This window comes from Triturus cristatus, chromosome 6 (assembly GCF_964204655.1).
Source record: "Triturus cristatus chromosome 6, aTriCri1.1, whole genome shotgun sequence".
Taxonomy (NCBI): Eukaryota; Metazoa; Chordata; class Amphibia; order Caudata; family Salamandridae; genus Triturus; species Triturus cristatus.
Window position 1 is genome coordinate 1,821,349,215 of NC_140589.1, and position 144,179 is coordinate 1,821,493,393.

The following is a 144,179-nucleotide window of genomic DNA, read 5'->3' on the forward strand; positions in this document are numbered from 1 at the left end:
GCTGGGAGTGATAGGCACCCACCCCTCCTGTCTCAGGGCACTGCTGGGAGGACTCCACACCCACCCCTCCTGTCTCAGGGCACTGCTGGGAGGACTCCACACCCACCCCTCCTGTCTCAGGGCACTGCTGGGAGGACTCTGCACCCACCCCTCCTGTCTCTGGGCACTGCTGGGAGTGATAGGCACACACCCCTCCTGTCTCAGGGCACCGCTGGAAGTGATAGGCACCCACCCCTCCTGTCTCAGGGCACTGCTGGGAGGACTCCACACCCACCCCTCCTGTCTCAGGGCACTGCTGGGAGGACTCTGCACCCACCCCTCCTGTCTCTGGGCACTGCTGGGAGTGATAGGCACCCACCCCTCCTGTCTCTGGGCACTGCTGGGAGTGATAGGCACCCACCCCTCCTGTCTCTGGGCACTGCTGGGAGTGATAGGCACACACCCCTCCTGTCTCAGGGCACTGCTGGGAGTGATAGGCACCCACCCCTCCTGTCTCAGGGCACTGCTGGGAGGACTCTGCACCCACCCCTCCTGTCTCAGGGCACTGCTGGGAGTGATAGGCACACACCCCTCCTGTCTCAGGGCACTGCTGGGAGTGATAGGCACCCACCCCTCCTGTCTCAGGGCACTGCTGGGAGTGATAGGCACCCACCCCTCCTGTCTCAGGGCACTGCTGGGAGGACTCCACACCCACCCCTCCTGTCTCAGGGCACTGCTGGGAGGACTCCACACCCACCCCTCCTGTCTCAGGGCACTGCTGGGAGGACTCTGCACCCACCCCTCCTGTCTCTGGGCACTGCTGGGAGTGATAGGCACACACCCCTCCTGTCTCAGGGCACCGCTGGGAGTGATAGGCACCCACCCCTCCTGTCTCAGGGCACTGCTGGGAGGACTCCACACCCACCCCTCCTGTCTCAGGGCACTGCTGGGAGGACTCTGCACCCACCCCTCCTGTCTCTGGGCACTGCTGGGAGTGATAGGCATCCACCCCTCCTGTCTCTGGGCACTGCTGGGAGTGATAGGCACACACCCCTCCTGTCTCAGGGCACTGCTGGGAGTGATAGGCACCCACCCTCCTGTCTCAGGGCACTGCTGGGAGGACTCTGCACCCACCCCTCCTGTCTCAGGGCACTGCTGGGAGTGATAGGCACACACCCCTCCTGTCTCAGGGCACTGCTGGGAGTGATAGGCACCCACCCCTCCTGTCTCAGGGCACTGCTGGAGTGATAGGCACCCACCCCTCCTGTCTCAGGGCACTGCTGGGAGGACTCCACACCCACCCCTCCTGTCTCAGGGCACTGCTGGGAGGACTCCACACCCACCCCTCCTGTCTCAGGGCACTGCTGGGAGGACTCTGCACCCACCCCTCCTGTCTCTGGGCACTGCTGGGAGTGATAGGCACACACCCCTCCTGTCTCAGGGCACCGCTGGGAGTGATAGGCACCCACCCCTCCTGTCTCAGGGCACTGCTGGGAGGACTCCACACCCACCCCTCCTGTCTCAGGGCACTGCTGGGAGGACTCTGCACCCACCCCTCCTGTCTCTGGGCACTTCTGGGAGTGTTAGGCACCCACCCCTCCTGCGTCTGGGCACTGCTGGGAGGACTCTGCACCCACCCCTCCTGTCTCTGGGCACTGCTGGGAGTGATAGGCACCCACCCCTCCTGTCTCTGGGCACTGCTGGGAGTGATAGGCACACACCCCTCCTGTCTCAGGGCACTGCTGGGAGTGATAGGCACCCACCCCTCCTGTCTCAGGGCACTGCTGGGAGGACTCTGCACCCATCCCTCCTGTCTCAGGGCACTGCTGGGAGTGATAGGCACACACCCCTCCTGTCTCAGGGCACTGCTGGGAGTGATAGGCACCCACCCCTCCTGTCTCAGGGCACTGCTGGGAGGACTCCACACCCACCCCTCCTGTCTCAGGGCACTGCTGGGAGGACTCCACACCCACCCCTCCTGTCTCAGGGCACTGCTGGGAGGACTCTGCACCCACCCCTCCTGTCTCAGGGCACTGCTGGGAGGACTCCACACCCACCCCTCCTGTCTCAGGGCACTGCTGGGAGGACTCCACACCCACCCCTCCTGTCTCAGGGCACTGCTGGGAGGACTCTGCACCCACCCCTCCTGTCTCTGGGCACTGCTGGGAGTGTTAGGCACCCACCCCTCCTGCGTCTGGGCACTGCTGGGAGGACTCTGCACCCACCCCTCCTGTCTCAGGGCACTGCTGGGAGGACTCCACACCCACCCCTCCTGTCTCTGGGCACTGCTGGGAGGACTCCACACCCACCCCTCCTGTCTCAGGGCACTGCTGGGAGGACTCTGCACACACACCTCCTATTTCTGGATGTGTACGCTTGGAACATACACGGTGGGGGTAGGCTCCATGCATTCGAGGTGAGGGTACGAGTCGTACTTACACTGTTGGGGTGGGGGTACGCTCCATGCATACGCGGGTGAGGGTACGAGTCGTACTTACACTGGTGGGGTGGGGGTACGCTCCATGCATACGCGGGTGAGGGTACGAGTCGTACTTACACTGGTGGGGTGGGGGTACGCTCCATGCATACGCGGGTGAGGGTACGAGTCGTACTTACACTGGTGGGGTGGGGGTACGCTCCATGCATACGCGGGCGAGGGTACGAGTCGTACTTACACTGGTGGGGTGGGGGTACGCTCCATGCATACGCGGGCGAGGGTACGAGTCATACTTACACTGGTGGGGGTGGGGGTACGGTCCGTACGTCCGCGGCTGTGGGTACGAGTCGTACTTACACTGTTGGGGGTGGGGGTACGGTCCGTACGTCCGCGGGTGAGGGTACGAGTCGTACTTACACTGTTGGGGTGGGGGTACGCTCCATGCATACGCGGGTGAGGGTACGAGTCGTACTTACACTGGTGGGGTGGGGGTACGCTCCATGCATACGCGGGTGAGGGTACGAGTCGTACTTACACTGGTGGGGTGGGGGTACGCTCCATGCATTCGAGGTGGGGGTATGAGTCGTACTTACACTGTTGGGGTGGGGGTACGCTCCATGCATACGCGGGTGTGGGTACGAGTCGTACTTACACTGTTGGGGTGTGGGTACGCTCCATGCATTCGAGGTGAGGGTACGAGTCGTACTTACACTGTTGGGGTGTGGGTACGCTCCATGCATTCGAGGTGAGGGTACGAGTCGTACTTACACTGTTGGGGTGGGGTACGGTCCGTACGTCCGCGGGTGAGGGTACGAGTCGTACTTACACTGTTGGGGTGGGGGTACGCTCCATTCGTACGCGGGTGGGGGTAGGGTCCGTACATATCCGTCCCCACGCTATATGATGCTTGTGCGGGCCGTACCCAGGCCTTTGCCACGTGGGTACGATCCGTCCCGCCATTGTTGGGGTGACGTGGGTGTGGGCGTGGTACGTCTCGTACCCACGCTCTTCAGGCATGGGTACGGGACGTACCTGTCTGGTTGTGTTGCCGGTTCGCGTGGTGACGGACTTCCGTTGTGGCGGTCGCTGGCTTGGCTGGACACGGCCCCACCCCCTCGTAGTGACCAGGGCATGGGAGTCAGGTATGTCCTGGGCATGTGTGCTGTGTGACTTTGGTGTGGGTTTTGTGGCCTGCCCTGGTCCTGCCACCCCCACCCCACCCCACTTTCCCCCCTCCCTTAGTTATTCTGACCTTCTGCGGCGTCTGCGTCGGAACCTGTAGAGGAGGTGGACTGCTATGAGGGCCGGGATGACACGTAGGTTCGGGTCCATGTCTGTCCGTCGCGTACGGGTCCTCCTTGTTCGCGTCGTCCTCTCTGTCCGTCGCGTACTGGTCCTCCTTGATCGCGTCGTCCTGTCTGTCCGTCGCGTACTGGTACTCCTTGTTCGCGTCGTCCTGTCGCGTGCTGGTCCTCCTTGTTCGCGTCGTCCTGTCTGTCCGTCGCGTACTGGTGGTCCTTGTTCGCGTCGTCCTGATTTCCCGGCAGTTTTTGGCAGCCGGAAAATATTCACCGTGCGGGATGACGTCGGTGCGGATCGTAATTCCTGGTTCGTGAATGGCAGGCTGCGAGCGTCCCGACGTCAGGTCGGCGCTTTCCCGGATGGCATTTGTAGGTTTATTTTGTTCGGTCGGGCTTTTTTACGATTCGTACGGGAATGGTGTTCCCGTGCGAATCGTAATTCCCTGTTAGTAAATTTTGACGACCGGGTACGCGTCGGACGGAGAATATGCTCCGTCCGACGGTTCGTACCCGGTTTTTGCCGGATCGTGATCGGCACCTTCGTGAAGATTTTTGTAAATGTCTCCATATACATTGGTTTAGATGGAAGTAACATCCTTGGATAGCTGTATGGGGGTACAGTTTTAGAATGCAATTTATCATGGCTTGCTCAAAGTCTATGATAATTCTTTGAGGGTAAAAATCATTTGATTCTTGTTTTAGTTTTCCTAGCATTTCATTATATGTTGTGTTTTGTTTGTTAGGTAATAGTGCATAAATTAAAGGTATGGAAGTGTTGTGATATTGACCGTGTATTGTGTAAAGCTGGTAGAATGGTTTTGGGCATATTGTAAAGGTGCCATCCATCATCCATGTTTGGCATTGTTGGAGTTTAGTTATATTGTTTGCAGTAGCAAACATTATGATTCTTTTTTTCAGTGCTTTTGTTATCAAAAAAAATAAAAGGTTCATTATTGTGGGTGATAGTTAATTCTGGTGGAATGATGATATCTTGAAAAGTTTTAGGGGATGGTATAGTTGTTGTGGTTGATTTTTTGGTCCTAGCAATTGTTCTTTTTATAGAAGCAATTGATGGTAATTGGCCTCTTGCTTCTTTGGGCACTCTAGGTAATAGTTCTTTTAGGATTACACTTGTAGCAGTTTGTGAACCAGTGCTTAATTCTTTTATATTTTCAAGGGTTGATCTGACTTCTATTTCAGAGAGATTGGGTGGATGGTTATGCTCTCTTGTATATAGTACAGTTGTTTCTCTTGTTGTTGCTCGTCCGTAGCATTTGTTAGAATAATATTTAGAACACTTCCAGTTCACTTTTCGGTCCGTCTGCTTTTCTTGGGTGTATGTGTAACCCATGTAACACAATAGGAATTTTCCTTTCTGCGAAGTTATAAATTGGGCTTCTTCTGTCATCTTGATGTGTTAGAAATCTGGAAAAAATGTATATGAAAATATATGCAATTGTACTTTATATATTTCTATAAAAATAGGAAAAAAAAACTATTTTATATATACTTACCAAGTGTTTTTGGTTGTATTTGAATGAAGATGTTCTTTGTAGACAAAATGCTGTTTAGTTGATGTAGTCTCTGAAAGTTAAAGAAGATATAGGTGCCAATTACGATCCGGCAAAAACCGGGTACGAACCGTCGGACGGAGGCCTTTTTCCGTCCGACTCGTACCCGGTCGTAAAACTTTACAAACATGCAATTACGATTCGCACGGAAACACCATTTCCGTACGAGTCGTACAAAACACCGACCGACGAAAAGATACATACAAATGGGATCCGGGGAATGCGCCGACGTGACGTCGGGACGCTCTCAGGCCGCGTTTCACGAACCAGGAAGTACGATTCGAACCGACAGCAGTCCGGACGGCAATATTTTTACGGCACCCAAAAAGTGCCGGAAAAGCGAAGTACGGCGCGAAACGACCAGAGTAGGTGGCCCGGTAAGCGCCGTACCCCCCCCAGCCCCCGCATGTACGCGCCGTACCCCCCCCAGCCCCCGCATGTACGCGCCGTACCCCCCCCAGCCCCCGCATGTACGCGCCGTACCCCCCCCAGCCCCCGCATGTACGCGCCGTACCCCCCGTGTATGTACACCCGAGTACGTGTCGAACTGTACGTGTCGAACCCCTACGCGCTGGGGGTACGCACCGTACATACACGGGTGGGGGTACGACTCGAACGTACACGGGTGTACATGCACGGGGGGGTTCGACACGTACAGTTCGACACATACTCGGGTGTACATACACGGGGGTTCGACACGTACAGTTCGACACGTACTCGGGTGTACATGCACGGGGGGTTCGACACGTACAGTTCGACACGTACTCGGGTGTACATACACGGGGGGTTCGACACGTACAGTTCGACACGTACTCGGGTGTACATGCACAGGGGGTTACAGCGCGTACATGCGGGGGATGGGGGGTGGGTACGGCGCGTACATGCGGGGGCTGGGGGGGGGGGTACGGCGCGTACCGGGCACCTGTTTGGACGTCTCCATGGTTGCTATTGGAGTTCGGTGCGGACGGTCTTTTAACCATACGGTTGTACTTTCGGACGCCCGGGACGGATCGTGATTCCCCGGTCGGACTTCGCTTTTCACGTTTGTACGGTAAATCGTCCGAGGACGTGTCAGACACTTTTTCCGACCCGAGGACGTGTGGGGAATTATTCCCAATGCGACTCGTATGGGCTTTTTACCATGCGAATCGTGATTGCCAGTTTGTACGGCACTTGTACGATTCGTACGGTAAAAAGACCGGATACGAGTCGTACGGGAATTTTTTTTACCGGATCGTGATCGGCACCATATTGTTTTGGTTGGTTTATTTTTTTAAGTGGGGTGGTATTGCTGTTTGGTATAGACAATTTTTTTTGTAGAAACTTTTTTTATTGTTTTACAAATCAACAACTCAACAAACATTCCCCTGCCTTCACCTGTCCCGGAAGAACCACACATTTATCATCAAGACCAATTATTCAGGAGAAGGAACAACCTTCCCACCCAGTTCTCTACCCCCCCTCCCCCACCCCATGTCAATGTACCCCTGTCCTCTACCCCTCTTCCTATGTGCCCCTCCTCCCTAATAAATAAGATGCAGGAGCCCAACCTCTCCCTAAGCAAACGGAGCCTTCCCTAATGCCGAGTGGTATAGATTATAGGTGTTTATTTATACAGGTTTTTAAAAACTTAAAAAAGAGAACATGGATTTGTTTAGGGGTTTAGGATGTTTTGGGGTTTGAGTAGGATTCAATTAATATTTTATAAAGTATTTTGATAGTATACTTACTTTTTAGTGAGTCCTTTCTGGCAATCTTCAATATTTTCTTTAGCTGTTTTGAGTAATATCTGTAGTGGAAACATAAAGAGATGGAATATATAAGTTAGTTATTTATTTGAGTAAAGATAAATTAGTGTTTTAGTTTAATTTGGTAGTTTAGTTAGAAAAGATTATTTACTTACGTTTTTAGAATAGTAGTAGGATGTAGGTTTCTTCTGTTTAGCAGAGTTTTTTCTTCGTTCAATGCTTTGGTTTAAGGCACAGTAGAAGACTTGTTTTAATTGGTTTATATAGTGGTTTTAAATTGTTTCTTGAATGTTATTGGTTGTTTTCTGTATGTGGCCTTTTATTGGATGGTTTGAATTTTTTCAAGTTAATTGGTTTCCTTTTATGGAAAATGCTAAGTAAGAGTATATTTAGTTTTAAAGGAGGAGAGTTTTAAATAATTATATATAAAAAGATTGTTTATAATGTGTTGTAATTGTGTAAAATGTGTTCGAAATGTGTATGTGATAATTATTTCAGTGTTTTTTTATTATGTTGTTAAATATTTAGATCGTTATAAATGTAATGTTTATGTTTAAGTAGAATATAATTGGAAAATGTATGTTTTCGCAAAATATTGTATTTATGTTGTTTAAAGTATTGGTTTTATTAGTATTAGCATTGTCGATATATTTAAAAAAACGATATTATTGATGTCTATATTTTGGTTATCGATATTTGTTACATTTGTTATATTTATTTACTTATGTCGATATTTAGTATTGCGATATTGATGTGTGCGATATTTGTGTGATCGATATAATTGTATTACGATATTGTAGTGTCGATATTAGTGCAGTTTTTTAATTAAGTATACAATGTCGATAATTTTGATGTCGATATATTTGATGCGATATTTGTGTAGTTCGATAATGTGTCTTTCGATAATATGTCAGAGATCCGGCAGAGGTATGTAACCTGTCCAAGCAGGAACCACAATCGCAGTCAGGGTAAGTCAGATACACACCATAAATTAACCTTTGCTCATCCTCTAGTAGCTTGGCACAGAGCAGGCACGCTTAACTTAAGAGGTCATGTGTAAAGTATTTGTGGAACACTTCAAACAGTTATACAGTGGAAACATCACGAAAAGACTCCACATCAGTTCAGAAAAATAGATTATGATTTTATAAATAAAACTAGACCAAAACAACAAAATCCAATATGTAGAAGTCAGGATATGAATTTTTGAATAATAAAAGTAAAAACAGCGCTCAAAAGCAATAAGCACCGGGACGACGCTCCCGGAATCCTCCCCGCTAGAGGATAGATTATTAGACGGCCACTTACCGGAAAGGGCGATATCCCTCACATACAAGACACTCATACATCACTCCCCGGATCCACTAGGCCCCCTCAGGGGGAAGTGGGAGGCGGACGGCCTGGAAATTGACGAGGAGGAATGGAGAGAGGCGCTCTCCTCCCCCAAAGAAGTGGCGATATCGGCAAAATTGCGGCTGATACAACTCAAAATACTACACCGGGTGTATATCTCGGTCACCACACTAGTGTTGATGGGGAGGAGTGCGGATGGGCTCTGCCGGAGGTGGTGTGGGGAAAGGGGGACATTTCTTCACGTATTATGGGAATGCCCGCAAGTTCGAACATACTGGGCAAAGATACATGACTGTATAAGCAAGGTTTGGGGGGTAAGGTTGCGGCTGAGGCTAAACGATGCCTCTTAAACATTTGGGAGCCCACGGACCTACCGGTAAAAGGCAAATTGTGGGCAACAATGGGGCTGGTGATTGCAAAGCGTAACATAGTGCGCCTGTGGGGGGCGGAAGCGGCCCCATTGCTTGGAGCATGGAAGAAAGACAAACACTGGTGCATGCTGCAGGAAAAGATAGTGTATGTTTCGAGAGGGTGCCCCGGGAAGTGGGTAGCGGTCTGGTCTCCCTGGAATGCATACCGCGGCAACATCTGTGAGCCCCCAGTTTCTTCTCCCCTTGAGGAAATGTTAACCCAATAAAATGACGAGATTGTCTGATCCTGCTCAGTTGTACCATATTAAATTGCAGGACTGTCTAAGGGTCCAAGGCTGAACCACTGTAACTCCAAGGACCTAAAACTGTGAAGTGACCAATATGTTTCTGTATGTTAATAAAAAGAATTTATAAAAAATAAAAAAAGCAATAAGCACCTATGGGAGTTATCTGGTTGCGCAGCATGAGGTAAAGTTAAGAGTTTGGGATGATTGCGATAGAGCGTGGGCCGGGGACAGGAGCCATGCAAGGCCCTCTGAACAGAAATACCTTCATCCTGATCGCAACAGCGTGATGTGGAGTGCAACCAAGCCGGTGTTGATCCTGCAGTTGAGGCATTGTGTGCATTTTCTCCACGCAATCATGGTGATGCGCTGAGATGCATTGGTTGCAAAGCAGATGCGCTGAGTTTCTACACGCCATCGAGGGGATGCGCTGGTCATCCTTCCTGCTGCGGCGATGATGCGGTGGTTCCCATGTGTCGGTTATGATGGTGATGCGCTGGTTCTGTTCCCACTTTATTGGCCATGCATCGATTCTGCCTCACGCAGCAGAGGAAGCGTTGGTTCCACTTGAGCAAGCACCTGGATCCACTTACAATGGACCAGGCACAGGAGCAGGGAGTAAGACTTTGATATCCCTGAGCCTCAGAACAAGAGGCAAGCCAGCATGCCGTTGGAGATCCCTCTGGGCTCAAGCAAGAGTCCAGTTCTTCCTCAGCACATGTAGAGGATAGCAGGGCACCATAGCAGAAAAGCAGTTCTTCCATAGCATCAGTCCAGCAGAGTGGCAGTCCTTATACCAGCACAGCAGTCCTTCCTCCTGGCAGAGTTTCTTCACAGGTCCAGTAGTGTATGATTTGGTGGGGTCAGAGACCCAGTGCTTTGAAGTGGAGATGAATTCAGATAGGGGCTTTGAAGTGCACAGAGGTCCTCCCTCCCAGCTCTGGCTCCAGACTCTCTACAGGGGGATGTGCAGCCCTTTGTGTGGTGACAGGACACTGCTTATTCAGGTGTGTCAGCTTCTCCCTTCTATTCTGCCCAGGATGACCCATCAGGATGTGGATGGGCACTCAGTCACACCTAACCTTCCTTTTGTGTGTGGCTGTCTAGATGGAATGCACAAAGCCCATCTGTCACCCAGACATGTATTGGAGACTGGCTGCATTGACACTGAGAAGAGAAATGCCATCTAAAAGTGGTATTTCTAAAATAATAATGATAAATTCAACTTTGCAAGCAAAGAGGATGTATCATTACCATTCCAATTATATTAAACATAACAGAGCTTTCTTTCTCAATCAGGAATTGCAGCTTATAAATAGAACAAGGAATCTCCAATGTTAAACTATGAGAGTGGTATGCCTCGCAGTACATGTCGTACCATTTAGTTACTTAGTTACACAGCACCCTGACCTATGGGTTACCTAGGGCCTACCTTACAGGTGAAGTATATGTAGTAAAAGGGAAGTTTCAGACTTGGCAATGGGTTTTAAATGCCAAGTCGACATGGAAGTAAAACTGTACACACAGGCTCTGCAGTGGCAGGCCTGAGGCATATTTAAAGGGCTACTAGTGTGGGTGGCACAACCAGTTCTGCAGGCCCACTAGTAGCATTTAATTTACAGGCCCTGGGCACATGTATTGCACTCTACTAGGGAACTTATAGACAAATTAAATATGCCAGTTTGGATAAGTCAATCAAATCCTATTTTAGGAGAGACGCACATGCACTTTAGCACTGGTTGGCAGTGGTACAGTGCTCAGAGTCCTATGGCCAACAAAAATAATTTAGCAAAAAGGTGAGACAAACAGGCAAAAAGTTTGGGAAGACCACCTTAAGACTGTGAGGTTTAACATTGATTATGACAAGTCTTTGGAAGATTTACGAATTATGAATGATGCAAATATGTACTTGTGGGCTACTAACATGTTTATCATTCCTTCAAAAAGGATCATTGTGAGTATATGATGAAATTCTTTACTCCGATACCCAATATGAGTGCTACTAATCAAAGCATGCATGATGTACCCTGTGGATTTTGCCAGAATGATCTAGTTTTTATAGGCGATTTGATAGAGAGGATACGAGTAGAGGAAGAGGAAGGGGAAAAGAAAGTTAGTCCACAATACATTATTGAAAGGGGCAAGGAGAATTTAGAGGAACCACCCTCCTGGTTTACCATTTATGTTACCAAGAAGGGATCATTATGTATGATAAGGAAACAGGAAACAAAACTGTCGAGCTATTGGGGTGGAACATATATGAGTACAGTTACTGGATCAAAGGCAGGACCTTTGCTGAATTAGAGGTGAGTATCAAAGGCATCTATCATGTGTGTGGTGAGTCAGCTTATTTCCAGTTACCACATAACTAGGTAGGTAGTTATAACGCAGCTTTAGTTTTCCCTGGGATCTAATGAGCTAGATTTATCCCTTGACTGCTACATAAAACGAAGTAAACAAAGCTTTAAGCAGATCCTTTGTGATATTTTTGGAGCAGTCAGGCCTCCAGTAGGAGTTGCATTAAACAATGTTAAGATTAGAAAGCTTTTGACCCTAGTGGACCGGCTTACTACTAACACAGCAGGAGCCTTGACCGTCATAAATAAAGAATTGCATGGCTTGAGAGCTATGATTATGCAAAACGTTTCGTTTGATTTGCTCCTCACAAAGGAAGGCAGAGTTTGCAAAGTCACTTATGCTCGGGAATGCTGTGCATACATCCCAAAAACAGATAACAAGTTTGATAGTTGTATCACTAAGATCACAAATAATATGCATGAATTGACTGAAGTGGAAGAGACAGATGCCTGGGAAGGAATAGGCTCTGTATTTGGGTCTACTGGGAGAGGCTTTGCCAAGATAGGAGAGCGGTTTGGAAGTATGGGTAGAGGAAGCTTATTTTTGTGCAGTGTTCACTGTATTTTTTACACTTAAACTAATAAATATCTCGGAGCTAAAGAAGCTGCTTTAAACTCCCCTTTTGATGATACTGATCAGAGCTTCTTGTGTGCCACTCTTCCAAAATTTTTGCAAAACAATTTCGTCAAGCGATGGGATGGACCGTGGGTTTAAGAAGCTCTCAGCAACGAGGGGAAGAAAAAGAAAGAGACTTGAGGTGAAGGTTGAAGAGATGCAAAGCGCTCCTTGTGACCCTCTGGAGGACTTGGGAGAATCCAAAGAAAAGACCCCAAAGCTGATGAATGCTGTGCGGTGATATAGACATAGAATGATGAATTAGACTCCATCAAATATGAGTTTATGGCTTTCTCTGTAAAAAAGATTCTTCCCTTTCCTATTCTTTCGAGGCGAATCTCTGCTGGATTTTCCATTGAACTTTACTGAGTTCTCGGCACTTATGATTTGGATACTTTACTCCTAACTTTATTGGTGGCATATTTAATATATTTCCGCTAATAATCCATTATAAAAACCTTTAAAAAGTGTTTGTCATTCTTAATGCGGAGAGAGAGCGAGAGCGAGGGAGAGAGAGAGAGAGAGAGAGCGAGAGAGAGAGAGTGAGAGAGAGAGAGCGAGAGCGAGGGAGGGAGAGAGAGAGAGACAGAGAGAGGGGTCCGATCGGGAGCAGAAAAGTCGGCATAGGGACTTCAGCGCCCCCGGTCCAAGCTGCTGGCACGCCCTTGCTAAGATTGTGAAAGATGGGTTGGCACACCAACACTATCAATTGGATAAAAACATACAAATAGCAACTCGTTTGAAAGTCCTCTGTCGCTATTTGACGGCTCTGAAAATGTACTCTCATTTTAGCTTTATATAGAACTTGCCATAAAAATCCCTCATTTTGTTCTTTTCTAATAGAAATGCTTTGGGTTTTACAGTTTTGACTCCATCCAGATGACTTCAGGTGTGCCACACTTTTATCATAAATACAGACTTATAACACTGTCATTGTTCATTAGACCACTGTGGAAAGGAAGGGGCACAGACTCTGTCATTAGAGGGCACAGGTGAAGGAGCAGGGGCAAAGGCTGACCATGCGGCGCAGGCCTAAGGGCAGATGCAGCACAACGGACCTCGCCAGGCTGGCAGGAGGGGCGGTGTCGGAACAACTGACCATTAAGGACAGGGGGATGAGGTAGGGGCACCGACTCGGACAATGAAGGGTAGGAGGGAGGTGGCAGGGGCAACAAGCAATCCACATAGGCCAAGCAGCAGGGGTAACGGCAGCAAAATAGGCCACGCAGGGAAGACGGGAGGGCAGTGTCAGCACAATGGGCTGTGGAGGGCACGAAGAAGGGTTACCAGAGATAGGAATTTCTCTGATTTTTGGTTGCTAAAAACTTTGCACCTGTTTGACGAATCTCCACAAAACATTGCAGACCTATTCCTTTTTCTACAGTGGCAGATAATGCAAAGTTTTGCAGGGATTCGTCAAGGGGGTGCAAAGGAAAAGGGGGTGTCCCAAAACGCGTTTTGACACCAATGCATTTTCCATAGAAAACAACTGAACAGATTTGAATTAAATTTGGCATTAATATAGATTGTGGTGTGTTGATGATGCTTTTGGATAGTAAAGGTAAGTATTTTTAAACTTACAAGGTATTTTAACTTAGTGATATCTTTTGTCGCAGTAATTTCACAATATTTTGTGAAAGCACCGCAGTAGCTAGCAAAAGCAAGTCATGATGTCAATGGCTAATGATTGCCTTTTCAAAAGTTAACGGCAGCCTTGTTGTTTTAAGGTCATTTTCGCTGTGTTCTGGGTTAGGGTCTTAGATATAGGTAAGTATTAGGTTTTATAATTTTCCCCTACCTATTTCCACTTAATTAAAGTGGTACTACGTAGGGAAAAATTACGCATAGTTTCTATATATATTTTTTTTAATATCAGTACCACTGTCCTTCCAAGGCGGTACTGGTTTACTTAAAAACTTTTACTTAAGGGTAATCTTCAGCACACTGACTTCTACTATTTATTCTCACAATCTTCGCTTTACCAGGGCGAGCCGTGCCAAGGAAATGGGCAACAGCTCTAGCCCTTTAAATGCAGTAGTCCCTCCTCTTGCCCTGAGGACATAAATACCTGACTTCTTATTCAGAAGTTTTAATTGCAGTACTTTCGAAGTAAGACAGTAATTGAAGGCACAAGTCACATACTAGGGAGTGAGGCAAAGAGGTAAGAAAATCGAGCACTCTGGTGAGGGAGAGCAGGGCTCAATGTAATGAAGGTTTCCAGTATTTAGAGCATTACCGTTTCTTCTATATCTCATCACAGTTCTTATATTATGAGCATGTACCCCACGGCAACGAGCCTTTGACCAGCATCCAAAAGCATGCACCTAAAAAACTTACACAAACCATTTCATTTCTGGGACTGGTGATTGCAACACACCTTTAGGAAACAGGAGCACCTATTGGAAAAGCTGCAACATCACAACCACAGAAGAACTGCCAGAGGAAAAACACACACAGAGCACCCACACTTTTTATCAGCCGGAGACCTTCCCTGGCTGGAGCAGAGGATAACGTTGAAATTACCGTGTATCATCTTCAAAGTATTTAACGTCCACAATCCAAAAGAAATCACAGGCTTAATTTCCAAAATATATATCTGACCAAAAGCTGAGATCCAGGAAAGCAAACCTGATCACAGAGACCAGATTATACCTCAAAACTCTCAAATGCTAAATGTCCTGGGGCTGTGTGCACACCCCTGGGAGCTATTGTGTCCAGATTTTAGAAAAAAGACAAGGCTGTTTAGGGAGAATTTACCAAGCATCTCAAAACTACAGGGATTATATCACAGTCCCTCCAAAAATAGAGAGCCTCCCTGGGTGTTACTTTTTCAGAACCCGGAAGCTGATATTTCTTGGTCTTGCACACTGCTGAGTGTTTTAGTTACAAATCAGAACATCAACATATGGAATCAGGGGTATCCACATGTTTTGGATTATTAGTTAAAATCAATGTGCAAAGAAAAAAATGCATCGCTATTAGCAGGGAATATAGAGAAAAAAACTTGTCAGAGGAAGTGGCCAGCCAAAAACCCAGGCCCGTAAATTACAAACCCCTAGATGAAATTGATGACTATTTCATGAGCCAGCCCACCAGGACCTAGTGTTCCCATGCTGCTATTGTCAGAGATATTAACAGCTATGGTTGGTTCATGGTATTAAGAATTTCCCAACCGTGTCCTGTAATAGGAGTCAGGTACCACCTCAACTAACATCGTGGAGGTCTCAACCCTGAGAAGATAAACTAGGGTGAAAAAAGAAAGTGCAGAACCCCCCACCAACAGATCATGAGCAGGGGGACCTGCACAGCAATGATTCAACTTCCAAACAAATCCACATGGGTAAGCGAGCTTCTGGTTCAACCCTTAAGTAAATTGTTTCCTTGAATGGGAAGGTGATAGAACCTGCCTGGAATATCCCCACACTAACCTTGAAGGTTATACCAGATTCCAAAAGAGGTACTCACAACAAGAGGAGGATTAAAGATGTGAGTTTAGTTTTGGCATTGACAGCTATAGGTCATGAGCTTGAATCCAGGCAGGGCAGACTCGGCCATCCATCCTTCGGATGTAGGTAAACTAAGTATGATTATACTGGGTAATACTTTACACATGCTATTTAAAGCACCTAACAAGTGTGATATGAAACACTACATGAAAACAAACAGTAATTTAACCCATTGCCAGCATGCCACATCACCCAGTTTACATTCAAATAGCGCTGCTTGTTATAAAAGGCATCGCAGCCCTAATAAAATAAAACAAACCACTAGCATTTATGTGCTGACAGGTTGCTACTGAATCACGGTCTCGGTCTCTTATTTATAAACTGATCAACTCTTGCATTCTGCCTTTCTCTGTAGCTCGATTGTCTTTGACACTCATGTTTTTTGTGAGTGGGGATGGGATATGATAACAGCTACTTTTACCCCAATGCTAGATACTTAACCTCCATCATTGCTGGTTTTCATGAAGGTGGAATGATTGGGAAAAGAGTGCCAGGACTACAGGGGCATTTGGAAAAGTAAACTGAAGCTCATCCAGCTGTAAATAGTTTGGAGAGAGGTGGAGAGCAAGCAAAATACTAACTCTGGGAGGTGAACTCCGATCCGCTCGCGGAGTTTGCAGAGTTTCCCGCACTCCGTGTTAAGCGGAGTTCGCGGATTTCCGAAAAACTCTATTTCTCATTGCGAGTGGTCACGAATGCTCGCGACCACTCGCATGAAGAAACTGCCCGTTCGCGTTGAAAAAGCTGCTGCTCGCGTAAAAATCTACTCGAGTGACAGAAAAGGTAAGCTTGCGCTGTGCATGGTGCTGTTCGCAATAATTGCACAGTGCTGACAAGCATCTGGCACTGTGCAATCACCGCGAACAGCATTTTTCTTCTGTACTCCACCGCTCGCGGAGCTCCGCGTAGTGCGACTGAGTTTTTTTTGCACTTCGCGAAGTGCAACTCCGCGAACTCCGCCCAGGGTTACAAAATACTCTGTCGCGTGGCCAAGTATTGAGCTGAAGCCCCTCTTCCCAAGGGGAGTTCGAGTCTGGTCCATTCCAATTTTAGACCCATGTGGTGACTTTCTGTGCAATTATGTTTACTGGGCAGTCACTATCACTGACAGTCAGAATATCTTCACATTGCATTAACCCCTCAACTGATGATGCTTTTTCACCCCAGTGTTGAGCCCTTTTTTGGCTATTTGAGGTATTTCAAGCTTATGTCGCCATAACATTTTTCCACGTGAGGTATCCACACCAAATTTTCGTCCTTTTTTTCCAACATCCTGATAATTCCAAAGGTACCTAGGCATGTGAATTTCCTTAGAGGGGACTCAGGAAATAGCCACAATGTAGCTAAATGTTGAGTTTTTGGGAAAAATAAGAAAAAAGTGCTCCACAAAAAAGTGTCTGTTTTATTTTCCTAACAATTGCGCCAATGAAAGGTTTACTGTGATAAAGTAACCCTCTTCACCGCTTTAAGGAGCAAGCAGAACTGAATAAAAAACAACAGTTTTTTAAACCACAGTTTTGGTATTTTTAGAGAGATAGTCCATTTTACCTAATGTTTGTGCTTTCAACCACTTTCCTGTTTGTGGTAAAAACCAGTGTAAAACCCATGAAAGAACCTGTAAAGCTATAGATTTCTGAAAGTAGACAAATCCTGAATTCAGCAAGTGGCCATTTGAGTAGATCCTTCAAGGTTTTTCCAAAGAAACAAACTATTGAAATAGAAAAATACTGCAAATGATTAGGAAAATGGCCATGTATCACAACGTTTTAATCTGTAACTTTTTGTCATAATGGCTGATTTACAAATAATATATCATTACATCCGCTAGGCTCTTCTGGTTGAAGGGATCTATAGAGTTTGTGGGCTGTCCAAGGACTCGAGGTACCCAGAGCCAACAACTGAGCTGCACTGTGCAATGGCTTTTCATTGTGTACTGAGTATAGAGCAATTAATGTGGTAAGCTATGAGGAGCCAAAATGAAGGGAACCTAGGTATTTCTGAAATGTCCACCAGCTACAGAGTTTAGCAGCAGAGATTAATTGTACATTTCTGAATTTGTGGGTACACATAGTAGCATGTGATTCAGAGGGCATTTTTCAAAATGTCTTCTTTCTTACACACTGGCTTACATTAGGAAGGCACAAATGAAGAGAAATCCAAATGGTAATAACAAATGTTCTAGTACTGTGTTCCAACATGTCTCCCGATACAAATGCTACCCCACTTATGTGGGTAGGCTTTGTGCACAAAACAGGAAAGGGCCCAAAATGCAAATAGACACATCACATTTTTCCACTGTAAACTGATCATTTTTTGCAATGTAGGTACCTGTGGATTTTGGGCCGTAGCTCATCCATCACCTAGGGAAACCTAGCAAACCAGTACATTTTTTGAAACTAGACATGCCAGGAAAATCCAGGGTGGGGTGACTTGAGTGGCTCTCACTGGATTTTCTTACACAGAAGCTCTTGCAAATCTCAAAATTTGACTAAAAACACACATTTTCCTCACATTTCTGTGAGGGAAAAATTATGGAATCCGGAGGGAGAGGCAACTGTCCTACCACCTAGCATTTCTCCAAGTCTCCTGATGAAAATGGTACCTCACTTGTGTGGTTAGGCCTAGTGCCCACAGCTGGAAAGGGCCAAAAACGCAACATAGACACATCACATTTTTCCACTGTAAACTGATCAGGTGTTTTTGCAATGTGGGTATCTGTGGATTTTGGCCCCAGCTCAGCCAGCACATAGGGAAACCTAGTAAACCTGCAATTTTTTTTAATTAGACACCGAGGTGCCGATCACGATCCGGCAAAAACCTGGTACGAACCGTCGGACGGAGCATATTCTCCGTCCGACGCGTACCCGGCCGTCAAAATTTACTAACAGGGAATTACGATTCGCACGGGAACACCATTCCCGTACGAATCGTAAAAAAGCCCGACCGAACAAAATAAACCTACAAATGCCATCCGGGAAAGCGCCGACCTGACGTCGGGACGCTCGCAGCCTGCCATTCACGAACCAGGAATTACGATTCGCACCGACGTCATCCCGCACGGTGAATATTTTCCGGCTGCCAAAAACTGCCGGGAAATCAGGACGACGCGAACAAGGACCACCAGTACGCGACGGACAGACAGGACGACGCGAACAAGGAGGACCAGCACGCGACACAGGACGACGCGAACAAGGAGTACCAGTACGCGACGGACAGACAGGACGACGCGATCAAGGAGGACCAGTACGCGACGGACACACAGGACGACGCGAACAAGGAGGACCCGTACGCGACGGACAGACATGGACCCGAACCTACGTGTCATCCCGGCCCTCATAGCAGTCCACCTCCTCTACAGGTTCCGACGCAGACGCCGCAGAAGGTCAGAATAACTAAGGGAGGGGGGAAAGTGGGGTGGGGTGGGGGTGGCAGGACCAGGGCAGGCCACAAAACCCACACCAAAGTCACACAGCACACATGCCCACGACATACCTGACTCCCATGCCCTGGTCACTACGAGGGGGTGGGGCCGTGTCCAGCCAAGCCAGCGACCGCCACAACGGAAGTCCGTCACCACGCGAACCGGCAACACAACCAGACAGGTACGTCCCGTACCCACGCCTGAAGAGCGTGGGTACGAGACGTACCACGCCCACACCCACGTCACCCCAACAATGGCGGGACGGATCGTACCCACGTGGCAAAGGCCTGGGTACGGCCCGCACAAGCATCATATAGCGTGGGGACGGATATGTACGGACCCTACCCCCACCCGCGTACGAATGGAGCGTACCCCCACCCCAACAGTGTAAGTACGACTCGTACCCTCACCCGCGGACGTACGGACCGTACCCCACCCCAACAGTGTAAGTACGACTCGTACCCACACCCGCGTATGCATGGAGCGTACCCCCACCCCAACAGTGTAAGTACGACTCATACCCCCACCTCGAATGCATGGAGCGTACCCCCACCCCAACAGTGTAAGTACGACTCGTACCCTCACCCGCGGACGTACGGACCGTACCCCACCCCAACAGTGTAAGTACGACTCATACCCACACCCGCGTATGCATGGAGCGTACCCCCACCCCAACAGTGTAAGTACGACTCATACCCCCACCTCGAATGCATGGAGCGTACCCCCACCCCAACAGTGTAAGTACGACTCGTACCCTCACCTCGAATGCATGGAGCCTACCCACACCCCAACAGTGTAAGTACGACTCGTACCCACACCCGCGTATGCATGGAGCGTACCCCCACCCCAACAGTGTAAGTACGACTCATACCCCCACCTCGAATGCATGGAGCGTACCCCCACCCCAACAGTGTAAGTACGACTCGTACCCTCACCCGCGGACGTACGGACCGTACCCCACCCCAACAGTGTAAGTACGACTCGTACCCACACCCGCGTATGCATGGAGCGTACCCCCACCCCAACAGTGTAAGTACGACTCATACCCCCACCTCGAATGCATGGAGCGTACCCCCACCCCAACAGTGTAAGTACGACTCGTACCCTCACCTCGAATGCATGGAGCGTACCCACACCCCAACAGTGTAAGTACGACTCGTACCCACACCCGCGTATGCATGGAGCGTACCCCCACCCCAACAGTGTAAGTACGACTCATACCCCCACCTCGAATGCATGGAGCGTACCCCCACCCCAACAGTGTAAGTACGACTCGTACCCTCACCTCGAATGCATGGAGCCTACCCCCACCCCAACAGTGTAAGTACGACTCGTACCCTCACCCGCGTATGCATGGAGCGTACCCCCACCCCAACAGTGTAAGTACGACTCGTACCCTCACCTCGAATGCATGGAGCCTACCCCCACCGTGTATGTTCCAAGCGTACACATCCAGAAATAGGAGGTGTGTGTGCAGAGTCCTCCCAGCAGTGCCCTGAGACAGGAGGGGTGGGTGTGGAGTCCTCCCAGCAGTGCCCTGAGACAGGAGGGGTGGGTGTGGAGTCCTCCCAGCAGTGCCCTGAGACAGGAGGGGTGGGTGCCTATCACTCCCAGCAGTGCCCAGAGACAGGAGGGGTGGGTGTGGAGTCCTCCCAGCAGTGCCCTGAGACAGGAGGGGTGGGTGCCTATCACTCCCAGCAGTGCCCAGAGACAGGAGGGGTGGGTGCAGAGTCCTCCCAACAGTGCCCTGAGACAGGAGGGGTGGGTGTGGAGTCCTCCCAGCAGTGCCCAGAGACAGGAGGGGTGGGTGCAGAGTCCTCCCAGCAGTGCCCTGAGACAGGAGGGGTGGGTGTGGAGTCCTCCCAGCAGTGCCCTGAGACAGGAGGGGTGGGTGTGGAGTCCTCCCAGCAGTGCCCTGAGACAGGAGGGGTGGGTGCCTATCACTCCCAGCAGTGCCCTGAGACAGGAGGGGTGTGTGCCTATCACTCCCAGCAGTGCCCTGAGACAGGAGGGGTGTGTGCCTATCACTCCCAGCAGTGCCCTGAGACAGGAGGGGTGTAACACATGTGTGTGAGGCTGGAAGTACACACATGCATACTGCCTACAAGGGAACATGTCCCCATGAACTCATGTCAACAGACTCCATACACAAGTACAGTGATCACCAAGGATGCCACGAATGTTGCAGGTGGAGACATGGCCCTGCATGCATGGCCAAAGGAGAAGGGCTCCATCACACACACAGCTCATGTAGACACAGCTCTGCGCTAAATATTGGGAACACCCTGCAGGGAAGATATCAGGGTACACAGAGGAAGGAATACACCCTGGGACAATTGCACCATGCAGTAACTGCTTACATGAACAATGAAAGTTAGCTAACACCTTGTGATGGCACACAGATCCCAGGGTCCCCCCAATGAGCAGCACACTACTACATTTCCCACACACCCAACACATAAACACCACCCAAAACCATGTAGCAGCCCCACCAACACCAAAACCAGCATAGCAGTAGTGTTAGAATGAAAAAAAAATGAAGCTTTATTCAGCATGATCACAATGTCCGGTGATCGCAGGCAGTGCAATAGTCACAAAGCCCATAGGGCAGTCAATGAGTCTCATCCTGATGGGGGACACAGTGGGATGCGTGTCCCCTACCTTGCCTGCACAGTTACATGCAATCGTCTTCCACAGGGGTCAGGGCATCATGGGGGGGGGAAGCACCAGGCACCGCAGGGACATCAGGGCAAAGGGGAGGCGTTGTGGGTGCAGGGATGGAGGACTCCACCACAGGGGGTGGGGCAGGGCCAAAGGCGGAGGACAGGATGGCACTACACACCTTTGCAAGGTCCTCCAGGGAGTCCCCTGCACCCGACGGATCCACAGGCCCCAAGGAGGGGGGGGGTCAGAGGGATGGGTCGCAGCGCCACCGGGGGAGGGTGTAGACAGGGGGGGAGAATCAACCACCCTGACCGAGGACTTCCTTGACCGCTTGCGTGGTGGTGTCACTGTGGGGCTCAGGGACAGAGCGGCCATGAAGGAGTCCTTGGGGGAGATGTGGCCAGGAGAGCTGAGGGGAGGGGATTTGGAGGGAGTGGATTGGGTGGAATGCGGACTCCCACTCTGGCTGCGTGTCACACGTTTGCCCCCCGACCCAGTGGGTGTGCCTACCTCACCCTGTGTGTGCGTGTCAGGAGGAGTGCGGTGGACCTTCCCTGCTGGTGTGGTGCCTGTGCCTGTTGATGTGGGTGCATGCCGACGTCTGTGTGTACGTGGGACAGGCATGGGAGTGGGAATTGTGGATGGGGCAGGGGTAGGTGGGGGGAGGTCGCGCTGCAGGAGACCCACTGCTGCAGTCAGTGTGGAGTCTATGGACCTCAGCAACTGGCGTTGGTCAGCCTGCGAAGAATGAATGCCCTCCAAGTATGCCTCGATGTTGTTGAGGGTTCGCCCCTGGGCATGGAGGGCATTAAGGATCGCAGCCTGACCAACCTGCAGTTGCCGCTGGATGTCCACAGACTCAGCATTGGCGGCAGCAGTGGAGACAGGGGCAGGGGGTGCGGTGCCTGGTAGGAAGGAGACATGCGGTGACCGGGCACGCTGGGAAGGGACACGAGCAAGTGGGAGGCGGCTGATGGGAACGGAGGGGGCGGGGCGAGGTGTTGTTCCACTGTTAGCTGCTGGTGCAGCCTCCGCCCACTCGGAGACATCCTCCTCGGACCTGTCAGCTTCGTATTCCGATGTTCCAGTCGACAGGTCCTCGGCCGCACTGTCCTCCGCCTCTGTCCCACTCGATGTGCCAGCCCCGATGTCACGGCTGGCACTGGTGCTCGGTCCCTCCGCCTGGTCTGTGTCCATGTCTCCCTCTGTGTCCCCCGACGATGCTGTGGGTAGGGTGGAGAGACAGAAATTAATCAGACACCTGTACACATCTGTCACATGAGTCCAATCTACATAGGTTACATTGCATAGCCTGAAAAGGAAGATCACTAACATCCACTAAACAAGGTACCGATGCAGGGCATGAAACACACAGTTGGTTGAGCCACCATGCCACTGAAATACCATGGGGAGCATTAGACTATAGCAAAAGACAGGAAACGGAGTCTGACATAGCACCCATGCCCTGGGGACATTCCAGCACTGCATCTGCACCACACCGCGTGGGCGAAAATACCGATGACCAGGGACCATATCCATGAACTTGAGACACATGCTGCATAGGTCATGCTGAAAACATGCCCAACATGACTGGGTCACTGCACCTTGCGTGTGTGTCCAGACAAACATCACACACTGCCCAGACCCAGCAAGTCGAAATCAGGATTTGACATATAGGCCTTGCCCGCCCCAACCACCCCATACACGTGGCAAATTGTTGAGACACAGGTGGCACCGACAACTCATAGTCTGGGTGATAGACACAGGGGCAGGCAAAATGCAAGATTGGACGCCAAACACCCAAGGTGCGCCTGTACAAATAATGAGGTACCAGTGCCCATCCTCAGATGAGTATAACAAGACACACAGGCACTGGCAACTGTGAGTATGAAGAAGGACAGTCAGGTCAGGCTGCACAGTGGACACCTGTACAAAATTGCACGTCAATATACATGGTGCCAGGGGACAATGGCACAGAGCACAACCTACGCTGTAGACACTGAGAGTGTCCACGTTTTGTGATGACACATACAACACTGAGGAAAAGGTGCCCCAGGGGACAGTAGTGGCCACGCAACTCCATGCTCCTGAATGGTAATGACTGCAACACACGCCACCATCCCTGCACTATGCGTATCGCACACTCATGCACATCATGTCACAGGCCACTACATAGGACATGCGCGCTGTAAGGCATGACACTTGGGAGACTAACTCCCATGTCTGGACTCAGCATCAGTGCCAACTGACATGGAACCCACATGCAGTGAACTGGACAGGGCACGGGCAAGGTCCCAAAACCTGTTACACACCACCCCCACACATGATGCTACAGGCATAGTTCTCGTGGACAAAGCGCCAGCCTACATTACCTTGTGAAGGAGTGACTACACACAGACCAGGGAACACATTGCAAGGAGGGGAAGGGTTGCAGGAGGGCAGCGCTATACTGGGGCAAACTGGATCTGCACAGCACCTTTAAACCCTGGCAGTGAATTCATGCTACTGTGCCCTTACAAATGCCGGTGACACACAACAAACACACATGTACCTACCCCCTTCCGGCTGCTGCTTCTCCTGTAAGCGCCTCTCCAAGTCTGGAAAGACCACCGGCAGCACACGCCTGTGGAGGTGGCTCAGACGGCGGCGCCCGCGGTTCTTGTGGCTCTCAGGTGAGTCCCCCAGCAGGACCCGTGCAATCCTCCGCGTCCAGCACCGGATATCCTGCCAGCGTTTCCTCACCTGGGACAGGCTCCGCCTCCGACCATCCACACCCCTCACGGCACTGACGGCGGTCTGCCAGATCTGCTCCTTGGCAGTGGCGCCTACCTGTGAGGAAGAACAAGTGACACCACATCAATACACCTGCCACATGTCACAGAAAGACATATGAGAACAAATTAGCTGGTCACAACAAGGCATAGTATGCATCCAACCCATTGCACCTTTGTCATAGGGACATGATCCTCTTGGGAGGGAAAAAGCAGTACGTGCCATTGTGGGTACACAGGTGGAATGATGGCAATGTCACAATCAATGATCAAGGCTCACACTGTGCATCGCACCCACCCCTCCTGTCTCAGGGCACTGCTGGGAGGACTCTGCACCCACCCCTCCCGTCTCAGGGCACTGCTGGGAGTGATAGGCACCCACCCCTCCTGTCTCAGGGCACTGCTGGGAGGACTCTGCACCCACCCCTCCCGTCTCAGGGCACTGCTGGGAGGACTCTGCACCCACCCCTCCCGTCTCAGGGCACTGCTGGGAGTGATAGGCACCCACCCCTCCTGTCTCAGGGCACTGCTGGGAGGACTCTGCACCCACCCCTCCCGTCTCAGGGCACTGCTGGGAGTGATAGGCACCCACCCCTCCTGTCTCAGGGCACTGCTGGGAGTGATAGGCACCCACCCCTCCTGTCTCAGGGCACTGCTGGGAGGACTCTGCACCCACCCCTCCCGTCTCAGGGCACTGCTGGGAGGACTCTGCACCCACCCCTCCCGTCTCAGGGCACTGCTGGGAGTGATAGGCACCCACCCCTCCTGTCTCAGGGCACTGCTGGGAGTGATAGGCACCCACCCCTCCTGTCTCAGGGCACTGCTGGGAGTGATAGGCACCCACCCCTCCCGTCTCAGGGCACTGCTGGGAGTGATAGGCACCCACCCCTCCTGTCTCAGGGCACTGCTGGGAGGACTCTGCACCCACCCCTCCCGTCTCAGGGCACTGCTGGGAGTGATAGGCACCCACCCCTCCTGTCTCAGGGCACTGCTGGGAGTGATAGGCACCCACCCCTCCTGTCTCAGGGCACTGCTGGGAGGACTCTGCACACACACCTCCTGTGTCAGGCCAGCACCTCAGAGCAGTCACATGCCACAGGCCACTGACGCCACCTCAGCAGAGTACACAGACACACACAGGCACAGGACATTCACCTGCCATTTCCAAATGCAGATACAAAGCTCACTGCACATGTGCCACTAGATTGGGGGGGCTCACAGGTGTGGGGCTGTCTCTGCACGTCAGACACACAGCACTGCTCCCTGCTCACATGAGATGTGCAGGGCATATCCAGGCCTCATGCATCTGGGGTGGTCCACTACACATATGCCCCCACACAAATGACATTGGACTTACACACACAGATGTCCAGGGGACGAACACATCATGTGGACACTCTCAGCATAGGTACAGTGGACAAACACACATCTGCAGGCACAGTCACCTGTCACACTGGGGTATCCACAGAATCACAGGAGGACTGTAGTAGCTCCATACCCTGGAGGATTGGACAGGCACAATGTGTAATGCCACATGCAGTGAATGTCACAGTAAACACAATGCAAGAGAGGAGAGCAGATATGCACCACAGCATGCTCTGGCTGGGAGACATCAGGCATCCCCCCCCTGGGACCCCCCTACAGTACATAGCATGTGTGTCACACCAGGACACAATGCCAGAAGTCACAGTCACAACATAGGGGCAGTCTGTGCCAGTGGCCTATGCACTCACCTGATACCCTGGACGCCTATACAGCATGGGGTACTGTGGGAGGATCACATCTAGCAATGCCATGTTCTCCTCAAGGGTGAATGGCTGTGTCCTCTCCACAGACCTTGACATGGTTCCAGGTAATCAGTAGCAGCAGCTGGGTCGACGAATTCAAAGATGTGCAGGCAAGTACTCCCTCATGGGACCTGGCTGCCTTATATGTGCCTTGCTGCCCTGTCTCATGCACAGGAGTACAGAGTGATTGGTCACTCACATTTGCATCCTATGTTTCCACCAATCCCTTCAAACCTAGCAGTCTGTGTATACTCTATCGGTTTCATTCTCCTGCATGATGTCAGCTCCACAAACACATTGCAACAAAGTAGATTAATTCCAACTGACTTCTGCTGTGCACCTTCCAGAACAAAATCGAATTTTGAACTTGGTCCCCATGACAACCAGCATGCATGTAGGCCTTTATACTTGTCCCTCATGTGTCCCCTATGAAATTTGGAGCTTCACACACCGGTACGGTGCGTTCCGGGGCCCTAGGGCACCCCAAATGCATATCAACGCCCGTACAGGCGTGTGTACGGTCCGTACCACTATGGGTGTGCTCGCGTATGCGTACTCATGGTGGTACGGACCGTACACACGCCTGTACGCTCACCATCACTATGAGTACGCATACGCGAGAACACCCATAGTGATAGTGAACGTACGCACGCGTGTACGGTCCGTACCACTATGGGTGTGCTCGCGTATGCGTACTCATGGTGGTACGGACCGTACACACGCCTGTACGCTCACCATCACTATGAGTACGCATACGCGAGAACACCCATAGTGATAGTGAACGTACGCACGCGTGTATGGTCCGTACCACTATGGGTGTGCTCGCGTATGCGTACTCATGGTGGTACGGACCGTACACACGCCTGTACGCTCACCATCACTATGAGTACGCATACGCGAGAACACCCATAGTGATAGGGAGCGTACACACGCCTGTACGCTCACTATCACTACGAGTACGCATACGCGAGAACACCCCTACTGATAGGGAGCGTACACACGCCTGTACGCTCACTATCAGTATGGGTGGGCTCGCGTATGCGTACTCGTAGTGGTACGGGCCGTACACATGCCTGTACGCTCGACATCACGATGGGTACACATACGGCAGCACTCCCATAGTGATATGGGAACGCACACAGGCCCTCTTTGCAGCAGTACAGCGGTATTCACACATCACAATGGTGACAGGCGGCACACAGGTAGGGATAGGGCGGACATACTTGTCCATGGATGGACATACTTGTCCATGGATGGACATCGAGGCACCGTCTGTGCATCACCACATGTGTGGGGCACAGGTGTGAAAGGCCTGTGATGTGGAACATTACTCCTGAGTCGAGAAGGCACCAGATGTCTGATGAGATGTGTACAGATGTACTGTGTGATGGTGCGGTGTGTGCCAGGCATGCCCTTGACTCCTTTGACATGTGTGCATGTCGTACTGCGCACTTGGGGTGAGCGACACTGGCATGGCACGGACACCAACACACGGAAGTGTCCCCAGATGCCCGGTACAGGGGTAATGACACCAGACTTGTCACTACCCACGGTGCACAATGTGACTATGTCATGTATGTGTGGGGGCTCCCCATTTGGTTGATGTTGGAGCACCCTCACAAGCTGCAGCCGTTGCAGCAACCAACATGTGTCTGTGTGTAGATTGTCATTGCACACTGTTCCGCACACCATGCCACATGTGGTATCGGATGTGAGGTGCACATGTATGCATGGGACACGGAGTAGCGTGACAAGGACATGTCAGCATCCTCACAAGGTATGTGTGGTGAGTCATGACATGTGCACCTTCATGGCAAGGTGTGTGTGCTGGCCTAGTGTGATGTCATGTGACCTGTGGCTCCAGTGTTCCGCTACCAATCTCTGCAATCGGCATCATACTGTTGCTGATGTGTGGGCGTATGTCACTCCTGTGTTGCGTCTGGCTGTTCACTTGCACTGGGACACAGCTATTCCCATGGCGTGGCATGGGGAGGTTCTCAATCTCCCTGTGTAGCTGGGTCTTTGAAGGAGTGTCACCTTGCATCATTACGTGTCCTGGCCATGTAGCACATACCTGACTCCCCATGTAGCATGTGTGTATTGCCAGATTAACATGTGCTCAGTACACATGAGTTGTTGTCGTGGTGCACTCACTCTTCGTTGTCACTTCCAAATCACTGCAGAGCGCCGCCTCTTGCCCGAAGAATTCCAGACTTGGCTGCCATGCAGGAGAATGACAGCATCAGGCTCTACCGCTTCACCCAACCGTTGATTCTGGAGTTGACGGCGAGACTGGCACCACATCTGCAACCGCAGCACAGGTATCCCACGGCACTGACACCCCAGCTGAAGGTAATGGCTGCCCTACATTTTCTTGCCACGGGTACATTTCAAAATACCATAGCTCATGTTGGTGGCATGTCCCAGAGCATGTTCAGTGGTGTGCTGCATGATTTCTTAGAGGCCATGTTGATTCACCTGGATGACTTCATCAAGTTCCCATCCCCTGAACAGATGACTGAGGTCAAGCGTGGATTCTATGCCCTGGGAGGGATGCCCCATGTCATTGGGTCCATAGATGGGACACATGTAGCTTTGGTACCACCACACGCACGGGAGGTGGCGTACCGCAATCGGAAGCACTACCACTCCATCAATGCCCTTGTGGTGTGTCTGTCCAACATGGTGATTTCACATGTCTGTGCTCGTTTTCCAGGATCAGCACACGATGCCTACATCATGAGGCGTAGCGGGATGCCTGACATGATGTTGCAGCTGCGCAACGAACGGGCATGTGTTGTTGGTGGGTACAGTCTGTCTGTCCTGTATTCTGTATGGCCTACCAGCACGACCGCTTCACCACTTCTAACAATGTCCATGTGCTTTCCATGTAGGGGACGCTGGCTATCCCAACATGCCTTGGCTGCTCACACCTCTCCGCAACCCCATCACGCCGGCCCAGCTCCGCTACAACACTGCCCATGGCCAGACAAGGCGAGTGATAGAGAGGACGTTTGGCCTGCTGAAGAGCCGATTCAGGTGCCTCCACAAGACCGGCGGTGCACTACCATATGCCCCGGCGAAGGTCTGCAAGATCTTCATGGTCTGCTGCATGCTGCACAACATGGCAGTTGAAAGAGCTGTGCCACTCATCCTGAATCAACATGACGAGGACCATCCACCCGTGGAGGACGAAGGGCTTGGCAATGGGGCTAGTGATGTGGAGGATGAGGAGCCGCAAGAGGACATCCGGACTCGGCTCATACGCGACTTCTTTGCATAGTGGTGAGTACCAGTGTCTGAGTGTGCACGCATTGGTCCCCGTGTGGCATGCGTTGTGATGTGTGTCTCCACCTGCATGTATGGCACGTGAGTCAGAGGTGTGAGTGGGTGTGTCACTGGAGTGATGGTGCCAGTGATGGTTGTGCTTCCTCAGTCAAAATTGTGACCTAGCATGTTGTCATCCATACATGTGTCGATTAAATGCACATGCAAGTGGCTGTGCTTTTTGTGGCTGACTTCTTGTGTGTCTCTCTTCCCCAGGTACCTGCGCATGCCGTCTGCTGGTTGCATTGTTGTGGCACGGCTATTCCTCATGGACATGACATCGTGGGCTGACTCAGCGTTACAGGCACGGACACGTTTGGAAGTCTCCATGGGGTAAGGGATGCATCTGGGGTGTATTGGGTGTGGCAGTTGTTCACGATGTGTGCACGCTGCCCCTGTCGGTGTTTGTTTCCTCTGCAGCCATGTTGCATCCCCATGGGACACGACATGCAGCTGTGTACACCTGAATAGTTGGTCTGCCTGGTTGACAGTCATCAGTGATGGGATAGGGGATTGTGATGATGGCATCAATGTGTGTGACACTGCCCTCGGACACATTTGGTTAGCATTGGCTTGACATGGTGTGGGACTTCGACATCCACATATCTATGGTGTATGGCAGGCTCTCCGTGTGCAGCTGTGGGTATGTAGCTGTTAGCCGACGCATGTGTTCCAGTTCCATGGCGAGCACGCATGTGTGCTGCTGCAGGGGGGTGCCAGTGTTGGACCCACATGTTACTCCACATGATGTGTTCATGTGTACTTCGAGTTGCCTCTGCAATCCCAAATACATGAGTAATAAAGGTGTCCCTATGCCTCCAAGGTGCCTCTTCTCAGTCAATGCTGGTGTGTTGCCACGGTGCATCCTGCTTGTCTGGCATGGTATTCCCTGATTGTGGCTATGTGTCAATGTGTCGCGTGGCAAGATGCTAGCTGTGTGTGTGGGCTGAGACTGTGTATTGGGCATGATGTCTATGACTGTGTGGGTATTGTGACATGTGCCATCCCCATGCATCCAACGTTGCACAGGCCCCCATTCTCTGCATCCACCGGACTCAAGCTTGCAGGACATGTTTCTGCCACCTGTCTACACATACCTGGGTGCCCCCCAGGACACTGTACTGGATCCCTGACCTCTGCGCATGACTGTTGCTGTACTCAATGTGTGTCAGCACGGTGGTTCGGCAACCCCCTCAGCTGGTTGGGCCCATCACGGGTGTGTATGGTGCTCCATGTCTGTCTTGCCTAATACACTGTGACCCATGTGTCCTGTGCCAGACTCAGGCCCCAGGGTGTGGATGGTTGAAGACAACAGATGACTCATGCATGTTTAGACTTTACAAGACACATGTTAGGTAATGATGCTACCAGCAGGCATCTACTCTTCATAGTGTGATTTATTATTGGGGGGGGGGGACAAAGTGAGGGGCTTTCCGGGAATTAGGAATCCAAAGTTCAGTAGGGGAGTTGGTGTCCTTGCCATTGTAAATCCTCAGAGTCCATGCCACAGTCTTTGTCAACATTGGTCAGCCGGTGACCAGCAGGGCCATGTGGCAGAGGATGTCTGTTGATGCTGTGATGCTGTTGCTCCAGTGGGCCAGGTGCCAGGCCAGGTGTCCTGGGAGATGGTGATGTAGCGCCGACCCTCACGGTCCTTTCCGTGGACGACCCGGCCTCCTGCGGGGACCCTCAGCAGCAGGCCGTGACGACGTCTGGGATGCTCCATCGGATGTTTCCTCCTCCTCCTCCTGATCCCTCCCTGTGGGTGGTGATGTTCTCCGCCTTCTGGCACAGGGAGGGTCGGCCATGTAGTCGGCCATCCGACGGAGTGTAGCGTGAATCCCCTGGAACGCCGTCACTTGCTCAGCCTGTCTGTCCTCCATCCTCCGTTGGTGTTGCAGTAGACAGGCATGTAGCTCCGCATGTTGCTGGGCCTGCTGGGCCTTGATCCCCTCGAGGACGGACACAACCTGGGCCATGCCCGTGGTGTCCTGCCGGTATGAGTCCAGGATGTTACGGACATGGGAAAATACCGGATCCCCAGCCAACTGGTCAGGCTCGCGCCTCCGCCGTCCTCCACTCCCACCACCCCTGCCCACTTGCACCTGGCCTGCCGTTGTGGGCACATCGGGTCTCCGGGACCCCTGAGGGGTGGCATTGGCGTTGTCGCCTGCCTCCTCCTGGGTGCCCGGGACACCGTGTCCCTCCTGGCGAGCCTGGCTGCATTGTGTTGTTGGGGCAGGGATCCTGGGTGTCTCCTGGGATGTGGCAGGAGTGGGGGTGGTGGTTGGCACAGTTGTACCTGACGCAGGTGCTGCAGGAGGGTGGACACCAGAGGGGCCAGGTCGGTCGGGGTCGTCCACAGAGTGGTGAGAGTGGTCGCTGCCGGTGGGATCGGGCTCCTGCAGATCCGGGTCCTGTGAGTCTTCCCCCCCAGTGTTGGGGGGTGCACCACGCCGTTGACCTGTGTGTGAGAGAGACAATGTTAATTTTGTTCCATGCGACATCCATGTTTCATCATTTCCAAAGTTGGCACATTTCCTCTTGGAATTAGGATCTGTCTTGCATTCCACTCACAGTGCACTTGTGCATGGGTGTGTCCCTTGGGCACCACTTTGGCCCCTTTGACTATGTGTGGCACAGTCTTACTTGCTGCGTCAAGTGTAACTGCAGTCAGCAGTGGAGTGGGCAGGTGTTGCGAGCCATGCATTGGCGCCTTCCGTGTAGCACTGTACATGTGCACATGAAGTTGTCCCACACACTTATGTGATGCAGGTAGCTGTCATTGTGCTCGTGCACAGGTTGTGACATGGCCCTGTGTTTTGCCATGGAGAAGAGGGGGGGTTCTGGCACGGGCCACCCTTGTCTACATGCACGCAGTCTACCTGCTGACGAGCAGACATTCCCACACACCACACGGCTGATTTGCTCTCCCTGTGTCTCCCTCCCTCTCTGTCCCCCTCTCCCTCCCTCTCTGTCCCCCTCTCCCTCCCTCTGTGTGTCACCCTCTGTCACCTCAGCCCAGCTTCCTGGGCACACACTGTTGGCAGATCTATGAGTGGGCCTTGGCTTTTTGATGTGAGTTTGTTTCTGTTCTCCAGGCACCCATTGGGTGTGATGTGTGTCTGTGCACTGCTGCTGTGGTGGTGTGTGCTGCCACTCTTTCACAATGTTGGATGTTCATTAGCTGCTGCCATGTGCTAAACAGTGCCTTCACCCCCATGTGTTGATGCAAGGCGTCCGCCATTTGCTGGCAAGTCATTCCTGTGTTGGGACACATTGTTTGTCTGGCTGTGACCTAGGCCATATGGGCAGAGGGCATTGTTGTCTGCTTCTGAGTTGCACTATGTGATTTTTGGGGCCCAGCCTCCCGCCATCCGGGTTGCCGTGTCATGTGTTGGTGTCTTCTGTGACTTGACATTGTCCAGCTGGGTGCATGGGGCATGGTGGCAGCAGTGGCATGTGTGTGCTCATGGAGTGTGGTTGAGTGATGCGATGGCTTGTGGTGGTTGCGTGCCTGTTAGTGATTTTGGTTGTGGATGCCGTTCCCCCCATGTGAGGTGCGTTGTTTGTGTACTCACCCGGGTCTCGGAGTCCTTCTAATCCTTCGACTGCCTCCACCGGCAGTATGGCCATCACCCTCTCCTCCCAGGGATGGTAGTGTACGGGTCTGCGGGAGGGCCCTCCTCCTGTGGCGTTGGCCTGGTCGTGTTCCTCCTGCCTCTTGGCTCTGACCCTCCTCCGCAGATCGTACCACCTGTTCTGGCATTCCTGCCTGGTCCTTCTGGTGTCCGCAACAGCATTCACAGCATCAACGATGGTCTGCCACATGGCTGTTTTGGCTGCCAGGCTGGTGTTTCTGACCAATGTTCCAAAGATCTGTGGCTCGACTCTGAGGATTTGATCAACAAGGACCTCCAACTCTCGGTTACTGAACTTTGGATTCTTGGTAGTGGGCATGGTGAGGGGTGTGGGTGGGGATGGTGAGGGGTGTGGGTGGGGATGGTGGGGGGGGGTGGGGATGGTGGGGGGTGTGTGTGGATGGGTGTGTGTGTGTGTGTGTGTGTGTGAATGTGATGAGGGGGTGTTTGCGAGGGTGGTCGTGTGAAGGTGTGCAAGTGTTAGGTGTGGTGTAGCCTGGTATATGGTTCTGTGGTGTCTGGCAGCAGTGAGTCTGTTGCAAAGGCTCATGGTTTGTGTGTGTGTGCCCTTTTTATTGGTCCATGGGTGGGTGTGGCAGTGTTTGAATTTTGGGTGGGTGTGTTATAAGTAGTGGTGGTGTTTTGGGCCTCTGTTTGTCTTTGGCAGTTGCAGGTCAGTGAAGGTGTATTTGTAGTGTTTGTTGGCCATGTTTAGTGGCTTTGTGCCATTCGAATAGTGTCTTCTTGTGTTGTTTTGTTTTGTCCTGGTTGTGTACGTGCGTTTTGAGCGTGTGTACGGTGTGTAGATGGGCCATTTGGTTGTACGGTGCTGTCCTTGTGTGTGGGTTGGTACGACTCGTACATGCGGTTGTGATGTTGGGGCCTGGTGTGCGCTCCGTACTTGGGAGGTTGTGTTGGGGGTATGACTCGTACGTACTGGGGTGTACATAGACGGTGGTACGACACGTACTGGGGTGGGGGTTCGAGTCGAACGTACTGGGGTGTACATGGACGGTGGTACGACACGTACTGGGGTGGGGGTTCGACTCGTACGTACTGGGGTGTACATGGACGGTGGTACGACACGTACTGGGGTGGGGGTTCGACTCGAACGTACTGGGGTGTACATACATGGGGGTCGGACACGTACAGGGGTGGGGGTGGGACTGGAACGTACTGGGGTGTACATGGACGGTGGTACGACACGTACTGGGGTGGGGGTTCGACTCGTACGTACTGGGGTGTACATAGACGGTGGTACGACACGTACTGGGGTGGGGGTTCGAGTCGAACGTACTGGGGTGTACATGGACGGTGGTACGACACGTACTGGGGTGGGGGTTCGACTCGTACGTACTGGGGTGTACATGGACGGTGGTACGACACGTACTGGGGTGGGGGTTCGACTCGAACGTACTGGGGTGTACATACATGGGGGTCGGACACGTACAGGGGTGGGGGTGGGACTGGAACGTACTGGGGTGTACATGGACGGTGGTACGACACGTACTGGGGTGGGGGTTCGACTCGTACGTACTGGGGTGTACATAGACGGTGGTACGACACGTACTGGGGTGGGGGTTCGAGTCGAACGTACTGGGGTGTACATGGACGGTGGTACGACACGTACTGGGGTGGGGGTTCGACTCGTACGTACTGGGGTGTACATGGACGGTGGTACGACACGTACTGGGGTGGGGGTTCGACTCGAACGTACTGGGGTGTACATACATGGGGGTCGGACACGTACAGGGGTGGGGGTGGGACTGGAACGTACTGGGGTGTACATGGACGGTGGTACGACACGTACTGGGGTGGGGGTTCGACTCGAACGTACTGGGGTGTACATACATGGGGGTCGGACACGTACAGGGGTGGGGGTGGGACTGGAACGTACTGGGGTGTACATGGACGGTGGTACGACACGTACTGGGGTGGGGGTTCGACTCGTACGTACTGGGGTGTACATAGACGGTGGTACGACACGTACTGGGGTGGGGGTTCGAGTCGAACGTACTGGGGTGTACATGGACGGTGGTACGACACGTACTGGGGTGGGGGTTCGAATCGTACGTACTGGGGTGTACATGGACGGTGGTACGACACGTACTGGGGTGGGGGTTCGACTCGAACGTACTGGGGTGTACATACATGGGGGTCGGACACGTACAGGGGTGGGGGTGGGACTGGAACGTACTGGGGTGTACATGGACGGTGGTACGACACGTACTGGGGTGGGGGTTCGACTCGAACGTACTGGGGTGTACATACATGGGGGTCGGACACGTACAGGGGTGGGGGTGGGACTGGAACGTACTGGGGTGTACATGGACGGTGGTACGACACGTACTGGGGTGGGGGTTCGACTCGTACGTACTGGGGTGTACATGGACGGTGGTACGACACGTACTGGGATGGGGGTTCGACTCGAACGTACTGGGGTGTACATGGACGGGTGGGGGTATCCATACACGGGGGGTACGTGTCGGACGTACGGGGGATGGGGGGAGTGTTGGGCGCGTCTGCGGGCACATGTCTCTATGGTTGCTATAGGAGTTCGGTGCGGACGGTGTTTTTTCCATACGGTTGTGGGCTCGGACGCACGGGTTGGATCGTGATTCCTCGGTCGGACTGGGCTTTTTACGTTTGTAAGGTGAATCGTCCGAGGACGTGTCGGACACATTTTCCGACCCGGGGACGTGTGGGGAATGGTTCCCAGTGCGGTTCGTATGGACTTTTTACCATGCGAATCGTGATTGCCAGTTCGTACGGCACTTGTACGATTCGTACGGTAAAAAGACCGGATACGAGTCGTACGGCCCTTTTTTTTGCCGGATCGTGATCGGCACCCTAATGGAGTCATGGGTGTTGTGATTTGCATGGATCTGACAAGGTTTTCTTACCCAGAAGCCCTGGCAAATCTTAACCTTTGGATAAAAACACATTTTCCTCACATTTCTGCGGAGGAAAGTTCTGGAATCTTTGGGGATCACACATTTCCTACCACCCAAAATTCCAACATGTCTCCTGATAACAGCGGTACCCCACTAGTGTGGGTGGACCAAGAGACCATAACACCACGGGCCAAATGTATCAATAAATTTTGCTTTCGCAAACAGGACGATTCCCAGAATCGGCCCGTTTGCTAACACAAAAAAGTCTTTTTACATGTATCAAACCCTATTTTGCGATTTGGTAACCTGTTACCGAATCGCAAAATAGGTTTGCAGTTCAGTATTTGGAAAGGGCGTGTTTTATGCGTCCTTTCCAAATACCGATTTGCAGTGGTATGTATGAATGTTTTGTGAGCGGTTACAAAACATTCACATTTTACCACCAACTTCATGTTGGTGGTAACCCATTCGGAAATGGGAAGCGGTCCCTTAGGGACCCCTTCCCCTTTATGAATGCTTGTAAAAGCATTTTTTAAGAGTAGGCAGTGGTTCCACCGACCACTGCCTGCTCTTAAAAAATGAAAGGAACCTTTCATTTTTCTTTTTGTAAAGCAGCCTGTTTTCCTTTAAGGAAAACAGGCGGCTTTACAAAAAAAAATATTGCTTCATTTAAAAGCAATCACAGACATGATGGTCTGCTGAACTCAGCAGGTCACCATCCCTGTGATTTTTGCGATTCCTAATGGGTCGCAAATTGTGACCTACTTCATTAAAATTCATGAGGTAGGTAATTTGCAACCCACTGGGAATCGCAGAAAGTGTTCAACACGCTTTCATACATGCAGTTTTGCGATTTTCTAATTGTGAAACACAATGATTAGGTGCCATACTCTGCCACCACCCATGAAAACCTACCAACCACAAACATTTTGGAAAACTAGACAACCAGGGTATTCCAGAGTGGTGTGCCTTGCATTGATCCCACAAGGTTTCCCTACCCCACAATGCTCTTCAAACCTCAAACTTTGCCTAAAATCATGCATTTTCCATACATTTCTGTGATGAAAACTTCCAGAATCAGCAGGTATCAATAAAATACCCTCCCACACACACCTGTTCCAATACAACATTGCCCACTTGTGTGGCTCGGTCTAGTGCCTGCGACAGGAACATATCAAACCAGGTTTAATGGGAGTCCCCTCCCATTGACCCTGGTTTGATCCTTTCTGTGAGAAGTTGGCCTGGTATATGCTGTCCACTAATTAAAGTGGGCACCTTGTACCAGTCCAAACAACCCTTATTGATGATTAGGTTAAAGACAACCTTTATAGAAAGCTATCCTAGTGATAGCTGTGTAGAGCAGCCTTCAGGCTAAGTCTCGAAAGAATGTAAAGCAGTTTGTTTTACCAGATCAGAACCTCCTGAATGACCAAATGAAAGGATTACCACACAAGAGATATATAAATTATATATGTATTTATTACTAAACACTCTCTACTAACCTCTTTATGAGATTAGAGCACAAAGCACACAATCTTAAGTCAATAGAACGACAGTAAATAGCACAATACACAGCGGGCTCCAGGGGGAGACCGAACCATATACAAAGAAAGTGGTATAACAACCACGACTTCACTAGACACAGTGCCTAGAGTACGTAGAATCACTGGGACCCCAAGGAACCACCCAAAGTAGTGACACAGGGGACCTACGGAGGACGGGTGCAGTGTGAGAACACAGACGCAAGCTATGTATAACTCTATGGGAAAGTCGTGGTTGGAAATTTACACAGTTTAAGGACTCTTTGGAGAGGACTTAAGCATACCATTTGAAACATAGAATTTTCTAAGGCAAGCACCCTTGTGAGTACCGAGGTACCTGTGTTACCTATCACAGAGGAGCCGGGTGCATAGGGGTCAAGTGGTGTAGGAAACCCTCGTTGTTTTCAATGATGTGATGCGAAGAAGTGCTGCTGCCGGGAAGATTAAAAGTGTCCTGTGGAATCCAAGCCTGGATCCGAGATAAGAAGAACCCGAAAGCAGAGGGGACAGAGTCTTGGCCACTTCAGAGTGACCAGGGGCACGATAGACGAATGCCCACCGATGTCGGGTGCTTCAGGTGTGAAGGTGGGATGCTTGACTCTGCAGCCACGGGGACCAGGAGACGTCGACGATGACCAAAGTCCGGAGGTGATCTGTCCCATGAAGGATGTCGAGTGCTGGGGGTTCAGTGTCCGGATTGAACACCAACAAGCTCTGGCAACTGCAACCAACGAGAGCAGAGGAAACAAGCTTCGGTGAGGACCAGCAAGGTCCTTGGGGACTCTCCAAGCAATGGAGAGTCAGGGCACGTCGGGAGCAACCAGGAAAGCCCAAGGAAAGTCAAAGTTAGCTTCACAGGGACCCACAGGCCAACGGACCAGGGATCGCAAAGGGACCTAGAGCTGAATCACGAAATACCAGCCCACAGGAACACTCGTGGAGTGTAGGCCGGAAATCTTTAGTGGAAATACTACTCGGGGTCAGGACTACACGTAACCTACAGCACAGCCTCAGGGATTGCTAAAAAACATATGCAAAAGTACTGGTACTGGGATACTGGTATCAGGATTGCTGAGAGAGCAGATCGACCTCAAAGACGCTCAGGAACCCACCTCCTGTGTTGCAGAAATCTTCAGAGTCCTCAGGAACTCGGGAGATGCAAACTGGTCAGATGCGTTAAGGTGCCTGCTGCTGCAGGGGAGTAACTCCTTTACTCCAAAGGAGAATCTTCTATCCTCCAGCGAAGTGTAGACTGTCGAAGTACTTGGTTTCTGTAGCAGAATTTAGTCCATCCCCATTGGTTTTGAATTGCTCGCCCTAAGTTGGCAGTGTATGCCCAGACGAGGGTCCCTTGCTCACTTTGGGGCATATCAACAACACCCGGCGATAATTATCGCTCAGCGCTCTTAGCGTGAGGATAATTATCGCCTGCTAGCGTGAATTTTTATCGCTGAGATAGCGTGCTATTAGCAACGCTTATCTCAATAGCGATAAAAATCCTCACGCTAACAGGCTAACGTGAGATTATCGCTGGAAACCCAGCGATAATCTCACGTTACCTTGTTGATAGGGACAGGCAAACTTAGCCATGATATCCTCCTTCCATAGGATATCATGGCTAAGTCTGAAAATTAGCAGGCGTAAAAAAGCAGCGTTAACCGCGGTTAGCGCTGCTTTTTTTGTCTCTAACAGGCTTAGCGACATTCTTGATAATAGGAGAAATGTTGCTTAGCGACATTTCTCCTATTATTTTACTCTGGAACGCCCCCTTTGCATCTCATTAGAGATGCAAGGGGAAGCGTAGAGTAAAAGGGTGCTAACATGCAAATTTGCGTGTTAGCACCCTGTTGTTGATAGGGTGCTAGTTTTATCTCTGCTTTTTTGGCTTTTAAAGCCAAAAAAGCAGAGATAAAGCCCTTGTTGATATGCCCCTTAGACACTGGATTCTAGCTAGCCTGGCTGATGATGGCTGATTAGCTAGAAACCGGTCCCAGGATGCTTGTTTCTGGTCCAGGGAAGACATGGCTTGGCAGTTCGGGCTGGACTGTTCCCATGAGGAACAGGGTCAGACTGATTTGCATATGGCCATGTCTGAACTGGGGTGGCGGAGTGAGCTAAAGAATGATGATGGATTAAACCCGGATCAGTTGACTTGGGGTGAGTGCTTGCAATGTTCAACACTCCGTCCATCATCCCCTTTGGTTTTGCTTTGTTCGCCCTAAGTTGTCAGTGTATGCCCAGACTTGGGTCCCTTGCTCACTTTGCCACTGGATTCAAGCTAGCCTGGCTGATGATGGCTGATTAACCAGAAACCGGTCCCAGGATGATTGTTTCTGGTCCAGTGAAGACATGGCTTGGCAGTTCGGGCTGGACTGTTCCCACGAGGCACGGGGTCAAGACTGATTTGCATATGGCCATGTCTGAACTGGGGTGGCGGAGTGAGCTAAAGAATGATGATGGATTAAACCCAGATCAGTTGACTTGGAGTGAGTGCTTGCAATGTTCAACACTCCGTCCATCATCCCCTTTGGTTTTGCTCCATTTTCTTCTCCCTCAGACCCTGTCTCTGATCCTGCCTTAGAGCTGTCCTCCATAAATACAGTTATCGTCTGGCAACAGTCATTCACCAAGACAACATCTTTTGACTCTCTAAAACCTGTCTAAAATCTTCCTTCTAAAGCACTGTCCTATGTAGAAGGCAGCAGTATGGTTCTAAATCAGTCAGTTGGTGTGTGCGTCTGTGAGATGTGTGCAACAGTAAAAAAGCAGCAAAAACATTTAGCTTATTCATGTAGTTTCTTAAAAGACACAAAAAAACCGGAGTATGACTTCACCTTGCCATTTATCCAATACCACAGCATACGTCAAAGTGTAAGAGGTGAGCACACTCCAGCCACTGATCATTTATTATGACAGGGACAGGCAGCAGAGACAATTTTAGGTGGTAGACAACTAAAATAAACATATCTGAGTCAGACAGGGCCAAAAACTAAGGTCGGGCACAACCATAAGTGCCAGTCAATAGCAAATCAGATAGCTAAACAACTATTTGCAAAGCCAAAAGGCTGGCAGTGATCACTTGACATTTTTGTCAATGCTTGTTTTTCCATGGCTTATCGTTCCGTATGTTTTATTAGTTTGATCTCATGCCAATTAGGCAATACAAACCATCCATCTCATAGCACACCAATAAAAAGATAATGTTCTGAGAATTTCATTGACTCAGCAATAAAACAACTTGTATTCACATATCGCTTAATGCCTCTGGTTAAGAAGCAGTAAACCGGTGCCGTGATTAAAAAAAAGTACACACATGACATGAAAAAGTAATTACAGTACAGAACCCAGCCCTGATATCTGATACATAGCTTCTTAAACAATACAGACCAAGGCGTAAGAATGCCAGGTATATACTATACAGGTAAATTTAGCAATAAAGAGGAGTGACTTATAAAAACAGATCATGCAATAAAGGCAAAGTATGCAAAACTGCATTAATATTCACACTTGCAGATTCATAAAGAAATCATGAAGAGAAGAGATGACTTATGACATCTAATTGTGCAAGAAAGGCACAATGTGCAAGACTTCATAACAATTCTCACTTGTAGATTTAAAAAGAAATAATGACAGAATAGAATACATACATCCCCACAATCAAAACTGTTATGCAAAGATCAGATGACATTATTTTGTAAGGGACAAGAACAATTTTTCGGCTAAGGTGGACAGGAATTTGCCAACATATTATTACAATGCAGGATTGCCCTCATTAGGTCACTAATGTGAAGAACCTGCAGCCCTCTATAAACCGGCAGTAGCAGGCAGCGTCTAATCTTAGCAAAGGAAGCGCAAAATAAAATAATAATCAACGATGACAATGCATCAAGATTACAAAAAAGGCAAGAAATCCTTGTCCCACCCCACTTGATTAATCCTTGTCCATCTGATAAAGGTAAGGACCTGGCCTAACCGGGCCTTCAGGATCCACCGCCTAACAGACCTACTCTTAATGTCCGTCAAGTAGGGCTGCATTAAACCGCTATTATCTGCCTCCAATAGATGCTGCAAATTATTCACTTACAGATTGTTATTGTTATTGTTAATTGTGACTTCAGTGAAGAGGAGGGTCTTCAGATATTAGCAAAATTGCTATGTTGCGAGCACTCTTTTATTAAGCATTTTAATGTGTGTTCCTGTAGGAGTGCAGTCATATTTACGGGGGACTACCAGGCAGAAAGATTAAGGAAAGCCTCCATAACCTGTATGTTATTTACCCATTGTCCTATATGCTTCCCTCGTAAGTGGAGTTTTATGAGATCCTTGTTCAGATTTTAAAAGACATACTCAATAGTTGAGCAACCTCTGTCTATATTTAAAAATAATATTAGTAAGGCTCAGCTATAGCCTCAGGGCATTACTCACTGACCCTGTGGGCAATCCCAATTTTTTTTTCCAGATGTTTCTTTCTATGATTTAGAAACGCTTGAAATATTTTACCGATGCAAAAACAACAGTTGACAGAATGCAGAACAATGTCATACATTCACCCCAGTACAGAGATCTGGGCCTAAATCCATCGTTTTTTTGCTCACCATGCCTTTCCAGTTTGAACACAGCCATATGCAAATCAGTCTTGACCCGGTGCCTCATGGGTACAGTCCAGTCCGAACTGCCAAGCCAGGTCCTCCCTGGACTGGAAACAAGCATCCTAATACCGGTTTCGGGGTTTCACCCCTCTTCAGCCAGGATAGCTTGAGTCCAGTGGCATGGAGAGCACTGGACCCACGTCTGGGCATACCCTTCCCACTCGGGGTGACAAATGCAAAAACAACAGTTGATGGACAGAATGCAGAACAATGTCATACATTCACCCCAGTACAGAGATCTGGGCCTAAATCCATCGTTTTTTTGCTCACCATGCCTTTCCAGTTTGAACCCAGCCATATGCAAATCAGTCTTGACCCTGTGCCTCATGGGTACAGTCCAGCCCGAACTGCCAAGCCAGGTCCTCCCTGGACTGGAAACAAGCATCCTAGTACCGGTTTCGGGGTTTCACCCCTCTTCAGCCAGGATAGCTTGATTCCAGTGGCATTGAGAGCACGGGACCCACGTCTGGGCATACCCTTCCCACTCGGGGTGACAAATGCAAAAACAACACTTGATGGACAGAATGCAGAACAATGTCATACATTCACCCCAGTACAGAGATCTGGGCCTAAATCCATCGTTTTTTTGCTCACCATGCCTTTCCAGTTTGAACCCAGCCATATGCAAATCAGTCTTGACCCTGTGCCTCATGGGTACAGTCCAGCCCGAACTGCCAAGCCAGGTCCTCCCTGGACTGGAAACAAGCATCCCAGGACGGGTTTCGGGTTTTCAACCCTCTTCAGCCAGGATAGCTTGATTCCAGTGGCATGGAGAGCACGGGACCCACGTCTGGGCATACCCTTCCCACTCGGGGTGACAAATGCAAAAACAACAGTTGATGGACAGAATGCAGAACAATGTCATACATTCACCCCGGTAAGGAGAATGGGCCTAAATCCATCGTTTTTTTGCTCACCATGCCTTTCCAGTTTGAACCCAGCCATATGCAAATCGGTCTTGAATCAAGCTATCCTGGCTGAAGAGGGGTGTAACCCCAAAACCGGTCCTAGGATGCTTGTTTCTGGTCCGGGGAGGACCTGGCTTGGCAGTTCGGGCTGGACTGTTCCCATCAGGCACAGGGTCAAGACTGATTTGCATATAGCCAGGTCTAAACTGGGGTGGCATGGTGAGCAAAAGAATGGATTTAACTCAGATCTCTTGACTGGGGGTGAATGTTTTGATTTGTTCTGCATTCCGTCCATCAATTGTGTGTCTTTTGATTTCTCACCCTAAGTGCGCCAGGTATGCTCAGACGTGAGTCCTGGGCTCACTGTGCCACTGGAATCAAGCTATCCTGGCTGAAGAGGGGTGAAACCCAGAAACTGGTCCTAGGATGCTTGTTTCCAGTCCGGGGAGGACGTGGCTTGGCAGTTCGGGCTGGACTGTTCCCATGAGGCACAGGGTCAAGACTGATTAGCATATAGCCAGGTCTAAACTGGGGTGGCATGGTGAGCAAAAGAATGATGGATTTAAACCAGATCTCTTGACTGGGGGTGAATGTTTTGATTTGTTCTGCATTTCGTCCATCTATTGTGTGTCTTTTGCTTTCTCGCCCTAAGTGCGCCAGGTATGCTCAGACGTGAGTCCTGGGCTCACTGTGCCACTGGAATCAAGCTATCCTGGCTGAAGAGGGGTGAAACCCCAAAACCGGTCCTAGGATGCTTGTTTATGGTCCGGGGACGACCTGGCTTGGCAGTTAGGGCTGGACTGTTCCCATGAGGCACAGGGTCAAGACTGATTTGCATATAGCCAGGTCTAAACTGGGGTGGCATGGTGAGCAAAAGAATGGATTTAACCCAGATCTCTTGACTGGGGGTGAATGTTTTGATTTGTTCTGCATTCCGTCCATCAACTGTGTGTCTTTTGCTTTCTCACCCTAAGTGCGCCAGGTATGCTCAGACGTGAGTCCTGGGCTCACTGTGCCACTGGAATCAAGCTATCCTGGCTGAAGAGGGGTGAAACCCCGAAACCGGTCCTAGGATGCTTCTTTCCGGTCCGAGGAGGACCTGGCTTGGCAGTTCGGGCTGGACTGTTCCCATGAACCACAGGGTCAAGACTGATTTGCATATAGCCAGGTCTAAACTGGGGTGGCATGGTGAGCAAGAGAATGATGAATTTAACCCAGATCTCTTGACTGGGGTTGAATGTTTTGATTTGTTCTGCATTCCGTCCATCAATTGTGTGTCTTTTGCTTTCTCGCCCTAAGTGCGCCTGGTATGCTCAGATGTGAGTCCTGGGCTCACTGTGCCACTGGAATCAAGCTATCCTGGCTGAAGAGGGGTGAAACCCCGAAACTGGTCCTAAGATGCTTGCTTCCGGTCCGGGGAGGACCTGGCTTGGCAGTTCGGGCTGGACTGTTCCCATGCGGCACAGGGTCAAGACTGATTTGCCAGGTCTAAACTGGGGTGGCATGGTGAGCAAAAGAATGATGGATTTAACCCAGATCTCTTGACTGGGGGTGAATGTTTTGATTTGTTCTGCATTCCGTCCATCAATTGTGTGTCTTTTGAAATATTTTACCAGCAAAACCTCGCAACCGTAGAGTAACAGAGTAACTATTTTAGCGTTGTACACCTCTCACTTCTGCAGACTTATGTCCCAAAGCAGGAATCCAATCTCTGAAGCCTACCTGTGATAGAATTGGCACTTGATTCTTGCAACATGACGTGAGCCCAGACGTCTAGGTGGTGGCTAAATAACATGCCAAGTTACCTGTATTCATTTACCACCAAAACTTGAACACCACTCACCCACCTCCTAAACCTCAGGGGTTGATTTATACCTTTTGAGAAAACTGTGATCTTAGTTTTCGCCATACTGTTCTTTAGATCATTTCCATTACAATAATGTGAGAAAGCGTCAAGTTGCCACTGCAGCCCAACCGGCGTAAGCTCTAATAACACTGTGTCATCTGCATAGAACAATGCAGATATGGATTCTGTCCCCAATTTAGGAGGGAAAGACTTGCCTTAGGCCTACCAAGGCCTACGCTATGTAGATTGAAAACAAAATCTGAGTCCAAATACACCCTTGTCTCAACCCATTGGGGTGCTGATCAATATTTCACAAGGCCCTTTCCTCCTCAAGTTCCACTCGAGTCCTTGAGCCCTCATGCAATTGGACTAACAGCTTCAAAAGTCCCGATGCACAGTTCTATCTGGACATCGTTTCCCATAAAAGAGATCTATTTACAGAGTGAAACACAGTTGTCAAGTCGATATAAGACACGTAAAGGGGAAGTTTCAATTTGAAGGCATAATCCTCAACCAACAACTTTAATATCACAAAGCTATCTGTACTTGAGTAACCTTTCCAAAAGTCCATATGGGTCAAAGGTAGGATTATAGCGACAATCACCCAATATTCTAATTGACCCAACAGATGTCTTGCATACATTTTACTTGTGATGTCCAACAGGGTAACCATACAGTAACTAAATGTCAGCGCCTGTAGGAAGGTGGAATCTGACTGTATGGTTGCCCCCACTTTTTTCCTGGTGTTTGAATGGTTTTGGACTATGGCTGGGATCCTGCTATCCAGGACCCCAGCCTATCTGCTTACTCCCTTAAATGATTGGTGTGCATATTATATGCACTAGTGATTGGATACTGTGGTACCTTATGAGCCCCTAGTATATGGTACCTTAGGTACCTAGGGCATTGGTACTTCACAGGCCTACCAGGGGCTGCAGCATGTATTATGCCACCCCTGGGAAGCATTCACAATCTGACACCACAGGCCTGCTACTGCAGCCTGTGTGAGGTAGTGTTAGCACTCCTCACTGAGGTATAGGTTCCTATATCTCACCATACACACACATATAAACCTATCAGTCACCCTTATGGTAGGCCCTATCAATCCCAAGGGCAGGGTGCTTGGTTTACTATGTGAGGGGGTGCTTCTGCCTGAGCAGGACCCCTCTGCAGCTGGCAGAGTTTATTCTCTGCTGCTGTTTGTGGATGCGGTTACACCATATACTCTTAAGTGCATTATAACCTCGCGGTAAATGCTAACTTTGGAATGACTGCATCAAAACATGTCGTGTTTGATGTCAAACAACTTGGAATCCTACCCCCACACCAGTAACTGGTGTGGGAGCAGGATCCCACCCTTCTAGAGGGGACGACATGTACCCACTGTACTACACGGTAGAAATCTTTCAGAGCCCTGGCATCACAAAATGGATGCCACCAGCACAGACACCGGGCTGCCCTCCTGCTGCTGACCGAAACTCGCAGTGGAGGGAGCCCAACAAAGGGTTTCCTGTCACAGGGAGGTGTCACCACCTCCCAGACAGGATTTAGTGTATTGGAGCTGGGTGGGTGCACTCTTAGAGTGCTTTGAAGTCCTGCACTGGGGGAGCAGTAGGCTCCTCTGTGCATATGCCAGCTCAAACCGGTTCAGGGGCTACCTGCCCCTGCTCTGGCGCGAAACTGGACAAAGGGAAGTGGGTGTAACCACCCACTACCCTGACCCTCCTAGAGGAGTGGTCATAGAGCTAGTCCCTCCCATCTTTTCACTATAAGATACCACACATTGCCAATGCAATTTAGATTACACCTGGACGACGCTCAACTAAGAAGAATCCTGGCCCTTCGACGTTCCACTATCTCTGGAAGACTGAAGAATCTCCCTTGGAGTCAAGGAGTGACTCCCCTGCTTGGCAGGCACCAAAACTCTCTACAATGGTTGCAAACTTTACCGCTCCCGCCGGAGCCCGAAGTCCCTGTGTCCCCTGAAGCAGATTTCCTGACCTCTCGACGGCCATTTTGAGTCCCCAGCGAAGCTGTGGCATCTGGACCCCACGAGTGACAAGGAACAGCAATACCAGGGAACCGTGCACTGATTTCGAGTGCAAGCCCTAAACTACGTCCAACGAAGTTGTGCTTTGGACCACTTGTTGTCCAAGTCCCTAGCAGGTCTAGTACCGAATTTCAGCAGCCTACCCCGTCCCGAGTGTCCGTGGGCTGTTGTTAAACTTTTCCTGCAAAGGCGTCTTTGCGGTTGCTTGCCCGTTGGCTAGTAACTCACCTGAAGACTTCCACATCAATTCCAAGGGCTTGCCTGGTTGCTCTGGGCCTGCCCTCACTTACCCTCGCAGGGTAAGTCCATCAGATCTTGCTGGTCTGCACCATTGCCAATCTTCACTCCACACGAGACTTGCGGCTGCCAAGGCTTGTTGGCTCCAATCCGGGTGCCAACACTGTCGACAGCTGCAGACGTTGTGGCACCTCCCGAATCCAGCTGCTGGTCATCGTCGAACCTTCCTGGACCTCGTGAGCGAAGAGACAAAACACAATCATCGACCTGATGAGACGCGACAGCTGTGGTCATCCATCTTGCTGGCCACCGGTCACTGGCAAGTGACTCTGAACTCTGTCCCCTCAATTTCTAGGTCTTCTGCAACTCCAATTCATCTTCAGATTCGAACGGACACCTCTCCAGTCGTCACAAGCAGCAAGTATCCAGTGATCTCCATTGGAAACAGCATCGCGACCCGACACCAAAGGACACCTATGCACCCGGCTTCCCTGGGTGAGGTAACTCGTGCACTCCGGTGCCCACGTGTGTGTTGGCTCTCGAAATACTTACCCTGTAAGTTGCTTGCCTGTTGACTTTTGCGAAGTGCCCTAAAACTGTAATTTACAAACCGCAACATTTGCCATTGAAACGCATTGAAAACCCGCGTGTGTGTTTAGACACTGCACACGTCTCCTGTGGGCTGGCTACTTACCTGCTAACACTGCAGAAGTGAAGCCTCAGCGATTCCCAAGGCCCTAGGCCTCTTACTTTTGCAAGTCGAGTTTGTTAAACCACTATTTTAGTATATGGTCTGATACGCCCCTAGGGCTACAGCCATATTTGTGCTTAATTTATTGAGAACTGTTGATCTTTTGAATGTTTACCTGGCTCTAATCTCATAAAGAGATTAGTAGAGTATATTTAGAAATAAATACATATATATTTGATATATATACCTGTGTGGTGTCTTTTCATTTGGTAATTCAAGAGATTATAAGGTAAAATAAGCTGCTTTACATTCCTCAGAGACTTAGCCTGAAGGCTGCTCTCCACAGCTACCACTAGGATAGCTTTCTTTAAAAGGTTGTCTTTAAACCTATCTACCAAGAGTCGAATTGGACTGGTGCAAGGTGGCCACTATAACTAGTGACCAGCATATGCCAGGCCAACTTCTCACAGCGCCCTATACCCCTTTCTAAACAAAGGTGCCCTAATGCGGCCTTTCCATGTTTCCGGCAACTTTTGCCCCCTAATTATTTCTCCAAACAATGGTACCATGGTCTGTGCCCAGAGGTGGGGTTAAGTTTCATAATCTTAGAGGAAATACCATCTGGCCGTTGAGCTCTTAAGCTTTTCAAACCTTTGATCACTGCTTCAATGCCACTAACCATGGGAATCAGGATGCTCTCTACCTCCCCCTTAACCTGCAAACACGCCTGTAGCATGCTTGAGCTACCCCCAACATCATCTTTGACTTTATACAAGTCTGCGATGTAACTAACCCAAGTATCTTCGGGGGTAAACAGCCTTTAGTGCACGGCTGCTAGTGCGCATACCATTACTTCGCAAGCGCTACTACGCTTGCGATGTTACAACGCGTACCATTAGTACACAAGTTGTTACATCGCAAGCGTTGCTACAACGCATGCGTTGTAATGGTATGCGCTATCCACATCGTTGTTTGGAAGGAGCTTCTGTTTCCAAACAACGACGTGCATATCTGACGTCGCTGGAAGCCGCTGGAAGCCGGAGAAGAGAGAAACCACGGAGGAGAGAGAGAGGTAAGTGTAGTTTTTTTGTATAGTGCAGGGGTAGTCTTTTAGGTTGTAGGGTTGTGTTTGAGTAGTGTAGGTTCGTGCTGGTGCTAGTATTTTAGGGTGTAGGTTAGTGATGTGGTGTATGTGTAGTGTAGGGTAGTGTTTTAGGGTTTAGGTTAGTGGCAGGGGGTCGTGCAGGGTAGTGTTTCAGTGTAGGGAAGGGACTCTGGGTAGGGGCAGGGTCGTGCTGGGGTAGTGTTTTAGGGTAGTGTTTGGGTGTAGGAACAGGACTGGGTGTCGGGGGAGGGTTGTGCAGGGGTAGTGTTTTAGGGTTTAGGGTAGTGTTGGGGTGTCGTGCAGGGTAGTGTTGTAGTGTAGGGAGCGGACTGGGGGTCGGGGGAGGGTCGTGCAGGGAGTAGTGTTTTAGGGTTTAGGGTAGTGGTGTTTGTGTAGTGTAGGGTAGGGTAGTGTTATAGGGTTTAGGGTAATGTCGGGGGTAGCATGCTTGAGCTACCCCCAGCATCATCTTTGACTTTATACAAGTCTGCGATGTAACTAACCCAAGTATCTTTGGGGTTAAACAGCCTTTAGTGCGCGGCTGCTAGTGCGCATACCATTACTTCGCAAGCGTTACCACGCTTGCGATGTTACAACGTGTACCATTAGTACGCAAGTTGTTACATCGCAAGCGTTGTTATAACACATGCGTTGTAATGGTATGCGCTATCCACATCGTTGTTTGGAAGGAGATTCCGTTTCCAAACAACGACGTGCAGATCTGACGTCGCTGGAAGCCGGAGAAGAGAGGAACCACGGAGGTGAGAGAGGTAAGTGTAGTTTTTTTGTGTAGTGCAGGGGTAGTCTTTAAGTTGTAGGGTTAAGTTTGAGTAGTGTAGGGCCGTGCTGAGGCTAGTGTTTTAGGGTTTAGGGTAGTGATGTGGTGTATGTGTAGTGTAGGGTTGTGTTTTAGGGTTTAGGGTATAGTCAGGGGGTCGTGCAAGGTAGTGTTTCAGTGTAGGGAAGGGACTGGGGTAGGGGCAGGGTCGTGCCGGGTGTAGCGTTTTAGGGTAGTGTTGTGGTGTTAGTGTAGTGTAGGATAATGTATTAGGGTTTAGGGTAGTGTCGGGCTGTAGTGCAGGGTAGTGTTTGGGTGTAGGAACAGGACTGGGGGTTGGGTGAAGGTTGTGCAGGAGGTAGTGTTTTAGGGTTTAGGGTAGTATTGTGGTGTTTGTGTCGTGTAGGGGTAGTGTATAAGGGTTTTGGGTAGTGTAGTGATGTTTAAGTAGTGTAAGGTAGTGTAGTGTAAGCATGATTTTAGTGCGATGTTTTTAATTAGCATAAACCATAGTACATTTATAACAATTTGCCTTATAAATGCAATCGCAGTTAAAACTTGCAAAGTAATGGTTTACGCTAAGTAAAAACATCGCACTAAAATCATGCGAAGTAATGGTATGCAAAGTATTGACATACATCCCCAGTGCAGAGGGAGAAGATTGCCTGTGTCTATACGATCTCTTTTTTCCTTCACCTAATTTGCCGCATTTCTTTCCTGAAGGCTTTTCTATGTTACTGTAAGCTCCTCCCTTATGTTCTTATTAGGCATTACTTTAGCCCTTCACCTTGCCGAACTCGACAAGTCCTTTCTGACCCTGCCCCTTTCCAGCCCTCCAGCGGCCATATCCCTTATAGAGGAAATGAAGTTTTCGGAAGCTGTGTGGTGTCGGGGTGAGCTGAATTGCTCACTTAGCAACTCCATCATGTCATTTTTGATATGGTGTTTTAGTTTGGAAGACCACGCAATTCCATGCTCATTTTTACAGTACAGGGGCGGACTATTGCGCCACATATTTATTGGCTTAGCCACCCTAGACAGTGAACAAAGAGGCTTTGGCCACTCCCACAAAGGCCACCTACAAAAAAATCTTTCACCATCCCAAAAGGCTCTGAAGATACAATTGCATAATGGATCAAAGACGTTACCCTCCCATTGTCAAACGTCCACTGAGCCTGCTGATCTCCTGGACACCTACCATTTATTATAGTCATGTTAAGGCTATTAAATGCAAGATCTCCAGATGTCTACCAGACCTCTCCTCTCTCTGACTCCCCAAGACCTGACGGGGAATATTCAGTGCAATCTCTTAGTTCCTTTGGATACAATCCGTCGGCTGAATAGGGGGAATTTTTACATTTAAGTCACCCATCAAATGAATAGGCACTTATGGAATTAATAAATAAGTCTGGTCCAACAGAAGTGCCAATTCCTTGAATAGAATATTTTTGCCAAGTTTCAGCAGAAAGTATGTATTAAAAAGAATCCGATGAGCATATCCTGTTTGATCCCCCTCCATGTCATGGTAGAGGGAAGGCCAAATACAGATAATGCAAAAGACTTTGTAGAATCCCTAGGAAGGACAGACACCACAACGTCATGCCTAACAGATACCAAACCGGTAGACCCCCACGGATCTCTCAAATTGCCCCTTAACTGCTTTTAGGCTAAAAACAAAATAGTCAGGCAACACCCAATCCTCCGCTTTCCAGGTGTACAACTGCGATCACATCTTTGTTATCCTTAATGACCTGCAGGAGTGACTCCTAGTTCCTTTTCAGTCCAGCTATATTCCAGGACAGGAAATTGACCCCAGTGGCATCAGGATCTATGAAAAAGGGGTTTTGAGAACTCACTTTTTGAATTGATTGTCGGCGCATACCAGTTCCATGCAGATTCACTCTTTTGCGGAGTCCCCTCCAGGTTAGTAAAGATTTGCCTTCCCTTATCCATCATGCCTTATCCAAAATTGTATTTTAGCTGCTGGGACATTTTCAGCATAAAAAGAATTTTAAATCTACCTTTGATCTCAAGAAGCACGCATTCACCTAGTAGCCCCTACAACTTTAAGCGCCGGCTTGCTCCTTGTGAAAATTCACAGTACTATCACTCACAGTGAAGTTGGCCAAACGGCAGAAGTAGCCAGACCCATCGCCCCATGCTGCACTGGGTGGAAGAATAATCAGCCCAATGAATAAAAAGAGGGCTGTCTACAAACCCCCTACAGACATTTTTCTTAATGTGTGTTTTCTCCTGGGGTGCTGATCACACCCCTTATTTTGAAAAGCTGATCTAATTGAAGACTACGAGTTCATCAATTCTGAACACAGTTCCATCATACCACTGCAAGGGTGCAGTACATATCCATACTGCAGATCACTTTCATAGGAATATCTTAAATCAACCCCTTTGTACAAGCCTGCTGGTCAGGGTGCAGAAGCAAAACCCCACCTAAGAAGCTAATAAATACACGAGTCCTCACAGAACCAGACCGGTATAGGACAACTATGAGGAAGAAGGTGCTAAGTCAAGTAGGGCAACAAATGCTCACAGCCTTCACTGACACTGGTGCATCAGTCAATATCATGACCCAAAGTCAATACGATATCCCGACAGTGCAACCATACTCAAACCCAACGAAGGGTTTGCTTATGGAAACATGTCACTTCTACCTCTCTGTGTGGTGCTTTCCATGCTGAACTGAATCATTGCGAGCAATCTATGACCTCCCACATCTATGTCACATAGAAAGACGAAGATGAACTGTCAAACTGCCCAGCAACTGAAGCTAGTCGACCTTGCCTACAGTGTTCACACTAATTGTGTCTTGTTGGCTGAGCACCAGAACCAGCATTGTCTACCTAAAACACAAAGTCATCAACATATTGACGGATCAATTCATCCAGTCGCCCTCAGCCACCAGCGAGTGGCATTCCATCGCTGACCAAAAGGCGAGGCTGAACTGCAAAGCTAGATAAGGCAGACATTATACAAAGAGTAGAAGGGCCTTGCCCCTGGGTCTAGCCATTGTCCTCACCCGACAACCTTGCCAGCCAGAAGTATTCATCTGCATAGACATGCATCTGTCGAAACTTGCCATCTGGTGAGAGTGCCACCTAACACCCACAGTGCATGACCTGGTAGCTACAGTAAATGCCTTGCAGTGGTTCTCCAAAATAGAGACATTTGCTCTTAGACCAATCATGCCCACCTTCTCGACTCTCAATGTCGTCCTGGTCCGATAGAAAAGACTGAATTTGGAATTTCAAGCACAGCAGACATTTTCACAGATACCATCAGGGGAGTACTATCTGGCCTTATCTGAATAATCAATGTGAGCGATGACATTCTGGTCCACAGTGTGCCAATCGAGGAACGCTATGCCCTTCTCAAGGGTCTCTTCCAAAAGCTGAGCTACTGTGGCCTCACTCTGAATAATAAAGTGTGAAGTTCTTATTATTCTTTATATTTATAGTGTGCAAACTGTTACCTAAAAAAGCATTCCAGCACTGGCTATCCTGACTAGGAAAGAGGTGGAAGGGAGGAAAGTGCAAAGCACTAAGTTGTGTAGAGCCAGGTTTCCAGGACTTTCCAAAAAGCGTGAAGTTTACTGATGGCTCAAAGAGAAGGTGGCAGGCTATTCTACTGATTGCTATTGTATTGATAAAGCTCAGCCGCATACTCAAACCTTACTGTACTTAGGAACCTTTAGAGGGTTGGCGTTAGCTGAAAGCAGCGCTCTTTTGAGGACACTGAGGTAGCATTTGTTCTGAAGAGGGCATTGACCTACATGATGGAAAGCTCTGATGGCCATGCAGAGAAATGTAAACAGAATTCACTTTGCCACAGGGAGCCAATGAAGATAATCCAATGCAGTTGCGGTAGAGGAACCGCGCAGAAGAGAGCAAACTAACTTTGCTGCCACTTACTTATACAGCAAAGATGTTGAATAATATACATGGGAGACCCCAAAAAAAGAGGCATTGCAGAATTTCTCAGCATAAACATTAGCGTCTTTGGGTACCAATTCTCATCCCAAGGGGTCGCTTCCGACCCCAGAGAGGTAGCAGGCATTAAGGCAGCACCCGCACTTCCTCTGTTCCAGCCTGGTGACTTGATGTGGAAGATTTATACAAAATCTGAAGACCCTAATGGAACCTCTGAGAGAGCTAACCAAGTCCACAATTCCGTGACCCTAGGATGAGGCGAGGAAGCTGCATTTGAAGCTAGAAAATAACAAGTATCCAAAGAGAAGAAACTGAAGTATATCGACCTGACCAGAGAAACTGAATTATCAATAGATGCTAGTACTTTAGGGTTTGAGACTAGGCTGTCACAAAAGCAATTGTGTGGGAAATGGGCGCCTGTAGCATTTGTAAGTCTAGCACTGAACCCAACAGAGCAACGCAATTCCCACACAGAAGAGGAAACAATTGCTGTCCACTGAGGGTGCCATCACTTCAAACTACACAGACACCCATTTCTTGTGTCTACTGATCACAAACCACTCATCCCAATTTTCAAGGCATTGTCAGCAAACCCTGCACAGAGGATTAAGAAGTGGATACTCCATCGTCATCAACTACAGCTCCAGATCAAAGAACCATGCTAACTTGCTCTCATAACACCCTCGCCCTACCACAGCTCAGTATAAGGATGAGGTGATTGAGATGGAAGAATGTCTCGGACTCATGGTCGAAAGATTAATACCAAAACCCATCACCTTTGAACATGATTATTTCGGCTATAGCAGAAAATGAATGCCTGCAGTTAGAGCAGTGCCGCATGGTGATCAAAAGGCCATGCTAGAGAACCTGTAGACACGCACCACAGAGGCCCAGTTGTGCCTCCGACTCCACCACAATGTACGCCAGGAGCTGGCGAAGACTCCGAAGGGCTGCCTCCTTCTAGGAAACCATCTAGTCATTCCCAGCACCCTGTCCCACCGGAATGTACTACTCCTCCATGTGGGACACCAGGGTATGGGTAGAACAAAAAACACCCAGCAAAGGCTGATTCCTAGAGTGAGACTAACAGATGGAAGACGCAGTCGGAAGATGCCTTCAATGCCAAGCAGCCAACCTTCATGAAAACCAGGCACCAATCATCACAGAGAAGGCCTCTCCTCACCCATGGGTGAGAGCCAGCGCTGGCTTTGATGTCAGATGGACATGTTCATACGTTGGTGATCATCAATGATCACTCCAAGTACCCAGAAGTGCACATGGTAGACCTCCCCTGAGGCACCAATCCCAGAGCTAGAAAAATAATGACCACCCATGGTGTCATTCAGAATTCAAAATCAGCAATGATCCTCGCCTTCAGAGCCTGGAGCTGGCATAATTTCTTTCTTTGATGTGTGTCAAAACCACCAAAACAGCTTCCCAATAGCAGCACGCCAATGGTGAAGTGGAATGTTTTATGAAAACATTGGCCAAGCCCATCCGCGTAGCTAAGGCCACTGGTCAGAATCCTGAATGGACTACATACAAGCCTTAGCGAGCATATTGATTAACATCTCATCTGACCACTGGGAGAGTCCCTGCCGGTTATGTGGTACTCCTAAAAGAACCAGGCAACAAGATCATACTACCTTCCTTTTGAGACTTCAGCCTTCAGCGTTGAAAGGGCACTAAAGTGATTGCAAAGTAAGGGCAGAAATAATAGCCCGAAGTATGTATTTCTTCAGGAGATTCAAAGGAGAAACTGTTGCAAGTGATGCCATGCAATTAGAGATAAATGACTCTCAATCATAAAGTCCCTTCAGAATGTGATGAAACTGTGTCTCCTTCTTCAGACACTTGAGGGGCCCTCACTTCTAAGACATCTAACCAAAGCTCAGAGATTCCTTTTCAATATTCTCATTCTAGGTATGGCCCAAGGCTCAAGATAAAACCTAGGCCCACTCTAAAATACTGACGCTTTCTTGCAGAAGACAAATAATTTTGCGTTTTGGTTAGATTTGGAGAGTGATGTTGTGTTGTGCATTTGGGTACCGGCAATAGATATACAAATGATATTAGTTGTTTCTTATTATATTGACTATGTGATATAATGTCCCACATGTAGTCTCAGAGTGTGACAACAGGTCGTCGCTGCTTTGTGTTCCCTAAGTTAGGCAATGTTCCTACTGCACCTGGGTAAGATAATGTTTTTAATTTGATGCCTAGCATGATTACAGCATGGGTATGACAACCACACAAGGAGTTGAATAATTTCTTCACTTGGAATATGGATTATTCACAACATAAAGAATATTTTTTTAAAACCTCGCTCCCCCTTCTGTGGTAGAGCCCACCATGTACTCATTTGAGTCCAGGGAGTGGGCAGCCCGATGATGAAGCATGCCACATTTCAATATGGATGAGGGCCTTGTATTTCAGGCACCTAATAATAATTGCCTAACCTTGCTGACGAAGTACTAATTAATTTTGTTTTATTGGTGTATTTCCGCAACTGGCGCTGTAATTCTAAGAACTTTTTTTTTGTCAATCCTTTTTTTCAGTTTTGTATCGGCATTTTTCTTTTGTTTCCGATCAGCATGTTTTGTGTAGTGGCATTGCATCTGCATTTTTTATGTTTCCATATTTTTCCGCTACTTGCATCGCCATTTGTATTTCTTCTACAATTTTCCTGTTCTGGTGGTGTGCTTCAGAGAAATTTATTTTTGCATTGTTTTCCGTGATTTCAGATCGTCATGCTTTGTGCAACATTTGTTTTTTTGTTTTGTATCAACATGTATTTTTAGTTCGAGCATTCGAGACCTCTTGTATATACTTTAGTATATACTTATTATATACTTATATGTGTATGTACTTTGTGGGCTCTGGAGATCACCCCCTGGACTTGTCTGCTTCCGCTTAGGGACTTTTTTTCTGTTCAACTGCCTCTATTTAACTGTCTTGATAGAAAACGACTAGCAGAGGTCAGTAAAATACCAGAATTGCTTTCTGCTAAGAGACTTTCTTTTTTCATTTTTCTGGCAAAAGCCTCTATTTAACTTTCTTGATAGAAAACGACCAGCAGAGGTCAGTAAAATACCAGAATTACTTTAGCATTCTCTAGATTCCAGTCCATAGAAATTGTATTCCACAAGCACCCATAGACAATAATATTTTTTTCAAATCTTGTATTTTCAGTGCTATGACCACCAAAGGCCCTGATTTAATATTAAAAACAGAGCTTTGGACTATATCATTTCCTGCTGAAAGGCAATATTTCTCTCCATGCCTTCCCATACCTGGCATGTCAAACAGTTTGGTGCTTATTTTCCCTCCATGTTACAGAACAGTAGATGTTTCAGCACCCAGCCTAATGTGCTGCATAGCTAAATACATATAAGGTCCCAAAGGCGAGACCGATTGCATTGCAAATGCTTGTTTTAGATCGGACGTTAATCAAAACTTTGATTTTACTGAACTTCCAAGTGTAATACTCTTACTTACAATGGCCTTAATCAGCCCTCTTCATCATTGGTCTTCTGTGGTGGCATTCACATTTTTGCTCCACCCACTACAGCATAAAGCATCGAGTACTGGGTCTGCCAATTTCAGTCATTCAATATCTTCAATGTGAGTGACAGCATTCTGCCCCTTCACAAGATGCACAGCCACAAAGTAGCTCCCTTGAGTGCCAGGGACTACTATGGCAAAGTGAGGTTTTTGAGGCCAAAAAAGTTAATTTTCTATAGCCAACGTTTCTTTAGATTGACAAGGGTAACTTTCACAACAATAAAGTCTTTCAAAAACTAGACAATGCCAAAATGCTGGTAGCCAACACCAGGCATTGGCTTTGGCAATGCCTGTTTAATTGATGGCAACTGTTCCAGTTCTTTGTGGGTGATCTCTGATTTATTAATAACATAACATGGCATAGCATAACTTAACACAACAAACATAACATAGCACAACATAGCAGCACAATATAACATAACATGTAAATGTAAAGCGCATGTTCTCTCGATAGGTAGCTTAGCGTGAACAACAAAATGCTTATTGTTAAATCAACTGAATGTTACACTATGAACATGAGTATTGTCTTCTGTATTTTATTTTTCTACAAAAACGAATACTACAAAAGTATAATTTTAATGTTTTATGTACATTTACAGTCTGTAACAAGTATTATGAAATAGCCACCACATACATCAGGCATCACATATCTACATCAATATTTTTCTGGTGACTGAAGAAATAAGGTGATTGTAAAGACAAATAGTTAACATCCAAGTTCCTAATTTATTCTGAATCTCAGGGTGTCCACCCATATTCCGTGCTTTGTTGCTCGCCCCCTAGCTTTGCCATACAGCTTTTGCCCTATCTAGGAAAGTGTGCACATGGTACTATTCCTCTTGTTGTTGCCCATTCCATGGTCGAGGGCAGAGGAGGCGTAAGAAATGAGACCCAGGTGTACTAATTGTTCACACAAAGCAGCACAGGTTCTCTATGGGGGAAACCCAGCGCCGAGCCGTAGCTGCTAAGACAAGCCTGCTTCATTCGTCCCCTGTACTGACAACTCAGGGGAGGCCGCCTTGTGCATCGCACTGCCTTGCACCATGATGTAGGGGCAAAGGTGCTCTGCCAAGTATAGAATTGGCACTGGCATTGTTTACGTCCACTTCTCATTCCTGTGCACAGACAACCTCCGAAATCTCCCATGCAGTGGAAGTGAGCCCATGTCCCCTTCTTTGCACCTGCTTCACATGGGTGGTAGCTTTTGACTCAAAGCCCGGTCCTGCTATCTCAGGAGGGAAGTTTTGCGTTGAAACCTATGGGCGTTTGAAGTAATCTATATCTGTAATGCCCTTTTGATGTCATCTTGACGCAAAGCTGTATTTTCACTGCGAAAGTTCCCCTTTCCAGTGCAAAATACATTTAGCGCTGGATAGTAAATTGCATGCACTGCTTAATGAGGCTTTATGTCACTTTGCGTCTCTTTGCATCGACGCAGTCTCGTCTACGATCTCTGTTGCTAGGAAGTGTTTTGAATAATCCTACCTCGCATTTCGTGCAAGTGCACAACCCCAAGAGATGAAAAAATATCTGCTATTGGAACAAAGACCGCATGAGAGGTTCCAGCCACTTCAATTAATTCAATTAATCAATTCTTACCAGTAATCTATTGTATCCTCAATTCAATCTCACTACTTATCTAGATAATCAAATATTAGTAAATAATTCCCGTTTAAATGCTGAGAACTTTAAACCTCCTTGAATGTCTATTTTCTCTGTTTCTTGTTCTTTATCTTTTATTGATCTATTGCATATATTAATTTGATTGAGATTTTTATTACATGTCTTTGTAATATGCATATTCTCATTTTATCAATTTGTAAAAGTAGAGGGTAGAGGTGGTGGTACAGAGTAGTGAAGGAAGCGAGTTACAGATTCTGACCGCATTGTCTGAGAAGGATTGAGCCATTGATCTTTCCGTTTTGAAGATGGGGGGCTCAAGCAGGAATTTTTCCGCATTATGTGAAGGTCTAGAGCCTCCAGAGATTTTAAGTTTATTTGCCAGGTATCGAGGGGAGGAAGTGTGCAGAGCTTTGTGGGTGATACAGGCAAGCTTGTAGATTGAACTTGCTTCAATGGGAATCCATTTAAGAGAAGAAAGTATGGGTGTGATGTGGTCACTTCTTTTGGCCCCAATGACAAAACGAGCCGCTGAAGGAAGTACGGATTTGAGAGGGGAAAGGTGAGATTTGGGGAGGCCAGCAAACAGAAAATTGCAATAGTCCATTCTAGAGAGAACCAGAGACCGGACTAAGGTTTTTAGATCTTGCTCCGGAAGGAAACGTCGAATCCCCCAGAAAAGGCACAGTTGGCAACGTGCATTCTTTGCGATGGAATTTATGTATGAGTGTAGATTGAACTTTTTGTCAAGAATGACACCAAGGGATTTAGCGCTGTCGACAACGATAGGTTTGTTGTTCAGTAAGTTCAGGTTATTTATCCAAGTTTGAACAGGAGGGGAGGAGAGTGAGGTAGAGAGGAGGAGGAATTCAGTTTTGGAAGGATTCAGAATGACTTGATGAGCTAACATCCAGTTTTTGAAACTAAGGAGCAGCAACATTGTCGTGGTGTCACCAGGGTTTTAAGTTAAAGCTTTTTCAATATTATACACACACCATATTTACTGCTTATTTATCTTGTGCAACTAACAACCATTGACAAAGCCAATAGTCCTGACTTGTTATAGTTATGATGTTACTGGTAGAATATCTGGGTGCAATGACAGAAACAGCAAAATTCAAGTCGGGCGGCACGCTATGCTAAGCACAGATTTTTAGCTTACGTGTTTTAAGCCACACCCTTAATTACATTGGCCATGCCCCTGCATGAGAACCCCCAGTTTTTTCATCCCACTTATAACCCTAGTAACGGGGACATGTTAGGTTTCCTCTCTGGATCCACCTATCTCCTAGCCACTACGGCCTCAATGGGGCTATCCAGTGAGGCAAAAAACAATTCTCTTTACCCAGTCCTTCATCTCTAACAACAGGCCTTCTACAATGGAGCTTTGTTTGATGACGACTGCTGGGGTAAGTTGACATGCATTGAGACATCAGTCCCCTTAATTACAAATGATTGGGGTATGGGTACATTTATTAATTACAATCCCGTGAATGCTCGGGATCATAATTCTGAGATGTGAGGTGAACAAGAGCAGATTCTCCCCTTTGTCCTGACAAATCTTGACAGAGGAAACCTGGTGAAATTTACCAGGGTTGGGGAAGGGGGATGGGGGAGTGACAAGCAGTGAATTCTGATGCATGTGGATTTCTGTGTAGAAAACACCCAATCCACAGGTAATTCCGAATTTTCAAGAGGTAAACTCAGAACATGAGGTATGTGAGCACCTGTACCCGGAATTATGAGTGGTTGCTGGGGTGCAGCAGACACCTCACCCTTTCCTAGCCCTTGCGCCTGCTTTCCTTCCCTTAATGCCTAGATTACTAAATATGTCCTTTACTTCATGCCTGCAAGCTCCACACTACTTTTACCGGCCACCTTGCCTACACTCTGGCTCGATCTGTCCTCTGCCTCGCTGCCTAGATCTGTTTCCATTCCCTACCCCTCCTACAATCTACGACCCTGATTAGAATGGCAGGGCTAATTGCTTCCGGTGCAAGTCCACCTCTACATCGGAAAAAGCATTCTATGTTAAACAGTATCTGCCCACGCACTATTCGCACATCAAATTGCAGACCCCTACTATTTTCCAACAAGCTTACAGCTGGTAAAATCCGTGAAGAATCCTGTGGTAATTAGTACGAAATTCCAGTTCGAGCATTCTGGGTGAGACATTCTAATTTGTGCAACCTGAAGTGCGTTTTGGGGCGTGGACTGGCACGGGGACCCATACTGTTAGGTAAACTGCCTGTCTGACTTCACATAATTCCAGGCTATTAATTCATTTTACAATTTGTTAATTTGCTGGTCAAAGATTGCATTTTTGTTTTTAAATTGACACATTTACCTTGAAAAAGGTCCAAAGCCACATTCTCCCAAGGGATCACTGACAAAATATCGAGTGACAAAATATCGTGTTCCCAAAATATCGGGACATAAATATAGATGTCAAAAATATCAGCATCCTATCTTCATAATGGTAAGTAATAAAATATAGAGAAAAAATATATCGTTAAAAATATCGAAGTACAAAATATAGTTTTTTTTAAATGTATAAAAAATAATGTAAAATAAATTAAATAATACATATAACTTAAAACAAATATTTAGGATTATTAGAAAATGTTAACAATTATAAGTAATAAATGTAATGTAAGAATAAATTAAACATACACATATAAAATGTAATATTTACTTAATAATAATTAACAAATAATTATTTTAATAAATTATAAAATGTTAGAAATATATAAAAAACTATAAATACATAGATATACATACACCTTTAACATAACAATAAAAAATACATCTATATATATATTATAAATTAAAATATTAAAATATGTATTTTTAAAACTACATTTTACACTCCAATAAGTGCCACAGTAGGGAAAGTGTTGGATAGCGTAGGGGCTAAAATAACTATTCCCACTCCAGGGAGTGCAACAGTAGGGAAAGTATTGGATAGTGGAGGGGTAAAAATTACTATTCCCACACCAGCAAAAGCAACAGTAGGGTTGTGTTGGATAGCAGAGGGGATAAAACCATGTTTTTCATATCGCATTTTTAATGGTTTGTATCGGCATGTTTTTTTTTCTGGCATTTATGTGTACATGTGCTGTCCGTGTCTGCAGCTGACCATACACTATACTTGTCCCGGGGTCAGCTGTTACTGAGAGATTTCCATTGTAGAACAAACAAAAACTACCAACATCTCCACTTAAACTTTCAGTCCTGTACAGTTGTTTGTGTCACATTTCGGATAAAATGTCTTTTAGGTCAGTTTATTGCTTTCAGAGTCACGTTTTCAAAAATACAGCATCAATCTGGGGTTTGTAAGTGTTTCAGATAAAATTCACTTTTTTTAATTAAACTGTAAACAAGGGCACCCAGCCAGCTGTTAGACCTGTCAGTCTTAGGGTGGTGTTCTCCCAAACTTTATGCCTGCTTAACTCCTCTTTTTGCTGATTCTTTTTGTTGGCCTTAGAACTATGAGCACTTTCCCACCAGTAATAAAGTGCATGTGCTTCTGCCCTAAACATGGTTACATTTGGTATATTCACAATTGGTATATTTAATTTATCTGTAAGTCCCTAGTAGAGTGCACTATCTGTGCCCAGGGCCTGTAAATTAAATGCTACTAGTGGGCCTGCAGAACTAATTGTGCCACACATCAAGTAGCCCTTTAAACATGTCTCAGGCCTGACACTGCAGAGCCTCTATGTGCAGCTTTCGTGCCATGTCGACTTGGCATTTAAAACCCCTTGCCAAGCCTTAAACTCCCCTTTTATTACATCTAAGTCACCCCTAAGATAAGCCCTAGGTAGCCCATAGGGCAGAGTGTTATGTAAATAAAAGGTAGTACATGTACTGTTAAGTTTTGCATGTCCTAGTAGTTTCAAACACATGAATTATTTTTTCTCTACTGTGATGCCTACTTCGCTCATAGGTTAACACTGGGAATTTTTTATTACACTTTTAAGCAGTAATTCCTGAGTGAGAAGGAGTAGCTCCGGCATGTTTCATATTATTGGAATGGTAATGATAAATCCTCGTTACTGGTAAAGTTGGATTTAACATTACTATTTTAGAAATGCCACTTTTAGAAAGTCACAAACACAAGAAGATGATGGACAGAGTGCTGAAACCTTTCAAACACTCACCCCCAGTCACAGATCTGGCTTGAATCCATCACCGTTCTTTAGCTCACTTTACCACCCCAGTTCAGACATAGCTATATGTAAATCAGTCTTGACCCTGTGCCTCATGGGAACAGTCCAGCCCGAACTGAGAAGCCATGTCTTCCCTGGACTGGACACAAGCATCCTGGGACCGATTTCAGGGTAACACCCCTCATCAGCCAGGCTAGATTGAATCCACTGGCAAAGTAAGCAAGGGACCCATGTCTGGGCATACCCTGTCAACTTAGGGCGCACAAAGCAAAGACAAGGAGATGATGGACGGAGGGCTGAAACTTTTCAAACACTCAACCCACTTTTAGAAAGTCAGCATTTCTCTGCTCTTAAAGCTCTGTGTGCCTGCAGCCTGTCTCCAATACATGTCTTAAGTGGGTAACAGCTTGACTTGGTGCATTCCCTCTAGACAGCCACACACAAAGGAAGGTTAGGTGTGCCTGAGGGCCCATCTTCATCCTGGTAGCTCATCCTGGACAGGATGTGAGGGAGGCGCCAAACCTTATACCTGAATGGGTAGTGTCCCATGCAAAGGACTGATTACCCCATTGTAGTGAGTCTGGAGCAAAGGCTAGAAAGAAAGGACCTATGTGCACTTCTTCAAAGACCCTTCTTTGAAATCATCCCACTTCAAAGGCACAGCTGGGTATAAGTACTGGGTCTTTAACCACACCAAATCAGACACTTCTGGACCTGTAAAGAACCTCTGTCAGAAGAGCTGCTGTGCTGCTACAAGGACTGTCACCCTGTTGGACTACTGGTCTGGAAGAACTGCTTTTCTGCTGTGCCTGCTGCTCTCTGACCCTGCTGAGGGAGAGCTGGACTATGCCTTGAAACCAGAGTGATCTCCAATGGCTGGTTGGCTTGCCTCCTGTTTCCTGAGCCCCAGGGATATCAAAGTTTCACCACCTGCTCCTGTGCCTGGTCCATTGGAAGTGGACCCAGGTGCTTGCTCCAGTAAATGTGATGCATTTCCATTCTGTATGTAGCAGAACCGGCACATCGCTTCTGTTGTGGAAGCAGAATCGGCACATTGCACTTAGAACCAGCGCTTTGCCTAAAGAACTTAGGGGCCCATGAGGATGGCGGCCACCATGGTAGCGGGAAAATACCGCCCGCCGGACCAGCGGGAAAAACGCAGATCAGATTATGATAAACCGCCAAAATATTCCCACCGCGGCGGTAGGAGGCATCGAAAATCCGCCCGTAACCGGCGGAGCTGGTGAAAATCCAACCGCGATGGTCGGATTCGCAGCGAAAAAGAAACAAACCGCCGCCAGGCACGCGGAGTAACCGCCCTTGACATTATGATATCCCCGATTCTACAGCGGTACGTTCCGCTGTAAGGGACCGCCGCGGTCGCGAACAGTAATGAATGTGAGATCCGGCGGATGGGCTGCAGCACAGCCATTGCTGCGGAGGCTCTGTGAAAAAAATGGCGTCCGATGACAAAACACACAATAAGACCACCAAATGCACACAGGAAACTAGCCATGCCCCCAAATTAACCTAAAACCTCACAATGACACACCCCCATGGCAAATTCAAACCAACAAATCACAGGACAACCCACACAACCCACCTGACAGCAAATACACTAACTTGCCACACCCACATAGCTGAGCATAAAACCAGCCCCTTCCCTGACCAAAATCCTTTGCAAAACTACACAACTGAAGGGCCAGACAGCAGAGCAAAAATTCGAGGCAAAGCTGCACACATCACATCACAAACACAACACACATACACACCACCTTCACCACCCACACCACCCTCACAACTGCACCCCAAAACATCAACACAGCACACACCATGGCACCACATAAAATGCCAAAATTCATAGAAACAGAGTTGACAGTGATGGTAAATGAGATCATAAGAGTTGAACCACAACTCTTTGGTAACATGGTCCAACAGACCCCACTAGCCACCAGGACCCAAATGTGGGTAAGAATAGTGAACAAGGTAAATGCAGTAGGGACCACCCCAAGCAACAAGCAGGAAATACAGAATCAGTGGTGTCGTCAAGGAGAAGAGGGCAAAAAACCGTGAGCTGGCTGAGGGGACTGGTGGAGGCCCCCCCATTCCACCCAAAACGTACTCTGCGTGGGAGGAGAAGGGGCTTGCCATACTGCACCCAGGGAGTCTTGAAGGAATAGCGGGGAAGAGGAGGTTGGTAAGTACTAACAAATGTATACCATCACACTGCTATGTACTGCCTTGCACAACTACAAAGCTACACCTCCTAGGCCCAAGTCTATCATTCTGCAGCACAATACCAAACACAGGACTCACAGATATAACCTCCACTCAACCTGATTCACCACAAAGGTACCCAACACCAACTTAGTTGTATGTGTCCAGCCAACAAGCACTACAACTCCAACCAGCCACCCCTTCACAGGGAGGGATGTTTGGGGTAGGGAGGCCTGCTCCACAACTCCCATCAGCCACCCCTGTCCCCCCCTCAGCGGGATGGAGCCCTCCACCCCAGCCAGAAGCATGTGTCAGCCATTGTCTGCTTCACCCTCAACTAACCGGTAGGTAGCCATCTTCACAGGAAGGGAGAATGTGTCTTGGGACCCAGCACTACAACTCCCACCAGCCACCCCTGTCCCCCCCTTCAGCAGGATGGAGCCCTCCAACCCAGCCAGAAGCATGTGTCAGCCATTGTCTGCTTCACCCTCACCTAACAGGTAGGTAGCAGTCTTCACAGGGAGGGATGTTTGGGGTAGGGAGGCCTGATCCACAACTCCCACCAGTCAGCAGGTAGGTAGCCATCTTCACAGGGAGGGATGTTTGGGGTAGGGAGGCCTGCTCAATAACTCCCACCAGCCACCCCTGTCCCCCCCTTCAGCAGGATGGAGCCCTCCACGCCAGCCAGAAGCATGTGTCAGCCATTGTCTGCTTCACCCTCACCTAACAGGTAGGTAGCAGTCTTCACAGGGAGGGATGTTTGGGGTAGGGAGGCCTGCTCCACAACTCCCACCAGTCAGCAGGTAGGTAGCCATCTTCACAGGGAGGGATGTTTGGGGTAGGGAGGCCTGCTCCACAACTCCCACCAGCCACCCCTGTACCACCCCCCCTCAGCAGGATGGAGCACTCCCCCCCTTAGAATGTGTCAGAACGTCCCCCCCAAAATGACAACTGGACAGATAAGCAGACAGTGCATGCACCCCACTATCCCTCACCAAAAGTATTGAGCCATATGACAACACAAGGCCTCACTTCACACTAAAATATGAGCAAACTAAATATATGTTGACAGTATGCAGACAGCTAAGCGTATGGAACTGTGACATAAATAGAACTGTGACTCACCAAAAATCATGTTTAAGCAAATCAGGGAACATACATGCACTGCCCCGAATGTCATCTGTAACTTCCATGGGTGCTGAGCATGAAGGACCTTAGGAAAAACAAACAAACATGGTCTGTTGTACAAAGAAATCCAGGCACAGGACATGACCAAGGTATGCATGACATGACAATGGCTAGTTCATGCGCACATGTAATGGCTGCCCGGCAGAATAATCAGCAAAGATGCCTCACATCAAGTTGTATTTCTGCCAGTTGTCAGATGACAACCGTTCATCGTAATGAGAAATTCCACACGTGGGGCATGGTATCCAATTACATGTCACACCATTTAAATAAATGAATGTAACTCCACATCATGTCATGATGCACATCACTGTGCACACATACAATGTGTGAAATACTTAACTGTGTGTAGCAAAACATGTAAATAAGAGACATCAAACACAGCAAGTATGAGGGGTGTAAGGCAATGACCATCTACACTCTGTCCCACAGGTCACCAACACCTCAATGCAGAGGACGACAACCGCAACCTGCAAAGCCAGTCTCCTTCCCCGGAACATGGGCACTCAGATGCGGACTACAAGGAAACTGAGGATGTGGTGAACCAAGCCGGACCATCTGGTGTGTCAAGGCGCAATCTGTCCCAGGCCCCCACTGCCCCACCCCCCTCAGCAACAACATCAACGCTGACCCCTGCTGGAATGACCTGTGCCGCCGCTACCACCACAACCACCACCACCACCACTACCACCACCACCACTACCACTGCTGCCTGCAACACTCGCCCTCCCCCAGAGGATAACCAGCCCACCCCAACAACCACGGATGTCAGGGAGAGTAGGCAGGTGCCTACAGTGGTGAGGCAACAGGTCCATGACAGCAGGCCAGGTGGGAGGCCAAGTGTCACTTAAAGCAACAGAACGCTGGGTCCGAAGTCCTGGCAAACATCACCAGAGTCGTTGAGTCCTATGAACGGTGCCAGGGACAAATGGGCCATGCTCAGCAAGATGCCTGTGAGCAACAACAGCTGCTCAGGTCCATAGACAACCGCATGGGCCAACTCGTGGACCGCATGGGCCAAATCGTGGACCTCATGGGCCAGCTAGTAGCGGTACTAAGGGACAGGCCTGTGGCACAACCAACACCTCCACCTCCCTCCGGTGGCCCGCAGGATGACAGTTCCACATCTTCCCCTGCGGTCATGGAAAGGGGGGACTCCTCAGACTCCCATGAGCCTGCACCTGTGTCCCTCCTGCCAAAAGATCAAGGGGCCATCCAAAGAAAACCTTGGGAGCATCCCGTGGCAAAGCACCTGCAAAACGCCAGTCAAGGAGCCAGCCATGATGGCACCCCTCTTCACCCTACCATAGGATTTATACACTGTCCTCACCCACACTGCCATGGAAATGGCATCCGTCTGTTGGACTGTGTCACAACTTCAATGTTGTGCTTACTCGATTGTCTCATCTACCATCCCTGCCAAATCATTGATTCACCATTCACATTTATGTAAATATCCACTTCCCTCTCACAGATACACATTGTAAATAAACACTAATTATGCAACAATGTAGTTGTGTCTGCTCCATGTTTATCACAGTATGTGCAATGTCACCCATGATTACAATGTCACAGGAGCTGGGATTCACTGCAGGCAAGTAGAGGCTGAAGGGACCTGGGAAAACACAACAGAACATTATTCGCTACTCAGGTGGTGGCCTTTCAACCATCACACAACACTTGTCATCAAGGTACTCCAATCTGCACACATTCCAATAAGCAACAGTAACGACATAGACATCAAGTAGCTGTGCCAAACGACCCTGTTACCAACACATTTGCAGCCAGCACTGACTCAACAACAGGCTGCAGTCACAAAGCTCACATAGACCTTTTCACCAAGCACAACATCAGCAGACAACGTCCCCGTTGTACATTCTCACTCACCTTCAAGTGAAGTAGTTGTTGATGAGCTGCTGACGCTGGTCATCACCTTCCTCCTCTCCACTATCCTTGTCACTCGACAGTTGGGTGTTTGCAGGTGGTGGCTGTGGCTGGTCATCATCATCCAGGATCAAGGGGATTCCTTTCCGCAAGGCCAGGTTGTGTAGCATGCAGCATGCTGCTACCATCTGACACACCTTTTTGGGTGGGTACTGCAGAGCCCCTCCGGTCTTGTCCAGGCAGCGGAAACGCGATTAAGAAGTCCAAATGTTCGCTCCACCACCCGACGTGTCCTCCCATGGGCATTGTTGTAGCGGACTTCAGCTGGTGTCCTGGGATTGCGTAGTGGGTTCAGCAACCAAGGGCCGTTGGGATATGCAGAGTCACCTAAGTGTGAAATACACTTACAGATTGAGTGTCTTAACTGTGGCCGAGGACAGCATAGCACACATACAGCACACAACTTGACTGCGTACTCACCCACAATCCATGCCCGCTCCGGAAGCAGATTGCCATCATCTGGGGCACAATGCTGTTGCTCATGATTTAGGAATCGTGGACTGATCCTGGAAACTTGGCACAGACGTGTGAGATGATCATATCGGCCTGGCACACCACCTACACATTGATTGAATGGAAACTTTTCCGATTACTGTATATGTGCTTCTGTGCCTGTGGTGGAACCAGGCCAACATGTGTGCAGTCTATTGCACCAACAACATTTGGGATGTGTCCAAGTGTATAAAAATCCCCCTTTACATTTGCCAATTCCTGCCTCCTTGGGAAATGTATGAATCGGTCCTTGTATTGCATCATAGCCTAAAGGGCATCCCATAACACCATGCTGAAGGTTGGTTGAGACATACTCCCTGCAATGCCCACCGTGTTCTTGAATGACCCAGTAGCCAAGAAATGCAGGAACGCCATCACCTTTGACGTTGCTGTGAGTGCTGTTGTATATGTCCTGCGAGGACGCAGGTGTGGCTGCAACATTGCACATAGGTCTTGTAGGTTTGTTCTGTCCAGACGGAATCGGCGTATTACGTCATTATTCTCCATGTCAGCCAGCAGGGTGAAGGGACGGTACACATTCGATCGCCTCCTAGGTGAGATGAAAGGGGGCATGTCATGGCAACAAACAATTAGATGTGCCCAAATTTGCAAGTTTCTGCGGTCACAGCGCTAACATTGACTGGCATCACTTAAAGCATACAGCCCAAGTAACATGTTGTGCCACCTTGAGACAAAATAGTCGTACACCTGTTCTGTATGTGCACAGTGAGCAGAACCAATATGGGAACTGTCTCTGTGAATGCCAATAGTTACATTTCAAGCTCTTGTGTACCCAGCCCTGAGAGTATATGATACAGGACATGTGGTAAGCAGAGACACTGCTGGCTTCCACGTAACTGCTGTACCTGCCACACCTTCTTGTGCACTCATGACAGGGGACACATTAACAACACAATGTGGAAAGTTCAGTAGGACTGTTCTGGGATTCAATGCCACTTAAAATCCACACAAGTTCATAGACATTCACATACATATTCACAAGCATGTGCTTATATCTACTGTCATCAGTAGACATGCCACATCTGCTGCTAATTATAATCCAAATCTTGACAGTGACAGATAATGCCAAGCATTTGCAGAGTATGTGTACCCGTGTAACAAACATGAAGGGACCTTATTTGGTTCCATAAAGCTGCACAGCCACATGACTGAATGAATCAAATGAATTAAATTCAAATGGTTTAATCCTCTGTTTATCCATATTTTCCTCCATTACTTTTAATCCTTCTTTTTCCATAGTTTTTCAATTCGTTTTACTCATTCCAATACTTTGCGACGATGTTCACAGAAGCACAGGAGCACCAGTAGGTTCCACATGTCACAAGTTATTAAAAGTAACCCAATGCATTTCGGGATAAAATCCCCTCATCAGGGGCATCGTGACATATGGTGAGTTAAGTCCTCTGTTACAAAACCAACTTGCAAAATGCCATCTTCTTTTCAAACTATATACCGAGTGCCATGGTATCGTAATCATATTTTCTGGCGTGTCGAGGCGCGCTTATCCCTTTCAGTGAGGACTGCATTTCGGGATTTTGGTGGTGGCGCATGCCAACCGCCATTTGAAGCTATGTATATGCCTATCCCTACCGCCAGTGTGGCTTGTGCATTACAAGACACACTGGCAGTAGGGATAGGCATATACATAGCTTCAAACGGTGTTTGGCATGCTCCGCAACCAGAATCACGGCCAGTATATTCAATGTATGGCACACATATCGCGGATGCAACCACCTGGCACCAGCGGTGTGTCACTGCCAAAGCCTGGGACACAATCGTGGTAGTGATAGCCATATGCACATTGTGAAATGGGAGTTGGCATGCTCCGCCACCCAAATCTCGACCACCCATGTCTCCGTGTGGCACCCAACTCGCGGTAGCTACTGCTACTACTGTCCTGTGGCGTGTCACCGCCATGGACCATGCCCTTAAAGCCAATTGAATCCGCATTAGCGGTAGCATGATGCATTTTTGAAAATCGTGGTAGGCGTGCTCCGCCACCACGGAGCCGGTCATTGAATGGAATTGTAAGATGCACCACAGCGGTAGCTACCGCCTGGCCCCTGCGGTGTCTCACCGCCATGGACCATGCCCTTACAGCCAATGGGTTCCGCATTAGCGGCAGCATGATGCAATTTTGAAAATCGTGGTAGGCGTGATCTGCCACCGCGGAGCCGGTCATTGGATGGAATTGAAAGATGTACCACCGCGGTAGCTACCGCCTGGCCCCTGCGGTGTGTCACTGCCATGGGCCATGCCCTTACAGCCAATGGGATCCGCAATAGTAGTAGCATGATGTAATTTTGAAAATTGCGATAGGCTTGATCCACCACCGTGGACCCGGTCATTGGATGCATATGAAAAAGGCTGACCTGGAACACCAATTGCAGCAGCTTAGAACCACTGAAACGACACCAGGGAGCTATATATGTGTGGGAGAGAGCCCCACATTTCCACTGCTCACAGAGCCTGCTGTCTGAGACCCCTCACCTGCTGCTGCCTTCAGGGACTGCTGCCTGAGACCCCTCGCCTGCTACTGCCTCCAGGGACTGCTGCCTGAGACCCCTCACCTGCTGCTGCCTCCAAGGACTGCTGCCTGAGACCCCTCAGCTGCTGCTGCCTTCAGGGACTGCTGCCTGAGACCCCTCACCTGCTGCTACCTCCAGGGACTGCTGCCTGTGACCCCTCGTCTGCTGCTGCCTCCAGGGACTGCTGCTTGAGACCCCTCACCTTCTGCTGCCTCCAGGGACTGCTGCCTGAGACCCCTCACCACCCACTGCCGCCACTGCTGTCACATGTCTACAGTGATGGCAAGGACTGAGAAGATCCGTGCCACTCCCTTCACAAGCGAGGAGCTGGAGGTCCTGGTGGACAAGGTGCTCACACAGTACCCAAGGCTATATGGTGCCCCAAATGTCGTGGTAAGTCAACAGTGGGGGTGAGAGTGCAGGGTGGGCACAAATGTAGTCAGTCTGATGCAGTATGTGCCTAAGAGTGTGGGGTTGTGTCATGCACTGCCTAACATGCTGTTTCCTAGGTTGAAGGGGGGTGTACCCTACTCCACACATTTCCCTGCCTGCAAATCGAGATTGGAGTTACATGTCTTGTATTGTCAGCCATATAGTGACACAGCAAGTTGGCAATGCAAGAGTCAGGACAGTGATTGCTTGTGTGAATGGCTGTGTGGATCCCTGTTGTCCATCTCAGTGTGAGCCCACCTGGCCTGCACAGTCACCGCCCAATCTGACATGGACACAGCACTGAACGTACAGAGTATTACATGTGTGTTTTTTGCAGGACTCTCCATCAATGAGCCATCTCAGCCCTGTAGATTGCACATGACTGGCCCTGTGAGAAGGGTGTGGGTTTGTGAGATCAGGTCCCTCAATGTGACATACATGACACAGTGAGCTATTCATAGGGCAAGGTCGTTGAGGCCTGGAAATGGACAGTAGATGTGTGCAGACTACACATGGCTTTCTGTGCTGGCATCCTTCTTGTATATGAGATGTGCAGGTACTGTGTCCCCCCTCACACATGCATGCATTTACGTGTTCTTCTCACATGCAGATGTACCCTGTGAGATGCATTCCTGTCTCTGCAAGACATATATGTGGAGTTGGGATGAGTCAGTATAATGCTACTGTACTGAGAGATTTTGTTACATAACAGTGTGTCACTGATGTTTTCCCCCTCTTGTCTTCCATGCCTGCAGCTCAAAGTACACCAGCGTAAGGCCGTGTGGAGGGCCATTGCAACCAAGGTGCGGGCTCTGGGTGTCTCAAACCTCCGGTGCACCCACTGCCACAAGAGGTGGAACGACATTTCACGGCTGGCAAAGAACATTGCAGAGATGACACTGGGGGTGCTCCCTCGCACTGGCAGGTTGGCACGGCGCAGCATGACACCACTAATGTGCCGCATCTTGGCCGTGACACAGCCTGAGCTGGATGCACGATTGAAGAAGCGTCAGCGGCAAAGTAGGGGTGAGTATTCTGAGAAAGGTGACTTTGGCTGTTAGTGGCTGCATGTGTACCAAGGCTGTGCCAGCGCTGGGCTATGTGATGTTGGTAGTGTGATGCAGTGGCTTGTAAGTGGCCTCTGTGCTGGGTGCAGCTGTCATGCATTTGTCCTACCTGTACTTTCTAAGGGACTTCGAGTACTGGGCATTTTAATAGCAATCTGGGACTATTTGTGTTACTGTTTGAACGGAGCCACATGCAGGATGTTGTACTGTGTGGTCATCACATGGCTCACTTTTGCCTGCTTTTCTTGTTTACGCGCACTGTTTGAGTAACAAAAGTGTGTTTGCGCAGGGACAGTGTACGGACACCAGTGGTGGGGAAACAAGTACAACAGCTGCACAGGAGCCCAGTGACACAGATGTGACCAGCGCTTCGGAGGGGAACAGGAGTCTGCTGGAGGAATCACAGCCCGAGACACAAAGTTCTACGTCATCTGATGCCAATGGTGACGCATCCATGTTGGCGGGCACAGGGAACAGGGACTAGGCATCATCTTCCACAACACAGCGAACAGTGCCCACACTCCCAGCCACTACCTTTGGTGCTGCCAGTGTTCGCACCAGTAAGAGGGAAAGAGTGTCTTTCAACCCAGGCACCGCTGCCCCTGTCCCCCCTGCTGCCATCAGTGCTGAGTCTGTGGACCTTTTGCGCCAGCAGTGTGTAGGCCAGACAGCTCTCCTCAATGCATTCATAGACCACGACATGAAATTGGCACAGGTGGTTGCTTTCATGGAGGGCATACATGCAGACGTGGGTGGGCTGCACCGGAATGTCCAGTCAATGTCCTCCGCAGTGATGGCAGCCCTTCAACTGGCACAATCTTGTAGTCCAGCTCCAGTCCCTTTGTCCCTCCAGATGCCAGTGGCCATGTCTGATGATAGTGACCACGCTCCACAGACCTCAAGGTCACGATACAGCCCACGTAGCACACAGCAGCAGCAGCAGCCCAAGCGGTCCAGGACACCATCCCCACAGGCGACACCAAGGCCCAAAAAGCGACGAAGCAGACCTCAGGGTCACATGACTCAGAGCCATCCCCAGCCAAGGACTCTCCTGTTCCAAAAATATCTTGCAAAGACAAGCAGACATTTGCCGTGCCCACTGAGAAGTTGGTGCCAGCCAAGGCTACACATAAGAAGGGCTCCAAGGCAGATTCACCCACTACCTCGATTCTCATTCCATGCCCAGTGAAGCAGGGAAAGGAGGGCACTGTAGGGGGAACACCTGGTAAACAGGGGATGGAGGGGCAGAGGCAAGGCCAGGCGAAGCGTACCACTGGATCCAGCACATCCCCAGAGGGAGGGCCAGTGTCTGCACCTGCTGCAGCCTTGGTGTTGAGTGTGCCTGTTGTGTCCACACCACTTCCCATTGATCCAAAGTCAGGCAAGCCATTTAGAATCCCCAAGAAGTGGAAAGGCAGCCCTCCACAATCTCCCACCCACACTGTGTCTCACATCAGCATGACTCCTCCTCCATGTGCCACTACCCCACCTGGTCCAAGCAGCCCTCCGGCTTTCCAGGCCACTGATAGCTCTACCTCAGCTGGGCCTCTCTCACCAGTCTAATGCTCCGACTGTGCCCGACACACAGCCAGCTTCCAGTCCGACTGACAGCCAAGTCTGAATGCTGGTCAACATCACACACCTGTCTCTCCCACAGCAGTGCCTGTGCTGCCATTCGTGACACCCCAGACTGTGTTGCTGACCATGGCAGGGTATGGTCACATACATTCCCTGTGCAGCTTCTCATGGACTCACTCTGCACCTTGGACTGGCCACTGGCCTTGCTGTGTGGCCCCTGCCTCCACAGCTTCTCATGGACAAGCTATGCACTTTGTCCTGCCCACTGGCCCTATCGTTCACTGCTGTGTGCCCCCTGCCTGTGCAGCTTCTCATGGACTCACTCTGCACCTTGGACTGGCCACTGGCCTTGCTGTTTGCCCCCTGCCTGTGCAGCTTCTCATGGACAAGCTCCGCATGTTGTCCTGCCCACTGGCCCTGTCGTTCACTGCTGTGTGCCCCCTGCCTGTGCAGCTTCTCATGGACTCACGCTGCACTTTGTCCTGCCCACTGGCCCTGTCGTTCACTGCTGTGTGCCCCCTGCCTGTGCAGCTTCTCATTGACAAACTCTGCACTTTGTCCTGCCCACTGGCCCTGTCGTTCACTGCTGTGTGCCCCCTGCCTGTGCAGCTTCTCATGGACTCACTCTGCACCTTGGACAGGCCACTGACCTTGCTGTGTGCCCCCTGCCTGTGCAGCCTCTCATGGACAAGCTCTGCACTTTGTCCTGCCCGCTGGCCCTGTCGTTCACTGCTGTGTGCCCCCTGCCTGTGCAGCTTCTCATTGACTCACTCTGCACCTTGGACTGGCCACTGGCCTTGCTGTGTGCCCCCTGCCTGTGCAGCTTCTCATGGACAAGCTCTGCACTTTGTCCTGCCCGCTGGCCCTGTCGTTCACTGCTGAGTACCCCCTGCCTGGGCAGCTTCTCATGGACTTAATCTTCACCTTGGACTGACCACTGGCCTTGCTGTGTGCCCCCTGCCTGTGCAGCTTCTCATGGACAAGCTCTGCACTTCATTTTGACCACTGGCCTTGTTGTTCCTTGCTGTGTTGAACTATTCCCTGTGCAGTTTCTCATGGACTCACTCTGCACCTTGGACTGGCCACTGGCCTTGCTGTGTGCCCCCTGCCTGTGCAGCTTCTCATGGACTCACTCTGCACCTTGGACTGGCCACTGGCCTTGCTGTGTGCCCCCTGCCTGTGCAGCTTCTCATGGACAAGCTCTGCACTTTGTCCTGCCGACTGGCCCTGTCGTTCACTGCTGTGTGCCCGCTGCCTGTGCAGCTTCTCATGGACTCATTCTGCACCTTGGACTGGCCACTGGCCTTGCTGTGTGCCCCCTGCCGGTGCAGATTCCCATGGACAACCAATGCACTTCGTTTTGACCACTGGCCTTGTTGCTCCTTGCTGTGTTGAACTATTCCCTGTGCAGCTTCTCATGGACTCACTGTGCACCTTGGACTGGCAACTGCCCTTGCTGTGTGCCCCCTGCCTGTGCAGCTTCTCATGGACAAGCTCTGCACTTTGTCCTGCCCACTGGCCCTATCGTTCACTGCTGTGGGCCCCCTCCCTGTGCAGCTTCTCATGGACTCACTCTGCACCTTGGACTGGCCACTGGCCTTGCTGTGTGCCCCCTGCCTGTGCAGCTTCTTATGGACAAGCTCTGCACTTTGTCCTGCCCGCTGGCCCTGTCGTTCACTGCTGTGTACCCCCTGCCTGGGCAGATTCTCATGGACTCAATCTTCACCTTGGACTGACCACTGGCCTTGCTGTGTGCCCCCTGCCTGTGCAGCTTCTCATGGACAAGCTCTGCACTTCGTTTTGACCACTGGCCTTGTTGTTCCTTGCTGTGTTGAACTATTCCCTGTGAAGCTTCTCATGGACTCACTCTGCACCTTGGACTGGCCACTGGCCTTGCTGTGTGCCCACTGCCTGTGCAGCTTCTCATGGACTCACTCTGCACCTTGGACTGGCCACTGGCCTTGCTGTGTGCCCCCTGCCTGTGCAGCTTCTCATGGACAAGCTCTGCACTTTGTCCTGCCGACTGGCCCTGTTGTTCACTGCTGTGTGCCCGCTGCCTGTGCAGCTTCTCATGGACTCATTCTGCACCTTGGACTGGCCACTGGCCTTGCTGTGTGCCCCCTGCCGGTGCAGATTCCCATGGACAACCTATGCACTTCGTTTTGACCACTGGCCTTGTTGTTCCTTGCTGTGTTGAACTATTCCCTGTGCAGCTTCTCATGGACTCACTGTGCACCTTGGACTGGCAACTGCCCTTGCTGTGTGCCCCCTGCCTGTGCAGCTTTTCATGGACTCACTCTGCACCTTGGACTGGCCACTGGCCTTGCTGTGTGCCCCCTGCCTGTGCAGCTTCTCATGGACAAGCTCTGCACTTTGTCCTGCCCGCTGGCCCTGTCGTTCACTGCTGTGTGCCCCTCCCTGTGCAGCTTCTCATGGACTCACTCTGCACCTTGGACTGGCCACTGGCCTTGCTGTGTGCCCCCTGCCTGTGCAGCTTCTCATGGATCAGCTCTGCACTTTGTCCTGCCAACTGGCCCTGTCGTTCACTGCTGTGTGCCCCCTGCCTGTGCAGCTTCTCATGTACAGGCTCTGCATTTTGTGCCTTGCTCTTGTCTAATATTGGTGCCTATCTGTGCAATTTGTGAATAAAGACAGTTGCTCCTGTTGTCTGTTTGGTCAGTGTCCTTACTAAATAAAGTGTTTCCTGTGTGTATACGTTTTACTGTGCCACATGCCCTGTGTGCCACTTCAACATTGCCAATGGCCTGTCTGACTTGTTCAATTTTGTACTGGGGTGACAGGGACTTCAATTCTTCCTGACTGTGATACTTGCGGGTACAATGATGTTGTTTTTAGATAGTACGCCGTTGTAATTTTCATTCTTTGTTCATGTTGGCGATCTTGTACATGTCAGGTTTGGGGGCACTGCCAGCACAGTGTGGGATTCTTTCCACAGGCTTGCAGGCAGGCTGGCCAGGGTCAACATGTATGTGTGTTCTTACTTTTTGTGTGCCCAGCAGTGTAGGTGTATGGTCATGTTGTGATGGGCAGTCATCCTAGTCACATGGGTTACTTTCAATGTGTGCACTTGGGTGGTCAGGAAGTGAGCACTGTGAAGGGTGTGAGTTTGTCGGGAGTGTTGATGTGTGTGTGCCCATGCAATGTCAACTACACACGTGTCACCCAGGAGTAGAGTGCCTGTTTGTGTGATTGTTCAGACCTGTGATTGTGTGCACATGTGTGATTTGTATGGTGTGCACTGTGCAGTGTGTTGGTGTGTCCTTGCAGTATGGCTGACTCCTACTTGTTGCTTTTGCCAATTGTGTGCATGCAGAGTGTGTGACTGGCAAGTCAGGGTTTTGTTTTGTTGAACAGCCGTGTGTCTTGATACTGTTTGTACTCACTGGGCCCGATTCACAGAACTAACTTAAGACAAAATCCTAAACTTACTACCATTTTGGTATTCACAGAAGGCACTTACTCATTTTGGTATTCACAGAAGGCACTTACTCATTTCGGTATTCACAGAAGTTAGGAGTCCTAACTTTAGGACTCCTAAATACCTTCTGTGAATACCGAAAGTCTTAAAATTAGGATTTTTCTCAGTTTAGTAGTAGTATAGTTAGGACTCCTAACTTTAGGACTCCTAAATGCCTTCTGTGAATACTGAAAGTCTTAAAATTAGGATTTTTCTCAATTTAGTAGTCCTAAGTTTAGGACTCCTAACTTTAGGACTCCTAAATGCCTTCTGTGAATACCGAAAGTCTTAAAATTAGGATTTTTCTCAGTTTAGTAGTAGTATAGTTAGGACTCCTAACTTTAGGACTCCTAAATGCCTTCTGTGAATACCGAAAGTCTTAAAATTAGGATTTTTCTCAATTTAGTAGTCCTAAATTTAGACTTAGGACTACTAAATTGAGAAAAATCCTAATTTTAAGACTTTCGGTATTCACAGAAGGCATTTAGGAGTCCTAAAGTTAGGAGTCCTAACTATACTACTACTAAACTGAGAAAAATCCTAATTTTAAGACTTTCGGTATTCACAGAAGGCATTTAGGAGTCCTAAAGTTAGGACTCCTAACTTCTGTGAATACCGAAATGAGTAAGTGCCTTCTGTGAATACCAAAATGAGTAAGTGCCTTCTGTGAATACCAAAATGGTAGTAAGTTTAGGATTTTGTCTTAAGTTAGTTCTGTGAATCGGGCCCACTGTGTATACATGCTCAAAAACACTGAAATTGTGGGTGTGATGTTCTCATGCATTGCTGTTACATGGTGCTTTATTGCCTCCAGTGTGGCATGTGGTGTGCGGTGTCATACCATAGCCTATCTGTGCTTCAGATGCCTTGACATTGTGAGTCAGCACTCCCTCTATTTGTGTATGGTACACTCCTGCCAAGTCCACTCATGAAGTGCACACCACTTCACTTTGATGTCAGCTGTCTCCTTGTGCTGCCTGTGTGTGTGTGCCTCCCCATCACTTCATTTGTGACATTGTGTTTTGTGGTGCAGGTCTTTGGCCAGGAGCACTGTGCCACTCATGACATTTCCCCAATTAGTTATCTGTGTTCTTCGAGTACTGTTCAGCAGGCATGGTTGCTCATGTGCAGTTCAACTGTCTGTGCTGCCCGGTCCTCTGGTCAAGTTGTTTACACTTTTGTGTCCCAGACTTGTGCATCTGTTGGTGTTGTGTTAGGTGTATGTGTGTATGCTGGGGTACTGCTTGACTTCCTAAGTGTAATGTTGTCAGTGTGCTGTTTTGATTGTTGTTGTGGGTGTTCATGGTGTGTCACTCATGGCTGTGTGGGACTGTTATGTTGTGTGTGCACTGCTTGTTGTGCATACAGTGCTGTGGGTGTATGTTGTCTTGTCCTGGTCTGGTGTGCATCCCCTGATGTCCTGCTGTGTTTGCTATGTGATTGATTGTCATGTGCATCTGTTGTGTGTTTGATGTGGCTGTGTTGTTCTGTGATGGTGCACTTCTTGTCTGTGTTGTGGCATGTTGTCTGTGCATTGTTCCTGACTGATGAGGTTGGGCACTCCTGTTGTGTCTGTGCTCTCATTGCCTTCCCATAGTTTGGCTGCACAGGTCATGTGTGGTCTTGTTGAAGTTCTGTGCGTGTTTCTGTTGAGTTATGTGTTTGGCTGTTGGTTTTGTGCAGACATTGGTTCTGGCATCCCTGTGAGTGTGTGATGTTTGTGGATCTCCCCAGGGCGAGTGATTGTTTGTCTGTGTATTGACTGGACATTATTGACACCCTTCTGTGTGTCTGACACTGGGGTTGTGTGCTGCAGGTGTGATGGGGGTATGTGTGAAGAATCCTACTTGTGTTTGACAGTCATGGAGTGTGTCAATGTGCCCTGTGTATTGTGCTGCTGGCATACTCCTGTGTAGTTGTTCTGTACATATGTGTGGCTGTTCATAGTTTGACTTCAGGGCCTTCCTTTCATCCCTGTGCCTATACATGGGTTGCTTTGCTGTCTCCCTGAGTTGTTGCACTGAGGTGACTGTGGTTTGAGTTCACTCACTGTGCCAGCCATATGTGCTTTGCTGGGATGAGGATGTTGTTCTCTGTTCCTTGTCTTGCATGTGATGTTCACATGCTTGTTGGTTGTCTCCTTGGCCTTCCATTTGTGTGCACCTCACTTTGGGTTTCCTATATGTTGTGCTCCATTGCTGGTGGCATATGGTCTGTGTATGTGGCTGTGTGTCAGTGTGGGGTATGTCTGTGTGACTTGGCAGGCTGTGTGTCCAGTAGGATGTTTGATCATTGTATGTGTGTGTGTTCATTTGGTGCTTGTACACCGCTTTCTTGACATGGATGTGGTGTTGTTGTGGTGTGTGGGTTGCCCTGGGCCTGTGCTTCTGTGCTGTGTGTTCCTCTGCAGCCACTCCTGCTGTGGCTGTCTCCCTAGTTGTTTGTTGTGTGGTGCAGGATGTAGATTCATCTAGCTTGGTGTTGGGCATGCACAGGGGGGTACACATGGCATGTCCATTCATGTTGGGGGGGGCAGTGTGTGGCGTGGGGTGGTGTGGCCCTGTGTACTTTATGCCCTGCCCATGCCTGGCGCTGGCCCTGCCTTCTGCATTGTGCGCATGTTTTCCCTTATCTTCACCGCTGCGGTGACGTGACCGGGACATTATTTGGCGATCGCGGTAATGTGTCAAGTGGCTACGGAGGGGCGACTTTGTGGCAGGTAGGACATGTGTGGGTACACTATTGGATGTGTTCCTGTTCCCACTAGGGTGTCTGGTGTGGCCAGGGACCCTGATTCAGCCCATGAGTTGTGTGTTGTGGTTGTGTGAGGGATTGTGTTGTTGCGTACCTGCGGCAGCATCTGCGTCGGTCCAGGAGTTGCTGGTGATGTATCAGGTACAGCGCCGGAAAGATGTGGAGAGCTGGGTCCATTGCGGTTGGGACCGGGAATCAGGTTTCATGCTCCGCTGTCGAGCTTCCACTGTCTCTAGTTGGCCGGTTTCTCCGCTGCGGTGCGACTGGCTTTTTGAGGCATCCTGATTTGTACAGCGGACGGGACGTCATTCCGCATGGCGGTGAGTCACCATTGGCTCCCACCACCGAGGTGGCAGGCGCACTTTGATGGCGGTGCGCGTCACACCGTGGCAGACGGGAAATTCGCTGTGTTTGGCCATACTAATGTGGCGGGCGTGAGGCTCGCTGCTGGCGTGTGGAAAAAGGCATTTTCCACCACCGCAGGTACCGCAGTCCCCTTATGCATCGGAACTGTTGCATCACCGCCGTTGCAGTGTGAGTAGATCAACTCATCCCTCGACTGCTTAGAGAAACCCGGAGCATCGTCTACAGAACCAACGCCTCTTGCACATCGTCTTCAGAACTGGTGCATTGCCGCTACAGCTTGAAGAATATCAACACATCACCTCGACTGCAGGGTCAACATTGACTCATCACTCTGCTGCACCCTGCATCTCTCTGTTGCAACCAGGATCAAGGTACTTTGTTCAGTGGGCCGGGGGTGGTTCCTGTATCCAGACCGTGCTCCATTCTGGTCGGCCTGAACTCTTGACTTTACCCCAATCGGCGCTTATTGCTTCTTAGCGCTAGAAACTTTTTTATTCTTTAAAAAATCATATCTTGACTTCTACCTATTGGATTTTTGTCGCTTTGGTCTTGTTTTATTTATAAAATAATAATCTACTGTTATAACCTGCTGTGGAGTCTTTTGTGGTGTTTTCATTGTGGTACTGTGTGTTATGTTGCACAAATACTTTACAGTTTGCCTCTTAAGTTAAGCCTGCGTGCTCTGTGCCAAGCTACCAGAGAGTGAGCACAGGTTAATTTGAGGTGTGTATCTGACTTACCCTGACTAGGATTGTGGTTCCTTCTTGGACAGCTCACCTCTGCCAAACAGAAACCCAGTTTCTACCACCACCTAACACGAAATTGACTAGTAGTTTTACAAATGCGTTTATATATCATTTAAAGTTCCAAAGGCACGAGTCCGGCACTCTCCCAACAGACCCTACACGTGTCTATCTACTGGAAAGGGAAAGTTTTCTTGGCGGAATCTACTATCCCACTCCCACTCCTTTCATGGCCACAGATGTTCAGCGGTGACAGTGGATGCTAGTTGGATGATAAATGGTGCAGGAATCCCCACCTTCAACAGCAAGGAGCAAGTCCTGAAACTTGGAGAGAGCTTCGAGAAGCAGCCACGCTGTGGCTTCCACACCATCCAATGTAAGAACCTGCAGAACCCTGTCTGTCCAGTGACACAACATTGGTGGAAAGGTTAGCATACCAAGGAAAAGCGTTGAACAACACACCTTGTTTGCCTCAAAGGCCACACAAAATTCCTCCATTATTTTTAAAGCATTTCATTTTTTTGTACACACAGCATACACATTTTTCTGTCGATGCACAGCACGGCGGTGCAAATGTATTTGAGGTACCCAGCACAACATATTGAGATAGTTTAGAATTCATTCGTATTCAACTGGCTGTTAAGCCCTGTTTTAGCCAAGTTTGTCTCTGGATAAGTAAATATTAATATGCAACCTGTGACTATGAGAGTGTAGCATAACGGCCAGAGCTGGCGACTTTGGAAGTGGTAACCATTTTCGAGGCTAGGCGTCTGCTGAACCTACTCTGATTCTGGGCAAATCAATTAATTTTCCCAGTGCTGACATACAATTAATGTGTCCTTTTGTAATGTAACCGGTGCTCATGTACAGTGCTTCAGTGCCTTCAGGGTTGAGTTTGCGCCATCTAAAACTGCGAAAAAAAAGTACAGGAGATTGTTTTTCCAGAGCGTTTTTATTAAGAGGGAGTGGCTTTGGATTCATTAACCATTGAAAGAACGCATCTTTTTGGTAGAGTATCGAACCCTGTGACGTTCTTCCATGCTCTTCTGACGTGATGTTAGGTTTGGCGACAGATTAGAAATGCACCCGCATGCCTCACTTACTGTCGCGTATACCTTTCAAACTGCCTGGTATTTTGTGCAGAACGTGAGCTTGTCTCTGCTTAGCTGTTTGAGCCCAGGGACTACACTTAGATGTTTGTGGTGAACAAGCATGTCCATTCTTATTTCCCATCTTACAAAATAAAGCACCTGACAGCATTCCAATACTTAGTTGCCCCCAACAAACATGCTAACTTTTCAAGTTTGTCGCGCTGTTGAAAACGGATGAGAAATGCCATTGTACACTTCCATTGATCCATAGCTTTTGGTGTCACGTGCTATCAGAAGAATACTAAATAGAGATCATAAAAGAATAATGACAAATATATCAATAAAGATTATGATAAAACTGGGTTATTTTGCAGACATTTAACTTGGTGCTGTGTCCCATGTTTGCTTGCTTTGTTTGGTAAATCAAGCCAACCTTCTTGAGCAGTGGTATCCATTATGGATCTCTTTTTCATGATGCACACTTTGAAAGAGGAGGGGGTGAGCGCACACTGCCTCACACTCCAGCACTCAGTTTGCCCCGATGCATCATAATAAATGCAGTGCATGATAACACTTTCTTCGGTGTCAAGCTTTAGTTTTTCACCCTTGTTGGTGCAGCCATAAATGCAGTGTTATCATGCACTGCATTTATTATGATGCATCGGGCCAAACTGAGTGCTGGAGTGTGAGGCAGTGTGCGCCCATCCCCCTCCTATTGGAAAAGGCTCCCTTGAGCTAACGAGCTGTGCGCCCAGGGAGTGGTACTGAGGCCTGAGAAGACTTTGGGCAGCATCTCCAGCACCCCCAAAAAAAGTGTAGCTCTCTACTGAAGAAGGACAACTATCCTGAAACACGTGTCTAGAGATACACAGCACTGGTGGCACCAACAAGGGTGAAAAACTAAAGCCTGACACCGAAGAAAGTGCTATCGTGCACTGCATTTATTATGATGCATCGGGGCAAACTGAGTGCTGGAGTGTGAGGCAGTGTGCACCCACCCCCCTCCTCTTTGAAAGGTTGTCATTACGCGTAATTCTTATTACAGTAAACAACTGTAATACCCAGGGCGAATAATAAGGGATGCGTTATTACATGAAGTGATCATGAGGGCATTGCCAGTTCTTTCGTTTTATTTACAGTGAGCACTAGTTACAATTGGTTTGCTTTATTGAGAGCTTAGTGGTTCTGAAGTGAGCAGAGAACAGACCACAGCCTCAATAGCACAGGTGCTGCGGGTCTGAAGCGAGCAGAGGACATACTACGGCCTCAATAGCACAGGTGCTGTGGGTCTGAAGTGAGCAGAGGGCAGACCATGGTCTGAATAACGCAGGTGCTGCGAGTCTGAAGCGAGCAGAGGACAGACCACGGCCTGAATAGCATAGGTGTAGCAGGTCTGTAGCGAGCAGAGGACAGACCACGGCCTGAATAGTGCAGGCACTGCGGGTCTGAAGCGAGCAGAGGACAGACCACGGCCTGAATAGCACAGGTTCTGCGGGTCTGAAGCGAGCACAGGACAGACCATGGCCTGAATAGCACAGGTGCTGCGGGTCTGAAGCGAGCACAGGACAGACCACGGCCTGAATAGCACAGGTGCTGCGGGTCTGAAGCGAGCAGAGGACAGACCATGGCCTGAGTAGCGCAGGTTCTGCGGGTCTGAAGCGAGCAGAGGACAGACCACGGCCTGAACAGCACAGGTGCTGCGGGTCTAACGCAAGCAGAGGACAGACCACGGCCTGAATAGCACAGGTACTGTGGGTCTGAAGCGAGCAGAGGACAGACCAAGGACTGAATAGCGCAGGTGCTGCGGGTCTGAAGCGAGCAGAGGACAGACCATGGCCTGATTAGCGCAGGTGCTGCAGGTCTGAAGAGAGCAGAGGACAGACTAAGGCCTGAATAGCGCAGGCGTTGCGGGTCTGAAGCGAGCAGAGGACAGACCAAGGCCTGAATAGCACAAGTGCTGCGGGTCTGAAGCGAGCAGAGGACAGACCACGGCCTGAATAGCGCAGGTTCTGCGGGTCTGATGCGAGCAGAGGACAGACCAAGGCCTGAATAGCGCAGGTGCTGCGGGTCTGAAGCGAGCAGAGGACAGATCACGGCCTGAATAGCACAGGTTCTGCGGGTCTGAAGAGAGCAGAGGACAGACCACGGCCTGAATAGCATAGGAGTTGCGGGTCTGAAGCGAGCAGAGAACAGACCACGGCCTGAATAGCGCAGGTGCTGCGGGTCTGAAGACAGAAGAGGACAGACCACGGCCTAAATAGCGCAGGTTCTGCGGGTCTGAAGGCGAGCAGAGGACAGACCACGGCCTGAATAGCACAGGTGCTGCAGGTCTGAAGCGAGTTGCGGACAGACCACGGCCTGGATAGCACAGGTTCTGCGGGTCTGAAGAGAGCAGAGGACTGACCACGGCCTGAACAGCATAGCTGTTGCGGGTCTGAAGCGAGCAGAGGACAGACCATGGCCTGAACAGCGCAGGTGCTGCGGGTTTGAAGCAAGCAGAGGACAGACCACGGCCTGAATAGCACAGGTTCTGTGGGTCTGAAGAGACCAGAGGACAGACCACGGCTTGAATAGCGCAGGCGCTGCGGGTCTGAAGCGAGCAGAGGACAGACCAAGGCCTGAATAGCACAAGTGCTGCGGGTCTGAAGCGAGCAGAGGACAGACCACGGCCTGAATAGCGCAGGTTCTGCGGGTCTGATGCGAGCAGAGGACAGACCACGGCCTGAATAGCACCGGTGCTGCAGGTCTGAAGCGAGCAGCGGACAGACCACGGCCTGGATAGCACAGGTTCTGCGGGTCTGAAGAGAGCAGAGGACAGACCACGGCCTGAATAGCGCAGGTGCTGCGGGTCTGAAGAGACCAGAGGACAGACCACGGCTTGAATAGCGCAGGCGCTGCGGGTCTGAAGCGAGCAGAGGACAGACCAAGGCCTGAATAGCACAAGTGCTGCGGGTCTGAAGCGAGCAGAGGACAGACCACGGCCTGAATAGCGCAGGTTCTGCGGGTCTGATGCGAGCAGAGGACAGACCACGGCCTGAATAGCGCAGGTGCTGCGGGTCTGAAGCGAGCAGAGGACAGACCACGGCCTGAATAGCATAGGTGTAGCAGGTCTGTAGCGAGCAGAGGACAGACCACGGCCTGAATAGTGCAGGCACTGCGGGTCTGAAGCGAGCAGAGGACAGACCACGGCCTGAATAGCACAGGTTCTGCGGGTCTGAAGCGAGCACAGGACAGACCATGGCCTGAATAGCACAGGTGCTGCGGGTCTGAAGCGAGCACAGGACAGACCACGGCCTGAATAGCACAGGTGCTGCGGGTCTGAAGCGAGCAGAGGACAGACCATGGCCTGAGTAGCGCAGGTTCTGCGGGTCTGAAGCGAGCAGAGGACAGACCACGGCCTGAACAGCACAGGTGCTGCGGGTCTAACGCAAGCAGAGGACAGACCACGGCCTGAATAGCACAGGTACTGTGGGTCTGAAGCGAGCAGAGGACAGACCAAGGCCTGAATAGCGCAGGTGCTGCAGGTCTGAAGAGAGCAGAGGACAGACTAAGGCCTGAATAGCGCAGGCGTTGCGGGTCTGAAGCGAGCAGAGGACAGACCAAGGCCTGAATAGCACAAGTGCTGCGGGTCTGAAGCGAGCAGAGGACAGACCACGGCCTGAATAGCGCAGGTTCTGCGGGTCTGATGCGAGCAGAGGACAGACCAAGGCCTGAATAGCGCAGGTGCTGCGGGTCTGAAGCGAGCAGAGGACAGATCACGGCCTGAATAGCACAGGTTCTGCGGGTCTGAAGAGAGCAGAGGACAGACCACGGCCTGAATAGCATAGGAGTTGCGGGTCTGAAGCGAGCAGAGAACAGACCACGCCCTGAATAGCGCAGGTGCTGCGGGTCTGAAGACAGAAGAGGACAGACCACGGCCTAAATAGCGCAGGTTCTGCGGGTCTCAAGGCGAGCAGAGGACAGACCACGGCCTGAATAGCACAGGTGCTGCAGGTCTGAAGCGAGCAGAGGACAGACCAAGGCCTGAATAGCGCAGGTGCTGCAGGTCTGAAGAGAGCAGAGGACAGACTAAGGCCTGAATAGCGCAGGCGTTGCGGGTCTGAAGCGAGCAGAGGACAGACCAAGGCCTGAATAGCACAAGTGCTGCGGGTCTGAAGCGAGCAGAGGACAGACCACGGCCTGAATAGCGCAGGTTCTGCGGGTCTGATGCGAGCAGAGGACAGACCAAGGCCTGAATAGCGCAGGTGCTGCGGGTCTGAAGCGAGCAGAGGACAGATCACGGCCTGAATAGCACAGGTTCTGCGGGTCTGAAGAGAGCAGAGGACAGACCACGGCCTGAATAGCATAGGAGTTGCGGGTCTGAAGCGAGCAGAGAACAGACCACGGCCTGAATAGCGCAGGTGCTGCGGGTCTGAAGACAGAAGAGGACAGACCACGGCCTAAATAGCGCAGGTTCTGCGGGTCTGAAGGCGAGCAGAGGACAGACCACGGCCTGAATAGCACAGGTGCTGCAGGTCTGAAGCGAGCAGCGGACAGACCACGGCCTGGATAGCACAGGTTCTGCGGGTCTGAAGAGAGCAGAGGACAGACCACGGCCTGAACAACATAGGTGTTGCGGGTCTGAAGCGAGCAGAGGACAGACCATGGCCTGAACAGCGCAGGTGCTGCGGGTTTGAAGCAAGCAGAGGACAGACCACGGCCTGAATAGCACAGGTTCTGTGGGTCTGAAGAGACCAGAGGACAGACCACGGCTTGAATAGCGCAGGCGCTGCGGGTCTGAAGCGAGCAGAGGACAGACCAAGGCCTGAATAGCACAAGTGCTGCGGGTCTGAAGTGAGCAGAGGACAGACCACGGCCTGAATAGCGCAGGTTCTGCGGGTCTGATGCGAGCAGAGGACAGACCACGGCCTGAATAGCACAGGTGCTGCAGGTCTGAAGCGAGCAGCGGACAGACCACGGCCTGGATAGCACAGGTTCTGCGGGTCTGAAGAGAGCAGAGGACAGACCACGGCCTGAACAGCATAGGTGTTGCGGGTCTGAAGCGAACAGAGGACAGACTACGGCCTGAATAGCGCAGGTGCTGCAGGTCTGAAGAGACCAGAGGACAGACCACGGCTTGAATAGCGCAGGCGCTGCGGGTCTGAAGCGAGCAGAGGACAGACCAAGGCCTGAATAGCACAAGTGCTGCGGGTCTGAAGCGAGCAGAGGACGGATCACGGCCTGAATAGCACAGGTTCTGCGGGTCTGATGCGAGCAGAGGACAGACCACGGCCTGAATAGCGCAGGTGCTGCGGGTCTGAAGAGAGCAGAGGACAGACCAAGGCCTGAATAGCGCAGGTGCTGCGGGTCTGAAGCGAGCAGAGGACAGATCACGGCGTGAATAGCACAGGTTCTGCGGGTCTGAAGAGAGCAGAGGACAGACCACGGCCTGAATAGCATAGGAGTTGCGGATCTGAAGCGAGCAGAGAACAGACCACGGCCTGAATAGCGCAGGTGCTGCGGGTCTGAAGACAGAAGAGGACAGACCATGGCCTAAATAGTGCAGGTGCTGCGGGTCTGAAGCGAGCAGAGGACAGACCATGGCCTGAATAGCGCAGGTGCTGCGGGTCTGAAGAAAGCAGAGGACAGACCACGGCCTGAACAGCGTAGGTGCTGCGGGTTTGAAGCGAGCAGAGGACAGACCACGGCCTGAATAGCGCAGGTGCTGCGGGTCTGAAGTGAGCAGAGGACAGACTACGGCCTGAATAGCGCAGGTGCTGCGGGTCTGAAGAGAGCAGAGGACAGACCACGGTCTGAATAGCGCAGGCGCTGCGGGTCTGAAGCGAGCAGAGGACAGACCATGGCCTGAATAGCGCAGGTGCTGCTGGTCTGAAGAGAGCAAAGGACAGACCACGGCCTGAATAGCGCAGGTGCTGCGGGTCTGATGCGAGCAGAGTACAGACCATGGCCTGAATAGCGCAGGTGCTGCGGGTCTGAAGAGAGCAGAGGACAGACCACGGCCTGAATAGCGCAGGCGCTTCAGGTCTGAAGCGAGCAGAGGACAAACCAAGGACTGAATAGCGCAGGTGCTGCGGGTCTGAAGCGAGCAGAGGACAGACCACGGCCTAAATAGCGCAGGTTCTGCGGGTCTGAAGGCGAGCAGAGGACAGACCACGGCCTGAATAGCACAGGTGCTGCAGGTCTGAAGCGAGTTGCGGACAGACCACGGCCTGGATAGCACAGGTTCTGCGGGTCTGAAGAGAGCAGAGGACTGACCACGGCCTGAACAGCATAGCTGTTGCGGGTCTGAAGCGAGCAGAGGACAGACCATGGCCTGAACAGCGCAGGTGCTGCGGGTTTGAAGCAAGCAGAGGACAGACCACGGCCTGAATAGCACAGGTTCTGTGGGTCTGAAGAGACCAGAGGACAGACCACGGCTTGAATAGCGCAGGCGCTGCGGGTCTGAAGCGAGCAGAGGACAGACCAAGGCCTGAATAGCACAAGTGCTGCGGGTCTGAAGCGAGCAGAGGACAGACCACGGCCTGAATAGCGCAGGTTCTGCGGGTCTGATGCGAGCAGAGGACAGACCACGGCCTGAATAGCACCGGTGCTGCAGGTCTGAAGCGAGCAGCGGACAGACCACGGCCTGGATAGCACAGGTTCTGCGGGTCTGAAGAGAGCAGAGGACAGACCACGGCCTGAATAGCGCAGGTGCTGCGGGTCTGAAGAGACCAGAGGACAGACCACGGCTTGAATAGCGCAGGCGCTGCGGGTCTGAAGCGAGCAGAGGACAGACCAAGGCCTGAATAGCACAAGTGCTGCGGGTCTGAAGCGAGCAGAGGACAGACCACGGCCTGAATAGCGCAGGTTCTGCGGGTCTGATGCGAGCAGAGGACAGACCACGGCCTGAATAGCGCAGGTGCTGCGGGTCTGAAGCGAGCAGAGGACAGACCACGGCCTGAATAGCATAGGTGTAGCAGGTCTGTAGCGAGCAGAGGACAGACCACGGCCTGAATAGTGCAGGCACTGCGGGTCTGAAGCGAGCAGAGGACAGACCACGGCCTGAATAGCACAGGTTCTGCGGGTCTGAAGCGAGCACAGGACAGACCATGGCCTGAATAGCACAGGTGCTGCGGGTCTGAAGCGAGCACAGGACAGACCACGGCCTGAATAGCACAGGTGCTGCGGGTCTGAAGCGAGCAGAGGACAGACCATGGCCTGAGTAGCGCAGGTTCTGCGGGTCTGAAGCGAGCAGAGGACAGACCACGGCCTGAACAGCACAGGTGCTGCGGGTCTAACGCAAGCAGAGGACAGACCACGGCCTGAATAGCACAGGTACTGTGGGTCTGAAGCGAGCAGAGGACAGACCAAGGCCTGAATAGCGCAGGTGCTGCAGGTCTGAAGAGAGCAGAGGACAGACTAAGGCCTGAATAGCGCAGGCGTTGCGGGTCTGAAGCGAGCAGAGGACAGACCAAGGCCTGAATAGCACAAGTACTGCGGGTCTGAAGCGAGCAGAGGACAGACCACGGCCTGAATAGCGCAGGTTCTGCGGGTCTGATGCGAGCAGAGGACAGACCAAGGCCTGAATAGCGCAGGTGCTGCGGGTCTGAAGCGAGCAGAGGACAGATCACGGCCTGAATAGCACAGGTTCTGCGGGTCTGAAGAGAGCAGAGGACAGACCACGGCCTGAATAGCATAGGAGTTGCGGGTCTGAAGCGAGCAGAGAACAGACCACGGCCTGAATAGCGCAGGTGCTGCGGGTCTGAAGACAGAAGAGGACAGACCACGGCCTAAATAGCGCAGGTTCTGCGGGTCTGAAGGCGAGCAGAGGACAGACCACGGTCTGAATAGCACAGGTGCTGCAGGTCTGAAGCGAGCAGAGGACAGACCAAGGCCTGAATAGCGCAGGTGCTGCAGGTCTGAAGAGAGCAGAGGACAGACTAAGGCCTGAATAGCGCAGGCGTTGCGGGTCTGAAGCGAGCAGAGGACAGACCAAGGCCTGAATAGCACAAGTGCTGCGGGTCTGAAGCGAGCAGAGGACAGACCACGGCCTGAATAGCGCAGGTTCTGCGGGTCTGATGCGAGCAGAGGACAGACCAAGGCCTGAATAGCGCAGGTGCTGCGGGTCTGAAGCGAGCAGAGGACAGATCACGGCCTGAATAGCACAGGTTCTGCGGGTCTGAAGAGAGCAGAGGACAGACCACGGCCTGAATAGCATAGGAGTTGCGGGTCTGAAGCGAGCAGAGAACAGACCACGGCCTGAATAGCGCAGGTGCTGCGGGTCTGAAGACAGAAGAGGACAGACCACGGCCTAAATAGCGCAGGTTCTGCGGGTCTGAAGGCGAGCAGAGGACAGACCACGGCCTGAATAGCACAGGTGCTGCAGGTCTGAAGCGAGCAGCGGACAGACCACGGCCTGGATAGCACAGGTTCTGCGGGTCTGAAGAGAGCAGAGGACAGACCACGGCCTGAACAACATAGGTGTTGCGGGTCTGAAGCGAGCAGAGGACAGACCATGGCCTGAACAGCGCAGGTGCTGCGGGTTTGAAGCAAGCAGAGGACAGACCACGGCCTGAATAGCACAGGTTCTGTGGGTCTGAAGAGACCAGAGGACAGACCACGGCTTGAATAGCGCAGGCGCTGCGGGTCTGAAGCGAGCAGAGGACAGACCAAGGCCTGAATAGCACAAGTGCTGCGGGTCTGAAGTGAGCAGAGGACAGACCACGGCCTGAATAGCGCAGGTTCTGCGGGTCTGAAGCGAGCAGAGGACAGACCAAGGCCTGAATAGCACAAGTGCTGCGGGTCTGAAGCGAGCAGAGGACAGACCACGGCCTGAATAGCGCAGGTTCTGCGGGTCTGATGCGAGCAGAGGACAGACCAAGGCCTGAATAGCGCAGGTGCTGCGGGTCTGAAGCGAGCAGAGGACAGATCACGGCCTGAATAGCACAGGTTCTGCGGGTCTGAAGAGAGCAGAGGACAGACCACGGCCTGAATAGCATAGGAGTTGCGGGTCTGAAGCGAGCAGAGAACAGACCACGGCCTGAATAGCGCAGGTGCTGCGGGTCTGAAGACAGAAGAGGACAGACCACGGCCTAAATAGCGCAGGTTCTGCGGGTCTGAAGGCGAGCAGAGGACAGACCACGGCCTGAATAGCACAGGTGCTGCAGGTCTGAAGCGAGCAGCGGACAGACCACGGCCTGGATAGCACAGGTTCTGCGGGTCTGAAGAGAGCAGAGGACAGACCACGGCCTGAACAACATAGGTGTTGCGGGTCTGAAGCGAGCAGAGGACAGACCATGGCCTGAACAGCGCAGGTGCTGCGGGTTTGAAGCAAGCAGAGGACAGACCACGGCCTGAATAGCACAGGTTCTGTGGGTCTGAAGAGACCAGAGGACAGACCACGGCTTGAATAGCGCAGGCGCTGCGGGTCTGAAGCGAGCAGAGGACAGACCAAGGCCTGAATAGCACAAGTGCTGCGGGTCTGAAGTGAGCAGAGGACAGACCACGGCCTGAATAGCGCAGGTTCTGCGGGTCTGATGCGAGCAGAGGACAGACCACGGCCTGAATAGCACAGGTGCTGCAGGTCTGAAGCGAGCAGCGGACAGACCACGGCCTGGATAGCACAGGTTCTGCGGGTCTGAAGAGAGCAGAGGACAGACCACGGCCTGAACAGCATAGGTGTTGCGGGTCTGAAGCGAACAGAGGACAGACTACGGCCTGAATAGCGCAGGTGCTGCAGGTCTGAAGAGACCAGAGGACAGACCACGGCTTGAATAGCGCAGGCGCTGCGGGTCTGAAGCGAGCAGAGGACAGACCAAGGCCTGAATAGCACAAGTGCTGCGGGTCTGAAGCGAGCAGAGGACGGATCACGGCCTGAATAGCGCAGGTTCTGCGGGTCTGATGCGAGCAGAGGACAGACCACGGCCTGAATAGCGCAGGTGCTGCGGGTCTGAAGAGAGCAGAGGACAGACCAAGGCCTGAATAGCGCAGGTGCTGCGGGTCTGAAGCGAGCAGAGGACAGATCACGGCGTGAATAGCACAGGTTCTGCGGGTCTGAAGAGAGCAGAGGACAGACCACGGCCTGAATAGCATAGGAGTTGCGGATCTGAAGCGAGCAGAGAACAGACCACGGCCTGAATAGCGCAGGTGCTGCGGGTCTGAAGACAGAAGAGGACAGACCATGGCCTAAATAGCGCAGGTTCTGCGGGTCTGAAGGCGAGCAGAGGACAGACCACGGCCTGAATAGCACAGGTACTGCGGGTCTGAAGAGAGCAGAGGACAGACCAAGGCCTGAATAGCGCAGGTGCTGCGGGTCTGAAGTGAGCAGCGGACAGACCACGGCCTGGATAGCACAGGTTCTGCGGGTCTGAAGAGAGCAGAGGACAGACCACGGCCTGAACAGCATAGGTGTTGTGGGTCTGAAGCGAGCAGAGGACAGACCACGGCCTGAACAGCGCAGATGCTGCGGGTTTGAAGCGAGCAGAGGACAGACCACGGCCTGAATAGCGCAAGTGCTGCGGGTCTGAAGCGAGCAGAGGACAGACCACGGCCTGAATAGTGCAGGTGCTGCGGGTCTGAAGCGAGCAGAGGACAGACCATGGCCTGAATAGCGCAGGTGCTGCGGGTCTGAAGAAAGCAGAGGACAGACCACGGCCTGAACAGCGTAGGTGCTGCGGGTTTGAAGCGAGCAGAGGACAGACCACGGCCTGAATAGCGCAGGTGCTGCGGGTCTGAAGTGAGCAGAGGACAGACTACGGCCTGAATAGCGCAGGTGCTGCGGGTCTGAAGAGAGCAGAGGACAGACCACGGTCTGAATAGCGCAGGCGCTGCGGGTCTGAAGCGAGCAGAGGACAGACCATGGCCTGAATAGCGCAGGTGCTGCTGGTCTGAAGAGAGCAAAGGACAGACCACGGCCTGAATAGCGCAGGTGCTGCGGGTCTGATGCGAGCAGAGTACAGACCATGGCCTGAATAGCGCAGGTGCTGCGGGTCTGAAGAGAGCAGAGGACAGACCACGGCCTGAATAGCGCAGGCGCTTCAGGTCTGAAGCGAGCAGAGGACAAACCAAGGACTGAATAGCGCAGGTGCTGCGGGTCTGAAGCGAGCAGAGGACAGACCACGGCCTGAATCGCGCAGTTGCTGCGGGTCTGAAGAGAGCAGAGGACAGACCACGGCCTGAACAGCACAGGTGCTGCGGGTTTGAAGTGAGCAGAGGACAGACTACGGCCTGAATAGCACAGGTGCTGCGGGCTGAAGCGAGGTCAGTTGTCAGAGCTGCTTGTGGACCATGGGCCTAGTAGAACACTGATGCTACTGCAGAAATGAGTTACATTATTATAGCTGTTTGTCGTTTCAGGGCTCGTTTGCACTGATACTGCAGATGAGGAAAGAGGAGCATTGGTAGAGCTGTTTGTTGGTCTGGCGGCTGGCAAAGCACTGATGCTGCAGCATGGGTACACAGTGCTGCAGCTCGGGAAACAAGGTACTTCGGCAGAGCAGTTTGTTGGTCTCAGGGCTGGCGTAACACGGATGTTCCAGCTCAGGAACGAGGGACATAGGATGAGGTGTTTTTTGGCTCGTGGAGCTGGAATATCAATTTTGCCGTAATCCATGAGCTGGGTTGATCTGTATTGTTGGTCAAGAAGGTATTTCTCCAAAGTACATTATGGTGGGTGAAACTTCCTGCATGAGAGGTCAGTAAAATACCAGAATCACTTTATCATTCTCTAGATTCCAGTTCATAGAAATTGTCTTCCATGAGCACCCGTAGGCAATAATATTTTTTTCAAATCTTGTATTTTCAATGATAGGACCACCAAAGGCCCTGATTTTTTATTAGCTTTGGACTATACCATTTCCCGCTGAAAGGCAATATTTCTCCTCATGTGTTCCCATACCTGGCGTGTCACACAGTTTGGTGCTTACTTTCCCTCCATGTTAAAGAACAGTAGATCTTTCAGCACCCAGGTTAATGTGCTGCACAGCTAAATACATAAGGTCCCAATGGCGAGACCGATTGCATTGCAAATGCTTTTTAACGCAGGTATGTGAAAATATTGGGAAAAGCAATAAAATCCGGCATGGTTTCCCTTTTGAAACTTAAACCTACAACAGCAAATACAAGAAGAAATACGTTCAAAAGTATTTGAGCACTTGTTTATAACCTGTGGTCTGAGGACCCCTGGGGGTCTGTATGGCCTACTCGGGGGCTGCACCACTGTTTTACAAAATTAAATATATTAATGAATACATTAAAGCTAATAAAGTATGTACAATTAAAGAAACAAAATTGAAAGTTGTAAAACTTTGTATTGGATTGTGAAGTAAAGCAAATATTTTACTATGTCAGCATATGTTTGGTAATACTTATTTTTAGCTCAAGCCTGGACAGCGCATGCGCTGCTCTGCGAAGCATGCGGTATTCAGGTAGGGACCTGAAGCTCTGCCCACTCTCCGCCCATATTTTTCATTGGCTTGTGTCATTGTCCACTGTAAAGTGTGGCTGTTCATTCGTCAATAGGCTCAGTAGTCCCTCCGCAGTATGCTTTGTCTCATTTTGTAACCTCCCATGGCGACACCCCCTATTACGTGTGTTGTTACTCTGTAGGCTTTAATTACATCCTCCGAGAATTATTTTCTCAAATAGCTTTGTCCTCTCTTCTCGTGCTTTTTTACAAAATTTGATAGTACAAACGCATTTGCACTGCAATAGGTCTCGCATGTGCCAGAGTTTAAACTGTCTTTTATTTACCTGTTTTAAAAACAACACATAAATAAAAGCTATTGTCATTTACAATGCCAATAGCTCAAAGTCTCGTAAATGCGAGACCTATTGCATTGCAAATGCTTGTTGTGTATTGTCTTGAGGTTCAATCATAAAAAAATGGCTTATGCCTGGGGTCCATCTGTCAAGCATCACTCATCGGGGGTTAGACTAACACATTCTGGCAAATTCATTGCATTACCGCTAGGTTCCAGAATGCTCAGGCATATCAGCTAGTTAAGTTGAGAGTAGGTTCTGCTGTCTGATCACAGCCACTCTCACTTTACGCTTCTTCGTGCTCCTTGCTGCCCCATGTATTCAATGAGAATGATGGTTAGGGCTCTGTGCTGATGGCCCTTCCCCCGAATGTGGCTGCAATACTGATTGGATCTGATGCTAGTCTTCAGCCACAGGAAGGCCCGCTTATCTATTGGACGGCTGACATTTGCACCCCTGAACAGGCTCCGCTCCCACAGCCGTGGCCACGGCTATAAACAGCATCGGGAATGGAGCCTGGAGAGAAAGCGGCCAAGCTGTGAGTGACTGCGCAGTGTTACACTGTATACACAGCAGGGAGCACAATAAGGGGGATTTGGGGGGCAGCCAAACCCGCGAGGTCTGCGCCCCCGGGCAGATTGGGAGGGGGAGGGAGTGGCCGGTACAGGCCATTTTGTGCACTGGGTTACATTGGGGGTTGCCCAATTGTAGCTAAAGTACTTTTGTAGCCCAACGGCTATAATAAGGGTCCTGTCTGGCTCCCAGCCACCATTTTAGGTTTGGTGACCTGGTGGCTGGGAACGTTAGTGGTAGCGTAGTGTTTTTTCTGGTAGCCTTTCTTGAGGTGTTAGTTTGATTAGGCTCGAATTATTGCGATTTGGTTTCAGTCTTTCAATAGTAGATTCAATTGTGAGGTTGTCTGGCAAAGATTACCACGTGTTGGAAGCGGTCTGTTTGTTGAGCGAGGCCGGCCAGCTTGACCTCTTGTTGCCAGGGGCCTCAGGGAGCGCTCGCCCTGCAAGTCGTGCGTCCGCGGGGGTGGCAGCCGCCTCCTGCTCGTCCCCCAAGAGGGCAAGGAAGGCTCAGGTGAGTGACCAGGGCTGCGGGGGTAAGGAGGGTGCAGTCCTTTCGGTCGTGTCTGCGCCACAGCGTTGCGTGAGCGGGGAGGCTGCAGCGGGGAGGCAGGGGGAGGGGCCCACCAGGGTCGAGAGTCTCCCCGGCCGGGTCTCCCAAGGCACGGGGCCGCTCTTATGTCAGGAGAGCGGCCCCGCTGGTGCACATTCAACCGGAGCCTCCTGTTGTGGGAGAGGCTCAGATGAGAAAGGTTGGGGGCGGGGCCCGCCAGAGGAGCGAGTCACCGCCTGGCTCCCCGGTCGGGTCCCCAGGCGGTGGTGTGCCGCGGGGGAGGGGCGGAAAGGGGGCCCTGGAGTCCGCAAGGGTTGGAAAAACAAAAGAGTGAGGGAAAAAGAGAAAACTGGAGGTTCTGGGTTTTACAGCCCACTGTGAGGTAGGCGAGAGGGCTGGGGATGCTACAGGTTTGGGGGGCATGAGGGCCACATAGGGCTACAGTCTGAGGGCACAGGGGGGGTCTTGAGCTGGGTTTCCGGCCCACTACAGCGGGGCGAGTGGGGGAGGTAGAGGACGTGCGAGGGGCTTGGGGGGGGGGGGGGGTAGAGGTTTCCCCTGGGACGGCAGGGGCTGGGAGGGGGGTGGGGGGCAAGGGCTCCCTGGTTGTTGGAGGAGGAGGGTGATTGCTTGCCTGATGAGCTGGAATCAGCTGGGGGCAGGATTGGGAGGGCCTGGACATTTTCTCATCCTGCGGTGAGGAGGTGAGGGGGTTGGATAGGGTGGACCAGTTGGACGCTTATATGGCGCAGGGCAGTTCCCTGGGTCTGAAGCAAGGGAGTGTGGGGGCCAGCAGGGAGATGGGGTGGGGCCTGGGTAGGGGGTCTTTAGGTGCCGGGGCAAGGCCCACCTGGGCTGGGGGACCTGCTGGTTTGGAGTGGAGCGATGAGGAAGAAGAGGGGGGTTAGGGGGAGTCTTTAGACCTTAGCAAAGGGGACGTGCCTGGGCGGCATGTACTTTAGGGGTTGTTAGGAAGAGGGATTGGGAGGGGAAGGGCAGGGAAGGTAGGCCCAGCACACCAGACCAGTCCTTTTTATTCCAGGCAGTGGAGCAACAGCTGGGAGCGGCTCTGAAACACAGAGGAGAAGGGAGGGTGGAGCCTCGCGCAGCGCACCCAGTACCGGCGTGGGATCGCGACGTGGCTGGCACAAGTAGGACCCGAGCGGTCTCACTGGCCCCAACACCCCACGGTCCACGGGGCAGCGAGGACACAGGAGCGCAGGTGGAAAATGTGTTGGTGGGCCCAGAAGAGTGCAATCTGCACCTCCGGTTGAGAGAAAAGGGGGATACGGGGAGCCTGAGGAGTTAGATTACGAGGAAGACAGCTTGGAAGAGGGCGAAGTACGGGGAAGTGAGGCAAGAGGTGCGGGGGGCCGAGTAGTGGTTCTTCTAGTGTTTTGCAGGTCTCACTGAGCCCGACAGAGCCTACGGGGCGGACGTCGAGGTTAGCAGAATCTACATCTCACTTGGCAAGGTCTTAGAGCCAGGTAAAAAGCGGGATGGAGGGGTGAAACCAACTATGGAATCAGTGGGGATTGGAGGGGGGAGGGAGAAGGGGAGGAAGGGGGGAGGAGGAACGGGGGAGATTATGAAGAGGCAAGTATGTCTTGGATGTAGGCGCGGGTACAGATGACGCGGGTACGGCGTCAGTAAGTGCAGTTGCAGACACTAAGATTGAAAGCGATGCAGTTACAACAAAGACAGTCGGGATGGATGACAAGTTAGAGAGCAAAGAGTTAAAAATAAAACGATTGCCTTATATGGGCGTAGCCAAACCGCTGGGGGCAGACCTAATGTTGGCCACTAAAGAGCGGATATGGAAGGGTGAGTATGTGGAGATGTTCAAACTGCTGCACAGGGAAGTGCGCGTGAAAGAGGGATTAAAATAGGAGGAATATGAATGGCCAAGCGGACAAGGGTGCCTCTCACCATTGAGAACTGGACAGCGGCCTTTTTAATTTACGTCAGCGTGTACTGTGAAAAATACCCAGAGAGGTGTGTGGCGCTGTTTAAGTATATGGATGTGATTCGCAAAGCTCAGATCACTGGGGGTGGATACCTATGCGCTCAGTACGATGACATTTTTAGGGCACACATGGCATGGGACGCTGAGGCAAAATGGGGGGAGTCAGATACAGATTTGTGGCAGCATACAATGGGGGCATCCTGGGCAGTGAAGACTATCTTCACAGCCAGAGAGCTACCGCTCGTTTATCGGCCCTTTCAGGGGCGACCCACCCAGGCGGGGTGGGGGGTACAGGCAGAGGGCAGACAGGATCAGGAGGGGCCTGCTGGGATTTCAATAAGTTTTTTAATATTACGGGGGTTGGGCCTGTACTAACACCCAAACTGGGCCACAATACTACTTTACAACAAGAGGTTGTTTCGGCGTGCGTTGCGATTATTGCATTCAACAAACCACTTTGACAACTAAAGTGGTTGGGTGTATTTATTTCACCTTTCTATTTTTCATTCAATTATATGATGCATTGACCATTCAAGTCCTATCATACAGAAAGACAATACATTTTTAGAAACATTCAACACTACATCAAAAATAATTACAGCATATATGTTATTCAGCACATAAATGACCAAAAGAGAGCGAAACATTACAAAAACTGACAAACAAAGAGGTAGACCAGTCCTACACCTGAAACAAGAATAATGGCGGCACTAATTATTTGCTGGTTCACAATCTAACAGCCTGCCATGCACAGCTAGCTAAAACAACAATTACACCAGGCAAAGTTGCCTTGTTTGTACACTGCGTCAGTCAGTAAATTGATGGCGATTGCAGCTAGCTGGAGTCGGTCGACGCGTTTCAAAACCCTACTTTCTTTTTGGGTTCTCCTCAGGACCAGGACAGGTCAAACACTGAAATAAAATTTGAATCAGCTAAGAGTCTCTGTATCCCAATGACCAAGAGCCCTATGGTTAAGAGAGTATTTTATTCTTACCATTCGGGGGTATTGATCCCGGGTGTTGTATTTAACTTTGAATACCATGCAGGGTCGATTAATGTAGAGAAATACTAAAAAAAAATAGAAAAGTTGGAGCATTTACCAAATTGTGAACCAACTATCTCTTTTGTAGGTGCACTGTATTAAAACGTCACTGGTGATCAATTGCTGTAATTGACACCACAGTTATTGTTTAACTTGCCTTTAATATATCTAGAGAATTGCCAAATGCCGATTCCAGAAGTAATTTTTAATATGTGATGTTAGTAGGAGCTTATAAAGCACACGGTCACCAGATAGGTTTCATGGCGCTGATCGTTTAATGTGTTGCAGCGGGGAGAGCTAAGCGTAGGTTTGCATATACAGCCAAGTCTTGAGAGCCTTTCGAAAACCCCATCAAGTTATCCTGCATCCTGATGTCCAATGGTAAAGAGTTCCAAAGACTCGGGGCTAGGTAGGAGAACCTGCACCCTCCTTGGCGTTTGAGCTTGAAGACTGGGATAGTTAGAAGTCTGAGATGGGCAGATCGTAGATTACGGCATGGGACATGTTTAACAATCAGGTGACTGATAAATTTGGGGCTCCTACAGTGCAAGGCCTTGAAAATCAGACATCCGGTCTTGAAAGCTGCACATTGGGCGATGGGTAGCCAGTGCAGTTTGGCTAACAGGGGGCTGGCAGATAGCCATTTAGGTTGTTTGAATATCAGTCTCACTGCCTGGTTTTGTACTATTTGTAGACGCTTGAGTAGATACACAGGCAGACCGAGATAGATGGAGTTGGAAAAATCGAGGCGCCACAGTACGAGAGAAATCACTGCCTGAATGAGGGCCGAATGAGTCAACAAGTGGGCAATTTTTCTTATTTTCCTCAGTTGAAAGACGCATGAGGAGACCACCGACCTGTCCCCTGAGAGAGAGGTCAGAGTTTAGGGTGACTCCCAGGCTTTTCACTGAGGAAGATGGAGTGGGGGGTGGTCCAAGATCATTAGGCCAGAAGTGTGAGCCCCACTTGATCTCGCTCCTTCCCGGCAAGACTAATTCTGTCTTGCCGGGATTGAGTTTAAGATGGTTGAGGTTCATTCATTGCTGGATGTGAAGCATGGTGGCTTGGAATTCTAGAGCGGAGTCTGGGGAGTCCAATGTGAAGATGAGTTGAAGATCGTCCGCATAATTGAAGGTGGTTATCTTCCTGCTTTTTAAGGAGTTAATCAAGGGCTTTAGGTAAAGATTGAATAGGTGGGGGGAGAGGGACGAGCCCTGGGGGACACCGCAAGAGGTGGCGGTCATAGGAGCAGTAAAAGGGCCAAGACGGACTGCTTGAGTTCTGCCGTCGAGGAAGGACTTGATCCAACTGTATGCAGAGCCCTGTATGCCAGCCTGTTCGACACGGGCCAACAAGATGTTATGGTCGACCGTGTCGAACGCGGCCGGCAGATCCAAAAGTACAAGGGCTTGAGGGACTCCCTTGTCTGCGTTTGCTCTCAGTGTGTCCAGTACTGCGAGGATAACCGACTCAGTAGAATGGGCGGGTCGAAAACCAGCTTGATTAGGTTCAAGGTGTTCAGGCTGGTCTACAAAGTTAGAGAGGGACTTATCGACGTGGGCCTCGAGAATCTTGGCTAGATAGGGAAGAAGGGAAATGGGGCGTTAGTTTGAAGGATTCAGTGGGCCAGCCCCTGTTTTTTTAATAAAGGGACCACTATCATGTTCTTGAAGGAGGTGGGGACCTTACCTTGGAGAAGTGATTTGTTAAGAAAGGGAAGCACGCTGTGAGGAAGAGTGGACAATGCGTCCTTTAGAATATTTGGAGGGCAGCAATTATTAGGGGAACCAGATTTGACCCGAGCCAGCAATTCTAAGAGAGTCTGGGGGCAAATGGCGGGGAAATGGTCCATGGTAATAGGGTTGGTTGGCAAGGTGAGCGGGTCATCCATACCTGGGGAAGTAGGGATGCTGGCTTTGATAATGGAGATTTTATCCAGAAAGTAGGTATTCAGGGAGTTACACAGATCTTGAGTGGGTGTCTGATGGGGTGGGTTCTTTCGGTATTGCAGAGGTCATTGACTATGGTGAAGATTTCTTAAGATTTGTTCTGGGCGTTTAGTATTCTGGCCGAGAAGTAGGTCGCTTTGGCTTCCCGTATATCTCTTTTATATTGCTTACGTGCTAAAGAGAACTGTAATTTGTCCTCCATGGTGTATTTTAGCCTCCATTTTCTTTCTTTCTTTCTGACGGAGCTCGAGCTTTTGTTTTTTCAGCTCGGTAGAGAACCATTTATGAGCATCTGTGTGTCAAGTGCGTGTGAATTTAGTGAGTGGGGCATGAGTATTGCAAGCCTTTAATAGCCATTCCGAGATGTTATCGTCCATTATGTTAACGTCTGGGTTAAAGGTGGGTATAGACCTGGCTAAGGAGTCTATGAATCCCAATTTGTCAATGGACGTCCATTTCCTAGTTATGCCTCCGCCAGTTAAAGGAATCTTAATCTTAGGGTTGGTGGTGATTGTAAAGTTGATTAAGTGATGGTCAGACCAAATGCATGGTGAGATAGTAGGCGTTGATATTGTAACGTTTGAGGACCAAATTTGGTCCAAGGTATGTCCTTTTGTATGGGTGGGGAAGGATATGTGTTGAGTGAGGTTTAGGTTGGAAAGTAGTTCCGATAATTCTGCAGCATGCGGTCCACCCATGGCGTAATTGAACCAGTAGTTCAGGTCACCTATAAGCATGACCCTTGTGTAATTAGTGGCAAGGTTGGCCATTTGTTCGCTTAAGGAGAGCGGGAAGGCGGGCATCGCCTGAGGGGGGCAGTAGATTAGCACGAAGATGACAGAGCCAGCCGTGGCATCTAACTTGATGACTAAGTTCTCCACCTCAGGGAGGCTAAGAGGAGTAAGGGCGGTAAACTCATGGTCTTTGTGAATGATAGCGGCTACTCCAACACCGCTTTTTCCCGGGGGTCGATTTGCCGCTGGGATGTAGTATTCTGCTGGGAGTGCCGCTAAGATGTCTGGGGCGGAGTCTTGGGTAAGCCATGTTTCTGTGATCAGAAGGACATCTGGTTTCTCAAAGCTGAGTACCAAGAAGATGTTGAGTTGGTGTTTAACCAAGGAGCGAGTGATAAGGTAAATAATGGGCAGAGTGGTCTGATTAGAGGTTTTTGGAATAGCAGTGAAAGGGTGATAGGGGCTTGGAGTGAGGGGAGCTACATGGTAGCACTCTTCTGAGTATATGCTGTTTTCCCTAATACGTTGTAAGTAATCCGATTGAGGGAGGAGCGATGGTTGGCTAGTGATCGAAGTTTCTCCGAAGAGCATTTAATAATTTGGCCATAGTTTGTGACCCCTGGTCCCGGCCGGGCGCGGCTGGGTGCAGACGGGCTTGCCTTTGGCGCGCCGCAGGCACGCCCACTGCGCACGTCCGCTGCGCTCCCGCGCTGAGGCGAGCATTTGTACCTGGGCCCCGCCTCTGGCTCTGCCTCCTTATGGCCGATTGGCTAGAGACCTGGGGAGGGGAGTGCACAGAGGAGTTTACACTGGGTGATCGAGCAAGTCAACAGTGAGTCTGAAATAACTTTGAGCAGTTCAATGCGCCACAGTTTTACAATTTTTAAAAAAAGATTTCTATTTCAGCGCACTACTCGCCGCAGCTCCGTGCAACAAACAACAATATATCTATAAAATTGCCAAATGCCGATTCCAGAAGTAATTTTTAATCAAGCATTGTCTGAAGACGAGCATTCGAGGCCGCCTGTAAGACATAAACGGTTAGCACACATTGGGGTTAATTATTGAAATCAAATGGCCTTTGTGTGCAGTGTTGATAATAATGATAACGGGAACATACCTCCCTGGGAATGGTTAAAGCATGGGTGGTGCCCTCGTAGCATACAAAAGGACCCATCTCCCCCAAGCCAACCTGTAGGCCTTTGAGGTACCTGGAGCCAGATGACTCCTTAATGAGCTTTGAAGTCTCTGAAGATAAACCCGACATTTGCCAGGCTCTCCCGAAATCGACCAAGCCATTAGCCTTAAATGACCCTGAAGAACCAACTCGTGGAAATCTCCTGAAGCGTTGGTTAGCAAATCCGGCACATCTGGAAGAAGTACCAGATCGGCAATCAACATTTCCGTAACATCTGGGTACCAAACCTGAGACGTCCAAAAAGGGGTTATTAAGACAAAGTCTGCCCTTTCCTGTTTCACCTTTAACAGAACCCTTTGAATCAGAGCAAACGGGGGAAATGCGTAACAACGATACTTGACGCAAATCTGCAGAAATGCGCCCACCGCTTCTGCAGCTGGGTCCGGCCTCCAACTGAAAAACCTCAGAGTCTTGTGCATTCAGTTGCAAAAAGATTCAATTCGAAAGGGTCCCATTTTTTTCTCAACGCTAAGACAATTCCCCTATTTAGTCTCCAATCACTGAAGTCCTTCAGTTGCCTTGAATTCCAATCAACAATGGAATTGCTCACCCCCGGTAAGTATTGAGCTAGAGCCATGATGTTTTTGCTCAGGCAAAAATGCCAAAACTCCTTTGCCAAATCCGCTAAAGCCTTCTAACAAGGACCCCCTAGTTTGTTGACATACATTACCACAGAAATGTTGTCCATCTTTAGGAGAACACAACATTTGCCCTGATCTCTTGCAAAACTCTTCACTGCAAAAGAACATGCCAACAACTCTAGATAGTTGATATGCATTTTCCTCTTTTGACCTGTCCACTTTCCTCCAGTAGTCAATGAGCCACACCTGGCTCCCCAACCCTGAAGGCTGGCATCTGATTCTATAATCATGTCTCGGACCAAAGATTGCCCTCCCATTCCATGCCTCGAGATTTTCTAACCACCATGCCAGCTCCTCCCGAGTCTCTGCATTTATCTGAACTTTCTGAGAATAGCTCACCCCTCTGTTGAGATTCATTGTCCTCAACCTCTGAAGGGCTTGATAATGTAAAGGAGCCGGAAAAACTGCTTGAATCGAAGCTGTAAGAAGTCCTATAACTCTTGCTACCTGCCTCAAGGGAACCCACTCGCTCGATAGAACCTTCCGCACCTCCCTGAGAATTTTCCTGACCTTCTCCATCGGTAATTTCAAGACACAATCCAAGGTCCAAATCTGAAAACCCAGGAAAACAGACTCCTGACTGGGTACTAAGCCTGACTTCTTCCTGTTTACTATGAAGCCCAAATCCTCTATCTCTCTGACTGCCAAAGACGTATTTTACTGAGCTTGCTCCTTGTTCTCCGACATTATAAGAATGTCATCCAAATAAATGATCAACCTTATCCCCCTTGATCTTAACCATGCCACAATGGGACGCATCACCTTCGTGAAACACCAAGGTGCGGAAGTCAAACCGGAAGGGAGGCTCTTGAATCTCCACATGGTCCCTTGCCATTTGAACTTTAAGAGGTCCTTTTGTTCTACACAAACTGGAATAGTTAAGTAAGCATCTTTGAGATCCAGGCGAGTTAACCAATCTCCCTTCCTCAAGATGTCTCTTAGCATATGAATACCTTTTCTTTTTTTTTTTAATCATATAGCATAACATTTTGTAGTATGGACACAGCATGCCGCCTACAACCCAACAGGGCCGGCCGCGTGAAAACATAGAGTCAGAACAGCCCGACACTCCCCAAAAACAGCTCAAAAAAACAATCAGTGGCACCCCATTATAAAAAAATACCATAGACCATTGAGGAGGGGTACGATTGTCACACACACATTGGGTCCAGACCCCCGCCAGCACACACGCCCAGAGGCCATGCCCCCCGGTACATCTACACCCACGCCAGTTGCACACTCCCACACCAACATTAGGCCACAGAGGCCCACACTGTCCACACAAGCAGAAGGGACCCGGCAACAGGGGCCCGCACCTCCACCCCCAATCCCACACGGCCCCGGCGCTCAGTCAGCTCAGGATGTAGAAGCAGCAGCAGTACTCTGTGTCAGAGGGGTCCGAAGCAGGTACCCCCGTAAAGGGTCCCACATGTCCTTGGGTTTGGAGGCGACTGGCAGAAGGTCCGCATATAAAGTTAGTTCTTCCTGCCAGTGGATCAGATCCTCCAGCCAGCCCTTGAACTTAGGGGCACGTCCCCTCCCCCATCTGCAGGCCACCTTACGCTTGGCCATGAGAAGGCAAAAAGAGGCGAATCTTCTATGAGGAGCCGGAATGCTCTCCGTACATCCCAAAATACCCATTTGTGGGGCCGGCGGCAGAGGGGATCAATCATTTTCCCAACCGCGTCAAATATCAGAGACCAAAAAGCATACACCGAGGGGCATGCCCACGCCAGATGCAGTATATCCGCATCCTCAGCCCCGCATCGATCGCACTTAGTGTCCTCCTTCAGCCCAAACCGATGCAGTTTCACGGGGGTGTAGCAGTAACATTGAATGAACTTATAGTGCGTGACACGGAGCCTGCTGTTAGCGGACACTTGCTCTGTCTGCTTGCAGCTAAAGAGCCATTCACGGTCAGTCAATGGTTGTCCCAGCTCCTCCTCCCATTTGCCACGCGCAGCGCACTGCGCATATTCCGTCCCAGAGTATATTGACCGGTATAGGGCCGACACCAGATGAGAGGCAGTCGCGGCCCGCATCACTGCATGTAACTGGGGCGATGTCGCCGGTTCTAACGGATAGTCCGGAGTGATGGCCTGAACTCCAGCTCAAAGCCTGATATACAGGAAGGTTTCCATTGTGGTGGGTGGAGGGTCCGAGCAAAGCTGTTGCAACGTGATGAATCTGCCATCTCTATATAGGTCCCCCCACATATGTAGCCCTCTATGCTGCTTCAGTACGTTAAAAACTCCTTCCTGCAAAAGAGGCATGCGGGGGTGGTACACGAGCGGGAGCAGCAGGGAGTACAACAAAGGCACTCCTGTCCGTTTCACAATCCACTCCCAAGCGCGGCCCGTGCATTCCACAGTGTCGGGGCTGCGGTCTCGATAGTAGGTGTGCCGCCACAATGCCCCAGCCAGCGGTACGGGGTCAGCAAGCCAATGCTCCGCGGCCACATGCGCTGTGTACCGCGGACCGCTCATCCAATAATGCACATAATGGGCCTGGGCGCACTGATAATATAATTCAAAATTGGGCAGGTCTAAGCCACCTTCCGCATATGGTCGAGCCAGAACGTCCCACTTGATACGGGCATGCTTCCCTCCCCACACAAGCCGCAACAGTTCAGTGCGCAGGGCAGCAAAAAATACCCTTCCCGGATGATAGGGGATATTCGTGAAGAAGTATAGCATTTTCGGCAGGATCACCATTTTGATCAGGGATATTCTGTCCGCAAGGGACAGAGGCAAGGCAATCCAGCGTGTAATAGTGTCTTTCAGTGCCTCAATCGCCCGCCCATATTTGTCTCTCATGAGTTCCTCCCGATCCGCAGAGATCTGCACCCCAAGGTACTTTACGGTAGAATCGCACCACTCTAACGGAAAGTCAGTATGGAATCGCGATACGGCCGAAGTAAGCGGGAAAATCTGGGACTTAGCCCAATTAATGTGAATACCCGAGAGTCCCCCGAACATAACAAACTCCCTCAGCAGCGGATTTAAATTAGTCTGAGGGTCTTTTACGTAGATGGTCATGTCGTCCGCGTAGAGCGAAATGAGTATGGGACGTAAGGGGCAACTAAGCTCCTTGTCCCGGTGATACTGCCGCACCCGCGCCGCCAATGGCTCCACAGCAAGCGCAAATAACAATGGCGACAGCGGACACCCCTGTCTGGTACCCCGGGAGAGTGGTATGGCGGTAGAGGTGTGCCCATTTATCATTACTTTAGCTACTGGTGCGGTATACAGCAATCGTATCAAAGCAGAGAAGCCCACCGGGATCCCCATGTTGCGCAGAACCGCGTGGAGATAATCCCACTCAATTGAATCGAACGCCTTAGTGGCGTCCAAAAAAACGGCAGCCAAGGGGAGGTGCGGAGCAACCTGATGCATGATAGAGAAGAGAGTGCGCAAATTATGAGACGTCACTCTCCCAGGGATGAAACCAGCCTGGTCCGGCAACACCAGCTTATCCATGAGGAGATTCAATCGATTCGCTATCATTTTAGTTAAGATTTTGAGGTCTACATTGATTAACGATAGGGGCCTGTAGGAATCACACTTGTCAGGGGGTTTCCCAGGCTTCAACAGAGATATAATTAGGGCCTCCCTCATTGTGGCGGGCAATACCTGCGCCTCCAGCGCTTCCGAGTAGACCTCTAACAACACCGGTGCAAGCTGGTCAACATATAATTTATAGAAGTCAGCCGGCAGGCCATCGGATCCGGGCGCCTTCCCCGCGGGCAACTGGGCGATTGCGTCGCCAATCTCCTCCAGCATAAATGGGGCAGCAAGAAACTCCGTTTGCCTCCCACTAAGATACCCCAAGGTTATGTCCCCAAAGAAGGCAGCAAAGTCCGCCGTATTCACCCCTTTAGTCGTATACAGTGATTCGTAGAATGCAGTAAAAGTATTCAGAATCTCTAAGCCATCTCTGTGTCTATCCCCCTGCGCATCCTCTATTTCCAGCACATAATTAGTGTACCGTGGTTGCCTAATGTCGCGGGCCAGAGCGCGCCCTGGCCTGCCCCCTCGCCATATCGTCAGGCAGTAACATATTGCCCCCTAAACCTTGCCTCCCGGTCCGCCGTGGAAGTGTATTCTGTAATGGTGTCGCGCAATTTAGCCCTCCCCTCACCCGAGTCCTCGCGCCAGATGTCAGCCTCAAGAAGTTATAGTTGACCCTCGAGCAGTCGAAGGCGTCGCCGCAGGTCCCTCAAAACTCCAAAGCTCTTTGCCATACAATTGCCCCTGATTGTGACCTTGAGGGCCTCCCACAGCGTGCCCACCCGTGCCACCGTCCCCCTGTTGCGGGTAATGAAATCCACAATCTCCTCCTCTAGCTCAGCTTTAAACACCTCATCCAGGAGTGCACCAGGGACCAGTCGCCAGCTTCTGGGAGTGGCAATAAGGTTCGGTATCTCCAGTGTGAGGCACACGGGCGAGTGGTCGGAAAAAGTGCGTGCAAGGTGGTCCACCGCACAAACCCAGTGGCACAACCCCCTGGACCCCAGCCAGTAATCCAGCCTTGACCAGGCCGCATGCACCGTCGAGTAATAAGTACCTTCCCGTCCCGCCGGGTGAGCGTATCGCCAGAGGTCGGTAAGTCCCTCGTGTGCGAGGAGCCCAGCCATCGCTGCCTGGCTACGGGTATAATGGTGTGGGAGCGCGCCGGATCTGTCCGCCTTGGGGTCACTTACTGTATTAAAATCCCCGGCCCATAGCACGTGTGTGGCCCCTACCCCCGCGATCTGTCCCCAGAGCGAGTGTAAAAAGTCCGGGTCGTCAGTGTTTGGACCGTAGCAATTCACCAGCACAACAGACTGCGTGCCCAGCGTGCCCCACATCATACAGCACCTCCCATCCCTACCACTCTTCATTCCCGCACACACAAACGGAGTGCCACGTTTTATGAGGATCACCGTGCCCCTGGCGTATGTGGAATAGGATGAGAAAATTCGCTCCGAGGCCCATTTGCTCCCAAACGTCGGGGTGTCCCTAGGATCCGTGTGTGTTTCCTGGAGAAGCACTATATTGACATGGTGCCTATCAAGGTATGAGAGGATCTGACGCCGCTTACGGGGGTCTCCCAACCCTCTAACATTCCAGGTCACCAAGGTCAATTTGGTCAGTGCAGGGCGTGCGTGCATACAGTGATGTAAATGCCCAATGGATCACAACATAGAGGCCTAACTCCCAGTGTCGTCCCCAGCCCATGTGCAGAGGTACCCTGAATATAGTGGTCATCAACCTCCGTATTTACCTGAGCTGTTGCTGATTTCGCCCCCCCCATCCACCCTCTCCCCAAAGACACTAACAAACCAAGTACTGTGCCCCCTCCCTCCCACAACAGCACCCCAACCGTGCCGGTATCAATATGGACCCCCCACCCCACCACCCTAGCGACCGCAACATTCGGGTCAACTGTAGATCCAGAACATTCCTACCCTGTAGGGGACTGCCCATGGTGGGGGCGCCTGTGGACCCAGATATCCCTCCCTGCCTCTCTCCCTCTTGGTGGTCTAAGATCCGCCAACAAGGCAGGAGCCTGGAGAGGGAGTGTTGGGAGGGGGCCTTGCATTATAACCAGATTCGCACATTTCCCTTGTCCCATCTATTTCGCAGGCGAGTGAGCGCCAGGGGCGCAGCAACACTAGCATTCAGAAGGATTGTACACTAATGTCCCCTGCCCGCTTATACACAATGGAGAGGGGTAGTCATAGTTTATACATTTAGGAGTCCGCAATAACATCCCCTCATCACCCTCTCACCTCCGGCCTCCATGCACCAGACAGTCCAGCAGTGGAGGCAGCACCCATGCAAGGGCTTAAAGATGCTCACTCCCCCCCGCGCCTCAGGAGCAGGCGAAGAGGGAGGCGATCCCATCCCATCCACAGCACGGCCGGGTGAGCGGCGCCGCAGAGTCTTAAGAAAGTCCTCCGCCTGCTGAGGGGTCATGCACAGAATCGTGCGCTCCTGGTGCCTGATGCGTAATTTCGCGGGGTAAAGAAGGGCGTATTCGACACCGGCCTTGCGCAGTTTTTGTTTGATGGCCACAAATTTCCGTCTCGCCTCCTGTACAGCCATGGTGAAGTCCGGGAATATGGAGAACGCAGTACCCTCAAACTGCAAGTTTTGCTGCTCTCTCGCTCTCCTCAAGGCCACGTCGCGGTCCCTATAATTAAGTATGCGTGCCACAACAGGCCGAGGCGGCGCGCCCGGCGGCGGCCGCGGGCCAAGCGATCTGTGGGCCCGTTCCACAATCAAATGGGATGAGAATGCCTCCGCACCAAACGTCGTCACGAGGAGCCTCTCCACATAATCTTCCATCCGTCCAGTATTGGTGCTCTCCGGGATCCCAGTGAGGCGTATGTTGTTCCGGCGGCTACGGGCCTCTAAATCCTCATTCTTCGCCGCTATCACTTTTAGGAGGCGGTCCATCTGTGCCATTTGCTTGTCCATGGTACCTGTGCGGTCCTCAGTATCAGAAATGCGCTGCTCCACCTCTTTCAGTTGTTCTTCGTGCTTGTCAACTTTTAAGACGAGAAAGTCGAGCCTGTTATTCATTGTGTCCATTTTCCTCGACAGACCGTTCATACTCTGTTGCAGCACTTTCAGCATCTCTTTGACCTCATTGTCCGGGCTCGGCGCCGGATCGGGCGCCGGTTCCGGCTCCTGCCCGGGGGGCCTCTCGGCTACCGAACGAGCGCCCGCCTTCTTAGATTCAAAGTGTAGCCGCTGCTGCCAACCATCTGTCTTCCCCATTGCGGCAGGACAGCACCGGCCCGTCAGGGCACCCTATGTGGTGGGGTGGCCGCGCGTTATCAGTCGTCCGCCTCCCTCCGGGGGCATCAATTGCAGAGGCGCACGCCGGTCTCCTCCGAACAACACTCCAGTAGCACCCCCCGCAATCACAACGGGACCAAGTAGAGCATATCAGCGCCCGATCCGGGGGGGAACAGGGGCACCTCCCCGCCACTGGCCGCGTCAGAGCCAGCGATCCCCGGGGCGGCCGCCCCAGCTAGCCCCGCGCCAAACCACGCCAACCACTTCACATGTTGTAGAGGCCCACCATCCGCCACAATGTCTCCCACACTCCTTTCCAAGTCAAGCAGGTGTCCAACCAGCGGAGGGGGAGGCAGCCAGAAAGTATGTGATGGTGGCAGAGGAGGCACCCAGCGCACCGCGGGGCACCGGATTAGGACTGCAGAATCCAGAAGAGGCAAGGAGCACACAACCAGCTCCGCAGCTGCACGAGGGAGCGCCCCAAGCCATCCGCAGCGTATAAGTATATTGTGCCCCGAAGATTAGGCGCTCCAGGAGCCACACAGCGGCCTGGGAGGCGCCGTCTCCATCCAGCAGGGGTCCCGGGGGGCACACCCCACGATGCTCAGTGCCTCAGGGAGCGAAGGGAGTACACCAGGAGGAAAGTGCCAGGAGTGGTAGCGGCGATGGCGCACTCACCGGATCAAAGCAAAACCAAAGGAAATGATGGACGGAGTGTTGAACATTGCAAGCACTCACCCCCAGTCAACTGATCTGGGTTTAATCCATCACCGTTCTTTAGCCCACTCTGCCACCCCAGTTCAGACATGGCCATATGCAAATCAGTCTGACCCTGTGCCTCATGGGAACAGTCCAGCGCCGAACTGCCAAGCCATGTCTTCCCTGGACCGGAAACAAGCTTCCTAGGACTGGTTTCTGGCATTTCAGCCGTCTTCAGCCAGGCTTGCTTGAATCCAGTGGCAAAGTGAGCAAGGGACTCACGTCTGAGCATACCCTGCCAACTTATGGCGAACAAAGCAAAACCAAAGGAAATGATGGACGGAGTGTTGAACATTGCAAGCACTCACCCCCAGTCAACTGATCTGGGTTTAATCCATCACCGTTCTTTAGCCCACTCTGCCACCCCAGTTCAGACATGGCCATATGCAAATCAGTCTGACCCTGTGCCTCATGGGAACAGTCCAGCGCCGAACTGCCAAGCCATGTCTTCCCTGGACCGGAAACAAGCTTCCTAGGACTGGTTTCTGGCATTTCAGCCGTCTTCAGCCAGGCTTGCTTGAATCCAGTGCCAAAGTGAGCAAGGGACTCACGTCTGAGCATACCCTGCCAACTTATGGCGAACAAAGCAAAACCAAAGGAAATGATGGACGGAGTGTTGAACATTGCAAGCACTCACCCCCAGTCAACTGATCTGGGTTTAATCCATCACCGTTCTTTAGCCCACTCTGCCACCCCAGTTCAGACATGGCCATATGCAAATCAGTCTGACCCTGTGCCTCATGGGAACAGTCCAGCGCCGAACTGCCAAGCCATGTCTTCCCTGGACCGGAAACAAGCTTCCTAGGACTGGTTTCTGGCATTTCAGCCGTCTTCAGCCAGGCTTGCTTGAATCCAGTGGCAAAGTGAGCAAGGGACTCACGTCTGAGCATACCCTGCCAACTTATGGCGAACAAAGCAAAACCAAAGGAAATGATGGACGGAGTGTTGAACATTGCAAGCACTCACCCCCAGTCAACTGATCTGGGTTTAATCCATCACCGTTCTTTAGCCCACTCTGCCACCCCAGTTCAGACATGGCCATATGCAAATCAGTCTGACCCTGTGCCTCATGGGAACAGTCCAGCGCCGAACTGCCAAGCCATGTCTTCCCTGGACCGGAAACAAGCTTCCTAGGACTGGTTTCTGGCATTTCAGCCGTCTTCAGCCAGGCTTGCTTGAATCCAGTGGCAAAGTGAGCAAGGGACTCACGTCTGAGCATACCCTGCCAACTTATGGCGAACAAAGCAAAACCAAAGGAAATGATGGACGGAGTGTTGAACATTGCAAGCACTCACCCCCAGTCAACTGATCTGGGTTTAATCCATCACCGTTCTTTAGCCCACTCTGCCACCCCAGTTCAGACATGGCCATATGCAAATCAGTCTGACCCTGTGCCTCATGGGAACAGTCCAGCGCCGAACTGCCAAGCCATGTCTTCCCTGGACCGGAAACAAGCTTCCTAGGACTGGTTTCTGGCATTTCAGCCGTCTTCAGCCAGGCTTGCTTGAATCCAGTGGCAAAGTGAGCAAGGGACTCACGTCTGAGCATACCCTGCCAACTTATGGCGAACAAAGCAAAACCAAAGGAAATGATGGACGGAGTGTTGAACATTGCAAGCACTCACCCCCAGTCAACTGATCTGGGTTTAATCCATCACCGTTCTTTAGCCCACTCTGCCACCCCAGTTCAGACATGGCCATATGCAAATCATTCTGACCCTGTGCCACATGGGAACAGTCCAGCGCCGAACTGCCAAGCCATGTCTTCCCTGGACCGGAAACAAGCTTCCTAGGACTGGTTTCTGGCATTTCAGCCGTCTTCAGCCAGGCTTGCTTGAATCCAGTGGCAAAGTGAGCAAGGGACTCACGTCTGAGCATACCCTGCCAACTTATGGCGAACAAAGCAAAACCAAAGGAAATGATGGACGGAGTGTTGAACATTGCAAGCACTCACCCCCAGTCAACTGATCTGGGTTTAATCCATCACCGTTCTTTAGCCCACTCTGCCACCCCAGTTCAGACATGGCCATATGCAAATCAGTCTGACCCTGTGCCTCATGGGAACAGTCCAGCGCCGAACTGCCAAGCCATGTCTTCCCTGGACCGGAAACAAGCTTCCTAGGACTGGATCTCCATCTACGTGTCCCCCTCTCCAAACGATCACAGACAAAGCCCACTACGGAGCTCTCAGAGGGCCCTCCAGCTGCACGGGAAGCGCGGTCTCCAGGATACGCTGCAACCACGCTATAGCACTCGGCGGGCCATGAGGACAGCGCGGCCCCCAACCTCCACAGGACTGCACGGCTCACTTCCGATCCCCCCGGCTCCCGGGTGCGCCGATCGATCACTCCCCAGTCGGGTTCAGACCGGCTCCACGCACAGGCAGCAAGTGCGCCGCCGGCAGCCCGCGGCCTCGTCCCTCGTGGCCGCCTCGGACTCGCGTAGGGTCAGCACCCGGCAAACCGCTCCAGGGGAGTACGCAGCTCCGCTCCCCGCCAGACTCCCGGGACCACAGCGCCTCCGCCCTGACACCAATCGGGCTGGAACTCGCAACGAGGGTGACAGACCTCTCCCTCCACGCAGGCTGATCTTTGTAGCGCACAGGGAGTGTGCGAAACGCTAATAAATGCCGGATATATGGACCAGGTTGCCAGAGCCTCACGAAGGTGCGGCCATCTTGGTCTGGCGCCACCTAGCGCCCCCCTTAGCATATGAATACCTTCCATTTTGAAATGGTTGTATTCCACCCATTTGTTCAATTCCTTTAGATTTATCACGGGCCTCATGGTCTTGTCTTTCTTCTGTACTAGAAAAAGATTGCTTATGAAAACATTGCAAGAATTCTCTGCTTTCTCTATGGCACCCTTCTTTTCTAACTCTAGTACCTCTTGACTTACCAAATTCTCTTGTTCTTTTCCAAACCTTAGAAGGGAGGACACCTTACCTGAATTGGATTCGCTACTAATTCTATACGGTAACCAGACACAGTCTGTAAGACCCCGGGGTCTGATGTAATTTCTTTCCATCTGTCTAAAAAGAGAGCGAGCCTGCCACCCACCTTTACCTGAATAGACAAAGGGTCTTTTCTCAAACATACCTTGGAACCTTGTTCTTCTCTCACCTCTAAATCAACCTCTTCCCCCTCTTTTCCCTTGTGGGTAATATCCAGGGGTATAGGAGCCTGCTTGAAATCCTCCAGATCTGTAACCACCTCTCGAGAAGGAGCCTCTTGAAATTCCAATTCCGAGGTCGGGAAACCGGCCCGCATCCTCCTGGCCATTCCAAAAACCTTTCTTAGGTCTTTTTGGACTTTCTGTATAGAATTGAATGCCCCTGCATATTTTGCCATTTCCTTTACAAACTCCTCACCAAAGAGGAAACCATTAGCTAGATGACCCAACTCTTTACAAACAAGTTCTGCCAACTTCGGATCTATTTTCATTAGGAAACTTTTCCTTCTTTCAGTACATAAAGATGTTTTGGCATTTCCCAATAAACAAATGGCCCTTTGGACCCATTGCCACAGTTCCTCTGTATTTACAACACTTTTTTGTAAATATGCTTCTTCGCATAAGTAAAAAATCTTGGTCAAAGGACCAAACACATCCAGGAGGTGATCCTGACACCCCTTGAGCCCTTTATCGAGACCCCTTCTTGGGTCCCTCCCCAACTTATTTAGAAAAGCTAGCATCTTAGTGTCCAACTCAGGGGTAAAAGCCAGTTTATTAGACAATGACGGTCTAGGACACTCTGACCTCAGCCTTGTCCTAACCTCATTTGGCATCTCTTTCCTGATACAAAATTCAACATATTGTGCAACATGTTTTGCCGGCAACCATTGTGGAGAAAGCAGATGTTGAATTGTACTAGGGTCGAACATTAACTCCCCTAATGGATCCAAAACCTGCACCAATAAACCATCATCCTTTTCCTTTTAAATTTTCTTTCTCCTACTTTCCTCTTCATCAGAGGATTCAAAATCAGAGGAACATGACATTATTATGTCCCCACTGCTTGAGGACTCATCGCAGACAATTGCCTTGCGAACCCTTTTTTTGGCCTTTATAGCCTGTTCCTATAACTCTTTACGAGTCTCATTTCCTTTGCCTCTCATCATAGAGGCCCCTTTTTCATTTCTATCCTTTTCTTTTGCCAAATGCTTTCTCTTCTGGGTTGCCTTGAAACCACTTCCACTGGCACCATCGATAACCTCCTCTTCTACAGGCCAAAACTGTTTGTCACTATTCTTATTTCTATTAAATCTTACTTCTAATTTATCAATACAGTCATCTAACTTTTTTCCAAGTTGAGATGCCAATTCTGAAACTGCCTTATCAACACACTCCTTAACTTTAAGATCAACAGGGTCACCGTTTCCACATGAATTCTCCATCACTAATACACTCTCAAAATCTAACTCTCAAAAACTTTTAAAGTGAAGTAAAACAACACCACAATAAAAATCACCTATCTCAATTAGCCACTGAAATCCAGATGACAGTTGCCCTGCTAACCTCAGACTGACTAGAACAAACAGACTTCTGCCTCTTTGGCTGCCTTAATCCCAATGTCAGAAATGCCTTTATTCCCAAATCAAAATGTCGGCCACATCACGTGATGCAAATACGGTGGCCTCATTGTTCCAACTTGTTTCCTCATCAAACCATGGTTGAGAAGTAAGTAAACTTAAATCTTCTTTAAATGCAGTATTTCATAAGTAATAAGTTGCTATTTCCTCATCTTAAACAGTGTGATTAACATATTTGGAGTTGCGTGTTTAATATATCTTTCGAAAAGATCCACAATCCTAACCAACGAAAAATTTATGTTTAAAAATAGCTGCGCGATGCAAAGGAAAGTGTTTCTTTCCCTCGCGTGTATGCACTTTACCTCCTAAAATACTGTATTATATAAATTACTAAAACTAATTAAGCCCATTCGCTTGACACGCAGAGCGCTCGAGAAGCAGTTAAATATTGCCGACGGAACGCGAGCGCAGAGCAACGGTCGCGCACACGTCCCGAGGCATAAATCAACCCAATTAACTACCGATTTAAGGGTTACAGATCCTTATTATGTTATTTTAAAAAATATCTCTCATGCAGTAAAATCCTTACTTCTTGACACTTTATGCGCTACAAACACCAATAATTAACCTAGAGGAAGCACAAGCACAGAGCAACGGTTACACTCGCCTCCCGAGGCATAAGATTCCCCAAATTACACCTAAAAACCGGTTTAATAAAGGCGGTTAAAAGAAACATTACAGACTCGATAAAACAAAACAGATACTCGTAATATCAAAACATAATATAATTTGTGAAAATACTTTTAATGATTAATCCCAAATACATTAAATGTCATTCTTTTCACTCTCAAACACATAAATAAACAGACTTACAACACATTCACAAGATATTCCAAACATTAATAGAAATATAAAGTAAGCGCAAAATGGGCGAACTTATCTCAACTGTGAGCAACAACAAAGAAGGAAGATGGCTGCCGCTTACTGGATTATATGGACATTGGAATGTTGTATGTTATGTTCTAAGTTCTTTTACATTGTTTGCTGTGGCTGCTGTGAGTGGCAAATAAAAGAAGTATGCATAATATTGGCCTCCCTGCCTTGCCATAAAATCAGCTTTCCGATTGCTTCCAGTTCACCCGGATGATTGGGATCTCCTGGGTATCCATTTTAACGGAAAATGGTACGTGGACAAAGCATTACCAATGGGCTGCTCTATGTCTTGCGCACTATTTGAATGTTTTAGCACGATCCTCCAATGGTTGTTCTCCAAGCGCACGGGTCACCAGTTGGTAACGCATTACCTGGATGACTTTTTCTTTGTCTGCACCTCAGGCAGCCCTGGACAGCCTCAAAGAGATCATGAGGGAGCTTGGGGTGCCTTTGGCACCGGAAAAGATGATGGGTCCCAGTACGGCTCTCTCATTTTTGGATATCGAGCTTGATTCTCAATCAATGGAAACGTGGCTGCCGGAGGATAAGAAGCAGAAAATGCTTGGGCTGCTAGAGACAATGCTGACCAGAGCCAAAGTCAGAGTGAGAGAGATTCAGGTGTTGTTGGGACACCTCAAACTTGCCTGCTGGGTGGTGAGAGTAGGGAGGACATTTTGTAGATGGCTAGGTAGGGCACTGGCGGGACAGAGACCGCCACATCATCACGTCCGTTTGTCGGCTGGTGTGAGGGAAGACTTGAGGATTTAGAAGTTTTTCTTGCAGGAATTCAATGGCATTCCACTTGAAAGGGAGGAGGACATGGTTTGGGCTATTCAATTTTTTTCAGATGCCACAGGCAGCAAAAGCTTTGGCCTATATTGGGACGGAAAATGGTGCGTAGAGCATTGGCCAGAGGGGTGGGGAGGGGGGTAGGAGTATCGCATTTTTAGAGTTCTTTCCCCTAGTGGTGGCGGTGACTTTGTGGGGTGACCATCTGGCGCATAAGAAAGTGATTTTCAGGATTGACAACATAGCGGTGGTGAAGATTGTCAATCGACAGTCCGCCAGGGACGAGCGGGTATTGAAGTTGTTGAGGGTGTTCATTTTGGGCTGTTTGCATTTTAATATAGCTTTTAAAGCGGTGCATGTGCTGGGTGTGGACAATGACATAGCGGATGCCTTGTCTCGTTCGCAGTGGGGGAGATTCCATGGGCTAGCCAAGGATGCAGACAGGACTCTGACCCCAATGCCGCGGCAGTTGTGGTACGTAGGCGTCACAGGATGCTACAACTGGTGGTAGGGTCCCTGGCACACTCCACAAGGAATGCATACAGTTTAGCTTGAGAGGAATTCCTGCCTCGGGAGCCCAGCGGCGGTCCACGAAAGAGCATAGGCGGGAAGATGTGATACAGTTTATTCTGGATATGATAGACAAAGGGCTATCCAGGGTGGCGATCGCGGGCAAGTTAGCGGGAATCGCATTTGTTGGGAAGTTCTTATGGGGTTATGCTCCATCCGCTGGAAAACTCGGCTCACAGATGTTAGAGGGGTGGGCCAGAGAGCAAGGGCAGGAAGGTCGGGTGAGGCAGGCTTTGTCATGGAATTTGTTGGGCAGGGTGATTCGGGAATTGCCCACAATGTGCTACGACGGTTTTGAGACATGCCTTTTTCCCAAGGTGATGATATGGATGTTTTTTGGGGCTTTTCCGGTGTCAGAACCGTTGGGACAAAAATGTAAGGGAGGTATTGAATGGGGGGATGTGGTACAGCGTCGGGACAAAGTATGTGTATGGCGACGTAGATCGAAAACAGATCAGCAGGAAAATGGGTGTCCCTCCAGGCGGCAGACCCCCCTCTGACTTGCCCTTGTAGGTGGGAAGCGAGGTGGAGGGAGCTTTCGGGCAGACAGGTCGGGTTGGTACTCTTGAACAAGAACGGTTGTAGGGTTACGGCTTTTCAGCTATTGACAGTGTTGCGTAAGGCGCTGAAGGAGTTGGGTATTGATGCCAAGGGTTTTGGGACTCATTCTTTTAGGATTGGGGCAGCATTGGAAGCAAATAATGGGGTGGGGGCGCGGGGAAATCATGAGGTTGGGGAGATAGCCTTCAGATTGTTACCAGCGATACGTTTGCGGCGCTGCGGGGGGGGGGGTGTAGAGCGGTTCCTCTTTTTCTCCTGTTCATTCAGTTTTTCTTGTTGCAGGTTCGGTGGCTGGCCCCCTCGCCAGAGAAATGTCCATTTGGATAGTGGGGCATTCATTTGTGAAGTGGGCCTAAGTCCTGGTAGGTGCCCCGACATTTTGTTGCTTCACATGGGCGAAAATGACATGGTCAGGGAAGAAGGGATAGTGCTTATGAGAAGCATGAAAAGGGACCTGGCCCTGCTAAAACAACAGTGGTCTGGGTGATCGGTCGATTGGACTGAGTTTATTCCGCGCAGGGTTTGGGGAGGCGCGGTTCACCCAGGGGCAGTAGACAGGGCCAGGAGAAAGCTTAATACTGAAATGGTGCTATTTTTGCAGGGAGCTTGGCTTTCAGAGGATTGCGCATAAGGAGATCAGGTTTGACACTGCAGAATTTTTCAGGGGTGATGGGGTTCACTTGTCACGTTTGGGCATGGACTTATATTTGCTGGAAATTAGAGAGGTCCTGTCTAGAGTGTTAAATGCGCAAGGGCGCTAGGCCTGCATTCCTATTAGGTCAGGGGGGCAGTCAAAAGGGGGAGGGGGCGTTCCCACCTACGCTCCTGCTTTTTCCTGGGTGGCGGGGTTGTAAAAAGTTGGCCAAGATTGGCAGAAGTTTTTAGGTAAGTGTTGGAAGTTTGTGAGCAGGGGCAGGGAAAGGGTAGGCAGGTAGGATAAGTTTAGACTAGATGTTTGGTAGTTACAGTTGCAGAAAGACAGGGGTTTGGGTTTCATTGGAGGGCAGGATATGTAAATGGAATACCGTGTAATGTGGTTGTTATGTAATGTTATCATGTTATCAGTAGGGTGGGGGATTTGATGTGGAGATCGTAGGGAGGGGCGAGGGGGGAAACGGGGGATCAGTTATTTTATGTATAGTGAGGTTTTAGTTTCTAAGGCAGTTGCCTAGGTTGGAACTTGTGATATGCACCTGTTTCAATAAAGCAGGCTTTTACACACACAAAATTGGTCTCAGTTTTGGCTGGTCCCCCTCACTCCCAAGGGGGGTTTGGGGCAGCAGAACCCGTGAGGTCTGCCCCCAGGCAGATTGGGAGGGGGAGGGACTGGCCCGTACCGGAAACTTTGTGCATTAGGCTACATTAGGGGTAGCCCAAGTACTTTTGTAGCCCAACGGCTATAATAAGGGTCCTGTCTGGCTCCCAGCCACCATTTTAGGTTTAGTGACCGCTGGTAGCGTTAGTGGTAGCGTAGCGTTTTTTCTGGCCCTCCCTCCCATCCTATAATTTGGCTTCTTTTTTAGGTTGTTTGTTTGGGGTTTCAGCTATTTTGTTCTAGGCCATGTTTTGTGGGGACAGGTGCATAGGGTTTTGAGGATTTTGTAAACTTGTCACTTGGAACAGGTGCTGGCGGGGTTGTAAAAAGTTGGCCAAGATTGTCAGAAGTTTTTAGTTAAGTGTTGAAAGTTTGTGAGCAGGGGCAGGGAAAGGGTAGGCAGGTAGGATAAGTTTAGACAAGATGTTTGGTAGTTACAGTTGCAGAAAGACAGGGGTTTGGGTTTCATTGGAGGGCAGGATATGTTAATTCAATACTGTGTAATGTGGTTGTTATGTAATGTTATTATGTCATCAGTAGGGTGGGGGATTTTATGTGGGGATCGTAGGGGCGGGGGGGAAACGGGGGATCAGTTATTTTTTGTATAGTGAGGTTTTAGTTTGCGAGGCAGTTGCCTAGGTCAGAATTTGTGATATGCACCTGTTTCAATAAAGCGGCCTTTTACACACACAAAATTGGTCTCGGATTTGGCTTGTCCCCCTCCCTCCCAAACAGCCCTCCTTGGTGAATCTAAGACTTTGATTAAGCATGCATATGAGGGGAGACTATTTAGGCAAGGGCCCACTGTTCTGAACAAGATCCAAAATGTGTGTTTTATTTTCAAGTGGTGCTTTTTGGCTGAGAGACAGTCTCTTGAGAGACAACAGAAGAGACTCAGTCTCGGGAGGACAAGAGCGATGGGGAAGCATGACTCAGGCAGACGACATAAAAACATGGGGGGGAGAAGCAGTGAGAGAGGGGGGTGGAAAGAAAAGTGAGGGATGAAACTTGGAGAGATATGTACAGCTTGTGACCACTGAGACAGTAAAGCACTGTTGTAGAAGGCTGCGTGAAGTGGCTTGCTGGAGACAGAACCTGTCTGGGCAGGTAACTGGGTCTCTGCCTGGTGCTGATGATAAGAATGAACTGCATTTTAGATAATTGTGGGTGAAATGAGCAAAGCAGCTAAATACCCATGAAAATCCAGCAGCAGGTACCCCTCACCTATCTCCCCGGACTCCCTAGCTCCTCTCTTGCTTACCTTGGCCTTATATTGAGGAGCCTGAAATGCAGAACACCTTCAGTAAGTTGCGTCTTTTTAGCCAATAGCCCACATAAGTGAAACTGCAAATCCCAGAATGCACTTTCACTGTTGGGTAAAACGCCAGTGATTGAGGTATCCAGTGTCTGTGTGGCGAGCTGTCTTCTCCTTATGTTAACCACAGGTAAAGTGGGCTTGCTGGGAACTATCTGCCGTCTCTTAGTGCAAGGGTTGCATGCCATTCTGATTCTTATATTCTGAACTGAGTTAAAGATACGCACTCTGTTGTTTGTATTCTGAGGGAGAAACAGACAGTGGTATTAAGTTGGAGATCTTGCATAAAATATTCGGGAGTGGTGCAGTAGAATTATGACAGTGTATCTAACAATTACAGACAATAAGTTAAAAAAGAATAATTCATAAACTACCAGAGAGATAAAAATGATTTACATACAATACTTACATTAGAACAACATGGCGGTATACGCGTCATAAAAAATTCATAACAAATTCAAGATCTATAATGATCAGCGTTCAGTAAAACCAATTATTATGCAGGAGCACTTACTTCATAGCGTTTTCTAATAGCCAAAGAGACTTTTATGTAATTGGCTACCAAAATACAAATATTACGGGCAGCCAGTGAGTGCAAAAAGTTAAAAACATCAACAAATGTGCAGGGGCGGATTTTCCTTAATAATGGGACAAAAGGTTTACTCCTCGCCGTTTTATATAAAGTGCAGAATAGAATAAAGTGCATAGTGCTTTGGCTCGTTAAGTTATCACACAGACAAGGTGTGAGGTTATCAGCCTACCCTCTTTGCTGTGGAAATGCCAATAAAAAGTGCACAGTGCATAAACGAAATCTAGTTAAATAAAATCTAGTCTGCAAATCGGTAGTAAAAGTTAAATAGTAGTTCAACGGGGCAAGGGGCAACTGCAGAGGGCTCATCTCGTCTTGAGCAAGATATCTCAAATTTGCCCTAGAAAAGAACGTCTCTTTAATAATGGCTTTTGCATTTGATGGAATGTTTCCTGGATTGTCATATAAATACCCCAGTCCCATCTCATGATAAGTCTCTCTCACAAAGCGAAGCCAAGGTATTTTTAGGGCATTGGCTAAATTTTGACTCTTCTGAGAGCCAGATTTTTGCTCATAGAAACAAGGGAGCACTATGTAGGAAGGTGGAATCTGACTATATGGTTGCCCCCACTTTTTTCCTGGTGTTTGAATGGTTTTTGACTAGTCTGGCTGGGATCCTGCTATCCGGGACCCCAGCCTATCTGCTTACTCCCTTAAATGATTGGTGTGCATATTAGATGCACTAGTGATTGGATACTGTGGTACCTTATGAGCCCCTAGTATATGGTACCTTAGGTACCTAGGGCATTGGTACTTCACAGGCCTACCAGGGGCTGCAGCATATATTATGCCACCCCTGGGAAGCATTCACAATCTGACACCACAGGCCTGCTACTGCAGCCTGTGTGAGGTAGTGTTAGCACTCCTCACTGAGGTATAGGTTTCTATATCTCACCATACACACACATATAAACCTATCAGTCACCCCTCTAGCAGGCCCTATCAATCCCAAGGGAAGGGTGCTTGGTTTACTATGTGAGGGGGTGCTTCTGCCTGAGCAGGACCCCTCTGAAGCTGGCAGAGTCTATTCTCTGCTGCTGTTTGTGGATGCGGTTAAACCATATACTCTTAAGTGCATTATAACCTCGCGGTAAATGCTAACTTTGGAATGACTGCATCAAAACATGTCGTGTTTGGTGTCAAACAACTTGGAATCCTACCCCCACACCAGTAACTGGTGTGGGAGTAGGATCCCACCCTTCTAGAGGGGACGACATGTACCCACTGTACTACACGGTAGAAATCTTTCAGAGCCCTGGCATCACAAAATGGATGCCACCAGCACAGACACCGGGCTGCCCTCCTGCTGCTGACCGAAACTCGCAGTGGAGGGAGCCCAACAAAGGGTTTCCTGTCACAGGGAGGTGTCACCACCTCCCAGACAGGATTTAGTGTATTGGAGCTGGGTGGGTGCACTCTTAGAGTGCTTTGAAGTCCTGCACTGGGGGAGCAGTAGGCTCCTCTGTGCATATGCCAGCTCAAACCGGTTCAGGGGCTACCTGCCCCTGCTCTGGCGCGAAACTGGACAAAGGGAAGTGGGTGTAACCACCCACTACCCTGACCCTCCTAGAGGAGTGGCCATAGAGCTAGTCCCTCCCATCTTTTCACTATAAGATACCACACATTGCCAATGCAATTTAGATTACACCTGGACGACGCTCTAAGAAGAAGAATCCTGGCCCTTCGACGTTCTATTACCTCTAGAAGACAGAAGGATCTCCCTTGGAGTCAAGGAGTGACTCCCCTGCTTGGCAGGCACCAAAAGGACTGAACAACGGTTGCAAACTTTACCGCTCCCGCCGGAGCCCGAAGTCCCTGCGTCCCCTGAAGCAGATTTCCTGACCTCTCGACGGCCATTTTGAGTCCCCAGCGAAGCTGTGGCATCTGGACCCCACGAGTGACGAGGAACCGCGATACCAGGGAACCGTGCACTGATTTCGAGTGCAAGCCCTAAACGACGAGCTACAAACTTGTGCTTTGGACCACTTGTTGTCCAAGTCCCTAGCAGGTCTGGAACCGAAGATCAGCGGCCTACCTCGTCCCGAGTGACCGTGGGCTGTTGGTGAAGTTTCCCTGCAAAGGCGTCTTCGCGGTTGCATGCCCGTTGGCTAGCGGCTCTCCAGAAGACTTTCTCATCCACTTCAAGGGCTCGCCTGGTTGCTCTGGGCCTGCCCTCACTTACCCTCGCTGGGTAAGTCAATCAGACCTTGCTGGTCCGATCCATCGACAATCTTCCATCCACACGAGACTTGCAGTTGCCAAGGTTTGTTGGTTCCAATCCGAATGCCGACACCGCCAACAGCTGCAGACGTCGTGGGACCCTCCGAGCCCAGCTGCTGGTCTTCATCGATCTCTCCTGGACCTCGTGAGCGAAGAGACAAAACGACATCAGCGACCTGAAGAGACGCGACAGCTGTGGTCATCTATCCTGCTGGCCACCGGTCACTGGCAAGTGCCTCTGAACTCTGTCCCCTCAATTTCTAGGTCGCCTGCAACTCCAATCCAACGTTGGATTCCAGCGGACACTTCTCTCGACGACACAAGCAGCAAGTCTTCAACGATCTCCATTGAAAACAGCATCGCGACCCGACACCAAAGGACACCTATGCACCCGGCTTCCCTGGGTGAGGTAACTCTGGCATTACGGTGCCCAAGTGTGCATTGGCTATCGAAGTACTTACCCTGTAAGTTGTTTGCTTGTTGTCCACTCCGAAGTGCCCTAGAACTGTAAATTACAAACCGCGACATTTTGCCATTGAAACCAATGAGAAACCCGCGTGCGTGTTTAGACACTGCACGCGCCTCCTGTGGGCTGATTACTTACCTGTAAACACTGCAGCAGTGAAGCCCCAGCGATTCCCAAGGCCCTAGGCCTCTTACTTTTGCAAGTCGAGTTTGTTAAACCACTATTTTAGTATATGGTCTGGTACGCCCCTAGGGCTACAGCCATATTTGTGCTTAATTTATTGAGAACTGTTGATCTTTTGAATGTTTACCTGGCTCTAATCTCATAAAGAGATTAGTAGAGTATATTTAGAAATAAATAAATATATATTTGATATATATACCTGTGTGGTGTCCTTTCATTTGGTAATTCAAGAGATTATAAGGTAAAACAAGCTGCTTTACATTCCTCAGAGACTTAGCCTGAAGGCTGCTCTCCACAGCTACCACTAGGATACCTTTCTTTAAAAGGTTGTCTTTAAACCTATCTACCAAGAGTCGAATTGGACTGGTGCAAGGTGGCCACTATAACTAGTGACCAGCATATGCCAGGCCAACTACTCACACACTAGATATGTGATCCTCTAGAAACTCTAAACCCAGTTCCTTTTGACATAGGCGGTTGGGGGCACTATTCGGGGTCATCAATAACCTTTTGGTAAATGTATTTTCCAGTGTTTGTAGATGGTGGCTTTTGTGGTGTCCCCACACCCCTACCCCATATGTTGCAATAGAAACACATTTGGCTTTATATACAGTAATGAATTCCCTCACTGGCTTGTGACCCAGTCTACGTGCAAAATGGAATAACCCATCCATGGCCTGGTTTGTAGGATGGGCCCTTGCTGTGACAAGTGGTTCCCAGTTCAACTGATTATTGTATAAATTCCCCAAATACATGAAATTGGCTAATTTTTCTATTTTCTTGCCCCGCACAACAAAGTTCCTAGTTCTTGTAGTTTTAGGACCACATACCATTAAACATGAGTTAGTGAAGTTGACTTTTAGATCGAGTGAGGACATAAAATCAGTAAAAATATCAAGGGATTTCTGAAGGATATTAGTTGTCGTTGGCATTAACACCGTATTGTCTGCATAAGCTAATAAGGAAACATATTTACTAACAATTTTAGGAAAATCAAGCTCCCTACTTAGTAAAATGGCCTCTATACCAATAGTATATATTAAAAACAAGAAGAGGGCTAAGATACACCCTTGGCGGACACCCTCTGTTGATGTAATCAGCTCAGTTTTTTCCCCTTGGGTGCCATATCTCATGGCGACTGAGGTGTTAAGGTGTACCCTATGGAGAAGGGATACCAATGCTTCTTCTATGCCCATGCCTTTCATCATGGCCCACAATTTATCTCGATTAACTGTATCAAAGGCGCTGGACAAATCCATGAAGGCCAAGTGGATCGAACCCTTCCTGGCCTTCATGTATTTGTTAATAATTAAGGAGAGATTAAGGCATTGCTCGGTCGTGCCTAATCCCCTCCTAAAGCCATATTTCGTTTTAGACATGACCTCTACAGTGGTCGCCCAGGTCTCCAAACGGGCAAGGAGAACTCTGCCCAGCAACTTAACCATGGCATCACTAAGTGAAATTGGCCTGTAACATGCCGGGTCACTTCTGTTGCCTTTTTTAATAACAGGATCCACTAGAGCCTCTTTCCAGGTCTTACGCATGGGACCAATGCTAACTGCCTTTAAAACATTCGTCAACAGTGGTGCCCACAATTTAGGATTGCTTTTAAAAAGATCGAGGGGCACCCCATCTGGGCCTGACGCTTTCAAACGAATCCCCTGTACTTTTGCCTCCTCCACCTCGGATACTGTGATGGATAGACTAAGTTTGGTGGCTGCAGATAAATCTTCGGGTAGCCCTTGTAAAATGTTCTACCCTCTTTCCTAGCGGATTAAAAATGCCAGCAAAATTGAGCTACCCAAGCGTCTCACAAAATAAGTGAGTCCATCTGCCTCACTTCTTCGGTAAAAAACGGGCGGTTAATGACTTCCAAAAATATTCTTGTGTCTTTTAAAGCTCCTGCTTTCTCCAGATCTTCCCATGCTGAGCCTCTCATATCAGCTTTTCTTTCCTCAATCACAAGTTTATATTTATACCTTGCAGCTTTAACCAAATCACTATTGCGCGGGGTAGCATGAAGTGCCCTTTTTAAATCTTTATGGGCTCTGGTACATTTGGAGTTAAACTATCGGACCTCCTGAGGTTCCCTGTTCTGGACTTCCCTGGTTGGTAGTTTAGCTACATCATAGCACATTGTGCCAAACTCCCCGACAACATCCCCTGGAGAAGAATCTAACCGCAAACACCCCATTATTGAGTGGTAATTTCCTATGATGGTATCTTCCTCAAACTTTTGTGGGTCGATCTTGCCCCAATTTATTCTGACACCCTTGTTCGTATGGTAGTGAATCAGGCATTCATCGCCCTCTCTCGCCTGGATCTTTACATTGAGGGAGGCGATGAGGGGGTTATAGTTGCTTGCACAATTGAGTTCCACCATGAAATTGTAGACAAGCAAAATAAAATTCCTGGATAGCAGCATAAAATCAATTAATCTAACCCTGCCACAGCCAGTATATGTGGGACACTGCGGTAAAGGATCAGTAACCTTGCTTTTCATAAAAACCAAATCATGCCCTATGAGAATGGAGTTTAGGGCTTCACCCTGGTGTGAATGAACAAAATGGGGTTGGGGTTGACCCTCAGTATCTATCGGCCCACACACACATTGGGAACTATGCTTACAAATTGTACAATTAAAATCCCCCACCCAAAGAATGTATAGCGGTTGCCACTTCCCAATGACTTGTGTAATCTCATTTTGTAGGGCTTCAATGACCTGACAGTTATTTTGATCAAAAATATTATGATACCAATTTACCAATAGGACTTTAACCTTAATTAAGTTAGAGACCATGATTAATTGATACCAAGATGATGAACTTAAGCAGCTGACTTTTATAGATCCATATTTTACTGCTATAAGCACTGCAATCCCACCTTTGGCCCTCCCTGCAATCGAGGGCAAAGTAGGAGCACGGAAAGAACGATACCCATCTATAGTAATATTATCTCTGGATCAGGTTTCCTGAAGGCAAATTATGTTAAAGCCTTTAATATATCCTAGCCAGTCCTTGTTTGTTATTTTAGAGCCACTGCCTTCAATATTCCAGGAAATGATTATAAGATATGGGGTAACTATTCCCTGGCTTGATGGCCCCTGGGTATGTTAATGGGTGCATAGTGTATAATGCACACTGAGGGTGCGAGCCCTTCAGCTGCGGGTTCAATATCATCCATGGCCTTACTTAGGTTGTTACATGCCTCTTCCTCGCCTCCCACCTCCGTAACATCTCTAAGGTAGACCTGCAGTCAATCATTATTATTGAGACCTGAGAGAGTTTCAAAGCGGTTCGGGTGAGTAAACAACAATGGCTGTGAACAAGCAAGAGTTCTTAAACCTGTGGAGGGGAACCTTATGGTCAAGCTGGTTCCCCTAGAAGGTGGATAGAAAAACCCAGCGGATAGGCCCTTATGCGATCATTCTCCCGCAGTGTATCCAAGGTGCGTCAGGAGGAAGCGCACATAGCAAGGGTCCCTAAAGTTAAGAACCACACAATCCCCCTCAACAGATTTTGCTGTGTGACCCAGCCAACTCACCCACCTAGCCTTAATAATATTGTCTAACCAGTTTGCTTGAGGCGATATTTTACTACTACACCAGTGGGCTAATTTGTTAATAAGGCTTTGGCAATTTTCTTGGCAGCCAGGAGGAAGATGGGCAACTCCAGTAAGTACCAGGGTATGGGGGATGCAGTCTAGTGGCAAATTAAGTATATCCTTTGCGCCCACCCCGCTAAGTGATGAATTTACTACATGTTTTAAATTTGGAATCAGATGATGGCGACTGACCCCAGTTGGGAAATTTTGTCTAAAGGAGTTTATGGCCCCTTTCCCATCTTTTGGTTGTTCTAGATGGTACTATTTTCCAAGGTAGACAATCTGGGGGGTTTGCGGGGTGATCTACAGATCAATCCTCACTAGGGTCTCCTTCCATGGGGGTAATGGAAGTAATGGCTCTATGGGCCATCCTATCTTTGTTTGGGGCAACTGAGCTTCTTGTTTCAATAGCCTTATCCCTTTGAGTGGCTTGTGCTGGTAACTTAGTTAACTCTTGTACCATAAGGGAAAGTTGACCTTCAATACGAGCTAGGTGATCCAGAATGGGGGCCAATGCCTCTGCTAATAAATCACTGACTTTACAAAGGGTGGCATCTACCCCCTCTTGTATGGTCCCTCTGCCCCTTCTAGTCCTGCTACCTATTACAGGATCCTGACAGGATCCTGCCTTGTTCTTTTAGTCACAAGCGAGGCGCCCCTTTGTTGCTGTGCTAAACCTCCCCCCACAATTCTCTTTTATTTTCCCCCTTTTACTTGAGGGGATTTTTTTCTCGTCCAAGATTGAATTAAAACCAGGCATATTATGGGTGTCTTTGGTCCGGGTTTCGTCATTATTCCTGATTGTCACAACGGGCGATAGTGGTACTCGAGTCCTCTGTTCACTGTCAATACCATCAGAATTCATGTTAGCATCTACATGGGCTTCTAGAGGTAGGGCAGCAGTAGGGGCTAATGAGAGTCTGCGTTCTGCTTGCTCAATTTCCTTGGTAATTGCCCCCAAAGAATAAGCCAACCAGCATAGTTCTAGGAAGTTTTGAAGCAGGCGTGGCTTTCTGTTTGCCCATGTTTCAGTCAGCCCAACTTACTAGAGTAATGTTGCTAATAAATGTAGGGTTTATCCAGGATTTAACATAAAGTCCCAAAGTCACAGGCCGAAAAAGATGTAACAAAGAATTACAGTAAAAGTATTCCATGGAGTTTAACAACAACTCCCGCTCCCCACCCCCCTCCTCAAGTTTTTGACCACACCCCAGCTGAAGGAGATGGCGATGTCGTTATGGCAGTTGTTGTTGGTGGTACAAACAGGGCCTCATCTGCGTACATCTCGCCACACAAAGGCAAGACCCACAAGTGATCCTTTAACCTCCCTTATAATCCACAGTAATGCAGGGTAAGTGAAGGTGAGCGGGGACCAGAAGAAACAAATAGATCCACACAGCCTTCCAACAGCTGATACTAGGTACTCCTCCTGCCACAGAATGCCTGCCACAAGTTTAAATTCGTTCCACAAGCTGTACCGTGACCACCTCTCACTAGAGGGAGTAGCTGTGCTTCAATCCAAATGGCCTGAGAAAGAAAGAAAGCCTCCAGAGTAGAGGAACCAACAGAAGTACAATTAAGAGGAGTGTCCACTCACCACCTTAAGGTGCCCAATAATCCTACTTCCAGAAACAAGCATTTGCAATGCAATAGGTCTCGCAGTTATGAGAGTTTCAGCTATTGGCATTGTAAATAACAATGCCTTTTATTTATGTTTTTATAACAAAAATAAAAGGCATTATTATTTGCAATGTCAATAGCTCAAGTGGCAGGGCCTATTTTTGATGCCAATCCAACCCTGTGCAAAGCTATGGCATGTCTTTCAGTGTGAGGCACGAGCCTGGTCCCCAAGTAAGAAGGAAGGGTTATCCTTTTGATCAGCAGATGCGGCCAGGCCTGCTATGGGAGGCTGGGAGATGGAGCCAGTACTGCTATGGGAGGCTGGGAGCTCTATAACTTGCCAGCTCCGGCTCTGGGGGCGGCGGGAGAGCTGAGCTGTGAGTGCAGCAGGGAGGGGGAGGAAGGGGCAGGAGCGCGGTTGGGGCAGGGCTGGCTCAGGCTGCCGGCGCAGGTGTTGTTGTACTGCCAGCGGTGTCTGCGGCTAATAGAAGCACTTCTTGGGTGAGCTTGGCTACCGGCAGAGATGTGGAAAACCATCTCCTAGTGCGATAAGAGATGTTAGATATCTTAGATGTGTCATGCAATATTGCTTTGTGGAGAGAGGTTCAGAGATCTTAAAGTAAGTGTTCATCTCGCTCAAAATCCTTTACCAACAATGTGTCAAAGCTGGGCAGTCCCACAGGACATGCACTGTGTTGCAGCCATTTTGAGAAACACTCAGAAGGGGCATAAGCCTGCTGCTCACAAACGTGCAGGAGGCCAGCGCCGAGCATGCCGAAGGCTATGACTTTCATAAACAAATAAAATCCGACCAATGACGACCAGAACTATGAGGATATAGTGTTGTTAGGGTGTTTTTATTGTGCTTTCAGTGACAAACACCTTTCCAGGATTGGTAGGGGACTTTACGTCTAATGCATTGTAAAGTTTTGCTATATTCTTGCCAGAGTGTGACCTCATTTTCTCAATTGCTGGAGCAAGCGCTCAGAAGCGGTTTGTGGCCGCAGCTAGCGCTACAAACACAATAATCTAGAAACGTTTACATAACGGCTAGAGGCATTTGCTTCCTCTGAACAGTGGGGAGCAAAGCGTGCGCACATCTTCGTGCCTACAGTTCGGAAGGAGGCACAACAGCGGGGCATTCATGCCGGAGTGTTTGGATACGTGGATCCTCCTGTGTGTGGGGGGCTTGAGGGCAGGCGGGCAGTGTCAGTGCTGCTGCTGCACGGAGCAGCTCGGAGGTCCCGGGCAGTGCAGGGAGCTTCACTGAACAGAAAGGGGGCTATGTGTCCCTGCTTCCTTCCCTGCCAGTGGCGGGGTCCGGGGCTGCGTTACTGACCCCCCTCCCTCGCGAAGAAAATAAATCTCCTCAGATGTCCGGGCGCGCCAAGAGCTCGAGGTGAGCCCTGCTCTCGTTATGCCTGCGTAAAATGTTCTCGGCATTAGTGGCCAAGGGAAGATTCTGCTCATCGGGGCAGTTTTCCAGCGTTCACCGCAGCTCGTCCACCGAGTCACTGGCAAGAAGTTTCCTCCAGGAGCCAGCAGCCTCCACCTGCCTGTCTCTGCGCCCCCTCCCCTGAAAGACAGCCGAAATGCAGGACGACAAGGTAAGGGGAGAACGTGCTCGTATACTTTCAAATTTAATATTCTAAAGGAAATGGGAAGGCAGCGTGTGGATTACTGTATCTGTGAAATGATGTCTAGACCGCCCCCAAACTAACCCTCTAGTCTCCTCCAAATAAACGTTTCTACTTGATACAGCTGCGCACTCCCTGGTTCTGGTCATTTATGCCAACTGAAAACAACAAGCGCGTGTCTGCCTTGTAGTGTGAGCGTGCGGTAGGAGCGTGAGAGCCAGAAAGGAGACGCCATGTGGGCGCGCACAAGTACTGAAAGCCAAAATGCAGCGCGCACTGAGAGCCTGTTTAAAAGAGAGGAGACGCCATGCGCATGCACATCGCTTGTCCGTGCGCGCACATGGTTTGTCTCCCTTCACTAGCAAAACCGACAACAATAGTCTTGCCAAGGCGAAGCAGCGCATACGCTGCATTCGCTAGGCGAGACCTAAAAAAGGGGGTGGCCCAGCCTAGCCTCTGTCGGGCTAAGACGGACCCGTATTTGCCAGGGCACTCGCCCAGGCACGTCCTGCCAGCGTCCCGCGGAGCGGGAGCCCTCCATTGATTTAATTTGCGCATCCTCGTGCGGGAAAAGCGTTGTTGGTGGCGTCAGCCGCTGCCGCTCCTCGGAGGTGTGGTCTTCCCCTGTTGCACTAAAAAAGGGCATCACGCAGAGCGGTAGCCCTACGTTGATTTAATTTGTGCCTCCGTGCGCTGGCAAAGCGTCGTTGGTGGCGTCAGCCGCTACAACTCCTCGGAGGTGTGGTCCTCCCTAGTTGAACTGAAAACAGACGTTGGAAATATACTCATCTGTCTTGCCTGCTTGGTGATGCAGAGACATCTTCACATTTGGCAACGAGGATAAAACCTTTGGGAGCCCACCGCTAGCAGCGATTTTCAAGAGATTCAGCGTTTAACTTACTGATGGGATCCAGCCCAGCCGAGAGTGCTGCAACTGCGCTCTATGCGTCCAGTGGACCCATCTGTGACTACTTGCCTCCCGGCAGTAGAGTTTAGCCAATTGCAGCCCACGGCACGAGTCTTTCCTCTGGGCTCATTGGTGGAGTACGGCTTGTTGAAGTGCGCCTCATTCCAAGGATACGCACTCCAACTTTGACATTGCGTGTGTGTGCGTGCATTTTTGATTTGTATACGCATCCCCGTGACATGAGCAAGTGAGCATGTCACGTCCACAGTGGCCATATTGTATTGGGAACAAGTCCCACTGATTGTGTTTAAGAGTTAGTTTTTATACTATTTTGTTAAAAAAACAACAACAACAAAAAAGATTGACTGCAAAAAGATTGCCTACACCACGATCCTGTTGAAACCTACTTTTGAGGAACCAAACTTTTGTGTCTTGGTATTTACTATTTTAGAATGTTTCTCTGGTCATTCTGGACACAACCCCAGTGCTGTTTATCTCATTTTGTCGGTCTACTTTGTCTTACCCATTTTACCACAAAATTAGTAACTTACCACAGTAAGTACACTTACAACCCTTCTTGCAGCATTGTGGTAAACCACAATTACCATGGAAAAAGTGTTTTTGATCCATTGAGAACTATTTAATAGCGATTCATGCAGATACATTTGCACCGAGAAGGAAAGTAGCTCTTCTGTTCAGTCACCTAGGGACAGAAGGACGGGAAATTTATGGCAACTTACCACAGATGTTACCTCCTGCACACTTTGATGACTGGAACGAATACACAGAATCTGTTGCAAGACTCGAACATAAATTCACTGAACAATCAAGGCTTGTTCTTAATGATTACATTTCTTCAAAAGAAAGCATGGTCAAGAGGAAACTATGGAAGAGTATGTCTCTGTTCTTAGAAATTTGGCAGCGAAATGCAACTTTGGGAATTCGTTGGATACTTACATCAGGGACCAATCTGTGTACAGTCGCAGTTCCAAGGAAATACAAGAGCCACTACTTACTTGTCGTGATCCTAGTCACACTGAAGTGCTAGACATAGTCAAGTTGATAGAACGTTCCATCATATCCATTAGATACATAGCGAGTGATTCTATTATTCTCACTGTTAATGTGGTACAAGATTGTGATACTGTTAATGCATTGTCTTTTAAGGATAAGGGTGCGAAGTTGCCTCACAAGAGGCATATTCCTCATTGTTTCAGATGTTGTTCCCAGGCATATATGAGTAATCATTTCTCGTGTCCGGCTGTAATTAGGAGGTGTAACAAGTGCCATAAAATGGGGCATTTCCAGAGTGTTTTTAAGAGTACCAAAGATAATGTGCAGATACATTTGCTGGATGTCAGTTGTCCAATGGAGGAATTTACACATGATTTCTTCAAATTGGTACTTACACTGGATATTGAGGGTAAGGATTCAAAACCCATTAAAGGACCTTTGTGTGACGTACAGACTGGAGAAATGAAGTTACAAATGATGGCAGGCACTAGGGTGCCTATTAGCATTGTGTCGGATACCTTATTCATACAATGTTGAGCTGATACTAAAACACTCCACGCACCAGAGGTCGCTCTCAAATATTACAGGGACCAAGATATTGACATGTTAGGGTTCTTCATGGAGAAGGTGAGATGTCTTGGGAAAGAGACCATGACTAAGATATACGTGGCCATGAAAGGTAAACAGATAGTTGGTTGACAGATCTTGGCCAAGTTAGGTCTAATGCTAGTACCGGGATCAGACAACCCTGTGTTTGTCAACCAGACATATGTGGCTTCTATTATAGACAGTAAAGATACCACAGTGAATGTTAACCAACAATATCTAGAAGTATTACAGACACAAATTGGCCAATACATTAGTTTGAGCACCATATAAACCAAAAAACAGGCAGTGTTGATTGCTCACAAAGCTAGACCAGTACCACTATCTGTTAGGAAAGGGCACAAAGTATTATTGGACAAACTTACAGAAGAAGGGATACTAACTCCCACAGACTCTTTTGAGTGGGTTAGACTCATTGTAATAGTTCGTAAAAAAAACTGGAGACATACGGCTATGTGGTGACTTATGCACCTCAAATAAGAACATACTTGTGGATTGTCATCCACTTCCTAAGAAACAAGATCGACTGGCCATATCAGGAAGCGCGAAATGTTCCTTCTTACTTGACTTACGCTTGGTGCACCATCAAATCCCACTCGCTGCAGACTCACAGGACCTCGCCACTTTTCCTACCCTATTTGGAGCTTTTAAATTCTATGGTTACCTTTTGGTCTGGATTCTGCAACTCATGGATTCCATCTTGTCGAGCAATGCTAGTACACAAGCATATCAAGATGATGCGCTAATTTTTGCAGACAGGAACACAATTTGATCCTAAGTAAGGTGCTAGAAGTATTCAAGGAAGTTGGTATTACACTCAAACTAGACAAGTGTCGGTTTTTGGTACAAGGTTTGAACTACCTGGGACATCACATATCCATGAATGGTATTAAGCCCAAATTTTCCTTGATACAGGCCATACGTGAGGTAACTCCACACAAGGACAAGACACCCTCAAGTCTTTTGGAGCATAAGCAAGTACTATTTGAGATTTATCCAGGGATATGCCAAGGTGGTCCAACTATTAGGCAAACTACTCCAGAAAGGGGTAAAATTAATTTGGGATCAGGGTTTTGAGGCAATAAAGGATCTGATTGTTAAGGCACAGGCTCTTTCTTCTTTCAAAGCAGAACATAAATGCATTGTCACAGTTGACTCAGGTCAAACTGGTCTGGGGCAGGTTTATCTCAATTGGTCAGTGTCAATGAACATACTATTGCCTCCCATTCTTTAAAGCAAGATGAATTACATTACAGCACTATAGATAGGCAGGAATTAGCTTTCTCTTGGGTGAACAAAAAATTATAAACTTTTCTCTGGGGCACACATTTTGAGATTCATACCGATCACCAACCTTTGCTTCATATGCTCAATAGCAATGGGTCTGGTAAGGCTTCTGCCAGACTGGTGAGACTGTCGTTACATTCCTGGAGGTAAGGATTTGATGGCGGATTGCCTCTCCAGGATGCCTCTGTATAGTGCTGATCAGAATTATTTTGAATGCATAGCTTCCACTTTGGTTGATGCTTTAAACTGATCTGCGGTGGTATCCTTGAGTGAGTGGATGGATGCCTTAAGAAAAGATACGGTTTTATTGTCGGTAATAGATTTTGTTTCAAACGGTTGGCCCAGAGAAAGATCCTTGTCTACTCCTCTTAAACCTTTTGCCCAGGTTAAGAGTGAATTGTCCTTGGTGAATGGGGTGTTAATTTGAAATTATGTTTGCATCCCACCATCATCTATACCTGTGAAATTGATTAAAGGGGCTCATCAAGGCTGTCTAGGCTTGGGCAGCACTTGGAAAAACCTCAAACAGTTCTTTTGATGGCCGTCATTGGACTTACAGGTGAAACACTGGATTGCTAAGTGTGACATGTTTGTTGCCTGACAAACACTGTCTGACACACCAAGCACCACTTCACACTGTACCATTTCTAGATGTTTGGACCAAGGTTGCATTGGATTTTGCAGTCCCTTTTGAGGTGTTATCATCAGATCAAAGATATCTTTTGGTCTTGTTAGATTATTTCTCAAACTGGGTCTACTTTGACTTTGTTCCAGCCACCACCACGGCTACAGTAATCAGCTTTTTGCAAAAAATAACTTTAATTTAGAGGGTCCACCCAGAGAGTTACCTCTTTACAAATGAGATTTTATTGATCGTTTCCACATTAAACATTTGAAAATGGCTCTATATTCACCAACTTCAAACGCACTTGTGGAAAGGATAAATAGATTTGTTAAAGAAAGTGTTCAAACTGTGCTAGCTAACAATTTCCCAGTTGAAGACTTTCTAAGAAAGACATTGTGGGCCTAGTTGTTCACCCCTTCAAAGTACAACTGGGGTTTCACCTTTTTTTGTCCTTTATGGACAAGGACACCCAAATGTGAAGTTTGTCCTGATTGGGTCAGAGACTTGGTAGTTAAAGAAAAAGGCTCTCAGTGTGGCATTAATAAAGAAAGAGTATCTGCTGTGCAGTCTGCACACAAGGTATATTTTGATAATATGCATTTAGTAAAGGATACTGACTTTCTAGTAAGAGATTGGGTGATGATCAAACTCCCCACAAAAATAAATAACAAAAAGGAGAATCAAAATTATCTGCACTTATAAAAATCACCAAGGTTGCGAAGCATTCTGTTCTGTTTAAGAAAAAGGGATAGTGGAGTAAAGGAGTTCTAGTAAAGTTGTCTCCAAGAACAAGCCTGTAAAATAAATAAGTACAAAGGCAATTTGGATGAAGACAATGGTGGGAGAGTTTGATGGTTTGCCACGAACAGTACATGCTATGATTGTGCAGGTGTTGGTCAATCCAATCCCACTTTGTCGAGTATTACAGCGCCTATAATGGATGATGATGTGGGTGATTCAGTTATTTAAGATTCACAAAGCAGTTGTAATTCCAATGGTGTTGATGTTTCACAGAAGCTTGCTTGTACAAAGACATCTTCACAATGTCGCTCATAAGCAACCTGAAAACTTGACAGCTATGTCCAGGGCTTTCATTAATGACTCTGTGGGGCCCCTGCTGCCTGTTGTGTTGCACTGTTGTCGACAGAACACAGGTGGCTTTGCATTAGTAGGTAGGATAGAATATAGTGGGGTTGGAATGATGTTATCGCATAGTAGAATGTAGGTAAGGTATTGGATTGTTAGATCGCACCCGGTTGTACCTGTCGATACCAAGGGTTTTGAGACCAAGGATTAAAGCTAAGAAACCTCTAAGCTTGTTGACTATGATTTACCTAACAATTTTGGCAATGATTTGTCTCAGAACCAGTGTTGTGTTGAACCCAGGCCATCTACGTTGAAGTATGACTTGTTTGTTACATTTAAGCATGGCACGTGTGGTGCATGTGTGGGACTGCCTTTATCGGACATTGTGTTTAAGTGGCATCGGCAAAGAACTGTGGTAATTGTTTGTGTGGGATACCTAACTTTAATGATTACTGCAAATGCATGGACTTGCTTCGGGTCGTTACGAGCGAGGCTTTTTTTTGTTCAAGAATCCAATATACTTCGGTGTCACTGCTCAGTTTTGCACACTGCTAGCCCACTGTGGTTCATCCTGTTACGACAGGCATCTTTGTTAGTAGCATATTATTCATGCAATAACAGCGTGTTGGTTGGTGTATTCGTGCAGCATTTCTTCAACAATTCTACAATTCTTGGCACTTATTCTTCTTGGTGATGTGCACACCATAGGGCTTATTGCGCATGTACACATTTTTTGCAAATTCTGTTCATTCTGCTGTTTTTAAGTGTATACTGACACTTTTTTCTGTTTGCGCATAGTGCTGCGGCTTGCCCACCTTGAGCACGGATGTAGTGGGATTATGGTCACAATCAATCTTTCTTCTCCACAACCCTTCATGATTAGAGAAGGTGAGTGTGAGAAGTTGGCCTGGTATATGCTGTTCACTAATTAAAGTGGGCACCTTGTACCAGTCCAAACAACCCTTATTGATGATTAGGTTAAAGACAACCTTTATTGAAAGCTATCCTAGTGGTAGCTATGGAGAGCAGCCTTCAGGGTAAGTCTCGAAGGAATGTAAAGCAGCTTGGTTTACCAGATAATAACCTCTTGAATCACCAAATGAAAGGAGAACCACATTAGGTATATATATAAAATATATGTATTTATTACTTAACACTCTCTACTAACCTCTTCATGAGATTAGAGAGCAAGGCACACAATATTAAAGTTCTACAACGACAGTAAATAGCACAATTCACAATGGGCCCAAGGGGGAGACAAAACCATATATTAAGAAAGTGGTATAAGAACCACGACTTGACTAGACACAGTGCCTAGAGCACGTAAAATCGCCAGGACCCCAAGGAACCACCCAAGGTAGCGACATAGGGGACCCACGGGGGACGCGTGAAGTGTGAGAACAAAGCTGCGAGTTCCGTACAATCCTATGGGAAAGTCGTGGTTGGAATTTTAGAGATTAAAGACACTTAGGAGAGGACTTGGAGCAGACCCTTTTAGACTTAGAAGGTTCTAAGGCCAGCACCCACGTGAGCACCGGAGTACTCGTGTTACCTAACCCAGGGAAGCCGGGTGCATAGGTGTCAAACGGTGTCGGGAATCTTCGCTGTCTTCAATGGAGAGTTGCTACAAAGTGCTGCTGCCGTGGAAAGGAAAAGTGTCTGGTGTGATCTAAGCCTGGATCGAAGATGTGAAGAACCTGAAAGCAGAGGGGACAGAGGACGGGCACTTGCCAGTGACCAGGGGCACGATAGACGAATGCCCACCGATGTCGGGTGTTTCAGGTGTGAAAAGGTGAAGCTTGACTCCACTGCCACGGGGACCAGGAGGCATCGACGACGACCACAGTCCGCAGGCGAGCTGTCCCACAAAGGATGTTGAGTGCTGGGGGGTCGGTGTCTGGATTGGAGAGCAACAAGCCTTGACAACAGCAACCCAGTCAGGGCACGTCTGGAGCAACCAGGTAAGCCCGTTGAAAGTCAAAGTACCCTCCTCAGGGACCCACAAGTCGACAGACAAGGGATCGCGAAGGGACCTCAAGAGGAATCACTAAATACCAGCCGACGGGTCACTTGAGGAGTATAGGCCAGTAATCTTCGGTGGAATCACTGCTCGGGGTCTGGACTACAAGTAGCCCAAAGCACAGCCTCAGGGATCGCCAAGAAGCATATGCTGCTGCAAATGTGCACGGTGTCCAGGGCTTCGTGTTGCACGGTCCCCACGAGGGCTTTGGATCTCAGGATTGCTGAGAGCACGGATCGGCCTTGGGGAAGCTTGGAAACCCACCTCTTGTGTTGCAAAGTCTTTCGGAGTCCTTCAGGAGCTGCGTAGTTGCAAACCGGACAGATGGGTCTTTGGTGCCTGCCTTGCAGGGGAGTAACTCCTTTACTCCAAGGGAGATTCTTCGGTCATCCAACGTCGTGTAGATAGTAGAAGTTCTGGGATTCTGTAGCAGAGTTTCGTCCATGTAAATCTAAAGTCCTGTAGTCAGGGGTTCCTACTTTATACCCAAGAAAGGGGTGGGACAAAGTCTGGGGACCCACCTATGGGAGGGTCAGGATAGAGGGGTGGCTACACCCATATCCTTTGTCCAGTGTCGCACCAGAGCAGAGCAGGAGCTGGTAGCCCCTGCAACCGGTTTGAGCTGGACTATGCACATGGACACCAAATGTGCCCCCAGTGCAGACATCAAAGCACTCTTGGAGTGCACCCACCCAGCCCCAATACACTAAAGCCTGTCTGGGAGGTGGTCACACCTCCCTGTGACAGGAAACCTATTGTCCAGCCTCCCCTGCCGATGTTTCGTCCAGCAGCAGGAGGGCAGACTCGTGTCTGTGGCTGGCAGCATCCATTTTGTGATGCCAGGGTCTGTGAAGCTGGTACCGGGTGTACCGGTGCTGTCATGTTTCTCCCTCTAGTAGGGTGGAATCATACCTCCACACCAAGGTGTTTGACACCAAAAACGACATGTTTCCATACAGCCATTCTAAAGTTAGCATTTACCGCGAGGTTATAATGCACTTCAGAGTATATGGTTTGGCTGCATCACAAACAACCCCGGAATAAAGGTTCCGATGGCTGCAGAGGGGCTCTGCTCATGCTCATGGATTGATAAGGCCTGCCATAGGGGTGACTGATGGGTTTATATGTGCAGTGATATGGATAGATATAGGGAACCTATATCTGAGTAAAGGGTGCATACACCACCTTACACAGGCTGCTGTAGGAGACCTGTTGTGTCATTTTAAATGGTCTCCCAGGGGTGGCAATATATGATGCAGCCCCTGAGAGGCCCCTGGGGTACCTATGCCCTAGGTACATAGTATACCATATACTAGGGACTTATAAGGGTACCCCAGAATCCAATCGGTGGTGTACCTAAAGTACATGCAATCAATTTAGAGAGGAAACAGCTAGGCTGGGGCCCTGGATAGCAGGGCCCCAGCCAGAATAAAGTTGAAAAACAGTGAAACATCAGCAAAAAGTGGGGGTAACCATATGAAGCAGATCCTACTCTCCTACACACCCACCCCCCCAAATGTAAGGATATTAAACTAAACTTGACAAGTTGAGTCTTCATGTTCTAAGTGGAAATATCTGGAGAGTCCATCTGCATTGGCATGGCTACTCCCAGGTCTATGTTCCACTGTATAGTCCATTCCCTGTAGGAAAATGGACCACCTCAAAAGTTTGGGGTTTTGACCCTTCATCAGTTTTAGCCATAAGAGGGGCTTATGGTCTGTCTGAACAATGAAGTGAGTGCCAAACAAGTATGGCCTCAGTGTTAGAAATGGGGTTCTCTAGTTGACAATGGCTGGCCACTGTCCAAGTAGGGACCCTTCTTCCTAAGTCAGAGTAAGCAGCCTACACCCTTTGATAACCCCTGCTAAACCCTGTGGTAACGTAGCACGAGCAGCTAGGCTTATCTCAGAGCCAGTGTGTGAAGCATTTATGACCATACACAGTAACACAATGAGGAACACTACAAATGGACACCACTCAAGTAGTTATAAAAAATAAGTATATTTATATAGACTTAACACAAGACCAATAACAGTAAAAATCCACAATACTAAGAAAATAGGGTTACTTTAAAAATGCTGCAAAAATAGTTCAAGGTGCACAAAGTGATGTTCAGTTCAATGCAGTGGTCTCTGCGACCGTTTTTCTCACAAGGTATCTGGATTCTGTAGCAAAGCAACAAAGATGTTGCTAAGGAGTTGTAGTGATAAATTTCCTCACGCTAACCAGCGATGCGTTGAATCCTTACCGCAAGGGAGGATGATGCGCTGGGTTGCGGGCGAGATAAAGCGACAAACTTCTTCACACTAAGCCGGTGATGCGATAAAATCCTTGCCGCTAAGGGAGGATGATGCGCCGAGCCTGTGGCGTGTGCGATCTTGCTGCGATAAAAGAAAATGCTGCTCCTCGAGGGAGCGACCATCCTGATGCGATGCGAGGAAAATGGCGAACGCTCGGCGTCCGCGCTGCGATGAGCTTGGTGCGACGATTTTGGGTTAGCGAGCGTTTTGGGACACGCTAACAAACAATGCGGTAATCTGCGGGATAGCGAGCACTCTTAGGCCCGCAGACAGCTGATGCGATGCACTTGGGTTAGCGGGTGTTTGGGGCCCGCTGACAGGTAATGCGATAATCTTCGTGGTTAGCGAGCGTTTTCAGGCCCGCCGACAGGTGATGCGACGATCTCCGGTAGCGAGCGCTCAGCAGCAGCAGAGCGACGATTTTCCTCACGCTCTCCAGCTGCAGCGGCTGGCTAACGGGGGTTAGCGACGATTTTCAGCACTCTTTTCTCAGCAGTAGAACTAGAGGCCCTGGAACTCACAGGAGCCTCACCTGCAGATAGAAATCCTCGCTGGGAGGAAACAGGAGGCTGGTGGTGGAGTCTGATGTGCCTGAGACTCCTGCAGGAGGCTAGCTCTCTTCTAGCCCTTGGGTGATTGCTGTAGCCAAAAATAAAAGCTCCTTCAAAGTCCTTTTCCTCTTCTTCCAAGTCCAGTAGTAACCACTGCAGGCCAGTCCAAGAAACAGCACACAAGCACAAGAACAGTCCTTCTCCTGCAGATTCCTGTAGTTACACGGACAGAGGTTCTTCTTGTTGTCCAGGAGCAATACAAATTGTAGGGGTTTGGGCACAAATATTTATACCCCAAAAGTCTTTGTTCTTAGGAGTCACAAGTCTCTGAACCCAGCCAGAACCAGTTCTGCCCAGCCCTGGAGCACTTTGTTTACCAGACTGCATCCTTCCTTTCAGAAAGAGGGGGTCTGCCTTCAGACGCACAGTGGGAGGTGGAGCCAGCATTCACCTTGCCAGGCACAGCCCTAATCAAGTGCAGGAGCTACCCCTCCCCTCACTCCAAGGCAGATCTCTCTATTCAACCTAGGTCTGACCCAGCCTGCCCTGTCCCTCCAAAACCAGACAGCCAATACACATAATAGCAGAGCACACTGGAAGGCTTAGGCAAGAAAGTTCCTATACTCTAAAAGAGGTAGTTTCAAACACAGAATATAAAAATAACCTTCACTAAAAGATGTATTTTAATATTCTGAGCTCAGGCATACTAAATTCGTTTTTCTACAATGTTCTGTGGGTCAGTTAGGACTATAGAATGTAATAGCCAAAACTTCCCATTCTGGCCTATGGAGAACAGGTAGCCTTACAGTAGTGAAAAACGAAATTGGGTGTAATTCACTACTAGGACATGCTACACATTAGAGCATGCCCTACCTTACACATACAATGCACCCTATCATAAGGGTGGCTTACAGGATGCCAAGGGAAGGTTCAGGGGCTGGGAAGTGGGTGCACTTCCAGCCAAGATGGCAGTTCTGGACTGCACGCAGACACTGCAGTGTCAGGTCTGAGACACACTTTACAAGCTGCTTCTGTGGGTGGCACAAACCAGTGCTGCAGGCCCACCAGCAGCATTCGGTTTACCAGCCCTGGGAACACACAGGCCACGCTACTAGGGACTAACAGGTAAACCAAATAAGCCAATCATGGATGTACCAATTCACATGTCATCTTTACAAAGGGAGCATTCGCGCTGTGGCACTGAATGGCAGTGGCACAGCGCCCAGAGCATCCATAACCAGCAAAAACAGAGGAGACACAGCGAAAAATGGAAGGGAGACTCACGCCAATGGTGCCAGGTCTAACACGCGTCCCCTCCAGCTGAAATGTGGGGAGGACTACCCATCCCCTTGGAAGTTCTCATCACTAAGGCGGAAAAATCTGGACAGACCATCAGCATTGGCGTGTTCTGTACCAGGGCGATGTTCCACCGTGAAGTCCGTACCCTGTAGGGAAATGGACCACCTTAGCAATTTGGGAT